General features: G+C 42.0%; 2 protein-coding genes and 1 pseudogene across 4 annotated transcripts; 2 read left to right on the top strand and 1 right to left on the bottom strand.

Moving 5' to 3' along the window:
- The first annotated feature begins 23,227 nt into the window (after window positions 1–23,227).
- PTER (phosphotriesterase related) lies at window positions 23,228–100,425 on the top strand. Of its 3 annotated transcripts, XM_025397642.1 has the most exons (6): window positions 23,228–23,332; window positions 52,383–52,465; window positions 69,572–70,051; window positions 71,586–71,851; window positions 91,453–91,593; window positions 97,749–100,425. In XM_025397642.1, exons 3-6 carry the CDS (start codon window positions 69,620–69,622, stop codon window positions 97,957–97,959), a joined length of 1,050 nt encoding a protein of 349 aa, XP_025253427.1. In that variant the 5' UTR covers window positions 23,228–23,332; window positions 52,383–52,465; window positions 69,572–69,619; the 3' UTR covers window positions 97,960–100,425. The 3 variants fall into 3 exon arrangements, with proteins under 3 accessions (XP_025253427.1, XP_025253428.1, XP_025253429.1); XM_025397643.1 differs by lacking the exon at window positions 52,383–52,465; XM_025397644.1 differs by lacking the exons at window positions 52,383–52,465; window positions 69,572–70,051.
- On the top strand, window positions 61,240–61,419 carry LOC112632318 (annotated as a pseudogene).
- C1QL3 (complement C1q like 3) lies at window positions 98,683–108,612 on the bottom strand. The gene is made up of 2 exons (XM_025397645.1): window positions 107,084–108,612; window positions 98,683–101,396 (listed from the first exon to the last, which is right to left on the bottom strand). Exons 1-2 carry the CDS (start codon window positions 107,669–107,671, stop codon window positions 101,217–101,219), a joined length of 768 nt encoding a protein of 255 aa, XP_025253430.1. The 5' UTR covers window positions 107,672–108,612; the 3' UTR covers window positions 98,683–101,216.
- Window positions 108,613–143,882: the final 35,270 nt, after the last annotated feature.

Here is a 143,882-nt window from a genome sequence, read left to right as displayed (position 1 = left end):
TTTTTTTTTTTTTTTTTTTTTTTTTTTTTTTTTTAAAACAGAGTCTCTCTTTTGCCCAGGCTGGAGTGCAGTGGTGCAATCTCACCTCACTGCAACCTGGGCCTCTGGGGTTCAAGCAATTCTCATGCCTCAGCCTCCCAAGTAGCTGCAATTACAGGCGTGCACCACCACACCCAGCTAATTTTTGTATTTTTAGTAGAGACGGAATTTCACCATGTAGGCCAGGTGGTCTTGAACTCCTGGTCTCCAGTGATCCGCCTGCCTCAGCCTCCCAAAATGCTGGCATTACAGGTGTGAGCCACCACATCCTGCCAAGGCTGGGAATTTAAAGAGGTCTCAAGATCATAAAGGCAGACAAACCCAAGCTATCCAGCTTCTGGCTAGATTTTATTTACACACAAGAGGATAGGATAAGAAGGAGACTTTCTCAGGAAAGGAGGGAACAACTGCCTCCTACCCTTTTAGGAACAGGTGAAATCACTTTCCTTGTTCTTGCCTTCTCCTGTAGGACAATTGACCTGGCTCTCATCACGTTACCTCAGGGGTAAGACTGAAGCTAGGGGTACCAGCGCACTTATTATATTTACTATGTGGTGTTTGATATGAAATCTATCTCTGATCCAGAACTCTACATGCATGTATTTAGGACACATTTTATAAAGATAAATATTAACAACCTGGCAATAAGATAGAGGCAGAGTTTCTCAAAGTGCATTTGCAGACCTCTTGCATGAAAACCATCAGAGGCATTTGGGGTGAGGGTGAGGATAGGAGGGGTAGAGTCATCTGTTTTGGTTTTTGTTCTTTTGTTTCTTTGTGGGGCCTCCCTCTGTCTCCCAGCCTGTGGTACAGTTTCACAATAGCCACCCACTGTAGCCTTGACCTGTGTGGCTCAAGCAATCCCCCTGCCTCAGCCCACTGAGTAACTGGAACTATAAGCATGCACCACCACTGTGCCTGGCTAATTTTTGAATTTTTTGTGGAGATAGGGGTGGGGAAGTGGGGGAGTGGGTCTTACTTTGTTACCCTGGCTGGTCTCAAATTTGGGGTCTCAAGCCATTCTCCTGCCTTGGCCTACCAAAGTGCTCGGATTATAGGCATAAGCCACTGCCCCAGCCAGGGGTCATGTTTTTGTGGGTTTTTTTGTTTTTTTTTTTTTTTGAGATGGAGTCTTCCTCTGTAACCCAGGCTGGAGTGCAGTGGCGCGATCTTGGCTCACTGCAACCTCCACCCCCCCCGCCCCCTGGGTTCAAGTGATTCTCGTGCCTCAGCCTCCCGAGTAACTGGGATTACCAGCATGTGCCACCATGGTAGGCTAATTTTTTTTTTTTTTTTTTTTTTTTGTAGAAAAGAAGTTTCACCCTGTTGGCCAGGTGGTCTCAAACTCCTGACCTCAGGTGGTCCACCTGCCTCGGCCTCCCAGAGTGCTGGGATTACAGACATGAGCCACTTCACTCGGCCAAGAGGTCATGATTTTTGACTGGTAAAATTACTAAGCCTTATCCTAAATCAATGCATCAGAATCTCTTGGCATGGAACCCACTGATACGCATTTTAACCCATAGGCCCAGGTGATCCTGTGCCCACCCTTTTTCCTATGGTATCCTTTTCCTGAAAAGTCACTGTTCCCCTGGGTTAGTATAAATATTCACTAAAAGGTATTGTGGTCAGTTTGAATGTGCTTGATAATTTTTAACAATGATAAACTTCTGTTTAACTCTGGGTTAAACAGAAAACATTTTCACTTCAATCCTGCTTATTGAACAACTTTCCTAGATGCATTAACTCTTTTCTTAGAAGGTGGAAAATATTCTTTAGTTCGTTCTCATGAATCTAGGGTCAGTCAGTGTTTGAGGACGAGCATTCAAAACTCCAATTCTTTCGCTGGAGCATGGAGACAGAGGCACTGTGAGGCTCGTTGGCCTACTAGCATGCGGTCACAGTTATGTTTTATTATGTTTTTTTTTTTTTTTTTTTTTGAGATGGAGTCTCACTCTGTCGCCCACGCTGGAGTGCAGTGCAGTGGCACAATCTCAGCTCACTGCAACCTCTGCCACTAAGGTTCAATAGATTCTCTTGCTTCATTCAGCCTCCCAAGTAGCTGGGATTACAGGCGTGCACCACCACGCCTGGCTAATTTTTGTATTTTTAGTAAAGACAGGGTTTCACTATGTTACCCAGGCTGGTCTCGAATTCCTGGCCTCAGGGGATCCGCCCACCTCAGCCTCTCAAAGTGCTGGGATTACAGGCGTGAGCCACCACAACTGGCCTACGTTTTCTAATCAGAATAGCTTGCTTCCTTATAACTTTTCCCCCAAAAGAAATTTGAATTATGGTATAATAATAGCAATTTGATCTGCTTCATATTTATGTTATATAACACTTTCACACTATTATAATCCATAAAATTTACTGTATGCCCAGTACATTTTTCCAGTAAACAGGTTGAGAGGAGTTTATCAAGACTCTCACTTAGCAGAATTTGACCTGTACATCTTTAAAATTATAGTTTTTATGAGCAATATTTGAAAGTTCTGAGCAATATTTTTTAAAGTCATATTTATTTATTTATTTGTTTATTTGTTTATTTTTTATTTTTTGAGACGGAGTCTTACTCTGTCACCCAAGCTGGAGTGCAGTGGCGTGATCTCGGCTCACTGCAACCTCTCCCTCCCAGGTTCAAGCAATTCTCCTGTCCCAGCCTCCCAAGTAGCTGGGATTGTAGGCATGTACCACCAAGTCTGACTGATTTTTGTATTTTTTGGTAGAGACAAGGTTTCACCATGTTGGCCAGGCTGGTCTTAAACTCTTGACCTCGAGTGATCCACCCGCCTCAGCCTGCCAAATTGCTGGTATTATATGCATGAAGAAAGTCATGTTAAAGTATAAGAAAATACAGACAAATATAATGTCTTTTACATTGTTTTAGAACACAATTAAGCTTCTAATGTGTGCCACTTTTACCAATTCTTGTTTGTTGTAGTTTTTGGAGAATATCTTCCGCCATAAATTCTTAAATAAAGTCCAAGAAAAGTACTGTGTGATGAATGAATCTACTTTTCTTTTTTTTTTTTTTTTTGAGACAGAGTCTTGCTCTGTCACCCAGGCTGGAGTGCAGTGGCCAGATCTCAGCTCACTGCAAGCTCCGCCTCCCGGGTTTACGCCATTCTCCTGCCTCAGCCACCCGAGTAGCTGGGACTACAGGCGCCCGCCACCTCTCCCGGCTAGTTTTTTTGTATTTTTTTTAGTAGAGACGGGGTTTCACTGTGTTAGCCAGGATGGTCTCAATCTCCTGACCTTGTGATCCGCCTGTCTCGGCCTCCCAAAGTGCTGGGATTACAGGCTTGAGCCACAGCGCCTGGCCGAATCTACTTTTCTTTAGTAAATTATTCCACGATAACCTCCTTTGTAAACCAGTACATACTCTTTACTTTTCACCAGAAATTACACTCCCTAGAGTAATTTAGACTAACAAACACTTGTGCTTCTATTAAGGTTTTTATTTCTAATCTCTTCCCAATTTATAGAGGAATAAAGTTATTGATGCCATCTTATGTGAGGACCAGGTGATTCTACTTCTCTCAAGAGTGAGAGTGTATGCCAGACAGAGTTGCTGAAGAGAGACTGTGATATTATGAAATATACATTTGGTCTTCAACCCTGTTTCCTGCCATGCAACTCCTGAAATCCTTGGAATCTCCAAAGTGATGTCTTTTTTTTTTTTTTTTTTTTTTTTTCTGAGATGGAGTCTTGCTTTGTTGCCAAGGCTGGAGTGCAGTGGCGTGATCTCGGCTCACTGCAACCTCCACCTCCCAGAGTCTAGTGATTCTCCTGTCTCAGCCTCCCAAATTGAATGGGATTACAGTCACACGCCACCAAGCCCGGCTGATTTTTGTATTTTTAGTAGAGACGGGGTTTCGCCATGTTGGGCAGGCTGGACTTAAACTCCTGACCTGAAGTGATCTGCCCGCCTTGGCCTCCCAAATTGCTGGGATTACAGGCGTAAACCACTGCGCCCAGCCGGATGGGTTTTATTTGGCCCTATATATGGTGACTTACTTTCCAATCTGATTCTGGCATAACGTTATGAGACAAGGAAAAAAACCAAAATATTTAACCTCACTGTATATTTCCTTGCCGTATCTTGAAATTGCCCTGCAGGAAAAAAAAAGAGAAATTGCCCTGCGGAGTCTCCTGTGGGAAGAATCCCCTTTCCCCTTTGTTTTCCTTCCTTCCTTCCTTTCCAGGTCCAGGAGATAATCAACTAAGAGCCAGGCACCCTTTTAGGTCTGATAAGAAACATTTTACAACCTGCTCTCTCTGAAGTCGGCTGAGAGCTTCCTCTGCACAATAAAACTTGGTCTCTACAATCCTTTATCTTAAACCTGAACATTTCCTTTCTCTTGATCCCAGGTCTTCAGATGAACTGAACCAATTGTCAACCAGAAAATGTTTACATCGACCTCTGTCCTGGAAGCCCCCCACTTCGAGTTGTCTCGCCTTTCTGAACCAAACCAATGTATTGTTTTATTTGATTACCGTTTCATGCCTCCCTGAAATATATAAAACCAGGCTGTGCCCTGACCACCTCGGGCTCATGTTCTCAGAGCCTCCTGAGGGTTGTGTCACAGGCCATGGTCATTCATATTTGGCTCAGAATAAATCTCTTCAAATGTTTTACAGAGTTTTAGTCTTTTCGTTGACACTGTACCTTGCTTCTCCATTCCTAATCCCAAATTACGTGAAGAAACGCCTCTAAATAAAAGCAAGCCATTTCCTATGCACACATGCTTGGACAGTGCAGCTTCGCAATGGCAGCTGGAGTCCTTGAGATAGCTCCCAGCTCACACTCACAGAGCATCTCCTGCAGAGCTGATCCAGGGCAAAGGGAAACAGATTGCTTCTCTCAGTCTTCCAGATTCCAACAGTGATCGCTGGCCCTTCCGAGTTATGTTTCGTGGGAGTGACATGCTCTGAGCAATGATCCTTGTTATTACAGATTGTCTCCTTTGGATGAAAAGAAATGGTCAAAATTTGGCTGGAAGAAACATGATGAGGCTTTTCTTTGTGGCCACACAGTCCTCTGTCTTGAATGAGCAGCTAAAAGAAGGGATAAATATTCTTATGTAAATGATTTGTTTGAATTAAACCCCCAAATAAACAGAAGTGATTATTGATTAATGTAAACTGGATAAGAAAGCTAACACCTCATTTATGGAATAGACAGCTATTTACACAGCCTGACTTTAAAAGTATTGAAAGATTCTCTAACTTCAAAATACTTTATGCTGGCATGGTGCAGGGGCTCATGCTTGTAATCCCAGCCCTTTGGGAGGCAGAGGCGGGCAGAGGACCTGAGGTCAGGAGTTCAAGACCAGTCTGGTCAACATGGTGAAACCCCATCTCTATTAAAAATACAAAAATTAGTCGGGCGTGGTGGCGCTTGCCCATAATCCCAGCTGCCCTGGAGGCTGAGACAGGAGAATCACTTGAACCCGGGAGGCAGAGACTGCCGTGAGCCAAGATTGTGTCCTTGTACTGCAACCTGGGCAACAGAGTGAGACTCCGTCTCAAAAACAAAAACAAAAAACAACTTTATCCCACTGGGCATGGTGGCTCACACCTATTATCCCAGCACTTTGGGAGGCTGAGGCAGTTGCATGACTTGAGGTGAGAAGTTCGAGACCAGCCTGATCAACATGGTGAAACCCCATCTCTACTAAAAATACAAAAATGAGCCAGGTGTGGTGGTGCATGCCTGTAATTCCAGCTACTTGGGAGACTGAGGCAGGAGAATCGCTTGAACACAGGAGACAGAGGTTGCATTTGGCCGAGATCGTGCCACCACACTCCAGCCTGGGCAACAGAGTGAGGCTCCATCTCAAAAAAAAAAAAAAAAAAAACTTTATCCCAAGTTGCCATCACAGTATCTGAAACCCATACCGTCAGACAAATCACTACTTTGAATGAAGGCAGTATATATCTCTAAGTGTGTACTCCATAGAGCATTAATCTATGTCATACTAAGAAAAAACCATACACACAGACAGATGTTCATTAACGTCCACGAATGTAAAGAAACCCCAGATTTAAAGAAATAGTTGTATTTACTGTAGAACTTACTGGTGTTTGGAAAAACTAAGCATTACAAATCTCCAAAAAGTGTGACATAACAGGAAGTATTTTTCAAACTTGATTGGCAATGAGTTACTGTTTTACAATGCATCTTATGAGATTGCTTTTACTCAGATTTAAAAAGGCGTCCTTCCCAGGTGACTGAGAGTATGTATCATAATCTGACGGGGTTACTATAACAAAAACAGAATAAATGGGGTGGCTTATAAACAAAAACATTTATTGCTCACAATTCTGGAGACCTGAAAGTCCAAGATCGAAGGCACCAGCAGATTTGGTGTCTGGTGGGAGCTCATTCTCTGGTTCATAGGTGGCACTTTCTCAGTGTCACCTGCCATGGTGGAAGGAGCTAGCTAGCTCTTTGGAGTTTCTTTTATAAAGGCACCAATTCCATATATGAGAGGGCTCTATTCTCATGACCTAGTCACATCCCAACATCTCCGCCTTCTAATACGATTGTACTGGGGACTAGGTTTCAATGTATAAATTTCAGGGTGGGGTGACACGATTATTCAGAGCATGGCAGTATGCAAATGTCCTAACTAGATGGGAAACTCCTGAATCCATTATCCTGCATAAATAATTGAGCACAATTTTTTTTTTTTTTTTTTTTTTTTTTTGGTAGCTATGGGGATCTCACTTCCAACTACTTGCCTCAGGTGGTTCTCCTGCCTCAGCCTCCCAAAGTGCTGGGATTAAGGTGTAAGGATTTTTTTTTTTTTTCATCAAAAAACTTGAAACTTGCAGCAACAAGGGATTTTCATGTTGGTGTGATTGAGGGAGAATAGTGATCCTAGTGAGTGCTAGGGCATGGACAAGGAAAATTGCTGAGCAGCTGAACTCATGTACAGCACTACCCAGTAACAATTACAAGAAACCCCAGAGTAAGGAGAGCGTGTGATGGAGAGCAGAGCGCATGTGTGAGAATCATCAAAAAGACAGAAATGGAAGTGCATTGGGAAAATGGTGGGAGATATTAAAGGCTTTTATTTTTCCTTCCTTTTTTTTTTGAGATGGAATCTTGTTCTGTCACCAGGCTGGAGTGCAATGGCTCGACTCACTGCAACTTCCACCTCCTGGATTCAAGCAATTCCTCTACCTCAGCCTCCCTAGTAGCTGGGACTACAGGTGTGCACCACCACGCCTGGCTAATTTTTTGTATTGTACTAGAGACGGGGTTTCACCATGTTGGCCAGGATGGTCTCGAACTCCTGACCTTGTGATCTGTCCACCTTGGCCTCCCAAAGTGCTGGGTTTACAGGCATGAGCCACCGTGACTGGTTGGCTTTTTTTTTTTTTTTTTTAGAGACAAGGTATTGCTTCATTTCCCAGGCTGGAGTGCAGTGGGGTTATCATAACTCATTGCAGCCTCAAACTCCCAGACTCAAGCAATCCTCCCACCTCAGCCTCCTAAGTAGCTGGGACTACAGGTTTGCACCACTGTGCCCATCTAATTTTTTAAACAATTATTTTTCTAGAGACAGGGTCTTACTATGTTGTCCAGGCTGGTCTCGAACTCCTGGCTCAAGCGATCCTCCTGTCTCAGCCTCCCAAAGAAGTGCTGGGATTACAGACATAAGCCACCACGCCCAGTCTAAAGACATTTTTTTGTGCATGGAAATCTTTTGCGTAGAACTACCCTTACCAGAAAAGTAAAATCCACCATTTTTCATTTCCAGAGGCAGCCAGCCATTATAGGCTGCTTCTAAGGAAGTCACCCAAAGGTGATTCTTTCTGCAGCACACTGTAAATGGATGTAATTACAGTATGCAAAATAGTGGAGACCTTCAGAAACACGAAGTTACAGTCTAACACTCAATACTCCGTTACTCTCCAGTGCTCTGAAGTTTAACAACCACATTTTAATTCCCCCGCTTCTCTGTGGAAAATGGGTTAATTTCCTTATTTTAAAACCATTACTTAAAAGCACACAATTTTTAATTCTGTATTTGGAATTTATTCTTATGACGAGCGTTTCAGATTTGCCTCCAAGGAAAAGCACCTATGATAGAACCCCCATAAAATATTAATTTCTTCTGTAAAGTGAAGTTTTAGTCAAGACCCCGAATTTATATGTAAACACTATTCCAATTTTAAAATTAAGTTTCTCAGTTTAAAGGGATTAGGTATTCACTTGATCCTAAAAGGACTTTCCAACATCACCTCTCAGTATAACTGAATAAATTCAAAAGAAAGTGGTGATAGCGCTTTTATTTTGGGAGATGAGCAGATCATGGCAGTATCATAATTCAACGAAGACACGAAACACACGTGGACTGTTATTTTGAACTGCATCCTTTTCCAAATGAAGGGAAAATGCGTCTTGCTGTAGCAAGAGGGTTTTTTTTCTTCTTCCCACCTAAAGTCACGTTTTCCACCTTAATACTCACATTCGATTAAATATTTTCATGTGAGGTTTCTATCGCCTGTCAAAAGGCGCAATTTGCCTGTGATATGATGTGCTAACATATTTACACCTTATCATCTGTTAATTAGTGTGACAGCCTGCGACTTTTTTTTTTTTTTAAATTTACGGCAGCCCTTCGTGTCTAGGCTTAGGTTAAAAGTGCAGGCTGACATAACTGCTATCCTGTTACACTTACTTGGTATTCTCTGGATGCTGACAGAAATATTTTTTATGCTGATAAGCCAGGCTGTCCTGTTATCTAAAAGAGGAAAGAAGGCAAGCAAAAAAGTTAGGGAAATAAACGTTTCTATGATTGCACCCATGCCGGAAGGAAAGCAATAATCCCATCTCTGAGGGGTCCAAATGATATCTTATTCCTACAAGATTTCATGTAAAATATTGAATTTGCCTGATGTCCAAACAAAATTAGGCTGTCTTCTCTTACTGAAATAAATAATGTGAGTAATAATAGCTTGTCCTTTTAAATAAGTCCTTGATTAATTTCAAATCCTGTCTTTTCCAACTTTTTCTCTCCTTGCCTTTCTGTCTATCCCCCTACCAAATAGGAAGTCATCTTTAAATAAGGCTGGTTAAGGGTTTTGAATGTGAATAGTACCACAGGAATCACTTGGCACAGGTGCAACTACAAGGTCAGGTGTGAGCCATTAAGAACCACATTAGGTGTTCATGCAGTTCATTAGCAAAGCGCAACTCTCAAGCCAGGCAAAGGGAACTTATCCAATCTGCTAATCAGGTACAGGAATTCTATGACAACACTCAGCAGCTCGTGGTAGCATTTCAACAGAGCACGACATAAACAACTGTCTCAGAGCAGGCACATATTAGCCACCGGCATCTCCATTCTGAGACCTTTGCCAATGTTATTACTGGAACACAAAACTAGAGGCAGAGAGAAATGTGCCAAAATTAGCTGCAAAATAAGACACAACCAATATTCCTTTTCAAACCATTGATATCAAAATACTCAAAGGAATAAAGCAAGTTATTTAACATCATTGTCTTTATTCAGTGACTTACTATTTGGAGAGAAAGACAAAGCCAGGACTGCCTTGCATTTTCTTCTCTTCTTCATTTCCACTCCACTCTCTGACAGTCACATGCTTTCTTATCCCAAATCATCATTGGTTCTGGGACTCTAGTTCTCAGGTTTCCTTCTGTTGAATGACCTGAGTCAAGATGTTTCACTGGGAGAGCCAAGCAGTATTAAGATGGAGGATCTATTATCCATGGTATTCCTCGGATCAGAACTGAGGTTCTGAAGGTTCAATGGGACTTGCGGTGGATCCCATAAATCCTGAAGTCTTGGTGCTTAGTCTCTTAGTCTTCTCCTCTTCTAACTTCAACAGGGAAGCCAGTGTGGCCAGAACTGCCCCTATCGAGGTCTTACCCTCTTTGCAGAACTTCCCCAGCCCACACCGTGCCTGCAAAAATAGAGTCATTCTGTTTTTACAATATAGAGGTGCACCAGTAAACCCTTGGGATCTCTAACTTAAGGAGCAGAGGAGTGAGCCAGGAAGTCTTCTCAATCATTCAAAATCTGCCAAACATGGCCAGGTGCCATGGCTAGCACCTGTAATCCCAGCACTGAGATGCAAAGGTGGGAGGATCGCTTGAGCCCAGGAGCTGAAGACCAGCCTGGGCAGTGTAGTGAGACCCCCACCATTACCCCCCACAACCAAACAAAAATCTGACAAACAGAACAGTCTTTCAATAGGTAATTACTTACTGCAGAAATTAGCCCTTTGGGAATTTTTATCCCGAAAAAGCTTAGACAAAGTCAAGTGTATTGATTTGTTATAGCATCTAACCAGCATACTATGTGTTGAAAACTGTTGTTGATTCTAGCGCTTGAAGGAACTTTTATAAGTGACTTTTGTCTTATGTTCCATGTCTGAAAAGTACCACTGTTAACTTTAAAGACAAGTTACACTTGAACAAAACTGTATTAAGAAAAATGGCATTTGCTGTCACTTTGCAGGTCTGATTTCCAAGGGTAACACTTTCCCACTATTCTGTATCCTGCCTGCAGGAGGTGGTAGTGGTGAAGGACCTGCAATCTGGGTGTCTCTAAAAATAACAAGAATAATTAACATAGGCTGGGTGCAGTGGCTCACGCCTGTAATCCCAGCACTTTGGGAGGCCGAGGCAGATGAATCACCTGAGGTCAGGAGTTCAAGACCAGACTGGCCAACATGGTGAAACCCCATTTCTATTAAAAATACAAAAATTAGCTGGGCATGGTGGCACACACCTGTAATCCCAGCCTCTCGGGAGGATGAGGCAGGAGAATCGCTTGAACTCAGGAGGCGGAGGTTGTAGTGAGCCGAGATCATGCGACTGCACTCCAGCCTGCGTGATGGTGAGACTCCATCTCAAAAAATAATAAAAAGAATAATAATTAACAGAAAATTCAGGAGGGTGGCTGCCTGCAGTGGGGAGGTGAGAAACGTGGGAGTGGCGAGATATGCAAAGAACATCAATGGCATTGACGATGTTGGGTTGGGTTCACAGCTGTTTACCTTATTACTAGGCCTTATAAATTACGTAATATATATTGCATTATTCTTCCGTATCAATTTTTTAAAAAAACTGTGTGCTTGCACTCAAGAGCTGCCAAAATTATGATCCTTAGATTAAAAAAATAGTCTTTTTTTCTTTTTCTTTTTTTGAGACAGGGTCTTGCTTTGTCACCCAGACTGGAGTGCAGTGGGGCAATAATAGCTCACTATAGCCTCAAACCCCTGGGATCCAGCCATCCTCCCACCTCAGCCTTCCAAGTAGCTGGGACTATAGCATGCAACACCACGCCTGGTTAATTATTTTGTTTTGTTATTGTTATTGTTGAGATGGAGGCTCGCTCTGTCACCCAGGCTGAAATGCAGTGGTATGATTTTGGCTCACTGCAACCTCCACCTCCCAAGTTCAAGCGATTCCCCTGCCTCAGCCTCCCAAGTAGCTGGGATTATAGGCATGTGCCACCATGCCCAGCTAATTTTTGTATTTTTAGTAGGAATGTGGTTTTGCCATGTTGGCCAATCTAGTCTTGAACTCCTAACCTCAGGTGATCTGCCCACCTTGGCCTCCCAGAGTGCTGAGATTACAGGCATGAGCCACTGCACCTAGCCCAGCTAATTATTTTATTTTTTGTAGACATGAGGTTTTGCTATGTTGCCCAGGCTAGTTTCCAACTCATGGGCTCAAGCCATCCTCCCGTCTCGGCCCCCCAAAGTGCTGGGATCACAGGTGTGAGTCACCACACCCAGCCAAAGATAGTTCCTTATGAAAATGACCCAATCATCCTCACATCCCATTACCATCTAAATATCAGAATAATGAAATACTCTATTTTTAAACAGTTTAAGGAATCTTAAGAAAAAGAATGCCAAAGCCTAATATGAAAATTTTCCTATTACATCTGTTCCTATTAACACGTATTCTAACCTTAATCTCACACATATGCTGTGATTATGAAGTGCTTTCTGACTCACCCTGCTTCTATAAAACCTCTCTCTGAGACTTCAGGCTCTTTGCATTAAAAGCCCTTTTGAGTTTGCTTATTTCTCTGCAGATGGTGATTTTTAAAAATCCCAGTGAATGTCCTTTGCCTACTTCCAAGAGGAAAGGGTTGGACACTAGATTGTTTTTAAGATCTTCTTCTGGCTCTAAACATCTCTGATTCCGTGATAACCAAGAAAAGTGTTAGCTTTTCTTTCCAGCTTTCCTATTATGAAAGCATCTCATTCCTTCTCTGCACAATTGAAGAGAAAAAAGAATGCTTGAGATTAGGAACACCTTTGCTTTCTGACTCCTCACTTCTTTACTGTCTGATATGAGTCAAGTTTCCTTACTCACCAGAACACCTCCCACTGTGTCCCTCCACCTACACACTGGCCTCCCCTCCACACACCCATGCAGGCACACGTGCGTACACACGCACACACATACACCAGTATATAAGGAGCCTGGCTTCACAGGGTCTCCAGGTGAGTTTCCACTTTGCTTCTGCTGATCTGTGCCTAACAATCTTGTCTAGATAACAGCTAGTGTCTATTGATCCCTTTGCTGTGCCCTGTGCTAAACGTTTCACTTAGATTACTGTGTTGTTTTGTTTTGTTTTGTTTTAAGAGACAGGATCTCATTCTGTTGCCCAGGTTGGAGTGCCATGGTGTGATCATAGCTCTCTCCAGCCTGGAACTCCTGGGCTCAAGCCACCCTCTTACTTTAGCCTCCGAGTAGCTGAATCAATAGGAGCTTGCCACCATGCCCAGCTAATTTTTTTTTTTTAAGAGATGAGGTTTCACTATGTTGCCCAGGCTGGTCTCAAACTCCTGATCTTGAGCGATCCTCCTTCCTGAGCCTCCCAAATAACTGGGATTGGATTATTGAGCAGTTCTTAGAGCTTGAGTTTTAGAGTCTGCCCGTCCTAGACTTACTGTCTTAGTCCGTTCTCATGCTACTATAAAGTACTGCCCGAGACTGGGTAATTTAGATAGGAAAGAGGTTTAATTGACCCACAGTTCTGTGGGACTGGGGAGGCCTCAGGAAACTTACAATCTTGGTGAAGGAGAAGCAAACACGTCCTTCTTCACATGGTGGCAGGATGGAGAATTGCTGAGCAAAAGGGAGAAAAGCCCCTCATAAAACCATCAGGTATTGTGAGAATTCACTCACTATCACAACAACAGTAGCATGGGGGTAACTGCCTCCATGATTCAGTGACCTCCCATCAGGTCCCTCCCATGACACATGGGGATTATGGGAACTACAATTCAAGATGAGATGTGGGTGGGGACACAACCAGACCATATCAATTTGAATCTTGACTTGGCCATTTATTAGCCATGAGTCCTTGACCACATCTCTGAGCATCAGTAAAATGGGGATTATGTGCCTCTAAACCTTTAAAATGTTTACAAAGCACTACTAGAATAGAGACTAGCACAGACCACAGACTGTCAACAAATGATAGGTATTTTTGTCACTATTATTATTGTTATTGCCACTATATTGACTGAGATTCCTAAATCATTGCACCTAGACTCTGGGTCCAGGGCACTGATAACTTGGTTTCCTGCCCGCAGTCATGGTGTTGGATCCCTTCTCCTGACCTGGGTTTCTGGCAGATGCTCCCTGAACGGTGATTGCTTAGGCTACCACACCCTGAATCCCACCTACCCTCCTGTCTAAAAGCACTATTTTTTTCTTTCTAAGATGGAGTCTCGCTCTGTCACCCAGGCTCCAGTGCAGTGGCATGATCTTGGCTCACTGCAACTTCCACCTCCAGGTTCAAGTGATTCTCCTGCCTCAGCCTCCCGAGTAGCTGGGATTACAGGTGTGGCACCACCACATCTGGCTAATTTTTGTATTTTTAGTACAGACAGGGTTTCACTATGTTGGCCAGGCTGGTGTTGAACTCCTGACCACAGGTGATCTGCCCATCTCAGCCTCTCAAAGTGCTGAGATTACAGGTGTGAGCCACTGCCCCCCACCCTTTTTTTTTTTCTTATTGGAACCTCGCTCTGTTGCCCAGGGTAGAGTGCAGTGGTGCGATCTCAGCTCACTGCAACCTCCATCTCCCGGGTTCAAGCAAGTCTCTTGCTTCAGCCTCCCAAGTAGCTGGCATTACAGCCACATGCCACCACACCTGGCCAAGTTTTGTATTTTTAGTAGAGATGGGGTTTTGCCATGTTGGCCAGGCTGGTCTCGCACTCTTGACCTCAGTTAAAAGCACATTATTTACTCAATTCTGTTTGCTATTTCTGACTTCTCTGTACTTAAATCCTAATTACCCTCTCTTGTCTAGCAAACTCCAGTGTTGTTCTAAAGACCCCAAATAAGACACTTTCATATTGTGTGTCATTTAATTCACACACCAACCCTACGAAGGTACAGGGTTTCTGCCATCCTCAACACTGGTTTCCAGGCAGCTTCTTCAATTCTCATCGTCTCCCAGTGGGGTGGGATATGCACCTAATCTTCTTAGTCGTAGGGCCATGCCTAGCTGTAAGAGATGCTGGGCAATGTCATCTTTAACTGGGAGGCCATGAACCTCACTAAATTAGTAGTGTGACAGAAAAGGGAAAAGGATCTTTGAGGCAACCTGGAGTTGGCCAGGGCGATGCAATAATATCCCCATTTTATATGAAGATGCCATGACTCAGAGATATTAAGAGGTCCCATAGCCAGAAAAGAGAGGAGCCAGAAACTGAAGTCAGGTCTATCTGACTACAGAGCTATTTTCCAATGGACTGATCTACACCGCCTGGTCCCCTGTGTTCACAGAGAATCCACGTGGTGCAGCACACCCTGGCAGGAGATTCATTCCAAAGACAAGACTCTGATATTTCCCCTTTATTCTAGCTAGGAGATTGAATCAAACTCTTTGGTTATTTTAGCTGCAACATAATTTTTATATATTGTATGTATGATTTTTATTTTTATATATAATTTTACATATCCTAGATATTTTTATATATCCTGGTAATATTTACTAAGTAAGTGACACAATTTTGCAAACTACACATGCAGAGGAGTTCTTTAGTAACTAAAGCTGCAAAGGCATGTGTTCCTTACATAGTACAATCAAAAGCAGGAGTTGTTTTTGTTTTTTTTTTTTAAGAGACAGGGTATCTACTCTGTTGCCCAGGCTGGGATGTAGTGGCACAATCACGGGTCACTGCAGCCTTGACCTTTCAGGTTCAAGAGATCCTCCCACCTAAGCCTCCCATGTAGCTAGGAACACAGGTGCGTGCCACCATGCCTGCCTAATGTCTAATTTTTCAATTTTGTAGTGACAGGCTCTTCCTATGTTTCCCAGGCTGCTCTTGAACTCCTGGACTCAAGTGATCCTCCTGCCTCAGCCTCCCAAAGCACTGGGATTACAGGCATGAGCAACTGTACCTGGCCTAAAAACAGTATTAAACAAAGTTTCTGATTAGAATTTTTAACTAACTCCATGAAAGAAAATTTTTTTTGGAAGACCTTCAAATGAAAACAAATTATTCATATTACTTAAAGAAAAAAAGTCAACGACTTTGATTTATAAATTCAAGTTATCCTTGCAATGTTTGGTTCCAGACCACATTGTTTTTCAACACTGAGAACACCACCATTTGGCGTTCTTCACAGATACACATGGTTGAGCTTCCAGTTAATAAATAGCTTCCCGGCCATCTTTTTGAGGGTTTAATTCCTTCTGTTTAATTAATCCAGCTCTCAACACTGTGTTTATTAGAGACTAATAATCACATTATTGTGTGCTAATAGATGCCTCTAGTATTTAAATAATTCTCCCAAGGATTTGGAAGTCATCCTGGGACCTATTTAATATTAGTTATTAATGGCTGGCTAAAGAAAGGCAGTTTTCAATTTGCCTTTGAATTCTCTTACTAGGACAAATACCATATTAATTAGGGTAGGCTATCTGCTGTAACAAATAACCCCCAAATCTTAGTGATATGACAATAAAACTACATTTTTCTTTCTTTTCTTTTCTTTTCTTTTTTTTTTTTTTTTTTTTTGTTGAGACAGAGTCTTGCTCTGTTGCCCAGGCTGGAGTGCAGTGGTGCAATCTTGGCTCACTACAGCTTCTGCCTCTTGGGTTCAAGTGATTCTCTTGCCCCAGCCTCCCGAGTAGCTGGGATTACAGGTGTGCACCACCAAGCCTGGCCTATGTTTTTTATTTATATCATTTATATTTATATCAGATGTTAGGGTTGGTAGGAGGGTTCTACTTCACACAGCTTTTCAACTATAGCCCCCTGCCCTCCTGCGGCTGCATTCCACAGGTCCTAGAGAATTCTCTTTAGCCAGCCCACAGATGAACAAAGAGAGGAAGGATGGTTGTTGATGGGTCGGTTCTGGAAGGAACATGTCTACTTCTCCCACATCCTATTGGCTGGAATGTGGTGGCAGGAACACACCTAACTGCCAGGAAGACTGGGAAATGTAGTGTAGCCGTGTGTCCAGGAGGAGTGGGAAATGGGTTCAGTGAGCAAAGTCACCACATATCATTAAGTCTCTGTCGCAAACACCAAAAGAAATTGCTAAGCTAAAAAAATACGTAGTCTGCGCACAGTTGCAAATACCAAAAGAAATTACTAAGCTAAAAAAATATATAGGCTGGGATTACGCCTGTAATCCCAGCACTTTGGGAGGCCAAGGTGGATGGATCACTTGAGACCAGGAGTTCAAGACCAGCCTGGCCAACATGGTGAAACCCCGTCTCTATTAAAAATACAAAAATTAGCTGGGCATGGTGGCACACGCCTGTAATCCCAGCTATACAGGAGACTGAGGCAGGAGAATTGCTTGAACCCGGGAGGCAGAGGTTGCGGTGAGCCGAGATCATGCCTTGTACTTCAGCCTCAGTGTCTCAAAATATATATATATATATAAGCAAATATTAGTGAGTGCAATAGGTGTTCTAATTCGAGTTATTGTTGGTTATCTACACAGCCATCTAAAGTCAAATATTTCTTATTGTGGCAAAATATGCATAACATAAAATTTACTAATTTAACCTTTTTTTTTTTTGGTTTTAGTCATTTTGAAGTACAGTTCAATATGGGTACATTCACATTGTTGTACAAGTGTGCACACTGCTGCTCTCCAGAACTTTTTTTATCATCCCAGACAGATAACAGCTCCTCATTTTCTCCTTCCCTCAGCCCCTGGTAACCACCCTTCTTTCTATCTCTATAAAGGTACTACTTAAGGTATCTCATAGAAGTGAAATAATGCAATGTCTGCTCTGTGTCTGGCTTATATCACATAGCAAAATGTCTTCTAGGTTCATCTAAGCTCCAGCATTATTAGAATTTTATCCTTTTTTATTTTATTTTATTTTATTTTATTTAGACGGATTTTTGCTCTTGTTGCCCAGGCTGGAGTGCAATAGTGTGATTTTGGCTCACTGCAATCTCTGCCTCCTGGGTTCCAGTGATTCTCCTGCCTCAGCCTCCCGAGTAGCTGGGATTACAGGTGCCCACCATCACGCCTGGCTAATTTTTTGTATTTTCGGTAGAGACGGGAGTTCACCATGTTGGCCAGGCTGATCTCGAACTCCTGACCTCAGGTGATCCACCCACCTCAGCCTCCCCAAGTGCTGGGATTACAGGCGTGAGCCACTGTGCCCGGCCCAGAATGTTATTCTTTTTTTAAGGTTAAATACTATTCTATTGTGCCTATATGCCACTTTTTTTTTTAATCTGCTTATCTATTGGACATTTGGGTTGCTTCCACTGTTTGGCTATTGTGAATAATGCTATAAAACACTGAGCTCCTGCGTTTACTTCTTGGGTAGAATTCCACCAAGAAGTGAAATTGCTGGATCGCCTGGCAATTATGATGGATTTTTTTGAGGAAATGCCTCCCCATTATCCACAGCAGCTATGAAGTCAAAATAGTTTTTAAGACAAACTTGTAGTTGGCTTCTACAAAAGGTTGTAAAAACTTACAGATGAAGACATAGTTCCGGATGAAAGGTTCACTCAGTTGCCAGTTATGTGTTCTCAGTTTGGCCCTTTAAGATCTAGAATGAGGTTAGGCACGGTGGCTGATGCCTGTAATCACAGCAGTTTGGGAGGCCGAGGTGGGCGGATCACGAGGTCAAGAGATGGAGAACATCCTGGCCCACATGGTGAAACCCTCGTCTCTACTAAAAATACAAAAATTAGCTGGGCATGGTGGCGTGTGCCTGTAGTCCCAGCTACTCGGGAGGCTGAGTCAGGAAAACACTTGAACCTGGGAGGCGGAGGTTGCAGCGAGCTGAGACTGCCGTCCAGCCTGGCGACAGAGAGAGACTCCATCTCAAAAAAAAAAAAAAAAAAAAAAAAACCTAGAATGATTTAAATTTATTTTCCTTTGCTTCTAAGTGAAATAATAATATACGTTGAATAGTTAGTTGTATTTTCTGGGGGATACAAAGAATAGGAATTTGATAGAAAAAGATCTGTGTGTTGAAAGTTCTGTTCTAGTTCTCTTGTGACATTAGTATCTAATAGATGTCCTCTAAATGATAGGAATGGCTTATCACACCATGACGCAAAATTAAACCAAGAAAATCTCTGCAGCACTGTAAATTTCAGCTTCCAATTAACAATTAAAACCTAAAAGCAACATTACTGATAGAATTGACATCACAGGTCCTGCATTTTTTTCCTGCTGCTTATCTGATAATTACCTGGATTATTTTCTGTTGTGTCCTCCCCAGATTGTTTCTATAGATTACTTTTGTGTAAATATTTAAAACAACTAAATAGGGTGATGAAAACCTGGGTGTTTTCTAGAAGTTTAACCCAAACAGCAGGGGCTTTGGATGTTTGCTTTTGATTTCATTCTTTTTGCCAATTTACTGTTCCTGGGTACAGGTACTGTCAAAATTCAAAGATACTATGAAAATGAAAAGCAAGTACTGTGGAAATGAGAGTGCATTTGAACTAAACCTTTAACTGAGACATTGATTTGGAAACCCGGTTCCTTAATAATGTGATTTTCAACTTTGCTATTTCATCACAGACATACGACAGTACATTGATATTCTCGGTTTCAAAAATTATTTCCAAGTTAAGCTTCTCTAGGAAGAAGGTCTGAAAAATAAAGTTGGGCACACGCTTGTTGCCAGATAATCCTGTTTGACAGCAGAACATCATCAAGGACCCTTTTCACCCATTCTTGTCCACCTATCCCAGGGCTAGTAGATTTTGAGGCCAGTAATGAAGAGTGTTTATTTTACTTTCTAAAACATACTATAGCATCTGGTGCTTAACTAACAAGAGTGCTTAGTGAAATAGGATTACAGTATGTACACAGATGCTATATGCTAAACAGTTTTCCATTCTTGCGCATTGGATTTACATGATTTTATCTACTGTTCTTTGTGTTTGTTTTTGTTTTTGCTTTTGGAGATAGAGACTCACTCTGTCTCTCAGGCTGGAGTGCAGTGGTGTGATCTTGGCTCACTGCAACCACCACCTCCCAGATTTAATCGATTTTCCTGTCTCAGCCTCCCAAGTAGCTGAGACTACAGGCGCACAGCACCACACTCCGCTAATTTTTTTTTTTTTTTTTTTTTTTTTAAGTAGAGACAGGGTTTTACCATCTTGGCCAGGCTGATCTTGAACTCCTGACCTTGTGCCTTGTGATCCACGTTCCTTGGCCTCCCAAAGTACTGGGATTACAGGCGTGAGATGTTGTACCCGGCCTGTAGTTTCTTTTTTTTTTTTAGGGGAGATGGGTTTTCACCATGTTGGCCAGGCTGGTCTCAAACTTCTGACTTCCTCGGCCTCCTAAACTGTTGGGATTAGAGGCGTGAGCCACAACACCTGGCCTCTGCCTTTCTTTGAACACACCTGTACACAATAGTTTGAGAAAGTTCCTGAAATAAATCTGCTGATATTAATTTGAAGTTTCTTTGTAGCTGCTTCCTTCAAAAGAGAAATAATATCTCTTTACCACTATCTTTTTAAGGAGTAAAGCCACAGAAATAAGAGCCTGCATTTGAAATCCATCACAAATCTTATTCAGTGGATTTAATGTGGGCAGTGGAGAATTTAGTAACTTCGATAAAGAAAAACTAAAGTTTCTTTTTCTTTTTTTCTTTTTCTTCTTTTTTTGGAGACAGGGTCTCTCTTTGTCACTGGACTCAAGTGCAGTGGCGTGATCTCAGCTCACTGCACTCTCCACCTCCCAGGTTCAAGCAATTCTCATGCCTCAGCTTCCTGAGTGGCTCGGACTACAGGCGTGCACCACCACACCCACCTAACTTTTGTATTTTTAGTAGAGACGGTGTTTTACCATGTTGGCCAGGCTGGTCTCCAATTTCTGGCCTCAACTGATCTGCCCACCTTGGCCCCCCAAAGTGGCGGGACTATAGGCATGAGCCACTGCGCCTGGCCTGAAGTCATTTTTTAACAAGGACTTCATGTATCATTTAACATCTGGCAGCATGGACTACTAAAATACGTAACATTATAAATAATGGACTTTGGAGCCTCTCCTTAACACCCACTGTCAGGTACACATTTATACGGCTCCACGCTTGTAGCACACACGAAGTGGGAACCAGCACTGAAATCACTCCAGAAGCCGCCCTGGATCCGTCTCCTCATTATAGAATCTCAGTGTGAGCCCAAGTCATTGCTACTAATATCCAGGCACTCATGCCTCTGCAGTTCTTAACCCCTCCATTTATTCTTGTCTCTTCTACTCTTAGACCTTATTTTTATCCCTTTACTGTTTCTAGGATTTACCCAGCCACCCTCCTTAAAAACCAATTTTTTCCTCAATATCTTCTCCCTGACTGTCCTTTAACAACCAACCCCTTTTCTAAATAACTTCTTCAGAACAAGACCTGTATATCCTTTTCTTCTCCTTTTTCCTGATTTAAATGAATTAATTTATTTCTATTAATCTCCTATCAAAGTGCCCCATTCGCTCCTGGTGCGATGGCTCACGCCTGTAATCCCAACACTTTGGGAGGTCAAGGTGGGTGGATCACTTGAGGTCAGGAGTTTGAGACCAACCTGGCCAACATGGTGAAACTCCATCTCTACTAAAATTACACAAAATTACCTGAGCCTGGTGGCGCCCGCCTGTAATCCCAGCTACTCAGGAGGCTGAGGCAGGAGAATCCCTTGACACCAGGAGGTGGAGGCTGCAGTGAGGCAAGATTGCACCACTGTACTCCAGCCTGGGCAACAGAGCAAGACTCTGTCTGAAAAACAAACAAACAAAAGTTCCCCATTCTCTACTAAGAAGGCATAGTATAGTGACTGATATCAACTAATCTGGGTCCCTAGTCCTATCCTTGAACAAGGCGCTTGTCTAAGTCTGTTTTCTTGTCTGTAATTGGAGGGAAATAGCTCCTGCCACATGCAGGTTGCTCAAAATCTTAAACAAAATACCATACACCCATTACAAAACCTGGCAGAATTGGCCCCCATAAGCATCATCTATTATTATTATTATTAAATCTCTACTTTCCTTTGAAATGACATCTGTAGCTTCTGCCCATCTGCATACCTATTCTCTTTTTTCTCAGGATTCAGGATAAAATTAATTGACTAGGCTGTGTGCTTTGGCTCGTGCCTGTAATCCTAACACGTTGGGAGGCTGAGGTGGGAGGATCCTTTGAGCTCAGCTGTTTGAGACCAGGCTGGCCATCATAGCGAGACCTCCATCTCTACAAAAATTACAAATATTAGCTGAGTGTGGTGGTGGTGCTCACCTGTAGTCCCAGCTGCTCAGGAGGCTGAGGCAGGAGGATCCCTCTAGCCTAGGAGTTCAAGGCTGCAGTGAGCTATGACTACACCACTGTACTCCAGCCTGGGCAACAGAGCCATTTCAAAATAGTAATAATAATTGATTACGGTGTAATATTGTTGGGGTTCAGAAAATGATACCCCAAAATGAAGGCCTTAGAAGCAGCTCTCTCTAACCTCATGTCCTCCTGCCTCTGGTCCCTCATTCTAGAAACTAGAATCCCTCTTCCGCAAGGTGAGTCACAGAAGCCAGAACCTCCCTATCCCCAAAGCCAAGCCTAAAACCTAAAAGTTTGACTCTACGTGACCCCTGCCTTTCTGTGTCAAAACTGGCCGTAAAGAAATTCTCTGGCCTGCTCTGTTTGACTGTAGGTCATAAGACCTCCATTCCAGAAAGGGTCCTGCCCTATACCCAGAAGGAAGGAACACTGCACAGAAAAGCCAAAAAGAATCTAAACAGACAGGGCTGGCTCACTGAGTCTATTGGCATTAGAGCAGACCCTTTTTATGCCATCGTAGTATCTATTAGGTTGGTGCAGAAATAATTGTTGTTTTTGCCATTAAAAACCGCAATTACTTTTGCACCAGCTGAATACATGGAGGTTCATACTTTGTTGAACCTAAGCAGAAAAAATGGACTGTTTCCCCTACATCTTTGGGTTTTCATTCTGAAGGCTCCTGGGTCACATAAAGCTATGATCAAGTATATTTGCATGCCTTTTCTACTGCAAAACCGCCTTTTGTCAGTTGATTTTCAGCAAACCTTCAGAGGATGAAGAAGAGGTTTGCCCTTGGCCCCCTACAATACCTAAAGGTATGACTCTTCATTGTGGCAGCTGCTCCAAGCATCATGTTTTGCCAACAGACTCACACATACTCACTAAGTTTATTTCAGTCACAGCAAGCACCAGGGCCAGTTCAAGTGCTCTAGCACCGCACTCTAATTCTAAAGAGAAGCGGCCCCAGGGCAGGAAACAGTGACAAGCGGGAACACAAAACCAAAGTTCTCCCTTTGCAGCATGAGGATCCAGAACCCACTGTGACATCAAATTGCCAGCGCGCCACCTCCGATTTATTCTTGGGGAAAACTAAAAGAGCTACGGAATGCTCCCTTGTTCCAGGCTGTTGTTCTATGGAGAACTGGGATCTGGGGAAAATGCAACAGTTTCTTTCCGTTTGGGGATCTAGCCCCGAATTTTTTTCATTCAGCCCAACTACAGTCAGTCAGACAGCGCCTGCAGGAGGGTGTGGCTAGGCAGAGACCAGCGGGAAACGGCCCGGGACCAGGGTGGGGCGTGGCGAGGGTTTGAAGGGTGTGTCCTACGAAGAGGCAGGGCGTGGCTAGGACCCACGGGGCGTGTCCTAGGACCCGGTGAGGGCGTGACCTCGGGCCAGGGGCGGGGAGAGAACCAAAGGCGAAGTGGGAGGGAAGAGGGGAGACTAAAAAGGCCCGGGAAGTTGTCCTGGCGGAAGTTCCCAGGGGAGAAGGCAGCGCGTTGTACCCGAGGTAAGGCTCCCAGGAGTCAGAGCAGGAGCCGGAACTGTGGGCCCAGTAGGAAGAGTGGGGCCCGACGGCGGAGGCCGCGCGGCCGGGGTTCGCTGCAGAGTTCCGCGCGAGGGTCCTGCCGGAAGGAAGGATTTTTAAGCCACTGGCGCGTGGGCCCTGCCGCCTCTCCCTCAGTGCTTGAGGGACGTTGCGAAGAGCGCCAGTTCCTTGCGGCTCTAGCTCCCTTTGACTCGACAGCAATGCCCGGGGCCGTCATCGGTTAGCTGTGCTGGGTGGGAGCGGCTATTCCCTGCTAAGCCTCCTTTAATAAGCTTTTTTTTTTTTTTTGATTCGGAGTCTCGCTTTGCTGCCCAGGCTACAGTGCATTTGGTGCGATCACAGCTCACTGCAGTCTCGACCTTCTGAGCTCAAGCGAACTTCCTGTCTCAGCCTCCTGAGCCTCCGGAGTAGCTGCGACTACAGGCACGTGCCACCATGCCCGGTTAATTTTTGTATTTTTTGTAGACAGTGGCTCTCCATGTTGCCCAGGCTGGTTTTGAACTCCTGGGCTCAATCAGTCTGCCTGCCTCGGCCTCCCAAAGTGCTGGCATTACAGGTCTATATTTTTTGGCAGTTTGTAAAAGCTGATCACCTGCGGTCATATGTCTGAGTCCTGTGCACTCTTGCTTAATCCAGTCTGCAGCCCTGTGAAGGATTCTAGTGATAACGACAAACCTAAGGGTACAGAAAGATTAGGCCACACTGCTGGGAAGTTTACAGATGGAAACAAAGTTTAAAGGTGGAGTCTTTCTGACTCCACAGCCTGTGTGCTCTTACTCTTAGACCACCTCATTCTTTGTACATCACAAGTCAACAGGAACTAAAGGTATACCCTTACATAGGCAGTAAGAGGGGTTGCTGATTTAAAGAACTTTGGACCCAGAATGAGTAGAGCCCTATTCTAGTTCTGGTTCCAGCTCAGTGACTTTCGACAAGTTGGTTTTCTTTTGCTTTTTTTTTTTTTTAGACCGAGTCTCGTCCTTGCGCAGGCTGGAGTGCAGTGGCGCGATCTTGGCTCACTGCAACCTCCGCTCCTGGGATCAAGCGATTCTCCTGCCTCAGCCTCCTGAGTGGCTGGGACTACAGGCGTGTGCCACCACACACAGCTAATTTTTGTATTTTTGGTAGAAACGGGGTTTCACCATATTGGCCAGGCTGATCCTGAACTCCTGACCTCGTGATTCACCCACCTCGGCCTCCCAAAGTGCTGGGATTACAGGAGTAAGCCACCGCGCCCAGCCTCTTTTGCTTTTTAAGACTAGGTCTCACTCTTTCACTGAAGCTGGAGTGCAATGGTGCTATCACAGCTCACTGCAACCTTCACTTCCCCGGTTCAAGTGATCCTTCCAGCTCAATCTCCCGCAGGTGCACACCACCGTGCCCGGCTTGTTTTTATTTTCTACTTTATTTTTTGTGTTTTTGGTAGAGATGGGGTTCTGCCATTTTGCCCATGTTGGTGTCAAACTCCCGGGCTCAAGTGATCTGGCTGCCTCAGCCTCCCATAGTGCTAGGATTACAGGTGTGAGCCACTGTGCCTGGCCTGCCTATGTTTTCTAGACACATTAAGGTAAGTGGTCTCAGGCCAGGCACGGTGGCTCACACCTGTAATCGCGGCACTTTGGGAGGGTGAGGCAGGTGGATCGCTTGAGGCTAGGAGTTTGAGACCAGCCTGGCCAACATGGTGAAACCCCTTTTCTACAAAAAATCAGCCTGGCATGGTGGTGGGTGTGCCTGTAATCCCAGCTACTCGAGAGGCTGAGGCAGGAGAATTGCTCGAATATGGGAGGCAGAGGTGGCTGTGAGCTGAGATCACACCACTGCACTCCAGCCTGGGTGACAGAGTATGACTCTGTCTCAAAAAAAAAAAAAAGTTAAGTGGTCTCTAAGTCTATAGTGGATCTAATAATCTATGGATTTATGAAGGTAAGATCCTGATTTTACCATTTAATGATATTTTAGGCCAGTTTTTTTCCGTTTTAATTGGACAGCCCTCAAACCAGAATAGATTCAGAGGTCTTCCAATTTTGGGTCATATTTGCTGCTGAAATTACAAGGTAGTCAGGAAGAGTCTGTTTATTCAATCAAAAATCAGTAAATGTGTATTTTAGAGGTCAGCAGGGGAGGATCCAGCCAGAAGGTGGCTAGTGAGACCGGAGGAAAATCAGGACAGTGGCTCTTCTGGAAGGACTTACAGAAAGATCAGTTTCACTGGGCAAATTTCCCCTTCCCTGTGAAGGACAGAAAATACCTTGAATATGGCTAAAGTGAGAAGCATTTCTGAAAAAAAAAAATGCAATTTAATATCCTTTGAAGTGTCAGTAAATTTTGAGCCAAATAGAAGCAGAGAGCAAGAGAACACAAAAATAGATCATTTAGAATCTGGAGAAGTACATGACTGTACTCAGTGCCAGGGCTTGGCCATAGCATCCCTGTGACTATTTTAAGTTGAGTAAGCAGCCCTGATCCAAGGGTTTTAGAGCTTGCTCTCGGATTTAAGCTTAAAGACAAAATGATGAACTGTATACCATGAGAGGAGCTTGGTAAACGTCCACCTTTGCTTCCATGTGCTTTGAAGTGTTCATACAGGAGGAATGTTTATCCTCAAATACCTTCTTTTTAAAATATTTATTTGTTTATTTATTTTTATAGAGATGGGGGTCTTGTTTTGTTGCCCAGGCTGGTCTTGAACACCTGGGCTCAAGTGATCTTCCCACCTCTGCCTTCCAAACTGTTGAGATTACAGGCGTGAGCCACGGCACCCAGCCAACTTCAAATCTATTAAATACCCTAGTAAGCCATATAGTAACAATACTGAGAATTTCTGATCAAGCTCTAGTCTGCTCAGTATCCCTAGGAACTTGACTGAGATAGTTGTTGAATATTTTTTCATACATCGAATGTGGCTTTGTTCTGTTTTCTTTAGCTATTCTTTCTAGTGTATTTACAGTGGTCCAGGTTTTCCTAATAAGATTTCTTTTTTTTTTTTTTTTTTTTTTTTTTTTTTTGTGGCAGGGTCTCACTCTATTGCCCAGACTGGAGTGTAGTGGCGCTATCTTGGCTCACTGCAACCTCTGCCTCCCAGGTTTAAGTGATTCTCCTGCCTCAACCTCCCAAGTAGCTGGAACTACAGGCACGCACTACCATGCCCAGCTAATTTTTTTGTATTTTTGGTAGAGGCGGAGTTTCATCATGTTGATCAGGCTGGTCTTGAACTCCTGACCTCAGGTTATACACTTGCCTCAGCCTCTCGAAGTACTGGGATTACAGGCATGAGCCACTAAGCCCGGCCCTTAATAACACTTTTATAACAAAAGGCTTCTCATTCATAGACATCATCTCTTAATAAAAAAAAAAAAAAAGAAAGAATAAGAAAAATAAAATATCTGGTTCCATTTGGCATAAACTGGCTCTGTGGTTCTACCTATTTTGTCAAAACAATAACCGCCTGAGTACAAATACCTCTCTGCCTGCTCAGCGTGAGAGCTGTGTCAGCCGTTTCCCTGTCTCCTTCCAGGCAGGTATGTCCATGTGACTTGTTTGGCTAATGAAACACAAGTGGAGTGACCTGTGTCACTTCCAGGTAAAAGTGTGTTAAGAGCCAGTGAAAGATGTGTCACAATCACTTTCCCTCCGCCACAGTGACCATCCAGATAGAGGCAGCAGTCTCAGCCCGGGTCATAGAAAGAGGACAATGAGCAGAGCCCCCTGCCTTCCTGTGTTAGACATATATGATGAGCTAGAAATAAACTTTTGTTGTGTTCAGACCCTGAGATTTGGGGATTTGTGTGTTACTGTGGCCTAGCCTGGTCAAGCCTGCGTAATGAGTATTATCAGATAAGCTGCGTGTATGTGGGGATTTCTGGCTCTGGTTTACCAGATACCTTGGGAGCTGCGGGGAGGGCCTTGAAAGAGGCTTGTCCTATGAATCATGCTCCTTTTACTGTGTGGGAGATGGCAGGTGTGCTGTTCCCATCATGCTCCAGTCTGCTTTGTGATTTTAATCAAAAGTGGCAAAAATGACATTTAGATGTTTAATTACATTCTGTAAGGGCAGACCGAGTTAAAGTGTAAAATAGGTTAAGGTTCTATGCCTGGAAGGGATAGGAATCAAGACTTTCATTTTTACTTTGAAAAACACAATTTATATATTTTTAACAATTTTCAGTGCACTTCCAAGTTTTCCAATACAGAGGAATGTTCGTGGGTGAGTTGTGAAAAGATGATTCTTCCCAAATGCAGTTATCAGTGGATGCATTTCAGAAATTATTTTGTCACTGAAGGACATTTGAAATGAATCATCCATACTTACCATTGACTAATACATTTTTTTCAGGCAGCTTCAAAGAGTACTTTAAATATGATTTCCTGGCTATCTGATTTCGAATCTAAGAGTATCAGACTTAGGTTTTGCTGCTAATGTCCCGGGGGCAGTGTGTTCACTCTTTTATTCTGAGTTAAACAGAAGGCAAGCAGGGAGCATTGTGCTTTGGGCAGAGCTGTGCTGCATTCTTAGGGGATGCTGGCTATAAATCCAGTCTCCCTAGAGGTTAACAATCAAAGTTCTCCCCCTCTCATACTCAGGCGAGTGATATGATGATGATAAATTGCTTGGACATGACTGCCTCAAGCACTAGTGTGATGAATTATGTTGTTCAGGACGTGACCGAAGATCTCCTATTGTCAGTCTGCAATGCCAAGTATTGGCAATATTCATAAATAGCCTTTTGCCAGTGGTGGTCTCTGCTTTACATATTAAATTCTCTGTTTTCACAGATTGTGGTTCTTAGTCATCTCTGTCCTCCACTGAATTCACTTACATAATCAGCCTTTTTTTTTCCCTGTCCCTACTCATTAAAAGGGTGGGATGTCCTCACTTGTATATGGTAAACATTGAGTTCTTTCTTCACAGAAACTGTTAAAAGAATAATTATTAGTTCTTTTCACTAAATTCAGAGTAATAGCAGCTTATCTTGCAATGGTTTAATTGGGTAATTATTTGGTGTCTGAAAAGCACTTTGAAGAGAATGTTGGTAAATATTGTAAATTTCATGCTCTTTTGTGTAACTGAAAGCCCACTGCGACCACAAAATCCTTGTGTTATTGTGTACCCACAAAATTTCTTTCCTGATGTGGCTTACTATTTTCAAAATTATTTGTGTTGATTTTTTAAAATATTTTTAAAATTTTCATAAATTTTCAAGGTTATCTTATGTTTATGCCTTCACAGTTCAACATGTCTCATCTCCTACATTCCTTGCGTATCTGAAAGGTTAAAAATATCAGTCTTGCTCTCTAACAGTTTGGAGGACAGATAAAGCCAGACCATGTAATTGAGTAATTGAAATAAAGATTTATTTGGTCAGAGCCCATACCCTGAGCTGTCATCTGATTGTCATCAGAATTTGTTTAAAAGTGTTAGGTTGGCCAGGCACGGTGGCTCATGCCTGTAATCCTGGCACTTTGGGAGGCCAAGGCGGGAGGATTGCTTGAGCTCAGGAGTTCAAGACCAGCCTGGGCAACATAGTGAGACCCCATCTCTATTAAATAAGTAAATAAATAAAGCATTAGGTTGACTTGCATGTGCCTGGCCAGCTCTTTTGACAGATTTTCTTCTCACTTTATGAATTCAGAGCCTGCAGGCCAGGCACAGTGTCTCACGCCTGTAATCCTAGCACTTTGGGAGACCAAGGCGGGCGGATCACTTGAGGTCAGGAGTTCGATACCAGCCTGGCCAACATGGTGAAACCCCATCTCTACTAAAAATACAAAAATTAGCCAGGTACATGCCTGTAATTCCAGCTACTCAGGAGCCTGAGGCAGGAGAATCGCTTGAACCCAAGAGGTGAAGGTTGTAGTGAGCCAAGATAGTGCCACTGCATACCAGTCTGGGTGACAGAGTGAGACTGTCTCAAAAAAAAAAAAAAAAAAAAAAAAAATCAGAGCCCCCAGGTGTCATTAAGGGCCATTTCTGTAGCTTAGATTAGATGACCTTCAGTACTCTCTATATTTGTTTTCCTAAGACTGCCATCACAAAATACCACAAACTGGGTGACTTAAACAACATTTATTTTCTCACAGTTCTGGCAGCTGGAAGTCCCAGATCAAGGTGTCAGCAGGGTTGGCCTCTTCTGAGGTCTCTCTGGCTTGCAGATGGCAGTCTTCCCTCTGTGCATGTCTGTGTACTGATCTTTTATAGGGACACCAGTCCTATTGGATTGGAACCTACCCTAAAAACCCCATTTTAATTACTTCTGTAAAGACTATCTGCAAATATAACCACATCCTAAGGTGGTGAGGGTTAGGGCTACAACACACAAATTTTGAGGGGAGACACAATTCAGCCCAAAATGCTTCCCTGCAATAGTAATGGTCTGTTTGGAAACTACTGTTTTTGGAGTTATTTTCTTTGTTAAATTTGACCTTCCAAGTGATGACTACACATCTTTGGAGAATGTCCTCGGTTCAGGAACTTCTTTTTAACTAACATTACTTGGAGGAGAGCTTAATGCTTGTGACTTTAAACATTTATGAATTAGGTAAAAAAGGGAAGCAACATTATTAAATGAATTGGATAGAGTTCATCAAGCAGTTAAGAAAAAAATGTACATAATCAAGCGTACTTTGCAGTCTGAACCACAAACATCCAAATATTTGCTATAACAACTCGCAGATATTTTTACCAAAAAATTTCCTCTCCGAATCAGAAACTTACTATGATGAGTTCATGTACTTAGGTGTACCATCAAAAAGGGCAAGAGGATCTCTAGAATATGCTGTGGTCCTATCTGCTCTTTCTATAAAGAGGTATCTTGTGCTTATCTTGCTTAAATATGTTGTGTCTTATAATTGTCACGATATTATCAACTGAAAACAGAAAGGTCTCTGAGAAGACATGTGAGCCTAAGAAGCTAAAAAAGCTCTTTTCTTTTCTTTTTCTTTTTCTTTTTTTGTGAGACAGAGTCTCGCTCTGTTGCCAGGCTGGAGTGCAGTGGCGCAATCTAGGCTCACTGCAACCTCCGCCTCCCGAGTTCAAGCGATTCTCCTGCCTCAGCCTCCCGAGTAGCTGGGACTACAGGCATGTGCTACCATGCCCAGCTAACTTTTATATTTTTAGTAGAGACAGAGTTTCATCATGTTGGCCAGGATGGTCTCAGTCTCTTGACCTCGTGATCTACCCGCCTCAGCCTCCCAAAGTGCTGGGATTACAGGCATGAGCCACTGCACCCAGCCTCTTTCCTTTTTTTTTTTTGAGACAATGTCTTGCTCTGTCACCCAGGCTTGAGTGTGGCGGTGATCATAGCTCACTTGAGCTTCTGGGCTAAAGTGATCCTCCTGAGTAGCTAGATTACAGGTGCTCAGCACCATGCCTGGTTAATTTTTTTTTTTGGACAGAGGACCTACAGGGAACTTTATTCTCTTGCTTTTGTTTTCGCTGGGGTGCTACCCTTTGGGAGGACCAGGTTGGCTCCTGGCACAGGGATACGCCTGGTTAATTTAAAAAAAATTGTTTGTAGAGATGGAGTCTCACTCTGTTGCCCAGGCTGGTCTTCAACTCCAAGGCTCAAGTGATCCTCCCGCCTTGGCCTCCCAAAATGCTGGGATTACAGGCATGAGCCACCACACCCAGCTAGCAAAGCTCTTATATTCAAAGAAATATTGGGGAATGTGAAGGCACAGAAGGCCTCAGTTTGACATTATCTGTCCATATCTATAATGCATGCTGTCTTTTATTCTGATGAGCTTTTACAATGGTCCTTCAGAATAGAATAATAGGGGGGTTTTTTTATCCTTAAAAAATCTTTTGTAGTAAATTGGTAGTCAGAAATATTAGAGGGTCATTACGTGGGTATATAAGAGTATATAGGTAAAACTTGGGGTTTTGAATGGGCTGTAAAACACTTTTCCCTTTAAAACTGTTTTAAGTGGAAATGTATTGTTGAAGCTATGTGATGGATGCGTAGGGGTTCACTCTACTACACTCTCTACATTTGTGAATTTTTGAGAATGTCCATGTTAAAAAGTTTAAATAAAAGTTATTTTTTAAAAAGGAGAATAAATGAATGAAATATATGGCTTCCTGTGATGCAAAATTCGATACCTACATAAGGGACAGATTAAATGAGGTATGCATGCCTATGTTAGACAATAGTAAGTTCAGTATGGTTTTAACTACCAATCCCTCTGTAGAAAAGTATTGTTGAGGCTGGGCGTGGTGGCTTATGCCTGTAATCCTGGCTACTCAGGAGGCTGAGGCAGGAGAATGGCTTGAACCTGGGAGGTGGAGGTTGCAGTGAGCTGAGAGCACACCACTGCACTCTAGCCTGGGTGACAGAGTGAGTGAGATTCCGTCTCAAAAAAAAAAAAAAAAAATTATTATTGAAACCCTTATCCAAGAGTAGCTGGAAGAGCATCTTTCCTAGTTTTGGCCTAGATTATTTGAGACATGTTTTTATTTATCCTTCTCTGACATATGACATGTCTATTACTTCCATGAGTCAGTGCCTTTCTCCTAGTTAGCGTTTCCCAGGCTCTCAGGCTGCAGTGTCTCCAAGTTCAGTCTTTGATTTCAGAGCCTATTAGCCATGTTGCAAATTCAGTGAACACAGAAACTTACAAAGAGGCCACTTGCCTCCGATGCACCGATGCACCATGCGTGCCTAGTGCCTTCTGCCCAATACCTTCTCTAAAAACATTCCCTGCTGTTGGAGGAAGGATCCGACAGGCTGACACCAAGGAAGCCACGCTCTGTCCTGGGTGTTCTTCAGAGGACACTGCCTCCTGAGGGGATGGCATGGCCAAAGACCATCCAAGTCCTCTCAACCTCCATATCTAGGATTAAAAGTTGTCCTGGGCCTGTGAGTCTCGCTCACATTTCTGCATAAGTGTCAGGCCTAATGTAAATGATTCCCTTTTGCTTCGGTGCTGCTTTGCGTTTGCCCCGTTATCATTTAGTAAAGTGCATCTTCAAGAGTGTTCCTCTTTCTCTTGTGTGCCAAATATTTCGGAGCAGCTCAGTGCATAAGTGGTAAAGAATTTGCTATTTCAAATACTGACATTACTGAGACTTTGACTTGCAGCCATAGTTGATCTTGAATGTTTGGGGGTGGGGAGAAGGCTCTTACAAATAGATGCACAATGCATGCCACCGCCCCACCTTTTTTTTTTTTGAGACAGAGTTGGTTTGTCGCCGAGGCTGGAGTGTAGCAGTGTGATCTCCGCTAACTGCAACCTCCGCCTCCCAGGTTCAAGCGATTCTTGTGCCTCAGCTTCCTGAATAGTTGAGATTAAAGGCGTGCGCCACAATGCCTGTCTAATTTTTTGTATTTTTACTAGAGACGTGTTTTCACCATGTTGGTGCAGGGCCCCTTGTTGATGTTCATTCCTCCCAAGTGTTATCTTTTCATTCTTTGCCTGTTACTGTAGTTGGATAGAGAGATCAAAATATTTCAAGCTAAAAGTTCAAGTTTAAAATATTCTCCATGAGGATTCTACGTAGTTCTATTTGTGTATTGAATTTAATTATTAGATTTGTTATATATATTAAAGAACACATACAGTTTCTTAGCAGTAGAAACATTTCATGGACCGTTGCTGCTAGTTATTGTTGCCATGGTGAGGTCAAAAGGCTTAATTTTAAAATTCTTTCTCTTTTATTTTGATAGACCATCAAGATTGTAAAAGATTTTTTTGTCTTTTTTTCTTTTTTTTTTGAGACAGGGTCTCCCTCTATTGCCTCAGCTGGAGTGCAGTGGTGCGATCTTGGCTCACTGTAACCTCTGCCTCCTGGATTCAAGCAATTCTCATGCCTCAGCCTCCCGAGGAACTGGGATTACAGGCGTGCGCCACCATGCCCAGCTAATTTTTGTATTTTTAGTAGAGACAGGGTTTTGCCATGTTGGCCAGGAGTGCTGGGATTACAGGCATGAGACACCATACCTGACCTTTTTTTCTATTTTTTTTGAGTCAGAGTCTTGCTCTGTCGCCCAGACTGGAGTGCAGTGGTGCCATCATAGCTCACTGCAGCCTTGAACTACTGGGCTCAAGTGATCGTCCCACCTCAGCCTCTCAAATACCTGAGACTACAGGTGCATGCCACCACACCTAATTTTTTTTTTTTTTTTTTTTTTTTTTTTTTTTTTACTTTTGTAGAGATAAGTTCTCACTATGTTGCTCAGTTCAATGTCTTGAACTCTTGGCCTCAAGTGATCCTCCGGCCACAACCTCCCAAAGCGCTAAGATTACAGGTGTAAGCCCCTGCACTAAGCCTGTAAAATATTTTTTATGTGGAATTTTCGTAATGCATTATGTAGTGACACCAGTTTTTTTGTTAACCTGTTTTCACTTCTCTGTTTTTATTTTTGTGTTAGTAATACTTTGGTCAAAATAGGTTTACATTCATTATTACTATATTACATAACGATTTCACATTAGCATTAAGGACAATTTTTTATGAGTTGTTTCTATACAAAGAATGATGTATTAAATTTTAGAGTTTTTATCTGTAAATATTGGAAAGCTTTGTAAGTGGCTATACTATCTCTGACTATAAGGTCTTGGTCCATATTCTTTACACTATACATTATATTTATATATATGCCTGCATATATTCATGCCTGCATAATGGGCAGAACCACCTGTGAACCAGACCCTAGTCTTCTCTTCCTCTGTCAACTGATCATAGGGAACTCCCCATGAGGCCCTTGGTGCAGGCTGGGGAGAGAAGGCAGGAGTGGAGACCATGGGCATTTGAGCTACTTCCTCATGTAGCTTACTTGTGTCTTCAGGACCTGTTCAAGCCTGATCACTTTTATACCACTTCCATTTGATGATGGAATGCTGCTGTGCCCACCCTGTTTTCTGGCTAGATGGGTCAGAAAGCACCCAGTTCATGATAAGCAGTTCAGGCCACATAGTGACTTGATGACCCATAGTTAAACGTTCTGTTTCTACCAAAGCCCAGTAACAGGCCAAGAGCTGTCTCTCAAAAGGACACTAGTTATCTGCAGAGGATGGCAGGACCTTGCTCCAAAATCTTTGAAGCCTCTGCTGTGATTCACCTATGGGGGCCTGCCAAAGGCTTCAAACAGCATCCCTATCTGCCACTGACACCCCAAGCATCGTTGGATCTGCTGGGTCATATGGCCCAAGTGGCGGGGCAGCTAGCACAGTAACCTGGACCTGTTGCAGAGACTTCTCCTGTTCTGGACCCCATTCAAAACTGGCAGCCTTTCAGGTCACTTGGTAAACGGGCTGGAGTTTAAAAAGGATGGAGTTCTTTAGTTCATTTTGGGGTTTCTAGAGTTGAGTGCTTAATCTGATGACATCCAAAAATGCTAAGTACTCTACTTCTAATAGTATGGAGAACGCTGATAGTCCTTAGTGTGAACTGTTTAAAGAGTTATGCAAAAGAGATGCATTTGACACTCCTGATTCACCACTCGTGAGGGGCAAGGGGTTTAGTGACTCCGTACATAATACCTTTGACCATATGTGGAGAATAAAGGAATATAATAAAGTTGGTTGGTTACTACTAAGTTCACTGGACAAAGTAAAGGCAGCAAAGGATAAACGAGTTCAAGGATTCGAACTTCCAGCTCCAGAAGCACATACTGAGCCTCAAGGCTTCTAAGATTGCCCTGAGGGAGAGTCTTATCTCCTGTAGACAAAGGGCTCAAATTGTGGAAAATCAGACACAACCTCTTATCATGTGAGTGGCTGACCTGCAATGAAAGGTGGAGCTCAGTCTCATTAGATGTCTGCTGTCAAAGTGAGGGCATTGACTGGAAAAGAATGGGACCCAGCAACTTGGAATGGGGACGTGTGGGAAGACCCAGATGAAACTGGGGACACTGAGCTTGTAAACTCTTATGAGCCTTCTTTTTTTTTTTAACCAGAGGAAACAGCTTCCCCATCCCCAGTGGTGGCAACATTCCCTCTTCCACCCATGCTGCCAACAGCCTTTCCCCCTTTGTCTGAGGAGATTAACCATACACTACCTGAGGCAACAGTGATGATGGCCTCTCCTGAGGCAGTTGCCAGGCAAGACAATGTTGATTCTCCTCAGGACCCACTCCCAAAACCCATTTGCTTCTAGATATATAACTAGACTAAGGCCCCAGCAGGCCCCTAGTGATGAGGTTCAGAGTATGACCCACAAGGAGGTGCACTACACTCCAAAAGAATTGCTTTAGTTTTCTGATTTATATAGGCAGAAATCTGGAGAACAAGCATGGGAATGGATATTAAGGGTGTGAGACAATGGTGGATGGAACATAACGCTGGGTCAGGCTGAACTTACTGATTTGGGCCCACAAAGCAGGGATTCTGCATTTAATGTTGCAACTCAGGGAGTTAGAAAAGGTTCTAATAGTTTATTTGTTTGGTTAGCTGAAGTGTGGAACAAAAGATGACCCACTGTGTGTGAGCTAGAAATGCCAGATTTCCCTTGGTTTAATGTAGAGGAAGGGATCCAAGGGCTTAGGGAGATTAAGATGCTAGAGTGGATTAGTCACTTTAGACCTACCCATTCCAGCTGGGAGGGCCCAGAAGATGTCCTTCACCAATACCTTGTGGAAGAGATTTGTGAGAGGAGCACCTGCATCCTTGAAGAGCTCTGTGATTGCTCTTCTTTGTGTGCCAGATCTTACAGTGGGAACCACAGTCAGTCAACTACAAAATTTAAATGCAGTGGGAATAATTGGATCCCAAGATGGCAGAGGCCAAGTGGCGACACTCAACCATCAAAGACAAGGTGGGCATCGTTACCATAATGGACAGCAGAAGCAAAGAGGCGGCGGTTGCAGTGAGCCAAGATTGTGCCACTGCACTGTAGCCTGGGTGACAGAGTGAGTGAGACTCCATCTAAAAAAAAAGAAAATTATTGTTGAAACCCTTATCCAAGAGTAGCTGGAAGAGCATTTTTTAATAGAGTTTTAGCTCAGGTCTGACTGACAGTGGGTCCAGTGGGTCCCAGGACTCATCATGTGGTCATTTCCCTAGTGCCAGAATGCATAATTGGCATAAACATACTTAGCACCTGGCAGAATCCCCACAGTGGCTCCCTGACTGGTAGAGTGAGGGCTACTATGCTGGGAAAGACCAAATAGAAGCCATTAGAGCTGCCTCTACCTAGAAAAATAGTAAATCAAAAACAGTATCACATCCCTGGAAGGACTGCAGAGATTAGTGCCACCATGAAGGACTTGAAAGACACAAGGGTAGTGATTCCCACCAGATCCCTGTTCAACTCTCCTATTTGGCCTGTGCAGAAGATAGACAGATCTTGGAGAATGACAGTGGGTTATTGTAAGCTTAACCAAGTGGTGACTCCCAAGAGCCCCTGGTAAACCACTGGTGTAAGTCCAAGAGTCCAAAAGCTGAAGAACTTGGAGTCTAATGTTTGAGGACAGAAAGCCTCCAGCATGGGAGAAAGATGAAGTCCAGAAGGCTCAGCAAGCCTGTTGTTTCATCTTCTCCTGCCTGCTTTACTCTAGCCACACTGGCAGCTGCTTAGATGGTGCCCACCCAGATTGAAGCTGGGTCTGCCACTCCCTGTCCACTGACTCAAATGTTAAATCTCCTTTGCCAACACCCTCACAGACATACTCAGGAACTATACATTGCATCCTTCAATCCAATCAAGTCGACACTCAATATTAACCATCATAAGGTTTAAGAGTTAAAATCGGATAATAGGCCGGGCATGGTGGCTCACGCCTGTAGTCCTAGCATTTTGAGAGGCCAAGGCGGGTGGATCACTTGAGATCAGGAGTTCGAGACCAGCCTGGCCAACATTACAAAACCCTGTCTCTACTAAAAATACAAAAAAAAGTAGCCGGATGTGGTGGTGCGCTCCTGTAATCCCAGCTACTCGGGAGGCTGAGGCAGGAGAATCGCTTGAACCCAGGAGCAGAGGTTGCAGTAAGCCAAGATTGTGCCACTGCACTCCAGCCTGTGCAACAGAGTGAGACTCCATCTCAAAAATAAATAAATAAAATTGGATAATAGCTTTCTCTGCCTAATTAGAAGTCAAAGCTATATATCTGATGTGTTGGGAGGGTTATTACCCCCAGAAAAGGAGTTAGTTCTTTAACAGATGAAATAAAATGAATTCGTTACAAGACATTGTGGAGATGTTGCTAAGCCCTTTAATTTTTGGAAACTCAGTATAATTTTCATCAGTTCTTGTGAAACTTGATTTATGCTTGTATCATCTTCCAGAGTGTTTGCTATGCCTGTGTACTACCTTTACCACTAATTACTTATAGTTTTTCTTTAAACCAATCCACTTTTTTACTTTAGCTCCATCCTAAGCAATAATATCTATGAAATCACAGGCTTGCAATGTTTATTGCTTTATTTTTTCTAAAACACATTAAAATAAATAAAAACTTGTTTAAAAAAGTTTCAAATGCCCATATATCACCTAAAATCAGTTTGAACCACCAGTGGGATATATATAATTTATATAAATACACACACACACACACACACACACACACACCACCCAGGCTGGAGTGCAGTGGTGTGATCTCGGCTCATTGCAACCTCCACCTCTCAGGCTCAAGCAGTTCTCTTGCCTCAGCCTCCCGAGTAGCTAGGACTACAGGTGTGCACAACCACGCTCAGCTAATTTTTGTATTTTTAGTAGAGGTGGGGTTTTACTATGTTGGTCAGGCTGGTCCTGAACTCCTGACATCAAATAATCCATCTGCCTAAGCCTCCCAAAGTGCTGAGATTTACAGGCGTGAACTACTGCGCCCAGCTATGACTTTTTGTTTTCTCTCGTCTTCCTCCTCCTCCTCCTTCTTCCTCTTCTTCCATCTTCTCCTGCTGCTGCTGCTGGTTCTCCTTCTTCTCCTTCCTCTTCCTCTTCTTCTTCTACTTCTGCTTCTTCCTCATTTATTATTATTGTTCTTATTATTTTGAGACAGTGTCTTGCTCTGTCACCCAGGCTGGAGTGCGGTGGCATGATCTTGGCTCACTGCAACCTTTGCCACCCAGGTTCAAGTGATTCTCCTGCCTCAGCCTCCCAAGTAGGTGGGATTACAGGCATGCCCTCACACCTAGCTCATTTTTGTACTTTTTTAGAGATGGAGTTTCACCATATTGCCCAGGCTGATCTCAAACTCCTGACCTCAAGTGATCTGCCTGCCTCGGCCTCCCAAATTACTGGGATTACAGGCGTGAGCCACTGTGTCCAGCGATTTCTTCTTATTTTTTATAATAGAGGTGAGGTCTCACTATGTTGCCCAGGTGGAGTCTTACTATGTGGCCCAGGCAGATCTTGAATTCCTGAGCTCAGGTGATTCTTCTGCCTCAGCCTCCCAAAGTGCTGGGATTATAGATGTGAGCCACTGCACCTGGCCAGGTTATTGATTTTTTTTTTTTAAAAAAAACACTTATTTCGCCATCCACTAAAGAATAAAATTATTCCTGGTCAAGTGGGCACGAAAGTTTCAGAGTAGTTTCTGTAGTTGTGTTGTGATTATTGGAAACTAAAAACTGTGTATATATATATAGATACACACACATATATACATATATATTTTATATATATATAGACACACACACACATATATACGTATATGCCTAGATAGTGGATTTTATAAACTTTTGTTTGGGCTATAGCCAACCGTTTTCAGTTGCTTAGGCAGTCAGCATCATGTATCTGAGGGCTACTATAAAGACACCATTATTTTATACTTGTGCCTCTATTCTTACTCACAAGCAGTATGAAGAATGATAATAAATAATTAACAATCTGGAACTTCTGGGTTGTGAGGTATTTTTATTTCATGCATCTGTTTGTAATAATCTGTTGTTTATACTAAGTTTATAGTAAAGTAAATACTAGAATATGGTTCATTTAAGTATGGTTTGCCTAATGGGACATCAGAAAAAGAATTCATATCGAGAAAGATATCAATAGGTTTCACATTCCTTGTAACAAAATGGCCTGTCTGATTTTCTACTATACATATATCCCCACCTCGTTTAATGTTTAAACAGATGTGAACAAATGGAGAAGCTTCTGGGGAGGTCATTTACAGCCCATGTAACATCTCTTCACATACACTCATACAACTTGTATCTGGAAGGAAGCTCAGAAATCACTTTGTTCAACTCCTTTGTTTTATTAATGAGAAAACTGAGGTCCTCAGACTAAGTGGCCCAAATACATGCTCCTGGAATATCAGCTTTGTCACATTTTTGCAGTTGGTGAAGTTTTAGCTTTTCTTCCTCTTGGGGAAATAGTGATATGTTCAGAAAGCATTATGTCGTCCCATCTGTGTCCATTTTTTTGTAGGGGAGTCAATTTTTTGGGGGACAATGAAATAACATCCACTTTTATTTTAAATTACAGAAATTCCATGGTCACCCAACTCCACTTCTAAGCCATTTTTGAAATACAGTAAGTGAACATTAATTTTTGGTGGCACAGAAGATACTTTATAACTACTGTTATTTGTATAAATACAAAATTAACCTGCCGAGCACGGTGGCTCATGCCTGTAATCCTAACACTTTGGTAGGCTGAGGTGGGTGGATTGCTTGAGGCCAGGAGTTCCTGACCAGCCTGGGCAACATGGGAAAACTCCATCTCTACTAAAAATACAAAAAATTAGCCAGGCATGGTGATGCATGCCTGTAATCCCAGATACTTAGGGGGTTGAGGCATGAGAATTGCGTGAACCTGGGAGGCAGAGGTTGCAGTGAGCCAAGATCAGGCCATTGCACTTCAGCCTGGGTAACAGAGTGAGACTGCCTCAAAAAAAAAAAAAAATTAACCTATTGAATTAGAGAATTAGCCTATTGAATCAGGAATTATTTATGTTTCTAATATACTTAAACAAGAGAGAAAAACATATTTTTCTAAGCAATGTCAAGATATACATAATAAATATAATTTCCATTTTTATGGCAAGTAAGTATACATACATTTAAACATTCCAAGTTCTTGATTTTTGATCTATAATTATGTCTAATAACAATAAATAATAGAACAATAAATACCAATATATAATAAACTGATAAATAATAAGTACTATATAGTAATGAAATAATAAAAACTGATAATCGAATGTAATAAAAGAACATTTTCATATTAATGCATAATGAAAACTGCATGAAATAAGTTACCTAAAGAATAAGCTGGCCAGGTGCAGTGGTTCATGCCTGTGATCCCAGCACTTTGAGAAGCCGAGGCAGGTGAATCACTTATGCCTAGGAGTTGAAGACCAGCCCAGGAGACATGGTGAAACCCTGTCTCTACAAAACATACACAAATTATCTGGGCATGGTGATACACACCTGTAGCCCCAGCTATTAGGGAGGCTGCAGTAGAAGGATCGCTTGAGCCTGGGAGTCGGGGGTTGCAGTGAGCTATAATCATGCCACTGCACTCCAGTCTGGGTGACAGAGAGAGACCCTGTCTCACAACAAAACAAAATACAAAGAACAAGTAGAGCTGTTCTCCTGAAGCATCAGACCAAGGGCCAGAAAAAAAAGAAACTTCTGTGCAGAAAAGCACTGCCCAGGCCCTAATAGTTTCTTTGGTTTGCTTTCTATAGTTGCAACCGTGGTATAAAACGATTATCATGTGTCAATGACAAACAAATTAACAGGTACAGTGACACATGCCTGTAATCCCAACTCTTTGGGAGACCGAGTCAGGAGGATCGTTTGAGCCCAGGAGTTTGAAACCAGCCTGGGCAACATATCAATACCTCATCTCTACTAAAAATAAAAAAATGAGTGAAGTGAGATGGCATATTTCTGTGGTCCCAGCTACTCAGGAGGCTGAGTGAGGTGGATCACTTGTACCTGGGAGGCTGAAGCTGCAGTGAGCCATGATCATGCCACTGCACTCTAGCCTGGGCAACAGAGCGAGACCCTCTCAAAAAATGAAAAGAGCAAGCCAAGAAGTAAAGGTTTAACTTTATCTGATACCTAAAGAAGAACTCAAGAATAGCATAGCAAGTGCCACAGAGACTTTACCTATGAAGTTAAAAATAATTTCAAAGGAAGGACAGCTAATTTTGTTTTTGTAATAGGTTTATACTGGATTGCTCCACAGCTTGCTGGTAAAAGTCACTTTGAGCACTTAGAGAACACATCTTTATCCTTAGTGTGTTCCAATTTAAAAAGTGTTATTACTTTTTTTTTTGGAAACCGAGCCTCCAAGTAGTTCTGAGGTCTCCCAGGCCAACAGAAACTGAGACAGGGAAAATGAGCAACCATTATCCCCAGAATGCTGTGATTTGCCATAACCAAGAAGGCAAGTGAGTTTTCACAGTACAAAAGATATTGCCAGTTGTTAATTCTTCTGTTAATGCTACCAGAGAGTACATATTCTAAATCTGTTCACCTGTGTTTTCAGACTCAAAGCAGCTCTACAACATGTACATTCTTTCCAGTCAAGTCCATTTATCCATCCATCCATAAACATTTACAGAATCCTGCTATGGGCCATCCATTGTGCTAAATGCTGTCTGTAACGCTGTTCTCACTTAAACATTGAGCAGAGATGATTCTTTAAGAGTTATGATAATCCTTTTGTAGTTCTCCCGTGGTGTCCCCAGAGAATGCCAGGAGATTAGAGGCCCCTCAAAAGAACACAATATCCTGCCAGTCTCTGCAGTGTGCCTCATTTGTCATTGACACGGGATAGTCATTTTACACCATTGTTGCAACTATGAAAAGCAAACCAAGGAGACTCTTGGAAGCTAGGCAATGCTTTCGGCATAGGAGTTTCCTTTTTTCCAGCTCTTGGTCTCAGGCTTCAGAAGAACAGCTCTGCTCATTCTTCTGTCAGCAATAAAGAACAAGGTCCCACCTTCCATTCTCTCCACTGAAAGCAGTAGAGGTACCCACAGAGGAGAAGAATTCCATGCATTACCTGTTCTTGCTCCCTTCTTGGATAGGGCTGTGGCTGTGTCCATTGCTAGTGTCTGGTGGCTGATATGGTTTGGCTGCGTCCCCATCCAAATCTCATCTTGAATTGTAGCTCCCATAATTCCCCCTGTTGTGGGAGGTACATGGTGGGAGATAATTGAATAATGGGGGCAGTTTCCCGTATGCTGTTCTCGTAGTAGTGAATAAGTCTCACGAGATCTGATGATTTTATAAGGGATTTCCCCTTTCACTTGGCTCTCTCATTCTGTCTTGCCTGCCGCCATGATTGTGAGACCTTTCTAGCCACGTGCAACTGTGAGTGCATTAAACCTCTTTTTAAAAATAAATTACCCAGTCTCGGTTATGTCTTTATCAGCAGCGTGAAAACAGCCTTCCTTCTTCCCAGAGTCCGTGAGTTAGTGAATACAAAGACTAGACCAGTTACATGCGCTTCATTTCTGCCTCATAGTCATTATCTTTGATACATTTAACCCTTTAGTTGATTATTAAGCATTTCTTCTTTAGGAAAGCCTTGTTTAGTTACTCTCACTGCTATGTAATGCCAGTTACTTCAAAGTACTTTGTTTTTGTTTTGTTGAGACAGAGTCTCACTCTGTCACCCAGGCTGGAGTGCAGTGGTGCGATCTTGGCTCACTGCAATCTCCGCCTCCCAGGTTCAAGCAAGTCTCCAGCCTCAGCCTCCCCAGTAACTGGGACTACAGGTGCACGCCACCACAGCCAGCTAATTTTTGTATTTTTAGTAGAGACGATATTTCACTATGTTGGCCAGGCTAGTCTCAACTTCCAGCCTCGAGTGATCCACCCGCCTTGGCCTCCCAAAGTGCTGGGATTACAGGCATCTGCCACCATGCAGGGCCCTCAAAGTACTTTGTTTATCATGTGTATTCATTCCATTTACCTACCTGCTGTATAAAATTTGTTATAAACCTGATTAAATTGCAAACTCCTTGAAGACAGGCACCATGTCTGCTTTTCCTATCTCTACGGCAGAGAGGGTCTGACCCAATTTATTACTGTTGTATGAACTGTCAGCAAAAAAAAAGAAAAACAAAACAAAAGAAACCCTAATATCTTGTGGAAGAACCTTATATTCAATTAAGGATTGTAGGAAGACCTGACTGCAAAGTGGATTGACCTTTTGAGAAGTGAAATGCTTTACTGCTGCCCAGCACTTTTTTTTTTAAGCTCTCATATCACAACAACTTGGCTCCATCACTATTAATCTTATATGGTAATGCAGTGACAATGAGATGATTTCTCTGGAGAATCTATGCTAATACTATTAAAATGCTCTTACAATGTCAAAATGATTGCAGTGTATGCATGTGGGGACTGTGCTTATGCGATTATGATATTATAGTGATGGGCAATTACCATAGGAAACTACTAATTCAACCCTGCAGGGACTTGTATTATGAAGCCATTATAACATGAGATTATAATGACACAATAACTTGGATGCACATTTGTGATGTGAAAACCAAAAGCTAATTTGAATGCAAGTCATATTTCCATTAAATTGTAATTAAACACTGAAAGCAATGCGTGTTTAAATTTGAGACGGAGACATGCAATCCATAAATGAAAGTTGTGGGGAAGGAGTGCATGGCGAGTGTAAGCTTAGAATAGTGTCAAGGTACCATTTGTAACTCTGCCCTTTGGTATTTACTGGGTGTGAAAGCTGTCACCGAAGGTGCTTCTCCAGATTTTCTCCCTCTCTGCTGGTCCTCTAAAGCAGCCAAAAACAGTACCAAGACACAAGAAGTGTGGGTCCAATTTCCGTTCCTATCACAACCACTAACATTGACAGCCTTTTTGTTTCATTTTTGAAGTAGGCATGAAGCACCTTACCTCCCTTAATACAAGAGACTAAAGCAAGTTTTTTCCATGAAAAATAACCTTTTTTATATGCAACAAAATTACTCCATATTCAAAATCAGACAGAACAGATAAGTGCAAAGGGAAAAAAGATTTTTAAAAATCTTTAAAAATTCTACTCCCAGAGATGACCTGTATTAGCATCTCTGGGTATTTTCTTTCAGACTATTCTCCATGCATAGTATCAATGTATTTTTCTTCAAAAATTTGCATTCTACAGCACTTTTAAAACCTACTTAGTGATTCTTCTCACCCCTTCCAGTTGCAAGATCTATTTCTTATCCAAGAGATTGCAGTTGATAAATTTTGTTTGTTTTTTGAAGGTCAGCTCGAGCTGGACGATTTCACATGTCACTTGGACAAGTATATTTTACTATTAGAGAATCATACTCGGAAAGGTTTATACTCTGCATATGTCAGTTACAGGATGGGTCTATAGTAAATTCTTCAGATTCTACTAGCAGTACTATCGCTACTCCACATTTGTCTCTGTTTAAGGAATCAGTGGGGCCTTTGAGAAATCATAGGGCTCTAATTTTTTCTCAAACTGGTAATTATTGTATGGTTTAGATAACTATAGATTATTTTTTAAAAACTAGGAACGTTTAGGAACTACGGAACTTGTTAGCTACACCCCTGCATCTCCTAGTTTAGATGTTCTCAGGTTACACAGCAGCTCGTATATATTCCCTCCTAATTATGACTCAAAGTAGTTACAGCTCCTTGGTTTAAATATAGTTGAGTTTTTGCTATTAAGTATTTGCTTTGCACTTAGATATGCTGTATATTTCAGAGTTATTTATTTGTTTGTTTACTTATTTGAGACCGAGTTTTGCTGTCCTTACCCAGGCTAGGATGCAATGGCGCAATCTCGGCTCACCACAACCTCCACCTTCCGGGTTCAAGCGAGTCTCCTGCCTTAGCCTCCCAAGTGGCCGGGATTACAGGCATGCACCACTATGCCTGGCTAATTTTGTATTTTTAGTAAAGATGGAGTTTTTCCATGTTGGTCAGGCTGGTCTCGAACTCCCAACCTCAGGTGATTTGCCCTCCGTGGTCTCCCAAAGTGCTGGGATTACAGGTGGGGGCCGCTGCGCCCGGCCCAGAGTTATTTTTATTACCCCTGTTGCAATGACCAAATGAAGAAGACAATTTAAATTACTAGAGTCTTATTTTTCTAATTAGGAAAAGGAAAGCAGACTGCAGTTAAAGGGCTTGCTTCGTGTCATGCAGTGAACAGTGGAATTGAGATTAGGTCTTCTGGTCCTGGGTTAACATAGCTTCTTTTTTAGGCTAAGATGTGATGTCACTTTGGGTTAATACTTCTGTATTAATGGAGACAAGAATAACTATTTTTGATGTTCATAGTAAATACTTAGATAGCTTAGTAAAACGAACGTTGGACAAGTTGAGAGACTGGGTTCTAATTTCTTCCAAAGATTAAGGATTCCATTTTAGCATCTAAAATTGAAGTCATCAAATTAAACGATCTCCATCGTTTATTCCAGCTCAAAAATTCTAAAATCAAATAGTATTGAACATTAATTAAAATGCAAATATTTTCATTTTAAGCATTATACATTTTAATATTTAATAATATATTTTACCTACTTTAAAAACCATTAATCTAAATTCAAAACCGGTCCTTACTTGGATGACTTGTAATAATTTGACACTTTTTAGCAGTAGATTTGTAATTTGACTCAAACTTTCTTTTTTTGAGAAATTTATTAAATTATTAAAGTCACAGATATAAAGTTGATTGAAAAGAGATGAAAATTACAGTCTTTTTTTTTTTTTAGAGTCTCACTCTGTTTCCCAGGCATCATACTGCAACCTCCACCTCTCAGGTTCAAGAGATTCTCCTGCCTTAGCCTCCCGATTAGCTGGGATTACAGGCATCCACCACCATGCCTGGCTAATTTTTGTAATTTTGATAGAGATGGGTTTCACCATGTTGGCCAGGCTGGTCTCAAACTCCTCACCTCAGGTGATCCGCCCACATCAGCCTCCCAAAGTGCTGGGATTACAGGCATGAGCCGCTGTGCCTGGCCAAAAATTACAGTCATTTGATATATCAGCAATATTGTTAAAGTACAGTTAAAACTACAGTGAAAGGAGATTTTTACTTACATAATTATATAAATATATAGATAAATCATTGTGTCAAATAATATTTTATTTTATTTATTTATTTATTTTTTGAGATGGAGTCTCGCTGTGTCACCCAGGCTGGAGTGCAGTGGCTGGATCTCGGCTCACTGCAAGCTCCGCCTCCTGGGTTCACGCCATTCTCCTGCCTCAGCCTCCCGAGTAGCTGGGACTACAGGCGCCCGCCACCACGCCCGGCTAATTTTTTTGTATTTTTAGTAGAGACGGGGTTTCACTGTGTTAGCCAGGATGGTCTCGATCTCCTGACCTCTTGATCCACCCGCCTCAGCCTCCCAAAGTGTAATATTTTAAGTACATGATTTTCTGTGAATTCTTAGGAAGCAGGTGATAGCAATGATTGAGGTGCTAAATTAAGCTATGGTGCTAGACAAACCTTTCTAAATATTTTAATGCAGCTTATTTTTATGGGGAAAATATATAAGCAAATTAAATTTAAGCAAATTAAATATAATTAAATTGCTTTTTACTTACATATATAATTTTATGTAAAAATGAGTTAATTAAAATTTGTTATTTGATGGTAGAGATTTTTTCTATTTTTACGTGACTTTTTCTCTAGAGAACTTAGAATTCAGTTAGAGTATTTTCTTGGCCATCTCAAAGACTGGGAAAGAGTGATTATTGCTCTATGACACATGTAGTCATTACAGATTTGCCCTTGACCCCATTGTAGTAAATCAGCTTTCAGGAGTGGAAATCTACTGTTTGTTACCTTACTTTTAGTACATCAAATACTAGTCTTTCCCCAAAACACTTCTCTGTCAGGTGCCACACTCTCTTAGGACTAGGCAAAATTTCTTACTTTGAGTTCTTTCCTAGACCATTAGTAAAGGCTACCTCTAAAGCAATTTTTCTCAAACTTGGAGTTCCACAAACTCTCAACAAAATTTTGATTTTGTCTTTTCGTTTTTATAATCATCAAACCATTTTAAGCATATTCTGAATCAATATACCTGTTTTATAACCATATATTGCCCTAGGATTTCATTATATGCATTTCCATTACTTTTTAAGACTTGAGTGATACCAAATTACTACCTAAAATAACATTTATCTTTTTCATGACTTTTTTTTTTTTCAAACTGGAGTCTCTGTTTTACTGGAAGCCATGGCCGTATTTCCTAGGACTTTTTTTTTTTTTTTCCAAGATGAAGTCTCGCTCTTGCTGCCCAGGCTGGAGTGCACTGGCATGATCTTGGCTCGCTGCAACCTCTGTCTCCCGGGTTCAAGCAATTCTCCTGCCTCAGCCTCCCGAGTACCTGGAATTACAGGTGCCCGCCAATACGCCCAGCTAATTTTTGTATTTTTAGTAGAGATGAGGTTTCCCCATGTTGGCCGGGCTAGTCTCAAACTCCTGACCTCAAGCAATCCACCCACCTCGGCCTCCCAAAGTGCTGGAATTACAGGTGTGAGCCGTCACGCCCAGCCTTTTCCTAGGACTTTTTGAGAGGTGGTTGGATTGAGAGAGCAGTGGATAATCTGTCAAAGTGGTTTACTTACTTTATTTATTTCCTTTATAAGAAGTACAGTTGGTTTACAAATTAAATCATATATGATGGCTGCATGTGTATTTGTTTTTCTGAGTCTGACTTTAGGGTTTGTTTATACCAGTATCCTAAGGGTAGAACTAAGAGTTAAGACTTGTTGTGAGTTTTCTAGTCTTGGCAATTTTTCCAGCCCTGTGATTTGTACTGTCTTCCACATAATCTACTCTTGTACTCTTTTTTTTTTTTTTTTTTTTTTTGAGACAGAGTCTCGCTCTGTTGCCCAGGCTGGAGTGCAGTGATCCAATCTCAGCACACATAGCCTTCGGCTCCCGGGTTCAAGCAATTCTCCTGCCTCAGCCTCCACGTGAGCCACCGTGCCCGGCCACATAATCTACTCTTAACATTACCTCCTTAAGATTGATGCCTGCCAGGCATGGTGGTCATACCTGTAACCCCAGCACTTTGGGAGGCCGAGGCGGGTGGATCACAAGGTCAGGAGATTGAGACCATCCTGGCTAACATGGTGAAACCCCGTCTCTACTGAAAATACAAAAAATTAGCCGGGCGTGTGGCATGTGCCTATAGTCCCAGCTACTCAGGAGACTGAAGCAGGACAATCACTTGAACCTGGGAGGCAGAGGTTGCAATGAGCTGAAATTGTGCCATTGCACTCTAGCCTGGGCGACAGAGCGAGTCTCCATCTTGAAAAAAAAGGAAAAAAAAAGACTGATGCTCACTCATCTCTCAAACTGAGGGAAAACTGGAGACAGAGGGAAGAACTCAGCCAAGCTCCTGATAAACCACTTACTTAAAGCTAAGAGATTATCATGATAAATGATAATTGGGATTATCATGATAAATTGGGATGATTGTCCTGTGTTCTTTTATAAGAAACAGGCGATGCATATTTTTTTCTTTTTTTTTGAGACCAAGTCTCACTCTTGTCACCTATGCTGGAGTGCAATGGCGCAATCTCAGCTAACTGCAACCTCTGCCTCTTGGGTTCAAGTAATTCTCCTGCCTCAGCCTCCCGAGTAGCTGGGATTACAGGCAGGTGCCACCATGCCCGGCTAATTTTTGTATTTTTAGTAGAGACGGGGTTTCACCATGTTGGCCAAGCTGGTCTTGAACTCCTGACCTCAGGTGATCCGCCCATCTCGGTTCCCAAACTGCTGGGATTACAGGCATGAGCCACTGCGCCCAGTCAATGCACATTTTCTTTGGCGCACATTTTAGATGTTTATTAATAAGTGTTGGTCGACTCCCAAAGGAGAAATCTCAGAGGCCATGGTTGTTACCCCATTTTTAAAGGTCTCCCACGGGATGCTTACGGAACCTATAGCAGTGGACTCTGCCTTTAATGAAAGTGAAATATAGCTCATCATCCTTGTCTCAATAATAACCCCATTTCCTCATTGGTGAAATGGGAACAATGATAATAAATGTGGATTTCGTCTCAAAGTACATCCGATGGTCCGGTCTTCCACTGTTTTTGATGACTCACCTTCTGTTGATCCCTTACCTATTTCACTGGGACATTAGGAGATTTAATTAAAGTGTGTAGAGGATCTAAGCTCTTCAGAGAAATACACAGCATTATTATGGTAGATAACACTTCTGATCTTCCATAATCTCTTGAAGGTAATGAAACCAGCAATACAGAAAGCTGAGGCTTTAATATAGTCAGAGTTTTATGAAGACACATCCATACAATACTTCATTAGTAGTGGTCACCGTTGTGGGATTGAGAGTTCAGAATTCAATTCCTAGAAACTTTCTAATTGTTCTAAACATTTTGATGTAACTTTTTTCCTGTCAATACACCCATTCGAGAGATCAGTTAAGTATTCAGGTCATGCTGGTTTTACTCAACTTTGAAGGCTTTTCTATTTTGTTTTCAAACTATGATTATTATAAGTTGGAGCAGGGGGGAAAAGAGTATTTTATCCAGGTCTGTGTTTTCCCTGACAGACAGTCCTGCTTTTAAGATCCCTGAGGAACAAGGAAAATTACTTTTGTTTCCTGACTCATCTCCTGGTCTCCGGTTTTTCCAGCTTTCAACCTGTACTCCAACTGCCTACTTAATGATCACCCTAATATAGTTCTCATCCTCTGGGTCAAGCCCTTGTGTCAGTATTTTTCACTGTAAGCTAATGTGCAACCTACAATGAGCCTTTATGGGATGCTTTAAAGTCTGGAAGCATGATTCTCATTGCTCATATCATCAGAATGTCTGTGACATGCCACCTTCTCCAGGAAGCCTTCTCATTCCTCCAGTATCAGTGAACATTGTCCATACCAGTCTCACAGGGCACTTGCTTTGTACCTGTATCCGTCCATTTTCATGCTCCTGATAAAGACATACCTAAGAATGGGTAATTTATAAAGAAACGAGGTTTAATTGACTCACTGTTCCACATGGCTGGGGAGGCCTCACGATCATGGCAGAAGGGAAGGAGGAGCAAAGTCACATCTTACATGGCAGCAGGGAAGAAAGAACTCGTGCAGGGGAACTCCTCTTTATAAAACCATCAGATCTTGTGAGACTTAAACACTGTCACGAGAACAGCATGAGAAAGACCCACCCCCATGATTCAGTTACCTCCCCTGGGTCTCTCCATGACACATGGGAATTGTGGGAGCTACAATTCAAGATAAGATTTGGGTGAGGACATGACCAAGCCATATCAGTACCTCTCTCCTAGCATTTATTGCACTCTGCTTTGTATCATAAATATCCTATTAATATATAAAACAATGAGTGTCTCATTACTTACCATGTATGTGCCAGGCACCGTGTTGGTGGCTCCTCTCTTAGGGCCAGGATTGTTTCTTTTTCGTCTTTGTTTTCCTGCAAATCTTCTGTTGGAGTTAGTAGATCCTTAGCAAACATTTGCTACATTACATTGAAATGTATGCAGGTGAAATTAGCACATGTTTGGAAAGCTGATTTCCTTGCATTCCCTTCTTATGCCCTGAGAACTTAAGACCCAAGTTGCCCCCTCAGATCTGTAAATCAAAGCGGCTTTTCTTAATATTTCAGGAAGCTTAAAGATCATTGGTCACAAACCTATAAAAAGGACATAATGCCAATGAAAACATAGGTTTGCTTGTGGCTGAAATTACATTCCATCAATGTGGAATTGAAGGGTGGATAGAACGGAACTAAATATTTGCTCATTGGTTGAACAGACATTTATTGAGCATCTTACTCTGTGCAATCGCTGTTTGTATTAGTTCGTTCTCACACTGCTATGAAGATACTACCCAAGTCTGGATAATTTGTAATAGCAAGAGGTTTAATTGACTCATAGTTCCGCATGGCTGGGGAGGCCTCAGGAAACGTACAATTATGGTGGAAGGGGAGTCAGCCATGTCTTACATGGCAGCAGGAGAGACAGAGGGTGAGTAAGAGCAGGGAAAACTGCATCATAAAACCAGAAGATCTCGTGAGAACCCACTCACTATCATGAGAACAGCATGGGGAAAACCGTCCCCATGATCCAGTCACCTCCCATCTCTTCCCTCTCTCAATATGTAGGAATGATGGAGATTACAATTTGAGATGAGATTTGGGTGGAGACACAGCCAAACCATATCACTGTTATAGCTTAGAGTTGCACATACTGTTCCAAATATGGGAATGGAGTTAGTTATCAAAACAAAGTCTAGTTACAAGTACAGCTCTCCCTTTCATTGGTTATGGTGTCGAGTTTCCCAGACAGGTGTCCAGGCCGGCAGCAGACCAGAGCAAGGCAAGGGCTAGAGTCAGAATGGAAGTCTCTGAGCTCCCTGCTAGTGTCTGTCAGACCTTTTTCTGTTATAACTACCATTTTTTTTTACACCAAACAGGCTAGGTTAGACCATCTAAAAACATGTACCTGCACTGCTTGTTTGTTTGTTTGAGACAGAATCTTGCTCTGTCACCCAGGTTGCAGTGCAGTGGCACCATCTCAGCTCACTGCAACCTCCGCCTCCCCTGTTCAAGTGATTCTTGTGACTCAGCCTCCCAAGTAGCTGGGATTACAAGCAGATGGCACCACGCCCAGCTAATTTTTGTATTGTTAGTAGAGATGGGGTCTCGCCATGTTGGCCAGGCTGGTCTCAAACTCCTGGCCTCAAGTGATCCGCCTGTCTCTGCCTCCCGAAGTGCTGGAATTACAGGCACCTGGCCTGATTCTTTTAAACTCTGGATTAGCAAAACATAGTATTGTTATTTGTGCAACTGAATCACACAGCCTTTCTGTGATTCAAAGTTTATTTAAAAATTAAATGGCCTTAGAAAGAAATTCCTGCGGATGTTCGATACATTTAAAACATTTGCCTGAGAGCCATTATCCAGGTTTACTTTTCATAAAGGAAGACTTACGGCCATGAATCACCTGCAGTAATTTTACTAAGTATTTTTAGTTTTCTGATTTTCAGTTGACTTCCACCAATGCAGATAGGAAATGTCTTTGGAGACGAAGTCACTTGCTGTTAGGTTTTATATGCTCAAGATTCTGGCTCTTACACTACTCTCCCCTTATCCATGGTTTTGCTTTTTGTGGTTTCAGTTACCCGTAGTCAACCGCAGTCTGAAAATATTAAGATATCTTAAGACGCAGAGAGAGAGAGAGAGGAGAGAAACCGCATTCACGTAAGTTTTATTCCAGCATATTGTTATAGTTCTTCTATATTATTATTAGTTATTGTTGTTAATCTTTTACTGTGCCTAATTTACAAATTAAAGTTTATTATAAGTATGTATATATGGGGAAAAAAACATAGTCTCTACAGGGTTAGGTACTATTTGCGGTTTTATGCATCCACTGGGGGCCCTGGAACAGATTTTCTGTGGATAAAAGGGCACTACTGTGGATAGTAAGGGAAAGTTAAAAAAACAAAAACGAACAAAAAAGTCCAAAACAAACAAACAAACAAAAAAGGCTGTGTATTCCTATGTAGTTGGGTAAAGAAGAATAATCTAAATTAGCACATTTGCTGCCAGGCACAGTGACTCAATGTCTGTAATCCTGGCACTTTGGGAGGCTGAGGCAGGTGCATCACTTGAGGTCAGGAGTTTGAGACCAGCCTGGCCAACATGGTGAAACCCCCTCTCTACTAAAAATACAAAAATTAGCCAGGTGTGGTGGATGGGTGCCTGTAATCCCAATTACTCAGGAGGCTGAGGCAAGGGAATTGCTTGAACCTGGAAGATGGAGGTTGCAGTGTGCAATTGCACTCCAGCCTGGGTGACGTGAGTAAAACTCCGTCTCAAAAAGTAATAATAATAATAAAATAAAATAGTATGTTTGCTGCCTTCTGATAACTTGGAGTGTGAAGATACAGGAAAGTTGAAAAAACAAACCTGGCTTCAAAATCCAGAGCCCAAACACTTTTGGAAAAACATGTTCCATGCTTTTTAATAATTTTTAGCTCTTCCGATTTGAGAAAATAATGTGATATTCCATAAAAGGGCTGTGCTGTGATCTCAGAATTATCTATTGTCAGAAATATATTGAATAAAGATTCCAGGAAAATGGCCAGGCATGGTGGCTCATGCCTGTAATCCCAGCACTTTGGGAGGCAGAGGAGGGCGGATCACTTTAGGTCAGGAGTTTGAGACCAGCCTGGCCAACATGGCAAAACCCCATCTCTACTAAAAATACAAAAATTAACCGAGTGTGGTGGCAGACACCTGTATCCCAGCTACTTGGAAGGCTGAGGCAGGAGAATCACTTGAACTCGGGAGGTGGAGGTTGTGGTGAACCAAGATCAAGCCACTGTACTCCAGCCTGAGTGACAGAGCAAAACTCCATCTCAAAACAAAAAAGATTCCAGGAAAATGTTTAGCTCTTTTTTTTTTTTTAAATAACTTTTAACCTCTATTAACTACACATTTATGTTGTTCTTTTCTAGTGCTAATTCCACTTCTATTTATAATTTCTTTGCTTCTGCTTTAATTTTTATTTTCTTACTTTATTATATGCTTCCTTTGTGTAAGTTTCCTCAAACCCTTTGTGGATAAAGCTGGACTAAAACAAGCAAGCATCTAGATGTACCATATTAAATACATATTATGTACCAGGCACTGCAGGGAACTGAGGACTGAGAGGCAAAGAAGATGTGACTCACCCCAGCGAACTCCAAGTCTGATGGAAAAGACATAAAACAGAAGAAGGTAGCTGGGTGCGGTGGCTAATGCCTATAATCTCAGTACTTTGGGGGCCAAGGTGGGAGGATCCCTTGAGTCCAGGAGTTCAAAACCAGCCTGGACAACATAGGGAGACCCCTTTCTCTATAGAAAATAAAAAAAATAGTTGGGTGTGGCAACATGCACTTGTAGTCCCAACTACTTAGGAGGCTGAGGTAGGAGGTACACTTGAGCCCAGGAGTTTGAGGCTGCAGTGAGCTATGATCATACCGCTGCACCCCAGCCTGAGTGACAGAGTGAGACCCTGTCTCTTAAAAAAAAAAAAAAAAAAAAAGGCCAAAAAACCAAAAATCAGAAGAAGTGCATTATTAAGGTGAAACTTGAGGTGCTATGACAGTACCTAGAATTGACATCTTACCTGTATTGCTTGAGCAACAAGGAGGAACCACAGGACAGTCTTCTAGTTAGGAAGAGTACTGAAGGCTGAGTAGAAGTTGGCCAGGATTGGGAAAGGGTCAGGGAGGAGAGTGGGAGTGGGTTGGATTCGCAAGCTGAGAGCAGAGGCAGAAACCTGCTCAGAGACCTTGGGACGGGAGAAGATGTAAAGTCCAGGAAAGGGCAGGCGAGTGCACAGTGGGTTCACAGGGTACTATCAGACTCTATGTTCAGATTTGTTTTTTAAGGTTAGAAGACTCAGGGAGAGACATGTTCATGTCTGCACTTTAGAAAGAGCCGTGTATAGGCTTCCTAAGGTGGACTGGAAAGCGGAGAGATTGCTGAGAAGCTTTTACTGGAATCCATCTGTGAGGTGATGGTGGTTCCTGCTAAGATCGTGACTGTGAGAGGGAAGGGGAAGAGATGAACCGAAGAGCTATTAAAGTGGTGGAATTTACAGGATTTAGAAACTGAGTGGGTGTGGGTGAGGCAGGAGTCTTGGATGAAATCTGAGTTTGTTTTGTTTTCTTGTTTGTTCATTTCTGAGATTGTGAACATGACTCACTACAGCCTCGAGCCCAGGCTCAAGTGATCCTTCTGCCTCCGCGTCTTGTGTAGCTGGGACCACAGGTGCGTGCCAACACCCCTGACTAATTTTTGAATTTTTTTTTCTAGAGACGAGGTCTCACTTTGTCGCCCAAGCTGATCACGAACTCCTGGGCTCAAGCAGTCCTCCTGCCTCAGCCTCCCAAAGTGATGCTGGGATTACAGCATGAGCCACCGTGCCTGGCCTTTTTTTTTTTTTTTTTAATTTAAATAGGAGCATTTGTAGATGTTGCATCAGAGAGAATGTGGAAAATGTAGACATGTCATGTAAATTACCAAGTGCTGGGCTTTTAATTATCCAATAAGGTTGCTATCTATTTTGTCATTGTCGGCTAAACTAGTCTAATTAATCTTAACAGAACTCTGTGTGAAGTGCTGTTCGTAGTCAATATTTGCCTTTCTCTAAGCAGATTCAGATTGGAATTGCAGCCTTTCAGTCCAAGGGCAAGTTTCTTAACTTTTCTTGGCCTCACTTTCCTCATAGAATATCAAGCCAGCAATGCATTCGTGAGAATTTGAGATGAGATATGTAAAGTGCTTTAAGCAACACATGGGGGCTTAGTCAATGAACACAAGGCATGATTGTTGGTTCCCAGCCTCCAAGTGAGGCCAAGGGACTCTTATCTATCTTTGTATCTCCCATAGACCTTACCTGCCTCACATAGCATCTTACACTTATTAACTGTTTAATATGTATTTATCAAATCCATAGTAACTTTTTATTTCATCTTATTGAGGCTGTTTGCCCTCCATTAAAAAGGTTTCCTGGGAGGAAGCAGTGGCTCACGCCTATAATCCCAGCACTTTGGGAGGTCGAGGCAGGCAGATCACTTGAGGTCAGGAGTTCAAGACCAGCCTGGCCAACAGAGTGAAACTCCATGTCTACTAAAAATACAAAAATGAGTTCGGTGTGGTGGTGGGTGCCTGTAATCGCAGCGACTTGGGAGGCTGAAGCAGGAGAGTCACTTGAATCCGGAAAGTGGAGGTTTCAGTGAGCCCAGATTGTGCCACTGCACTCTAGCCTGGGCGACAGAGCGAGGCTCCATCTCAAAAAAACAAAAAATAATTCTTATGGTTCTATTCTTTAAAAAGATTTCTTTCTGTGGTTCTATTTTTTTGGTTTATCTGTACTTAAAATGTATTGTTCTTGATTCTCTCTTTTTTTTTTTTTTTAACTTACAAATGATGACTCGCACTTCCTAATTTCTGATTAGGAAGTTCCCTTCATGACACCCCGCCTCCATTTCCACTGCTAACCCCACACGTGAGTGTGTTCAAATGAGATCTTGTTCCTGGTCTGGCTTAAGTGTGATAAAAATTATTCAGGCCATGGAGCTTTTTCCAGAATTGTCACTGGGCTTCAAGACTTCCACCAAAGTCAAAATCAGTCAGCTATGGACTACCTCAAACAGCTTGAATTGAATTAAAATGAACCATAGCGCTAGAAAGGCGTGTAATTTGATCTGAAATATTGCGCAGGAACAATATCAAATCTCAGGCAAGACAGGCAATTAGCAACTTTGTGATAATAAAGAATCTGAAATAGCTCTTGACTTCATAACTCTTTGCCTGCCTGTGTGTTTTGGTTGGGGGATTCAAAATCTATACTTTACTATTTTACCTGTGACATTAATATAAGCATCTGATGGATTTATACTAGTAGCATTGATCTTTTCCCATCTTACTACCTTTTATTGATTATAAATGTCATAAACATTAAAAACTGAAAAATACATTAAATTGTAATGAAAGAAAAAAAAAAGATCTATCTTCACTCCTGCTCAAAGATAAGCTTAACATTTTAGTATCTCTGTCTGTTAAGGCCTACTTATATGTAGATACATACACTCCATATAAATTTTTATCATACGTAAAATACTTAAACTAGTTTTGTGTTTTGCTTTCTCGGGTAATAAAAGCATTTTTCTTTATTTTCCTTATTTTTTTCTTTACATCAAAGAGCATACAGAATGTAAGAGCATTTTTCTATGTCATTAAATATTTTTTGCAAATATAATTGAACGGTTGCATAATGTTCCATCCTGTTTATATGTAAACATTCCTACGTTATAAGACATTTTGTTGCCATTCTATATAATGCCACAATGGACTCTTTGAGCATAAATCTTTTTTACACATGTCTAAATATTCCCTTAAGACAGATTCCCACCAGCGGAGTAACATTTTTAAGACTCAGGATACTTACTGCTAAATTACTTTTCAGACAAGTTGGGCAAATTTGTACTTTTGCCAGCGTTGTGGCTAAGAGGTTTTCATATCTCCACGCTCACTACAGTCTTCCTGTTTTCACAAACAAGTCAATGAATGGGCTGGATTTGTTGTAACTGTCTCTCAAGTGATGCTTTCTATGGGATTCCCACAATATCACTACTGCTAACTTTTAAGGACTAAGTTACCATTTTAAATGGAAAGATTTTTTCTTGAATGTGAAGCTGGATATCTAGAAATAAAAAATTGCAATTGGTTATTTGGTGTTTCTTGCATTGCTGGTTATAAGTTCCTTAAATATTATACAGATACTGTTTTTATTATTTAGCATTTATCCCATGATAAAACTGGAATCATGTATGCCTGATACGGATTGACTGTGTCTCCACCCACATCTCACCTTGAATTGTAATAATCCCTACGTGTCAAGGATGGGGCCAGGTGGAGATAATTGAATCACGGGGTGGTTTCGCCCATACTGTTTTCCTGGTAGTGAATAAATCTCAGGAGCTCTGCTGGTTTTTTAAATGGGAGTTCCCCTGCGCAAGCTCTCTTGCCTGCTGCCATGTAAGTCATGGCTTTGTTCCTCATTCGCCTTCCGCCATGACTGTGAGACCTCCCCAGCCATATAGAATCGTGAGTCCATTAAACCTCTTTCCTTTATAAATTACCCAGTCTCAGTTATGTCTGTATCAGCAGCATGAGAACAGACTAATACAGTCCTTCTCCCCCACGACGTTTTGGGGCTTATCTGGGGATAGTAATTCCTAATAAATACTTTACTTCTTTGGTATTTGGACTTTTGGACAGCTTTTTGAAATTTGAACAGTTTTCTATCATGTTGTACCCTCTGGAATTTATGAAAGTAAAATACACTGTGCTTCAGGTTTAGTTTGTAGAAGTGAGAATTTTACGTACGTAGCTTCTATTCTCTTCATTTCTCACTAAGAAGTCAAAATTTAAACCAGACTTCCTGTTTGTCTGGACATAAAAGAAAAAGTAATTATTTGTAGAGTAATTTAATCTAGTGGGTCTTAGGGCATAGCTCTCCATATTATATGCCCAATTTCCTTGCAAACTTCAAAAAAGGAAAAAACTTGATTGGAATTTTAGAGTTAGAGCACATTGTACTTTATTCACTTTGGAATAAACCATTTGGCTCTTTCATTCTTTAAGGTTTAAACTAGGTACTATACTTTCCTTCTCTCTATTCAGTTCAATTGAGTCTCACTGATGCAAACTAAACACTAGATACTGTATAACTATTGGGGATAAAGGAAACCTTCTGCTCACGCCACCTCTAGCCTGACGAAGCCCCTGATGAAGTCAAAGGAAGACAAATCCATGCCATGCTGGGATATACTGTGGAACCTCGTGATGTATTCATTATGAGTCCTCATCTCCACCACACCCCAGCTAGTAAGTTACTTAGATAAACCAAATCTATGCACAAATGAATTATTAAAAATTAGTTCTCCTAGTGCTTGAACCCGGGAGGTTGTAGTGAGCTGAGATTGCGCCACTGCACTCCAGACTGGGCGACAGAGCAAGACTCTGTCTGGGCGGGGGGAAAATATTAGCTCTCCTGTAAGCATTCCTGTGTCCTTAATATCAGTTTCTGTTCCTGCCTTGCATCTCCACGTCTTTTTCTTTGTCTCTGGCCGAATGCTGTAAATGCTCATAAATATCAAGTAATATGATGCAAAGAGATTGCAAACTAAAACTGAATACCTTAAAGATGCAGTTTGTCATGAAGCTGCTGAAAGAGATACTGGAGAAATGCCAAAATACCTCTGAAGCCAAAGTCTGGCTGTGTGACTGTGGAGCATTTAAAAGCGTCTTATGACTTAGTTTCCTCACTTGAAAACTGGAATAATACCTGCCTGATTAACCACATAAGATTTGAAATAAAAAGCAAGTAAAATGATACCTAAAAGCACCACTTAAATAATAAAGTACCAGACCGGGCGCGGTGGCTCAGGCCTGTAATCCCAGCATTTTGGGAGGCCGAAGCGGGCAGATCACGAGGTCAGGAGTTCGAGACCAGCCTGGCCAACATAGTGAAACATCGTCTCTACTAAAAATACAAAAAAAAAATAGCCGGTTGTGGTGGCACGTGCCTGTAATCCCAGCTACTTGAGAGACTGAGGCAGGAAAATTGTTTGAATCCGGGAGTTAGACCCTTAACAGCCCAAGTACTTCAGAATAGAAGAAGTTGCATAACAACCAGTTAATAGAGGACCTTGATAAAAAAAAATGATAGTCTTCAAAAATATTTTTGCAGAACTTTTTTCATCACTGGGGTATAAAAGTCAGGAAAAGAATGTCGTCTCACATAATTTTGTCAGAAAAATGATCTTCCCTCCCCACCAAATCTAACACTCAGCTAATTCTTTGTTCTAACCATTAGGGCATATTTATAATGATGACTTATTTTGATTTTTTTAGCATAAAATCTTAAGCCCTTTAAAAATGACATATTATTCGGTGTTGGTCTCTATATTTTGATTATCTACTGCTATGTAACCAACCACCTACCCCTTCAGGGTGCTCTAACAGAATAACATAGCCTGGGTGGCTTACAAAAAAACAGAAATTTGGCCAGGCGCGGTGGCTCATGACTGTAATCTCAGCACTTTGGGAGGCCAAGGCAGGTGGATCACGAGGTCAGGAGTTCAAGACCGGCCTGGCCAGCATGGTGAAACTCCGTCTATATTAAAAATACAAAAAATTATCTGGGCATGATGGCGTGCACATGTAATCCCAGCTACTCAGGAGGCTAAGGCAGGAGAATCACTTGAACCCGGGAGGCAAAGGTTGCAGTGAGCTGAGATCACGCCACTGTACTACAGCCTAGGTGACAAAGTGAGACTCCATCTCAAAAAAACAAAACAAAACAGAAATTTATTTCTCATCATTCTGGAGGCTGAGAAGTCTAAGATTGAAGCCCTGGCAGATCTGGTGTCTGGTGAGGGCCTGCATCCTGGTTTGCAGATGGTCATCTTGCTGTGTCTTCACATGGTGAAAGGAAGGAAGGAGCTCTTTGGGGTCTTTTTTATAAAGGGACTAATTCCATTTATGAAGCCTCTACCTTCATGAGTTGATCACCTCTCAAAGGCCCCACCTGCTAATACTGTTACCAGGGATTAGGATTTCAACATAAGAATTTTGGAGGGACACACACATTTATAGCCATCCCTAAGCCAGAGGTTGCAAACAACCACCATTTTATTGTCCCTTATCATTCTGTGGGTTGGTCAGACTCTGCTAGTTGCATTTAGCTGGGCTGGACATCATTTGGGATCTTGGCTGGACTAGAATGTCCAGGGTAACTCACTTACCTGCTACTTTCACATGGACAGCTACAAGGCTGAGATGAATGGGGGCCCTGGGATGGCTGGGGCCTCTCTCTTTCTCTCCGTATTGTCTCAAGGCCCCTTCTTCTCCATGTAGGAAGGTAGCCAGACTTCTTACATTGCAACTCAAGGTTTCCAAAGGTACAAAAGCAGAAGCTGCTTCCAATGATATGGGTCCCAAACTGGCTTGGCATCACCTTCTTCACATTCTGTTCGTTAAAGTGATTCACAGGCCAGCTCAGGTACAGGGTGGAACGGGGCTACACAAGGATTTGAATATTGGAAAGTACTGAAGGTCATCATGGAGACTTAACCCACTGTAGGAAGCACATTCATTGAAAACGTCATTTCCAGTACTGCTTATCCATGGATAATGAGGACCCCCTGTAGCTGTAGTCACTTTGGTGCATCATTTCCAAAAACGTAATGAGTTGTAATGTCAATTGCAGCTGTCAATCTACTTTTAATAATCACAGGCCTCAAATGAAGAAATTCATTTACAGGATAAGCAAATTACAGCTTCAGTTTGGTTCATAAACTTCAGCCCCTTATTGCTTATTTTTTGAAAGAACAAGTTTACGCTGATTTGTCCAAGGATACTCAGCAAATATTTGGAAAATAATTCAAAGTTTGATGTATAATCATAATCCTATCGCTTCTTGGCCTTTTGGCTAAGATCAAGTGTAGTGTCTGTTCTTATCAGTTTAACCATAATCCTGAACATTTGTATAGTATGTTATTATTATTATTACTATTTTGAGATGGAGTCTCACTCTGTTGCCCAGGCTGGAGTGCAATGGTACGGCCTCAGCTCACTGCAGCCTCTGCCTCCGCGGTTCAAGCGATTCTCCTGCCTCAGCCTCCTGAGTACCTGGGACAACAGACGCATGCCAGCATACCCCGCTGATTTTTGTGTTTTTAGTAGAGACAGGATTTCACTGTGTTGGCCAGGCTGGTCTCAAACTCCTGACCTCATGATCCGCCCGCCTCAGCCTCCCAAAGTGCTGGGATTACAGGCCTGAACCACCACGTCCGGCCCGGTACTTTATTATTTGAGTGGTGCTTTTAGGTATCGTTTTACTTGCTTTTTATTTCAACCTTACGTGGTTAATCAGGCAGGTATTATTCCAGTTTTCAAGTGAGGAAACTAAGTCATGAGAAGCTTTTAAATGCTCCACAGTCACACAGCCAGAAAACATTGGAGCCAGGACGCCAAGTTTAGGTTCTTTTTTTTTTTTTAAGACAGGGTTTTACTTTGTTGCTCAGGTTGGAGTGCAGTGGTGTGATCGAGGCTCACTGCAGCCTCCGCCTCAACCTCGCAGGCTCAAGGGATCCTCCCACCTCAGCCTCCAGAGTAGCTTGGACCACAAGAGTGCCCCACCATGCCCAGCTAATTTTGTGGAGACAAGGTGTTGCTATGTTGTCCAGGCTGGTCTCAGACTCCTAGACTCAAGCAATTGTCCCACCTCAGCCTCTCAAAGTCCTGGAATTACAGGCTTGAGCTGCTGTGCCTGGCATTGGGGTTTTCTTAAAGCCACCCCTCCATCCCAGAGTTCTCTCTCTCTCTCTTATTTTTTTTTTTGATACAGGGTCTCATTCTGTCATCCAGATTGAAGTGTAGTGGTGTGATTTTGGCTCACTGCAGCCTCTGTCTGCCAGGCTCAAGCAATCCTCCCACCTCAGCCTCTCAAGTAGCTGGGACTATAGGCACACAGCACCATGCCTGTCTAATTTTTTTGTTTTTAGTAGAGATGGGCTTGCCATGTTGCACAGGCTGGTATCAAACTCCTGAGCTCAAGCAATCCTTGATTGCCTTGGCCTCCCAGAGTGCTGGGATTACAGGCATGTGCTACCATGCTGGGCCTGGAGTTCTCTTTTAAACTTTGAAGGATGTGAAATGGAAATTCATTCTGTCTTTATAGATAGATAGATAGATAGATAGATAGATAGATAGATAGATAGATGTCCGTCTGCACATGCATATAAAATATACATTTTATTTTATTTTTTATTAGAGATGGGGTTTCACCGTGTTGGCCAGGCTAGTCTTGAACTCCTGACCTCAAATGATCTACCCATCTCGGCTTCCCAAAGTGCTGGGACTACAGGCATCAGCTACTGTGCCCAGCCTAAAATATACATTTAAAACTCCATTCTGAAAGTATAGCTTTCGTTGTTAGTTAATGATCTATAGACGGTCAATAATACCCATTTCAAGTTAAAGGAATCACAGATGCGTGGATGCCATCTGGAAGTTACCTGGTCAACCCCTTCATTTCACAGACGGGAAAAACATGTGTGGAGTGGTTAGCTAAGTTGCCCAAGCTATTTAGTGAAGAGCCAGGATTCTTGCCTCTGAACCCATCATTTTACCAGCTAGACCACAGCACCTCAAGAATAGCCTTCTGGATGAAACTGTGAGAGGAATATAGATATTTTCCATGTTTAAAACATCTGTCTATGGTTTGCCAGGACTTAAAAGTAATACAAATTTTAAGCACTTTACTGATCAAATACAGCTAAAGACCAGTTGTGCAGCTGGCTCGAAGTATTGCTATTTCTGGGAGGCAAGCTATGACTAGGGTTCCACGGGACAGAAAATCCCCTCTAGAAAAAGCACAGGACGGGCTTCAACGTGGACAGTTCTTTATGAAGAAAAGCAAGTGATAACCGTTGTATTCCAGTAGCTTGGTGTATGTTTCACTGTCAGGAATATATGTTGCTAGCAAAATCAAGAATTTTACATCAAACGTTCTCAAGGCATTGAGTGTGGAACCTTCTGAGAATGAAAAGGGCAGAGATGAGATCTCCGTTTTTCAAATTAAGTAAAATTTAAAGGTCAGTTATTCCGACAGTGTCTTGACAATAATATTGCACTTGTCCCAACTCTAGGATGTTACTATAGTGAGTAATGTTGCATTTCGATCTGGGTTGAAATACTCTTTTCTTCCTCCCTCTCCCTTTTCCTCCCACATTTCCTTTTTTTTTTTTCTTCTGGAGTCAGAGTTTTGCTCTTGTTGCTCAGGCTAGAGTGCAATGGCACGATTTCGGCTTGCTGCAACCTCTGCCTCCCGGGTTCAAGTGATTCTCCTGCCTCAGCCTCATGAGTAGCTGGGATTACAGGCGCCTGCCACCACAGCTGACTAATTTTTGTATTTTTAGTAGAGGTGGGGTTTTACTCTGTTGGCCAGGCTGGTCTTGAACTCCTGACCTCAGATGATTTGCCTGCCTCAGCCTCCCAAAGTGCTGGGATTACAGGCGTGAGCCACCATGCCCAGCCCCATTTTAAACAAACAAAAAAAAACCATGTTTTCAGTTGGCTACTAAACAGAGAAATTTGGGAAGCCAGGGGTGCTAGTTACAAGTTTGTAGACCACAGTCTACACAAAGGCCATCTACTCAACCCTGGTGACTTGAGGTTGACTGACCCATGTTAAATTGAAGAGTTAATGAAGCCACAAGCTGATTTTTTTAATTCAAGAAGCCCGATGTGTTTCCTGGGTTTTTGAATGGCTTCAATGGCTTTACTTACCGGTTTAAGATGAATGGCTCATATCAAGGAATGCAGGATGGCGAAAGCCTGAGCTGACACAGAGGAGGGGACTTTTCCCAGGCTGACCTGTCTGCAAAGGCCTTTTCCCAGCTCTGTCACTTGCTGGGTGCATCACTGCCATAGTCCTTGTAATTGTTTAGAATTTGTAAATTTCCTCACGTTTTCTTCTTACATTCTTAGTCAATTTGAAAAAAAAAAAAAAAAAGGTTGGGAATGAAACCCAACATCTTCCTCCAACGACAAGCTTCTCATTTGTATCGCTGAGCAGTTTTGCTTTATTTATGTCACAGTTTAAAGAACTTGCTGTGTCCCATTATTGCTCTGTATCCTGAAGTGGTGGGATTTTCTTCTCTTCTTTCAGGCATGGTTATTGATTCTTTTGACAGTGTTTAATATTAAAAGTTATAAATCCACATGCAGTAGGGCCATTACGCCATAAATATCTGAGAAAGTAGAAGCGTGGTGATGGTGTCCAAGGAGGAACTCCTGGTGTCACTATTGGTCAGCGTCCAGGCCCAGGCGGCTTCAAAGAAGACATGTTGCAGGTCTGAACCTGTATGCACAATGGAAGTATTCAAACAAGCTTTAAGAAAAAAAAAAAAGGATGCATTTAAAAAATATTTTTGTCACAAATCAAATGTCAGTGTTAAGTGCAGTGTTTCTAGAGTGCAGCCACGCTCTGTGATATAACACTTCAAAAAATAGAACTGCTCATCTATTTGGGCCAGACAGCACTTTTTTCTTAGAAGTCCATTTATTTGGAGGATACTTTTATAGTACCAGCAAGTCCAGTTAGAAAGTTCCATCTGCTCTGCCTCCTATTGCTTCTGGTTTCTTGCCATCTCCACTGGTGTCATCTCAGACAAGACACTACCTGATTTTTTTCTGGATAATAGCGACATCCTATGGGACTCCCTGCAGGTACAGCGGGTCCCCTCTCTTCCTCCATTCGTATATGGCTGCCAGGCTCTTCACTTCATATCGTCTGCATAAATCCCTGAGATGCCTTCCCCCCCTTTTTTTTTTGTCAGTTAGGGTTTGTTTAGAGCCACAAAACTATTCGGTTGGTGCAAAATTAATTGCAGTTTTTACCATTACTTTCAATGGCAAAGACTGTGATTACATTAGCACCAACCTAATACAGTGAGTAAAATGAAACAAGGGATGTATGATAAGAATGAGACCTTTTGTGGTTGGGGGAGGAGTTGAGAAAGTCAACTGAAAACTGATCCACCAAAACTCAATTTTCTTATTTGACTATTGCCTTTTTTTTTTTTTTGGAGGGGGATGGGGTCTCGCTCTGTTGTCCAGGTTAGAGTGCAGTGGCACAATCTTGGCTCACTGCAACCTCCACCTCCCAGGTTGAAACAATTCTCCTGCCTCAGCCTCCCGAGTAGCTGTGATGACAGGCGCATGCCACCATGCCTGGCTAATTGTTGTATTTTTTTATGGAGACGGGGTTTCACCATGCTGGCCAGGCTGGTCTCAAACTCCTGGCCTCAAGTGATCTGCCAGCCTCGACCTCCCAAAGTGTTCGGATTGCAGACATGAGCCACTGTGCCTGACCTAATTTGACCATTGCATTTAAAATTGTTAGACAAGTACCTTCAGCCAGGTTGAGGGCTGAGTATAACAGAGTCGGGGTGGGAGAAGAGCCTATGTTTATGAAATAAGGACGGTGTATTGCAGTGAAGAGAAGCTCTCCTCATTCACAGGTAAAATAGAGTTCTGGAAAGTCCTACCCTCTGAAATTCAAAATGCCACTGAAAAATATATTCAATCTACATAGACAAGATGATCATCTTAAGTATAATGGCAAGGGTGAAATAGCTGTGAGGAACTCTCAGTGAAACTAAACTAAAATTGCCCCCAAACTACCGTCTTGCACACCAAATCTTCAACAATTAGGTGAATTGTCTAAATATTTTATGGAAGTTGATTCATGCATAGATTTTTAAAATGTGCATATTTTAAACATACATATTTTAAGTAAGACAAATTCTATTTATCATTTCTGGCTTTCAGCTGTGCTGGAGGACTGTCCTCTGATTCTCTTCTCTTGTCCCTTTTTTTTTTTTTGTCTTTAAAGTCTTCTGTTCTTTTGCAGTTCTAGATCCATCAGAATTAGAAAGGTTGTTCCCCTTAGCTAGGCTGTAATAGTAATTGCAGTCTATCCTCAGTCTCTCAGATTGTTCAGATTTCACATTTGAAGTGCAACAGAACTTTTGACCCATGTGTTTATAGCTCTAACTACCCACTTGCTCACTAGCTTCTGTGCCGGTGTATGTGATGCTTAAGCTTCTCAGGCATACTCTGGAAAATGCCAGAAGCCTGCTTTGTTTGTTGGTAGTCACTCTGTTTGCACCATTGGGTATAGCTGCTCTCATCGTTCCTTACCTTCCTCCTTGTTCTGTGAACTCTCTTCTCTATAGGGGAAGGCCATGAATACCCCTTGCCTGTATGTTGAGAAGAAAGCAACCTCCAGGCTGAATGCAGACGGAAAAGGGTTCCCTCACTGCACAGGAAGCATGTATTTGAGATACACACTCCACCCCACTCAAAGACATTCTAGCTTAGAGCAATGTTGGCTACAGTTTGTTCTTTAATCGTTGCTTATCCTTTGAGTGGAGGTTACATTGTGTGTGATCATAGGAAGTGCCAGCCAGTTCTGCCTGAGAGCATTAGAGGAATTTCCCAGAAGGCATGACATTTCTTAAGTGATTTTCTTTTTTTTTTTTTTCAGAAAGACTCACAGCTTGTGAGCTTGAAACGTACCAACATTGCTCTTTCAAATATACATCAATTAAATATGCAGTTTGGTACTTTTCTAGCAAAAGTGACAGCATTTTATCAATTTAGCTCAGTTTCTGCCCCTCTGTAACTCTCTGGAACATGTCTGTAAGATGGTCAGCCAGAAGGAAAGAAACGGCAAATTAACCCATATGGAAGCTTGCATCTATTATTAATGGTACTGCAATTTCATCAATGGAAGGTATGAACTGCATACTCCTTGTTCTCAGTAGCAGGGAGTAAGACATTGAACAGTAAATTCCTATCCATCATTAATGGAAAATATTGCCCTGTATAGTGCCTGGAAGCTGTATGGTGATTCTCTGAACAGACACTGGCTGCTTTTCTCCTAGCCACCGTTTGAATTGCCTAGCTGATAGAAGCTTGGCTTCCAGAAGGGCACTATCAAGCAAAATCAATGGCCATGTTAGCCACACGTCCTAAGTTCTGTCCAAAAGTCTAAATCCATCATTTATGCCTTATGAGCCAATATATCTCAAACACCTGAGTTCCAGATAATTGCAGTGGCTTCCTATAAATTGGCCTACAATTCTGTCACCGTCTGACCTCTGATGTTGTTTTCACCTTGTCTTACATGTATACTATACCCTTCACAGATTTTTCCGTTGTTCCCCCAAATCACCTCCCCTCTCATCAGCCACTTCCTCTGAAAAGAAATAACCTAGGAAATACATGAATAGTTCCTAGAATTCGCAGAACAAAGCTACTATTTGTTGAATATGGGCTGTGCGCCAAACGCGTTTACAGGTATTTTTACCTGTGGTACCTAATTTATTTTGATGACAGTCTGTGAAATGTGCTTGGTTATTTTAATTTACAGATGACAGAAATGGAAGTCAAAGAAGGCTTTCAAGGGATATGGGGGAAATGATGACTTCAGAACGTCGTTTGAAGGAACAGTTTGAGGGCTTAGAAACATGTGATGTTCCTTTTCTTCAGTTCCCAGAGTGTGGGACTCAAGACCTAATTTTGCTCTTGGCCTTGCAGGAGTTTGCCCTCACTATTTTCTGTAGCTCTCATTCCTTTAATTTATAAACCCTTCATTTAGGAAATGTACTTAAAAAAAAATTTTTTTTTGAGACATAATCTCGCTCTGTTTCCCAGACTGGAGTATAGTGGCACGATCTCGGCTCAATGCAACCTCCGCCTCCTGGGTTCAAGCAATTCTTCCGCCTCAGCCTCCCAAGTAGCTAGGATTACAGGCACGCTCCACCATGCTCAGCAAATTTTCGCACTTTTAGTAGAGACAGGGTTTCACCATATTGGCCAGGCTGGTCTCAAACTCCTGGCCTTATGTGATCCTCCCACCTCAGCCTCCCAAAGTGCTGGGATTATAGGCATGAGCCACTGCACCTGGCCATTTAATTTTTTAATTTAAACAAATTTTTTAAAAGGAAATGTACTTTTAAAGGAAAGCACTGGAATTGGGGTTCTTGGTGTCACTGATAGACATTGGTGAACACTTAATTTGTGCTACAAATGAAAGCAAATCGAGGATAGCGAGGGCTTTGCTCTTTTTAGAGATAGCCGATTTCAATTTCAATGAATCACAGTCGCTTTCATGATGGCTGAGAATCTTTGCTTTTCAATATTTTTGAAGTGTGTTTCTGTGTGCCCTAGACAATCAAGCATTCAAAGTGAAGAGGTTCATTTATTTTTGTTATTTCATTATTCAACCTAAGTGTGCTCCTCGGTTGTTTTGGGGAGGGCCATATTCTATGAAGTCATGTGAGTCAGAGATCTTGTCTTTTGTATCTTTATGGCTGTAATTTCTGGCACACAATGGACCTTCAGCAGGAATTTGTTTGCTTGGGTAGTGGATGAACAGTAGAAAGATGAGTTGTGGCCAGGCGCGGTGGCTCACACCTGTAATCTAAGCACTTTGGGAGGCCGAGGCAGGCAGATCACCTGAGGTCAGGAGTTCAAGACCAGCCTGGCCAACATAGGGAAACCCCGTCTCTACTAAAAATACAGAAATTAGCCAGGCTTGGTGGCACATGCCTGTAGTCCCAGCTACTCGGGAGGCTAAGGCAGGAGAATCCCTTGAACCTGGGAGGCGGAGATGGAGGTTGTAGTGAGCTGAGATCGCACCACTGCACTCCAACCTGGGCAACAGAGCAGGACAGTCTCTCAAAAAGAAAAAAAAAAAAAAGGAGGAAAGATCAGTTGCTTCAGGATATTTAATTTAGCTAAAAAGTGACAAATGAAACAATACTGATACATGGTTAGTTTGGATGTAAGTTATTGATTCTGAATAATTTTTTAAAATTACAATTACTGTTGATTTAGCCAAGAATGCACAGCTATGACTAAGAGATACAATTAAGTTAAAGAAAAATGAACTAAATATCAAAGAATAATTCCAGTAGATAAGGTTAGGACTAACTCAGGCAGAGGACTCCCAGTGGAAGGGGTGGGAGGCAGTGAACACCACACATGTCACTTAGATCTGCAGTGGGGATAGATGCTGACGTCGGCAGGATCGTAAGTGAGATTGCATCTCTAGTTTTATTGATTTGCCTTCGTACATGGGTATATGTTCACAGCCTCCCACCCCTTACGGACAAGAGTTTATGTGTGTGTTAAATTTTCTGATTGTAGTTGTTTGTTTGTTTTTAGAAAAAAAAAATCCTCCTTTTAGAACATTTCTTGGTGGTACCATCAGAAATGTCCTCCTTAAGTGGAAAAGTCCAAACAGTTTTGGGCCTTGTAGAGCCAAGCAAACTGGGCCGCACCCTGACCCATGAACACTTGGCCATGACCTTTGACTGCTGTTACTGTCCACCTCCCCCGTGCCAGGAAGCTATTGCCAAAGAACCGATCATGATGAAAAATTTATATTGGATTCAGAAAAACGCCTATTCCCATAAAGAAAACCTTCAGTTGAATCAGGAGACAGAAGCCATAAAGGAAGAACTGTTATATTTTAAAGCTAATGGTGGAGGGGCTTTGGTGGAAAACACAACCACTGGGATTAGCCGAGACACACAGACGTTGAAGAGGCTTGCAGAAGAGACTGGCGTCCATATCATATCTGGAGCCGGGTTTTATGTGGATGCAACTCACTCCTCAGAGACCAGAGCCATGTCAGTGGAGCAGGTAAAAAACCTAAGTTCTTTGACAATATTTGTTCATAAATTCAGAACAGCCAGAACCTTGGAAATGCCCTGGGTTCAGAGGTAGCTGGGCATGCTACAGAAATTTGGTAGCTAGCCAAGACATCTGCCAATTGGGACCCCAATTAGTAATACTGTATTTCATAAAGAAAGTGCCAATTTTGCAAGCAAGCCTTGTGGTAAAGAAAAAAGAAAATAATAATAATAAGTGTCAAGAAAAGAGATCTCAATGCACTGGTCGTTGGAAAATCCAACATGGTAATAGTTAGATTTGTGTATATCGTATCTGTCCTCAGTATTGGCACCACAGTCTATTTGTAAACCTCACTTTTCCATCTTCAGTTATGCTACCTCGATTTCTTTCACCCAGGATTTTATAATAACCAGCAATGAAGATTCACTGTAGGGTGAAACTTGGCAGGCAGAGACTTGGCACATTTGTGAGTATGTTTCACTCTCCTTTCACAAAACAGGAGAGGTGGAAGAAAATTCATTCCCCTGTGTTTTGACATAATATGGTCTTAAACAAGAATGGGTAGAAGGAAGTAAATTGTTTAGGGATAAAAAGAATAAGCTGCAAAACTTTTTTTTGCACCTGTATGTGTTCTCTGCCTAAACACACATGTATCTATTTATACATATTTACACATATATGTATATATTCATATGTATCTTCCATTACCTGCATGACAAGCATAGGGTGTCAGCTCAGTCTTTGCAAAAGATCGCTTACTCTCTAGAATATTTTGTATTTCAAAATTTTATCCGCATTTTTTTCCAACCAGGACTTTATTTTTTTAAATATATTTATGCTATTTAAAGACTATGCTGATGATGAGTATTATACATTCTTCCAACCACTCTTCGTGGTAACTATGCATATGAACCAAAAAGTGCCATAGTAGTATAGCGTGCTGTGAATTTTCTATGCTGTCTATGATAAAAGACTGAATGAATAGGAGAGAATTAAAGCATTCCTTGAAGCCTTGTGCAGTGATGCGAGCCTGTAGTCCTAGCTACTTGGAAGCCTGAGATGGAAGGATCCCTTGATCTCAGGAGCTCAAGTCCAGCCTGAGTAACATGGTGAGACCTCTGCCTCTTTTAAAAAAAAAAAAACGAAGAAGAAGAAGAAAGAAAAAGAATGACTTGATACATGGGACATAGATTCGATTCATTGGCGGTCTTTCTATATTCAAGATGCTGCTCCCCAGGTTAAGTTATAGATTTCCTTCACTCTCAATGTACTCTCATTAAGTTACTTTGTCCCCCTCCAGCTTCCTAAAGCCATACGTTTCTTGTTAAATAATCACAGTGTAATATTATCTAATCCTGGATTTAGTGTAACTCGTTGATTTGTGATTTGGCCAGCAAAATGCTTTTTTCATTGATTGATAACTATTGAATACATTTTTAAAAGAATGAATGACTAAATAAATAAATTCATTCACATACTATGGTGGATCGATTTTGATAAATTTCACAACCTATAAAACATGTTCCTTCTCACTCTTCCTTAGCTTACAGATGTCCTTATGAATGAAATTCTCCATGGAGCTGATGGAACCAGTATTAAGTGTGGCGTTATTGGAGAAATTGGTTGTTCCTGGCCTTTGACTGAGAGTGAAAAAAAGGTTCTCCAGGCCACAGCTCATGCCCAGGCTCAGCTTGGTTGTCCTGTTATTATCCATCCTGGACGGAGCTCCAGGGCACCATTTCAGATTATCCGAATATTGCAAGAAGCAGGTGCAGACATCTCTAAAACAGTCATGTCACATCTGGATAGGTAAGCAGGCTATCTTACAAATAGATGCAAACTACCATATAATTAATACATGATCAAATTAAGAATCTACAGTAATCAGTCAATGTAATACTAATCACGTAGAGAAAACCACTAACTATATGGAAGCTAATATTTATAAAGTTTTACAACTGACATTAATAGAAGTCAGTGCTGCCATTTTTGTGTCTCTCTGTGTCAGATAGTATCCTAGGTATTTTGCCTAAGGTATTTTGCATAAGTCATTTTATTTAATTTATTCAATCCTTTATAACTCATAATAGGTGTCACCGTCTCCTTCATTTCTTTGTCTCATGGGATGATATCAAAGTAGCTGCCAATTCCACTTGCTCAGTGTTTACTAGTGGTTGGAGTAATAAAGCTGTCACAAATATAAAGGGAGGGAAAGTCAATGATTTCACCCAGAGAAGAAAACTACAAATACAAATGTTCACATTTGTGTCACTTGTGGTTTGAATCATCTGAATTTTGGAAAATGCAATTATAAAAAATAATAGTAATAAGCATAGCATGTGTTGGGTGGTATTATGTATTAGTTTCCTATTGCTGTTGTAACAAATTATAACAAACTGGGTGCCCCTAAACAACAGAAATTTAGTCTCTCAAATTTCTGGAGGCCAGAAGTATGAAACATTGTCGGGGCCTCGCTTCCTCCAAAGGCTGCAGGGAGAATCTTTCCTTGCTTCTTCCATAACCTGAGATTCAGCTGTTCAGTGGTTCGTGGCTGCATAACTACAGTTTTTGCCTCTGTCTTCGTATCGCCTTTTCCTCACTGTCTATGTCTTCTCCTCTGTTTGTTACGACAACAGTTGCCATTGGATTTATGGCCCATCCGGATAATCCAGAATGATCTCATCTCAGATCATTTACTTAATTATATCTGCAAAGACCTTTTCCCCAAATAATGTCACTTTCAGAGGTTCCGAGAGTTAGAATCTTGTTGGAGTTCACCATTTAATCCCTACATATTATTTTAGATGCATAGGGGACAGTAAAGCAAATGACTAAATGAAGAAATGCCAGCTGCTGTTAATTTTATGAACAAGTCTAACAGGGTTGCTAAGGCTACTCATTAGCCTTAAATTGAATTTATTACAGAATTAATACAGCACCAGTGAGACTAAAAATATATTACAGGTACTTCTATCTTGCCTATTGGAGTAAAGCCATATTCACATATTGATAAATCCTGATTATCAGACCGGACACATTGCTACTTAATAAACTAACAGTCCTACAAAATGTATTGATAAAATGCCTCTCCTTATGAGGCTGCAGTGAACCATGATCACACCACTACATTCCAGCCTAAGCAACAGAGCAAGACCCTGTTTCAAGGAAAAAAAAAAAATTCTTCTACTTAATAAAAAATATTGTAAAATCATGTACAGGAAATATAAACAGGTGTAGTTATAGCAGAACAGAGAAGTCAGCATTAATGGGGAAACTGAGGCACAATAGGATAAAGGCAATTCTCCTGGCAACCGGGTTGTTATCAAGATCCATACTTGGCTATCTTCAGGAATCTTCTGGTTGCACTGATAAGATAGAGGCGGGCTTCTGTAATGGTCACAGGGGCAATACGTCAGGCTGTGAAAACTAGACTCTTTGGACCCAGTGAGAACTTTAAATTCTGACTCTCATTGGTGTAAGATCTTGGACAGCTTAATTGAATTTAAAACAATGTATTTTATAATGTTGCCTTGTATGATATGGGATATATGTAGCACATTTATTCAGTAAGGATGATACTTTTTAAACATTGTGAAGTATGTCATACCTTCAAAAATGTATTACACTAATAATTTTAAATTTTATAAAATGTTTTAGATTCTTAAAAGCATTGCGTTCTGCAGTTATTATTACACAGTATAAGTGTTTTATGTGTCTATTAGAACATAATTGTTTATCATGTTCAAATATTCTGCATTTCTACTAATTTAAATATGTGTGTGTGTGTGTGTGTGTGTGTGTGTGTGTGTGTATATGGAGAGAGAGAGAGATTGAGAATGAGAGTCTCTCTCTCTGTTGCCCAGGCTGGAGTGCAGTGGCATGATTTTGGCTCACTGCAGCCTCCATCTCCCAAGTTCAAGTGATCCTCCCACCTCAGCCTCCCAAGAAGCTGGGACTACAGGCATGTGCCTCCACACCTGGCTAATTTTTATATTTTTTGTAGAGATGGGTTCTTTCCCTGTTTCCCAGGCTGGTCTCAAACTCCTGAGCTCAAGCAAGTCACTCACCTTGGCCTCCCAAAGTTCTGGGACTATAGGCATGAGCCATTGTACCTGGTCACAAATTTCTTTTAATTGCATGCTTGGCATTCCTTGGGATTCCTGAATGTAAGGATGTATCTTTCATTGTTTCCGAAAAGCCTCGGCCATTATCTCTTTAAATATTGTTTCACTCACATGTTGTTTATCATCTGTATCACAAACTCCAGTTTGGTATATGTAGGGCTTTCTTACCTGTACTCTGTATCTCTTAACATCTGTTTGATATTTCCATCCACATGCATCACTGAGCTGTAATGTCTTCAGTTCGATCTTCTTATTTACTACTTCTCTTTCCAACAGAATCAATCTGTTGCTTAGCCAATTTATTTGGTTTATAATATTGAGAACTGTACAGTTTTTTTCTGTTACCTACTAAGTTCTGGTTGGTTACTTTTCAAATCTGCTTGGTTAATTTTGATAATTTATTTTCCTTTCAACATGGTTTCAATTTAACCTTTAAAAAAATATTAAACATACAATGTATAACTTGTAATTGATAAATCTAATTTCTGCTGCCTTTTTTTACTCTGATGTAGTTTACTAGTTCTTCTGGCTGTCATTGGTATGAGGTTATTTCCTTATGTTTTAGAGTAGAATTTTTTGTTGTGAGATCAGACTTCTTAGAAATTATTATGAGTGTTAAGTTGATTTTCCCTTATCCTTGTTTTTTTTTTTGGTTATTTATTTTTTATTTCTGGTAGGCAGTTGTGGCACTACCTACGTGGGAAACTTTATACTAAATTTTTTAATTGTGGTAAAAGGTGCATAACATAAAATGTATTATCTTTTAAACATTTTGAAATGTACAGTTCAGTAATGTTGAATGTATTCACTCCCTATGGCCTGTGGCAAACGCCATTCTACTTTCTGTCTCTGTGAATTTGACTACTCTAGGTGCCTTATGTAGATGGAATCACATAACGCTTTTTGTGACTGTTTAAACTAAATTTTAGACTTGAGAGACTTAGACCCACACAGGTGCTATGAATTCTGACCCCTCAGCTCGGCAAGTGCAGGAGTGGGGCTATGGATTCTCAAGGGAGACTTTTTCTCAACTTACCTTCCTTTCACTAGAAGCCAAAACTGAGAAAGATATATACAGATACCCCTTGACTTATAATGGGTTATGTTCCAATAAAGCCATGGTAAGTCAAAAATATTGTAAGCTGAAAGTGCATTTAATATACCTAACCTACTGAACACCACAGCTTAATGTAGCCTACCTTAAACATGCTCAGAACACTTATATTAGTTCTGCAGAATCATCTAACGCAAAGACTATTTTGTAATAAGGTGTTGAACAGCTCATGTAATTTATTGAATACTGTACTGAAAGTGGAAAACAGAATGTTTCTCTGGGTACTTGAAGTACGGTTTCTAGTGAATGTGTATTGCATTCACGCCATTGTAAAGTCCAAAAAGCATTAAGGCAAACTAACCAGGGACCATCTGTAATCTCCAAAAACTGTTCGTGAACCGAGTTTTTACCTACTTCATCCTCAAGGGTGTGTTGCCTTCCATATAAAGGGAGTAGCCCTTTATATGTCTCCAGTCTGATCTCCCACTTGGTTCAAGTCCAAGCTCTGTCTTACTTGGCTCATTAATACCTTTTAGGCAAATGCTAGCTCTAGGTCTCTCCTTATTCCTCATTTTCTCAGTTCTCTTGTCTCTGTCCCCCGAGCAAGTAAGTGTTACTTTCCCACCAGCTAAACCAAGCATTTCAAAATAGGGGTTTTTTTTTTCCCCTCTCTTCAGTATAATGTAGTATTTTACATGCATTCTGCTGGAAAGGTTTTCTGTGAACATCTAGTCTGCCATACTGCTTGAAACTGGCTCAAGATGATTCGTAGAGAAGAATCTTTCTATCTCCATCTATTTACAGTTAGACATGTATGTAAGTTAGAAAATTATGCTTGGCACAAATAGAAAACAAGCTTTCATTGGAAAATGTGAAATAAACCTTTGCTTCTACCACAGTAGTATTTCTCTGCTCATAAAATCAAACAATATATAAATTGCAAATGTTTTCTTTATTGCCTAGTGATATACATATATGTATACACTACACCTATATATACACATATGTATATATTTATATAAACACACACACATATGTATTTTTTTTCTGTTAAACAGTAAAGATACATTACCAGATTTCCATTTGGCTGCAGTTTCAGTATATCTCTCTAGAATGACTCAGAACAGAATGGAAAGGTTGACCTGACATCAGACAAACTCAGAACATTCTAGAAAATTCTGAGACCATCGCTAGAGCAGCCATCCATTCCGTACCTATCTGATGGATTATTCAGGGTTCCAGTGCATGAAAAAGACATACATGAAAGTATGAGCATTTTGGTAGGGAGGCAGCTAGGGAACATGACTTTAGAAGAAGCAGTGCATTTGGAAAAACATACCGAATAAAGTAACAGAAAAAAATAATCAGGGAGGCAGATGCAGGCATCGTTAGCTCTTTGAAGTGGCTGTTCACAGCAAGACAGTGGCCATGCTGAAGTCTGACTGGGTCAGCCTCTCACAGACTCTCTGAGGTCTGCAGGGCTGTGCATACAATCTGAGCCGTACTGAAAGGCCAAGGACTTCAGCTTTCTGTAATGGGGACAAATCACAAAGGGCACGTATTTCATGCAACGAAATGCACAGAAGCCTCACAAAACAGACGCGCATCCCCAAAACAAGGCCCCATGGCTCATTTCATTTCCCCTATCATGCCTTTTCAGACATGAAAAACCAAAACAAGGCTCTGAAGCTACCCTGTGACTGGGAGATAATCAGGCAGTGGCTCTGCTTCAGAGCCCTCCAGAATGCTGGGACTCTCCAATGGGGCTCACCCTCAGTCTTACCTACCCATGACCAGTTTATTTTTCCCCTTTACAGTAGTATTTCCGTCATCTGAGTATACACAGTGAAATATTACAGTATGCCCCCAATCACACTGAAGCAGGTAAATATTTTTGAAGATGTACAGTCTTCATTAGGATTCATGCATTTTTGTGGGTGCACACACACACATACACACATTGCAACAACAACAACAAATTGCTACATGGCTATCCAAAAGGGGCATTTGGGACCCCGAGAGGGAAGAGTTAATGAATGGCCATCACCTTAGGAGACCTCTGAACTACATTGTTGTCATGTGACCATTGGTGACCTGCTTAAGGTCATTTACTAGGAGATAACAGCTTGACAAGATAAATCTGCTTCTGTGTCTAGGCCCTCCCCTAACCATCTGTTCCCTTTAAGAAACGTGGGCCTGTTGGCTGCTGTGAATTTAACCCTAGGGAACATTGCAGGGGACCGCCCTTGATGGTTACAGCCACCCAAAGTCAACATGTATTGGAAAAGAGCACCGGCACTTAAGGGTTCCTGCTTGATCTTAATCTATGAAGGCTTTCTGCCTTTCAATCATTTATTATAATTTTACTACCTGTTAAAACTCTACCCACATGTCCAGGTGACGTGTAATGATAGCACTGCCTTGGCCTCCGGTCTAATATAGGCTAGATGCAATTGAAAAAAAAAAACCCCACATATATCCTTTTTGCCATTCATCTTCAAGGAGATTTTATCCTTAATGGACTATTAGAGTAGCTGTAGGTACTTTTATGACAACAAAATTATTTACCAATGAAAGCTGAGTAAAACAGCCTGGCTGGCAGGTATTTGGGTAGCAACTAGTTACTGATTAAATTTTTTACCCCTCTAGAGGGGCAATAGACAGGTGCGGTGCCTGACTCTTTTTTCTGCTTGGTTATCTATTTAACAAGCCAAAGGGCTTTGATAGAAATCCAGGGCCTAGAGTTTGATTAAGGGCACAATGATAATTAAGTGAAGGAAAATAGCACATCACTGTCTGAAAAGTCCTGACTGAGGAAGGTAGAGGAATTGACCTAAGGGTTTCTGAAAGACAACAAGAGGGAAAGGTTTAGGGAACTGGCCAACAGCACATTTTATTCCATTTGTTTCTGATCATTTGTGCCAAACTGGCCAAACTCTTGGAAAGATATAATTTTGATATTTTTTTTCATGCTCTTAATTAGGTGAAATAAGAGAGTGGGATATCACATCATTCATTCATTCCACAAATATTTGCGTGTCTAGTTACCATATACCAGACGCTGGGCTGTAGCCTGAAGAACAGCCCACTCTCTGTCTTCAAAGTCATTATTTAATTATAATTATGGTGATTGTTAACCTTAAGGTTTTCTGTGAAAAGCCACAAAAAATAATTATGTGGTTTCCTTGGAACTTACACAATTTAATCCCTGTGAATATTCGTGAATTAATGGGAAGTCATTCAAAAACAATTCCAAGCAAATGTTTGACAAACTGAAATTGAGCAAAACATCTTGATATAGTTAAGTAGTACAGTGGTGTTTAAGAACAATTGGAATGCTATGTGCATGTATTTGTTTGTAACAACTAAAATCCTGTGAATATGGCACTGAGTTTCTTTTATTCTCAGAAACATTTTTTTTTTTAAATTTTTGAGAATAAAAGAGACAGGGACTTGCTGTTTCCCAAATTAATTTTGAACTCCTGCCTCAAGCGATCCTCCTGCCTCGGCCTCCCAGAATGCTGGGGTTACAGGCGTGAGCCACTGAGCCGACCAGAAAAATGATTTTTAACCCTAAAGTGTTATGCAAATTTTCCCCACCCCTGCCCTAATTATTGCTTACTATGTATTTTCTCTCAACATGTAGAACCTATGGAAGGAAGAAAGGGAAAGGGGGAGGGAGGGAGGCAGAAAGGAAGGAAGGGGAGGGAGGGAGAAAGAAAGGAGAGAAAGAAGGAAAAAAAGGAGAGAGAGAGAAATCCAGGCAAACATTTGATAAAGTGAAATGCACCAGAATTCTTTATATTCATAAATAGTGCCAAATAAAATGCAATAAAGTTATGGTGATAATTAATAATTAATTGTGGAGTATCCCAAATTATACTATTTTGGGCAGACCTGCCTTCCAGGTGAAAGAGAAGCGCTGGCCATGTGTTCTATGCAGTACATTCTACCCACCAAAGCCTTCCACTAGTAATTTTTTTCTAAAGCAATTTTTCATGACTCTGACACCATTCCCATGAAATGTGACATTTTAACAAATAGGATTGCCATGTCTATGAGATTTATCTTCACTCTCCTCAATACCATCATTCCCTGAACCGTGTATCGCCTTGCATGAAAAACGCAGCCTCTTTTGTGCTATGTGGTAGCTGAAGAGTTCATATGGTGAAAAGCTCTTCCTGGGATGTATAAACTGTGAAATGCATTCTAAAATAAAGTTTTAATTACACTTTGTAATTTGGAGCCAACTTCTGGGTTTAGTCTAATTTAAACAAGGGTTTTTCTCTCTTGCAGCCATCTGTTCCTTTTGCTTAAGCCTACACTTAAGTCATAATATTGAAAGGGTGACGTCATTCCTTCCTATGATGTCATTAAACATTTCTTTAGCGACCCAAGCAGTCAGAGAACTGAATGAAATGGTGGGGGGAGATGCTTGTTAAAATGTAGATAATAGCAAACTGAATTTTTAAATTATATTTCATTCCCAGTTATTCTCCAATATCAAAAATATTGTTCAATAAATGTCATGCCTTCATGCAAAAAGAATCCCATAAAAAATAAATCTTTAAAATACCTACATATTTGGGCATAAACTAGTATATTAATGCAAACGTACTCATTTATGGCTTAAGTCTGGATCAAACTAAAATTCTTGGCAAATTGTTAGTGGAAGTAGCAAATTATATGTTTTTAATCATAGGCAATGTTTAGACCACACATTAAAAACTTACATCATCTCTATTTACTTTCTATTTTTGACATTTAGATTTAGTTTTAATTAATTGAGATCAGTTAAATTCCATCAATTAAGAATTTCTCAGATCTGGTAGTTGCCGTGGAGCTGTCATTAGCAGTGTAAGGTAGACATGAATAATGTTTTAAATTCTGTTAATATCAAATCAGAGTATAGTAAATTAGGTTATAATCACTCGATTATGGTAATTTGCTTTTTTTAAATATTGCATTATAAACATTTTAACGTTAATTTTAGGTTATTAAGTATATAATTCTAGTTGAGTTTAGTAATTATTTTAAGTAGTTGTTGAAAAACTTTAAAAACATAAGAATTCCACATAGTTGTGCAAATATTCATTGGTTCTAAATTGATAAACTCAAGGGGGAGGAGGACAAAGATTTTTTGGAATTACTTTTTTTTTTTTTTTTCCCTGAGACGATGTCTTGCTCTCTTATCCAGGCTGGCGTGCAGTGGTGCGATCTCAGCTCGCTGCAACCTCCACTTCCCAGGTTCAAGTGATTCTCATGCCCCAGCCTCATAAGTAGCTGAGATTACAAGCATGCACTACCACGCTCAGCCAATTTTGTATTTTTAGTAGAGACGAGGTTTTGCCATGTTGGCCAGGCTGGTCTCAAACTCTCGACCTCAAGTGATCCATCCGTCTCAGCCTCCCAAAGTGCTGGGATTACAGGTGTGAGCCCATCGTGCCCGGCCTGGAATTACTTTTTTGGGAAACAGTTTTTAATGATCAGTCATTGAAATTCAACAATGTTTTCAATAAATCAGTTGTATATATAAGAATTTTATTGTTATTTTATTTGTATGCCAGTTTTTTAAACATAGTTGATCAAGTTTCTAAGTTTTATCAGGGAATGCAATTTATGATTCTTCAGATGTCAGTGCCTGAGCTAGCTCCACGACCCCACATAGAGCTGCCCTCACAGGCCCACCACTTGCCCAAGGAATTCACAGAATCAAATGGCTGATGAGTTACAATCAAATCAAAGCTCAGCACAATGGAAAGGGCATAGATTAGGAGCTGGAATACCTGCATTGTTGATCACTTTAAAGAAGACCCATGTTTTAGTTTCTTTATTCGTGCAATGACATTAATATGTGACATAACTATTTCACCAGTCTATTGTGAATTTCACAACCTGCTCCTTGATCTTGTTATTTAATGGTGCCAACATCTAATCAGTTGCCCAAGCAAGACAGGCTTGTGATTCTCCTCCTGCATGGCTGTCCCTGTGGTGCCTATGCCTCATCCTTCACTCTTGCTGCTGTACTACATAGTCTGGCTAATAACAGTGCTATTTACCCACCTGTTAGCCTAAAGACCTCCAAATACAAACTCTCCTATCCACTCCTCTGGTGTTCTCTAATTCAGCCCCTCATTTATCATTTGAATTATTGTAAGTCTCCAAACACGAATCCCTCCCTTGGTTTTGGTCCCAGATCTAGCCTCCACAATCCACCAGATCTTTCCAAAGGCAAATCTAATTATATCCCTGATCCTGACTTAAAACCCTCCAATGGGTCACCTTTGCCTCAGGCAAAGGTCTTGGTCTTCTGGTTCCCTCACCTCCCTCCAGCTTCTCTCTCGTTATTCCTAGTATGCACACAGTCTCCGGGCCAAAGCCACACTGACCATGTCTTTGAGTGCCCTGTATTGGTTGTCCTTATATGCATCTCACGCATGCTATTCTCTCTGCTATGAATGTTCTATTTCCCCTTATCTACTAGGCAGAATCTTTCTTCAAAATGCAATTCACCAGGGGTTTTCTCCTCTATGAAGCTTTTCCAGAACCAGCCAAGCACTGTTTGATAGCTCCTTTTTGCCAACCTAGTTCCTAGTAGCACTTTTACCATGACACTTGGTAAATTCTGTACAGCAAGTATTTGTTTCCGTGTCTGTTTTCCGTAGTAGATACTGAACTGCTTCCAAGACGGGACTGGTGTTATTTGTGTTTGTTTTCCCAGCTCATGGCTGATTGCAAGTAACAATTTCTTATTAAATGGAGGGATGGATAGATGGATGGATGATTCCCCTCTCTTCTCCCCTCCTGTCTGATAAACTACACCCTTATATTCAGGAGCAGCAAGCTCCCTTTTTGCCTCTCAGCCGGTAGTTCTCTGGATTTTTTTTTTTTTTTTTTTTGAGACAAAATCTCACACCGTCGCCCAGGCTAGAGTGCAGTAGCGTGATCTTGGCTCACTGCAGCCTCCTGGGTTCCAGCAATTCTCCTACCTCAGCCTCCCAAGTAGCTGGGATTACAGGCACCTGCCACCACGCCTGGCTAATTTTTGTATTTTTAGTAGAGACAAGGTCTCACCATGTTGGCCAGGCTGGTCTCAAACTCCTAACCTCAGGTGATCCACTCGCCTTGGCCCCCGAAGTGCTGGGATTATAGGCATAAGCCATATGCCCAGCCTCTCTGGATTGTTCATCTGGAACCCTACCAACATTTGTCTAAATAGTGTCCTTTAAGGCTTAACTCAAATGAATCAAAGTGAATCAAATGAAAAAAATTAATTGCCTCATTCTTCTTTTGTAATACTTTGTATTTATTTGTACTTAAATGTTTGTAACATATTTAACTATAATTATTGGCTTAAATATCTACCTTCTGTGGACTTTAAGTTCCTTGAGACAGCATCTTAAATTTCTTACTCGTGTCTATATTCCTAACACAGAGAATAGCACAAGATAGCTGATAGTAGATGTTCACTGAATTAATTTATGGAGGTGTGTTTCAATGCGTGAAATGAAATAATGTACCTGAGAGTTATTTGAAACTGTAAAGCCCAAGACAAATGGTAGGTGCTTTCGTTATCTTGATCCTACCCACGGATCAAATTCTTTCCTCTGCTCCTTAGTTCTTTCTACCTAGGGAGTCCACAGACCCTTGTCTAAATTATCACTTCATGCAGACTTCCTTTCTCCCACACGGAGTATATTTTGACATTAAACTAAACCCCTCAGCATATGGATAAGATCTAGAATATAAAAGGGGGTTGAAAATAGAATCACCTGTCTTGCATTATAGTACCAGCCTTAAGAAACTGGGTAACTGATCACTGTATTCTGAAAATAAAGAGCCAAATCACTTTGGACACTTTTTTTTTTTTTTTTTTTAAGCTGATGGCAATATATTTTCCCTAAATTTATGCCAGTTTTTATATACAGAAAAGTTACTTATTAGTTGAACAAAAGTATAAAATATGCAGCAGAAGAAATGATATCATATGAATGACATGAACAAGTACTTGATACAAAAATCTCATCTTCCTTCTGGGAAATCCCAGGATTTTTTTTTTTTTTTTTTTTGAGACGGAGTCTCGCTGTGTCGCCCAGGCTGGAGTGCGGTGGCGCGATCTCGGCTCACTGCAAGCTCCGCCTCCCGGGTTCACGCCATTCTCCCGCCTCAGCCTCCGAGTAGCTGGGACTACAGGCGCCCGCCACCTCGCCCGGCTAGTTTTTTGTATTTTTAGTAGAGACGGGGTTTCACCATGTTAGCCAGGATGGTCTCGATTTCCTGACCTCGTGATCCACCCGCCTCGGCCTCCCAAAGTGCTGGGATTACAGGCTTGAGCCACCGCGCCCGGCCCCAGGATATTTTGTAAATGACATTGCAATCATTTCATCCACCTTGAAGATGGAACGTTTCTTCAGTGTGAAATGCAGTAGCTCTTCTGTGCGTCACAATCACTTCACTAACTCTTCAGGGGAAGAAGCGAAAACTACCTACCTTAAAAGCTGGGAAAGATTGGAGTAAGAAACAATAGAATCATTCATGGATGGCCGGGCGCGGTGTCTCACACCTGTAATCCCAGCAGTTTGGGAGGCCGAGGCAGGCAAATCAGCTGCCGGATCAGCTGAGGTCAGGAGTTTGAGAGCAGCCTGGCCAACATGATGGAACCCCGCCTCTCCTAAAAATACAAAATTAACTGGGTGTGGTTGGGGGCGCCTGGAGTCCCAGCTACTCGGGAGGCTGAGGCAGGAGAATCCCTTGAACCCAGGAGGTGGAAGCTGCAGTGAGCCAAGATCGCGCCACTGCACTCCAGCCTGTGCGACAGAGCGAGACTCCGTCTCAAAAAAATAAAATAAAATAAAATGAAAAACAACTCTCAAGAATTATTCATGGATATGGAATGCAGAATGAAGAAAACTGGCTGAGGTTAGCACCTCCACTCTTCCAAGATGTGCTGTGAGATCACTGGTGACTAGGAGGGGCAGGACGTCTGTTTAACCCTCATCTGCTAGACGGCACACAGAGTTCATTTCCCCGTGGTAGCATACTGACATTTGGGGTCAATCCTCTCCAAGTGAAAAAGAAATTCACTTGCATAAATGCAACTTCAGTAGCACTTTGGCAGTCCCTGGAAGCCATCCAGCTGAATGTCAATTTCACATAGGTAAGTCACCTTGTTAGACCAAGTACAAGGTGCTGGTTCCTAGATGTCATTGTGATGGTGAGTGTGTCTCCAGAGTGTGAGTGCCTTGGAGGAGGAAGGGAGCTGCCTGGTGCCTGGGGCATTCACACCCCAGAGGGGCAGCCTGGTCTAAGAACAGGCCTCTGAACACAAAAGCAGTTTGGGTTTTTTTGAAGCTCTTTCAATTTGAGACCTGAGTTTATCTTTTCTGAGACTTAAAGTCCTCATCTGTAAGATGGGGACAGTCACACCTTCCTGATAGAGCTTCTGTAAGGATTAAACAAGCTGGGGCGATATTAAATACCTGATGCCTATCAGGTGTTGATTTTCTTATTTCCCATCCCACCCCTCAGTAATATCTCATACCACATTCTACTTATTTACAGAAATTTCCTTTGAAAAATATGTGTGATCACACACTATTTTCTTCCCCTGGACTTTGCAATCAGTTTGCTTTGTCAGTAAGAATAATTTAAATGAATTCATCCCCTTTATTTTTATTTTATTTATTTATTTATTTATTTATTTATTTATTTATTTGGAGTTGTGTCTCGCTTGCTCTGTCACCTAGGCTAGAGTGCAGTGGCTTGATCATGACTCACTGTAGCCTCGACTTCCCGAGCTCCAACAATCCTCCCACCTCAGTCTCCCAAGTAGCTGGGACCATGGGCGTGCACCACCCTCACCTGGCTGATGTGTGTATTTTTGTTAGAAATCGGGTTTTGCCATGTTGCCCAGGCTGCTCTGGAATTCCTGAGCTCAAGTGACCCTGCCACCTCGGCCTCCCAAAGTGCTGGGATTACAGGCATGAGCCACTGTGCGCAGCTGAATTCATTTCTTAATTGCCTTCACATTAATATTTAGTTACCCACAGGTGGTCATATCAATAAATGTCAGTTAAAAAATCAGAAAAAAAAAACAACTGTATATATATGTATGTATGTCTTGGTTTTTTAATGACAGCAAATTTCTCTTCCCCTCTTTTTCTTTCTATTTTTTTATTTTTGTTGTAGACACAGGGTCTCTCTGTGTTTGGTCTCAAACTCCTGGGCTCAAGCAACCCTCCCAGAGGCTCGGCCTCCCAAAGTGCTGGGATTACAGGCATGAGCCACTCACTGCATCTGGCCTTGCCCCTCTTTTTCAACTGCATTTTCCTGATGCCTAAAATATCAGCCTAATTGCTTCCTTTCTGAAGCAATCTCCCCTTGCATGTGACCGTGACATTTTTAAGAATGTTTTTACAGAGGAAACAGCTTCCCCAAAGTCACACCCCTTTACATAAGATTTTCAACAGGATAAGAATTCACAGGAATTCCTTTTTTTTTTTTTTTTTTTTTTTTTTTTTTTTTGAGACAAGGTCTCACTCTGTCCCGGGCTGGAGTGTAGCAGTGCGACCATAGCTCACTGCAGCCTCGAACTCCTGGGTTCAAATGATCCTCCCACCTCAGCCTCCTGAGCAACTGGAACCACAGGCACACACCACCATGCCCTGCTAATTTTTAAAGTTTGTTGTAGAGACAGGGTCTTGCTTTGTTTCCAAGGCTAGTCTCAAACTCCTGGGCTCAAGGGATCCTTCCACCTTGGCTTCCCAAAGTGCTGGGATTACAGGAGTGAGCCAGGGTGCCCCGCCAGGAGTTACTTTTGAAACTTACATGTGTGGATGAATCTTATGGAACAGTGTTAGTCTTCCCCTAGAAAGACATCTCTGCTTATGGTGAGATTCTTCAGTTAACGTTTACAACATAGGTAACATTTATATTTCACTGCATTTGGAGAATTGGGTCCCTACAGTCCCCATTCCTCTTTTATTTTTTATTTGTTTATATTTCATTTTTTAGAGGCAGGGGCTCACTCTGTCACCCAAACTGGAGTGTAGTTGTGTCATCATAGGTCACTGCAGCCTTGAACTCCTGGGCTCAAGCAATCCTCCCTACTCAGCCTTCCAAATAGCTGGGACCACAGGCATGAGCCACCATGCCTGCCACCTCCCCATTCCTCTTTTATTTTATTTTATTTTATTTTATTTTTATTTTTTGAGACAGAGTCTCACTCTGTCACCCAAGCTGGAGTGCAGTGGCATGATCTCGGCTCACTGCAACCTCTGCCTTCCAGGTTCAAGCGATTCTCCTGCCTCATCCTCCTGAGCAGCTGGGACTGCAGGCACGTGGCACCACACCAGCGAATTTTTGCATTTTCGGTACAGTCAGGGTTTCACCATATTGGCCAGGCTGGTTTCAAACTCCTGACCTCAAGCGATCCACCTGCCTCAGCCTCTCAAAGTGCTGGAATTACAGGTGTGAGCCACCACGCTCAGCCCCATTCCTCTTCTAGATGAGGCTTTTGCAAGACCACATGGAGAGAGATCACATAATGCCTCACGAGCCACTGTAAGGCCTTGGCTTTTACTTTTGAGGGAAATAGAAAGCCATTGGTGGGTTCTGAGCAGAAGAGAAACCTAGTCTGACTTAGGTGTGGAGTTGGCACTTTAATCGCAGTATGTAGAATAGACTGTAATAGAGCCAAGGTGAAAGCTGAGAGAACAATTTGGTATCTATGGCAGCGATCCTGCAAGAGACCAGGATGATTTGGGTCTGGAGGGTAGTATGGGAGGTGATGGTAGGTCTGGATTCTGGTTGTATTTTGAAGACTGAGCCCAATGCTATCCTAATAGGTTAAACATAGAATGTCAGAGGGAAAAAGCAGTCAAGAATGATCGAGGTTTTTGGCCTGAGCAACTAGAATGGAGTTGTTGTCAACAGAGATAGGGAAGGGTGTTGGAGCAGCCAGTTTGGGGGGGTAGAAGAAAGGTCCAGTTTGGGACATGCTAAGGTTGAAGTCACTATTAGGCATCCAAGTAGAGATGGCAAGCGGGCAGTTGCATTTCAGGTCTGGCTTCAGGAGGGAGGTCTGATCTGGTGATGGAAGTTGCCTCTGTGTCCCTTAATATTTGAAATATTCATTTCTTTTTTGTTGTTGTTGTTGTTGTTGTTGTTGAGATGGAGTCTCCCTCTGTTGCCCAGGCTGGAGTGCAGTAGTGTGATCTTGGCTCACTGCAACCTCCACCTCCCAGGTTGAAGCAATTCTCTTACCTCAGCCTCCCGAGTAGCTGGGACTACAGGCACAAGCCACCATGCTTGGCTAATTTTTGTATTTTTAGTAGAGATAGGGTTTCACCATGTTGGCCAGGCTGATCTTGAACTCATGACCTCAAGTGATCCGCCCACCTTGGCCTCCCAGTGTGCTGGGATTACAGGCGTGAGCCCCCATACCCCGCCAATATTTGTAATATTCATTTCTTAATTGACTTCACACTAGTGTTTAATTATCCGGAGGGGGTCATATCACTATATGTCAGTTTAAAAAAATGAATAACTACATACACACCCACACACACACACACACCCCATAGTAAGAAAGTAAGCAGTTGTCATGATTCCCATAGTTCCTTTCTCTTTGATCATGTCATTCAAATTGTCTGAAATAACGGTAAAGATTTAATCCTGCTTATTATATATAGTTACCCTCTGACTTAGCAATTAAAAATCTCCACAAGTGAATCCCTTCTTCCCTTTCTGGGATTTTCACTTTCTTTCCCCCATACTACCCTTTGATGGTAAATTCTCCATTTTCCAAGTGCAGTTCAAGGGTACCATGGGGAAGAAATCAAATTTCAAATTAAAAACGAAAGCACACTCTGTGCACATTCAGTCATTGTAATTCTGGAAAATTTCCTTTGAGTAAAAAACAGTATTTAGCAATAGGAGAAACTCCACAGTACGGTGGTTTAGAGAGTAAGTTCTAACTTTGAGATGAATTTAAATTCTAGCACATCACCTTGAGTGAGTAGCTAATCGCTCAAGTCCCAGTTTCTCGGTCTTTAAAATTGAGACCTGCTGGGATTATGGAGAGTATTAAATGAGATAATACATGTAATGCACTTCACACAATGTCAGACACATAGTAAGTTGTCATAATTGTCAACAAGATGATAATGATGCTGAGTGACTTTACTTTTTATTTTCAGCTGGAGCTGAGGCTAAAGATTTTTCTAAGGCTTTACATTTACCATGGACTTTTCACTAAGTATATGCCTCAATATAGCACTGAAAATTTAGAAAAGTGATTCTGAAGGCATTGGGCCAAAGGAAACAAAAAGACATTAGGAGCAGAAACAAGAGTATGATCCAACCTGTAATTGGTGGCTCCATTTCCCTCCTGACTCCTCCCCTCCCCCAGTACCCTGCCCATATTGGATAATTAACACACTAAATTTACTCAAAAGGAAAAAATACTAAACTTACCTCTTCCCGCTTACGTTACTTTAATTGTGTATATTTTGTTTTTTTCAAGTATGGTTCTTTGGGGAAAACAGAATATGTTTTCTATAGAAAAACACATATTCTTTCAGCCTAGTAATTTTGGAAGCAAAAGATGGTCTCCATGGTAAGAAGATGGAAAATGAGTAGTATTAATAGAAGATAGCACAGAACTAATGTACATCTTATAGTATAAAGGAAAGATGTTTTAGCCTCCCTGCCTAAAGCAACATCGTGAACTCTAAGTTCTGCTAAATTGGTGAATAAAATGAAAAGGAGCCAGCCAGGGGATGATAGCTCAGAATGAAAGTCAATAGTCAACTCCCATAAATCTCACAGGAAAGGCGACACCTCCCGCGCCCATGGTACACAGAGGTTTAACTGGTTCTCCTGTGGTTTTTAAGGAAAGCTTTGACTGGGCGTGGGGGCTCACGACTGTAATCCCAAGACTTTGGGAGGCCAAGACAGGTGGATCACCTGAGGTCAGGAGTTTGAGACCAGCCTGGCCAACATGGCGAAACCCTGTCTTTACTAAAAATACAAAAATTAGCCGGGAGTGGTGGCACACGCCTGTAGTCCCAGCTACACGGGAGGCTGAAGCAGGAGAATCACTTGGACCTGGGAGGTGGAGGTTGCAGTGAGCTGAGATCATGCCACTACACTCCAGCCTGGGTGACAGAGGGAGACTCCGCCTCAAAAAAAAAAAAAAAAAAAAAAGCTTTGAAAATTCTTCTGACCTCTTAGAAGTAGATTCATAAACACATAATAGTGCTTTTTTTCTCTTTTTCTCTTTTCTTTCTTTCTTTTTTTTTTTTTTTTATTTTGTATTTTTAGTAGAGATGGGTTTTCACCATGTTGGCCAGGCTGGTCTCAAACTCCTGGCCTCAAATGATCCACCCACTTTGGCCTCTCAGAGCGCTAGGATAACAGGCATGAGCCACCATGCCCAGCCAGATATTAGTGCTTTTTGTTTTTCGAGATGGAGTCTTGCTCTGTCACCCAGGCTGGAATGCAGTGGCACAATCTCAGCTCACTGCAACCTCCACCTTCCGGTTTCAAGCGATTCTCATGCCTCAGCCTCCCAGGTGGCTGGGATTACAGGTGCCTGCCACCACCCCCAGCTAATTTTTGTTTTGTTTTTGTTTTTTGAGACGGAGTCTCACTCTGTTGCCCAGGCTGGATTGCAATGGTGTAATCTCAGCTCACTGCAACCTCCGTCTCCTGGGTTCAAGCAGTTCTCCTGCCTCAGCCTCCCAAGTAACTGGGATTACAGGCACCCACCACTATGCCCGGCTTAATTTTTAGTATTTTTAGTAGAGACGAGGTTTCACCATGTTGGCCAAGCTGGTCTTGAACTCCTGACCTCAGGTGATCCACCCACCTCGGCCTCCCAAAATGCTGGGATTACAGGTGTGAGCCACCACACCTGGCCATTTTTGTCTTTTTAGTAGAGATGTGGTTTTACCATGTTGGCTAGACTTATCTGGAACACCTGACCTCAAGTGATCCACCCACCTTGGCCTCACAAAGTGCTGGGATTGAGCCACCACGCCCTGCCACAAAATAGTGCTTTAATCCTCACATCGTGGAGTTGCCAAAGTAATAGAAATATCAGCATGAATTAAAAGCCAGTAAGACAATGACTGTCTAATGTTCTCAACTCATCTCCAGACCAATTTCGGATCCCAAACGATCCCTTATAAATCTGTAGGTCCTTCATTCCTTTCATGCAGTGTCTAATGGGATATATTTTTCCTTCATTCCCTCCATGCAGTGCCTTCCTTCCCTTCATGAAATGTCTAATGGGGTATATTTTTCTTTCACATTGTTTTGCATATTGTTCTTCTGCTAGGATGTTTTTATTCCTTCTTAGCTCTCTGTGTGATTGGATCTCTACAATGGTATTTTGGGGTTACCTTAGTGCATCTCTTTTTACTTGTTATAATGTAAATTTCTTGAGATAATCTACTCTTGCTCTGTACTCTACTCTTCTCTGTAGCCTGTACTTGTCTTACATTTCTCTCCTTTCCCATTCATTTACATAATCTTACATCCTAAAATAGTTATATTCTTTATATGATAGCTATTGAAATGAGAAGATATCCATAAAATTTATCATAAAATAATAAATTTTATTTAAAAAATAAGCACTCCAGAACATAAATATCTGTATGAGTATTGTGCCTTAAAGAAGTTGTTGGAACGGCATTCTTTAAAGGCTTTAGAATTAATTTTAGAACCACTTTACAATCTTCATGAGAAAATCACCCTGCTACCACAAGGCAAAGCCTCATGTGTTACCCAGATTAGCATTACTCACCTAATTCGCCAGACCTGAGGGCAGATTTCCTTTGATAGTTTTCACACTTCATAGCAGTCCTTAGAGGATGAAAATTTACTCCATTAAGGATTCTCAAAATAGTGTGGGGGGGCGTATTCTGAACACAGTTCTGAGGGAGAATTCCAAACTTGCTTTGGAATAATGGCAGCATCATTAAACTAAGTCTGTAGTACCCGAGTGCTTTAGAGGGGAAAACCCCCTTTTAGATGAGTAAGTTCTGTTATTTTTGGTAACAAATTGAACTTACTATTTTATACTCATATCATTAAGAGCCATTTCAGAAGTTTCTGTTACTTGACTTCAACTATGTTCTTGTACATAGTGTGCTTAAAACTTGTAGTATGTACATGTGGAAAATGGGCTCTTCATAATAACAGTATATCTGTTGTATTGTTTCTAGGACTATACTTGATAAGAAGGAGCTCTTGGAGTTTGCTCAACTTGGCTGCTACTTGGAATATGACCTCTTCGGTACTGAACTACTTCATTACCAACTCTGCCCAGATATTGACATGCCTGATGATAACAAAAGAATTAGAAGGTAAATATGGTAAAGTCTCTCATAGCATTCCCTTTCCCTAGTCCTTTTTGATTGTCATATCTAGGGAAGTATTAGCAAAGATTCAGAAAACAGTAAGCAGGCTGAACCACAGACTTGCAGAGAAAAATATATCTATGCTGTTTCAGGGAGAAAATCTCTCTATATTATTTTAAGGAGAAAATGAGTCATCCTAAGTAGGCTAAAGCTTAGCAGAGCCTTAGAAGTTCAGTGCAGATGGGCAGCTGACAGGAAACACAGATAATACCCAACCCCTGCCATGAAAATCAGAGAACAAAAGACATTTTCCTCTTTTTACCTCTAATGAAATAAGCTGTTCCTCTCTCAGGTTGACCACACTAAAGCCATAACTTCCTACCAGTAATATTTGAAATGCTTTATTAAAAGTTTTCATTAAAAAGGTGATTTCAAGTTAAATGCTAAAAGTGTAAGGTCTAAAAACTAAACATCATGTAAAATGAATGCAACCTTCCAAAATTGTATAATGTGTGATGCTAGCAGATAATTGTAGGAGTCATTCTTTGTAATCAAGTAGAAACTTTTTGGTGTCAACAATAGCTACCTAGTTTCGTCTTGGTCACATGGTGATATGAAGGTTGAATGAACCAAGTTAGAAAATCTAGGAGGAGAAATAAATTGGAGATTGACAAGGAAGACTTTCGTTTGGGAATATCTAAGTGTTGCTATCCAGTGAAGCCCTAAGATATGGTTTGTATGTGATAGTTGAACTGTGGGAATGAATGACATCACTCAGAGAAGAGGATAAGGACAGAGATCTGGGGACAGAGACATTTAAGGAATGGAGTAGGAACCGTCACTCAAGAAAAGGTTGAGAAGAAGTTTTCAAAGTGATAACATGAGAGATATATGTTGTTATGGAAGTCAGTAGAGAGGAAGACTCAGGGCAGAAGGGCTTGGATGCCGGTAATAAGTGACAAATATCAAGGGAAATAAAGACTGAAAAGCATCCATTGGATTTCACAATGAGGAGGCTGACATTTTATAAACAGTAAGTGCAGTCTCAGTGGAAAAGGCTTGAGGAATGAGTGGGCCGTGAGGAAGAGGAGAGAGAATGCTGAGGTGACTCAAGAAGTGTGGCAGCGGAGGGAAGCAAGGAGTTGAGGCTGGAGTTAGAACACAACAAAGGATCAAGGGAAGTTTCTAGTAAGAGTTGAGAAATGTTTATGTGACTAAGAGCAAGAGCAGAGAGAGGGCCAGAGAGAATGAGTCCAGGGAAGTGGTGCCCATTCCACAGGGTTACTATAGAATTGACATGAAATAATGTATTCCAAGGTTTTATCTGAGTGTCTGGTACAGAATACAGAAGTGTTCAATAGATGTTGATTTTTAGAAACTCTGGATAGATAAGAAATATAGAGCAAGGTTCCTAAGGCAACAAATAGATGGAATCTGGGGAACAAATAGAATGTTGGTTGAAAGGATGCTTTCTCCATTGAAATGAGAGGGTGTGACACAGCAATGGGGTGAATGCAAATAAAAGTCTTAGTGAGGGAAACAGGAGACTGAGGACACATGTCCTTTAGTGTCTCTGTGAGGTGGACATGGTTATCTCCTGAGAAAAAAAGAGTGGATTTAGGGCAGGACCATGTAGAGCAGGAGGAAGGCTAGGAATGGCTGTCGGGTCAATGAGAGAGACCTTGACTTGGGAGTGTTATGTGCGGGACATAGTTGAGTCTAGAAATCATGATTGCATGCCTGTGCATTGGCACCAATGCACATGATTTGGTGATTATTTTCCAAAAGCAAAAATGTTTTGCGTTTTGGTAGTGGAACCAGAGAAGTTGTGTGCATACAAGCAGAAAATAGGAATAATTCAAGAGATTGAGGGCCGGGTGCAGTGGCTCAAGCCTGTAATCCCAGCACTTTGGGAGGCCGAGACGGGCGGATCACGAGGTCAGGAGATGGAGACCATCCTGGCTAACACGGTGAAACCCCGTCTCTACTAAAAAAAATACAAAAAACTAGCCGGGTGAGGTGGCGCGCGCCTGTAGTCCCAGCTACTCGGGAGGCTGAGGCAGGAGAATGGTGTAAACCCAGGAGGCGGAGCTTGCAGTGAGCTGAGATCCGGCCACTGCACTCCAGCCTGGGCGACAGAGCGAGACTCCATCTCAAAAAAAAAAAAAAAAAAGAGATTGAGGGTTGGGATTCTGTCTGAAAGAGATGGATAACAAAGGAGGGATTGAGATGAGGGTCATGGGATCCAAGCTGGAGGGAAGAAAGCATAGAGAGGCATGGGCAGATAGACAGGAAAGCATAGCAGGGCAAATAACTGGACTGCAGGCTTTAATGAAGTAGGTGGAGCATATATATGCTCAAATATATATATTATATATATATACACACACACACATACATACAGTAGAAAAAATGAGTGGAAAAAGTAGAAAGAGGTAATATGATCAGAGTAGGAAACTGAAGATTGAGATATTCAGACAAGAACTAGAATATAATCATGAGAACAGAAAAGTGATTGCAATGGAAGTAGCAAAGCTGTAATTGAGAAGTTATGTCCAGGAACCATGAGATTCAAGTGTCGATAGTTGAATAAGGCACACTGGGTTGAGGGGAAGATCTTGACCCCATGGTCATAGTTGGGACATCCTGAGGATCTTTCCCTGGGAAGTCGACATTTATGTCCTTATGCCTTCTGCTGTCTCCATGTTCTGGCATTCTGCCTTGATCACCTCATTAATGGTACTATGCTTCAAGTTTAGTATCATCAGGGAAAGCTAGTTAATCAATGTTGCTCTAGTTAGGTAAGATGGCAACACGCAACTCTACATGAGCAAATGACTTCACCTGCCTTGACCAATGAAGCTCTGTCTTTTCTTTTAATACTCAGATCAGTTATTTGACAAGTAGATGTATTGATTCTTTGTTTATTTTTGTTTTATTGTTTTAATTTACATGCCAAGGAACCCGATTCAATACAGGTGAACCTGTTTCCCTAAAGCCCTAGTAGTTAGTTTATACTCAGAGGAGACTATTCCTTCCCTAAAGGCATCTGGAATTTAAAATAGGGCAGTGCATTCAGTCATTCTCATCTTTCATAATCTCAGAAACATGATTTTCTGATCAATGCCCTCAACGCATGTTCTATTTCTTCTTTTTTTTTTTTCTCTCTCTTTTTTTGAGACTGAGTCTGGCTGGGTCGCCCAGGCTGGAGTGCAGTGGCCGGATCTCAGCTCACTGCAAGCTCCGCCTCCCGGGTTCCCACCATTCTCCTTCCTCAGCCTCCCAAGTAGCTGGGACTACAGGCGCCCACCACCACACCCGGCGAATTTTTTGTATTTTTGTAGAGATGGGGTTTCACCGTGTTAGCCAGGATGGTCTCGATCTCCTGACCTTGTGATCTGGCCGCCTCAGCCTCCCAAAGTCCTGGGATTACAGGTGTGAGCCACCGCGCCCGGCCTCAAGACATATTTTCTAAATCATCTTGGAAATGGGAACTTTGCACTCTGGATTGGCTTCCTTTTCCCAAGCCCCTTTGTGGTAGTAAGGTGCATATTTTGCCCACCTGTGTCTTACATGAGGCTCCCAGACCTTCTAGAACAAGAAAAAGATCTGTAAAGGGGCATATATGAAGGAGATAGGAGGGTCAGATGACCAATGGCTCCCCCAGCATTCCTTCTTGGCTCCTTTTGGCCATTTGTTTATCCTTTACTGTGCTAAATATAGCCATTCTGGATGTATGGAAATGATAAAAATTATTATAATATCATGTGTGTATATGTATATAATGCATGTGTGCTATTCCATACATATGTATATGTATGTGTGCTTAATCTTCCTTAAATTAAACCATGCATTATCACTTGACCCAAGGACAGCCCATGTTAAGCACTGAATGCCCTTTTGGGTTGCAAGTGCTCCAGTACCCCACTGTCTTGCACACTTGGCTTTCATCATGCATCATCAGTCCTTTTCTGAGCCATTGTAGTCTTAAACCTCTGAAGTGCATGAACACAGAAGCACGCTTCTGCCTACCTCTGGTGTTCAGCACCAGAAATTCTGCGTCTAACACCTGTTTTCAATCTTCTGCTCCATTTCTCAAATCTTATTATATCTCTGCCTTTTCACACTTTGTAGTCTCTCTCTAATATTTGTTTGCAAACACTAACTCATTTGTATTTCTATAATTACCGTGATTTTTTGTCTTCTCGTCTGTAGTGGCTCCCCCTTTTCTGGCAGCATCTCTGTAATTCCTGTTCTTCCATAAAATGGCACAACAGGAGAGATGATCTTTTAGTGTAAGCGGGACGGGGCAGGTTTTCTGGATGGTCAGGATATAATTGTGTGTCCAGAGCCATAACGTTATCTTTCTCCTGAGATAAGGAGTCTCCAGATTCTTGACTTGACGGGCTCTAAGGATTCCCGGTCTGAAGTAGGAGTATGTTGTCCTCTGTGCTCTTTCATTCTACTTCACTATTTGGTAACATCAAGGTCTGACACAAGACATCTTAGAGGAATTTCTTTATCCACACAATCTGCCTTTGTAGTATGAGAAATTCTATTTCTCAGATAAGAAACGTAGGCAAAAATTTTGGAAAATGCCCAGGAAATATCAGGGAGAAAGTGTTTCCTGAAACCTCCTATACCGTGATACTTCTTTGCAGTTGTGGATCAAGGTTTGTCACACTAAGGTTCAGCATTGTGTATGCATTCTGTCAAATCTTTCTCTTTGTTTTTTGTTTTGTTTTGTTTTGTTTTTGTTTTTTTTTTGTTTTTATGTGATCATATAACTTATCTTAGATAATTCCCCTAAACTGAGTGTGTTCCAAAAGTAACTGCAGATCAGAACTTTAGGATATTATACACATTTCAATGAGGCAAAAAATTGTAGTGGCACAAAAGTCGTTCCATGCGCTTACAGGACAGGCATGGCTCTTCTCTGCTGGTGCTTGCATTCCTTTGACCTGCAGATACAAAGTCTATTCTTCCATTATCACTTATTTTAAAATATATGTTCTCGGAGGGCAGGGCTTTGTGCCTGAGTTTGTGTGTGTGTGTGTAGTGCCCCACGTTTTGCTCACTGTAGTAATTAAATATGACTCATGTACTAGGACACCAAGAAATGCTTTTGAAACAAAAAAGATACCTTTCAAATCATCAGCCTCTGGGGGAAGGCACTGTCCATCCGTCTAGATCCACTTTAGAACCTAAATGCTGAAAAAACTATTCAGAGAATCCCAGAGAAGAGCCATTGTCTGCGAGTGGCATCTTCCGCCATCAAAGCCCCATGGAAGTCACGACAGACACTGCCCAGAGTCCAGACACGTACAGATGGTAGCTGTCAGGAGGTGACTCACACTACAGATTCCAGCATTTCACACAGCAAAGAGGATTTCATTTTTAGAGAATAGTCAGGGAGCTGTTCTTTAGTCCACTGACTACAAATTTAAAGGAATAGCTTATTATTTTAGCAATCTTGCTGACATGGAAAGAAGACGGGATACATTTGTATTGGTCAGTTGAATCCAGTCCTCAGAGACCACAACTAAATCAAAATTCCCATAGACTTCAAAGGGACAAATGGTTAAAATACTGACCAACCTTTTTTCAGTGACTTTGTAGCTTACCAAATGCCCCTCACTTACAGATCCACTGATTTTGCTCTCAGAATATTTTACTTGTAGTGAGATTCCTTTTGTTTCCCTATTTTAATCACAAATAGTCCTTGATATTGATTTGCTAGATAAAAGGAGAGAGCAAGAATGAGATCTGAAAAATGGGCCCACAGAGAGAGGCATTTGAGAGAGGACTGTTGAATACAAATCCAGAACAAAGTTATTTAGCGAAACGCCAAAGTGGTCATTCATCCAAACTGGCACATCCTATTAGAAGCTATCTTTAATGCGGTATTGCCAGGCGTCGTCATAAATATCACGGGTTAGAAATTTCCGTGTGCATGGAATAAGGATATGTTCCTGCTAGGATGCAGCAATATTTTTATCATCACCACACAATATTTATTAAAGTTCTCTCAGTACACACGCCACGGTAGAAGGCAGTATCTTTACGATAAGCACAATAGGTTAATGAGTAAAAAGTCAAAAGCACCCTGAAAAGCGAAAATGAAAGACAAATGACATCTAATGAGTTAACGTTTTTCACAGGGTGCGTCTCCTGGTGGAGGAGGGCTATGAAGATCGAATTCTGGTAGCACATGACATACATACGAAAACCCGGCTGATGAAATATGGAGGTCATGGCTATTCTCATATACTCACCAACGTTGTTCCTAAAATGTTACTGAGAGGTATAACTGAGAATGTGCTCGATAAGATTCTAATAGAGAACCCTAAGCAATGGCTAACTTTCAAATAGGATGGTTGCTTATGAATTCGCACCTTGCGTGTAAAACTGGCGGAGAACATTCAGCGATTTCCAGTCCACTGAGAGCTATTAATCAGTTACCTAGGACTAATGACGGATCATTTCCTTCTGAGGAGAAGTAGGAGGGTTTGCCTTCTCTGAGACCAGCTATTACACCTGTGCCTCTAGGGAGTTACTCAGCCTAATTGAGCCCTATTATTTTGCCTTAACAAAATAAATACAGAAGTACCTATTTCTAAACAATGATTTAAAGTCTATATCCCCTAAGCTGAGTTGTTGTTTTTCTCCCTAATCTACCAGCTGCACTACTTCAGAAAATGTAAAGTGTTTCTAGTTGAATTATTCCCTTCTTGAGCGATCTAATGTTTCTTGTAATATTGATGATCCTACTAATTATCCTGCTGTTCTTTAATTAATGCTTAATGAATAATATGGCACTTTAAAATAGCTTATTCAACAAGGGAAGTTAAATTTTGAGACTTTTTCCCCAAAGGATACTGACTGTAATACGATTACCAATTCACAATGATAAAAATATTTTGAAAGGTTGATTTTATGCTGTCCACCTATCTATATATTCTTCTAATAAAATGGTTTTGATATCTTTGGCTTTCTGGTGTCTATTTTTGCCGTAAATTTTGCTGTTTTGCAACCTTTGTATAAGAACACATAACACTACTGAATTATAAAAATTCAATCATAAAAGTCAAAATATATTACATAATATAGTTTAATGAATCGTTACATTTATAATAACAAAGGCCACAATTTAATTAACTGATAAGATATAATGCAAAAAAAAGGAGAAATGTTTGCCTTATATATATTCCCTTTATTTCCTTTACCTTGTGTTTTTCCTTGGACCTAAACAGAGAAAATAATGCTTATTTATCTGAAGAAAAGGTCAGATCTATTGGAAATGACAGCCTGATACTAGAGCCTCCTCTTTAAAAGGTATCCAGCCCTGATATTTTGTGTAAATAAAGCATTTTTAAAAACTCTTAGTTAAAACACTTAGGTGATGGCCACTGCTGCTTATAAATTCATCTTTTGGTTGAATCTTCACTATGCTATTTGGCACCTAAAAATATTCTCCAAACCCTTGCTGCCAATTCCTCTTTGATAAATATATAGCTAATTCGAAATAAAATCCATTGTGATTCATTTATGAGTTATCTTACATATCACAAAGGCCAATTAGAATTTGTCCTTATTCTTGATGAAAAGTTTGTTTTTAATCATAAAAATCATGACAGTTACTCAGACGCAGGCATTTCAACAGAGCTAACACCACCTTCAGATAGGCACACCATGCATAACTCTTGGGAAGTTGAGCTTTGCTAAATAAAAGATATTTTGGCTGATCAGAGATGTTCAAGCTTTCTGTGTATTAGAACAGAAAGTAACAAAGAGGAATGAGCCAGGAGAACAAATTAATTCCTTTAAATAAAAAAAAATGCAAGTGTCCTTCACCAGTAAAGGAAGCAAATTTTTAAAATTTCTGTTTTTGAAATCTACTTGTCAAAGAGTTTTCAAAGGCAATGAAAGGGGAACAGATTTTTCATTGTAATAGTGGAAGTTGTGTGATAGTTAGGAGATATCAACATGCATTTTTAATCTTTTCCTTAGATGAAAGAGATGGCTTTTGGCAGTGTGTTCTAACCAGCAAGAAAAGATTTGTATTACTCTCCAAATCTACTGTACTGTCAGCTTCAGTCCACCTGAGAAAAAAGAAAAAAAATTGATAGCTCAAATGCGTATAATTCATAAACACTGCAAAGGAGAGCCACTTGGTGTCTGCAGTCCTCATATTAACAATCTGTCACAGAATGCAGTTAAAGTATTGATTGGCATATGGTAATACAACAACCATAGCCTTAACTTACAGACCTGTAAAATAAAGGGCATTTTTACCTAATACAATTAATTTTCTAGATAACTCTTAAAGAGAAGTTGTTTTAACTGGTTTTGCTACTCCATATATTGTCATTCAAAATATATTTTAACCCAAAATAAGTTAAATAATTTATGCATGTTTGTGTGTGTATATATGCATATACTTCTTTATATTAAAATTTTGAGGCTATACAGCCACTGTGCCCTATGGAATAAAGCCATATATATATGTTTTATATGTATATGTTTTATATGTATATAAAACATTTCATCTAACATATATATGTGTGTGTGAGTATATGTATGCATGTTTAGCAGATATTTGTATAAAATATAAACACTGTTGTCATATTGGTTATATGTGAAATTGTTAATTTTGAAATAACCTCAGGCCACAGACTTGTAGTCACCGTTTGAAGGCCTCACCTAGTGTCCCCTTGGTGACGTATGCAGCAGCTCAAATTAAACCTTTGTGCATTGGGTTATGAATAATCTTTTGTTCCAAAGATGGCAAAAGCCTCGGCTTGATTTGATACTAAAGAATAAATTTCTCTGACTTTCCCCAGTGAATCTAAATGTATTCAGTTGACAAAATGGACACATAAGGGCTTTTTCTAAATACCGTACATAATTACACATTTTCACACTTAGAGGGTAATCCTATGATACACTGTCAATCTCTATTTTTAAAGACTATCACCAGAAAAGAGAGAAAAGAAAATTCATATAAGAAAAAGAAAATGTGAAAATGATCATAGGCTTGGGAATTCCCTCAAATCCAGAAAATTCCAGGTTAAGGCTTGAAGTAGAATCATTCCCAGGTCTAGCTCTAAAGTTAACAAGAGTACAAGGCAAACAATTTCTTTGGGGACAAGCAGCATTATTTCAATTAGACCTTCTCCTGCAGGGTAAAAATCATTCTTCCCCACGCTATGAATGGACTCCAAGTATCATAATAAGCAGGTAAACTCACAAGAACCAAAGCCGACATATGGATAAAAGCAGCAAGATCACAGTACACCAAAGTATCATATATATTGAAGAAATAATTCAATGTCTTAGATTTGTCTATAAAAATTTGTGATCTATATAGGACTTCATTCACATGGACACTAACGATAAGGAGTATTTGCTTTGGCGGTAGTGGATCACACATCTGCTTATCTTGCTTTGATATTTTTTACATAATGTTTCTGAGTGATACAGATGTGAGTCAGGTAGCATTTGATTTCCCCACATATACACAACCGAGGTGCCCTGCCATTGGCATCCCCTGGGATCCTTGATTCACTGACGTTAGCCATACGCATCCAGTGTTCAAACTCAGAATGATAAGCTTAGTCTCTGCATTATCAGTCAGCGTAAATAATAAATCCAGAAAACGTGCTGTATTTGTTGTTGTTCCCTCCATGGGCTTTCCCGCCATCTAATTTGATATAGACTTCGTCTCCCGGCTCCAAATGAAGAACCACACTGTTACTGGCATAGTCGTAATTCTGATCAGCATCCTGGGCAATTGCACTAGCACGCACCTATGTGAAACAGACAAGAATTAGGATGCGTAAATGAGAATTCTCAAGTTTTCTTTTTGCCATTCATGCAGCATCACAAGCTGACTTGCTGCCATAGCACAGAATTTAGCGTAGAAAAGTCCCTGTTGACCTCAGAGCTTTATGAGAATAGTGCTGTGGCAGTTTCAGCTACATTGGTGAGGAGGAGGACAGAAAGGGACAAAATAGTGCTTCAGTGGGGACGATTCTGGCAGTCTTCTCTAACTCCACATTCTAAACTATGCATACAATTTGTCATCTTCCTGTATCACTTGTTTTTCTAACTCCTTCAATCCCTATGCCCAATCGCATTTTGAAATGAAACTAATAGTATTTTTTTGCGTTTTAGTTTAAGCCAAATAGCAATATTCTAATCAGCTGTTTATGAGTACAGAAGTTCAAGTCTTAAGTTCAGCTGTTCACCACAATTATTAGAAAACTGAGGTAGGTAATAGCTAAAAATACCCAGGAAAATACCAACTCCTCTACTACTTACAAAGAAAAAAAGGAAAAAGTCTTTTGATTTAGGGCTTTCCAAATCTAATTCATGTAAAGCCCCCTTTACCAGGCTGCTTCAGAAGCTCATTTATACGTCTTTGATTATATCACCCAAGTTTTCAGAGCTCCTTTTTCCATCGTGTCTTTTTATTACTTAACTATGACATATGCATTTAAATCAACAATTTAACCTCAGCATATCTAAAACTTAAGGGACTAAATTTTCATGTTCTGAGGCCTCTCACGTTTGAAGAATTTTTGAATGATTTCATTGAATATCCACTTACACTTAGGAGATTCTAAATATGTGGCTTGATTTGAGGACAGAGGCTGCTTATAATCTGCCCATGGTAAGCCTGTGATCTCATTAGTGAGTTGATAGACATTTACAAACAGTCAAATTGCTTATCTCATGCATTGTGGACATTCTGTCAGATCCTTAGCTCAAATTAGGCTTCATGTTCATTTAGATATATTTTGATTCTGCCTTGGAAAATCTTTCAACAGGCAGACTTAGATTTGATTTATTTCAGTAAAGCAACTACTTTGTGGCTTGTTTCATTTCTATTCCACTATAATGATATTTCCCTGAATAACATAGCAAGTGATTTAGTGGTTTTGTAAACCTGCACTATGTAATAATGCATGATTTGGGGTACAATATGCTGGATTTTATCACTTGGAAAAATGAGAGAAATGAGACAGAAGTTCAGAATTTCCAAAATTTAAATGATGGGTTTTCCAATTAAATTTTCATGTGATATGTTCTCACATTAATGCTGAAACGTTAAAAAAAGGAGAAGGCTCTTTAACACTGCTGAACCTGTAAAGTCATTTGAGTAGTATCTTTAAAATGTCTTTCTGGGTATCATATAGCAAAAGGAGAAAATGACCTAAAGGATTTAGAATTGCTTAGCACTGTACTAACAGGCACTAATATAATGAAAGCAATATACCATGTAATTATGCTTGGAAGCCTTGACTCCAAAGTATATGCCAATTTAGTAAAGTGGCCCGTTTTGACCATTAAATAATAATGCAGTTTGACTTCATAATATTTTCTAAAAATTAATCATGAGTTTGTAGGAGTTGAATGCTTTGATTCATTTATTTCATCTACCCATTAATTCCTAGGGAAACAAATCTACAAGAAGGATATTGGTATTACGACTTGTGTTTTTTCTCATCTGTGGATTTTTAATGGGTGAAAAAATTTAAAAACCAAAATATTAATAAGCTATATTAGTAATACATTAGTTATCAACCCATAATATACTCCTCAGCTATTACTAAAAACCAGACACATTTTATTCAGTGCTTTGGGTGTTTAGGACATATTCTATGGTTATTGGGCTTTAACATGGTTTTCTACATGAAGGTATTGGAGAAACAGGACATACTAAAATTATGTGATTTAGACACAATAATCCTTTTAAAAATATAATGCCATTTTTATTCTCCAGGGTGTAACCACAAAACCAAGTAAACATCACCATTTTCATTCAGCAGGTGTAACCACAAAAACCTACGAATGCATTAGAGTGATTGCACAGACTGAAAGGTTACCCTCACAGTTTCCACCACCTTTGTTGGATCAAGCTAGCGTGGTTGCTCTTTAATGAAGGTAATTCTCTAAGATTTTAACCTATACTGTACCATAAGACTGTCCCAAATAAATAATTGCCATACTCCAGTGTACTTGGCATGATTTTGGTATGCCTGCTCACCTGATCATACTCTAAAGATATAATAGGACTTGAAATTTCAAGCTCTAGTATCCAGCTCAGTGACTTCAACAATTCTTTCAAGCCATCAAACTATTGAGGAAGGTAATGTGTTCACCCTGGAGGCTATTTCCAGATTCCTAAATGTACACTGATTTCAGCATTCTGTCTGGCAATACAATCCATCCTTTCTTCAGCGCAATCGACCGATTTCTACCTAAATTTACTCTAATATCTTTTCTTATTACAAGATAACTGTTTAGATTCTGCTTTATCTTTAGTTCATATTTCTTTAACCCTAAAAAGATTATTAATTTGACATGTCATTGATCTCTCTAATAAGTGAATACCAACCCACAAACCACTCATCCTTTTAAAAATATTTCGTGTGCATCAGTGCCATAACTAATAAATTTTTAAGAGTACCAACTGGTCTTTAATTATTTTATGCTTTTAGCCCTGAAACAGTTTTAGTTTTCATTACAGTGGCTTATTTATTATAGTGGCATTAGAGTGATTGTATTCAAATAGCAATTTTCCTTCATGTTTTCTGCTAAGAGGATTACAAACATTAAAGAGATTTCCTCCTTTCAAATGTAAAGCTATTTGAGTCGAACTTTTACCTTTAATATGCACTGTCATGGGCTTTCAACAAATGGTAGGATTAAATTTAGGTTGATGGCTTCATGGAGAGTATGAGAGCTGCGGTCCTTTTAGGGGTATGTTTCTGTGTCTGCAATAGGTTGTGTAGTTTTAGCATTATCTTATTAGTGAGGATCTATTGTTAGAGATAATATTTATGGTGACATTTGTAATTTAATTAATTGCCACTGATGTTCTCATAATTTCATTTTCATTGTACTTCTGTGGAATCATAAACAAAAGGTTAAGTGGCACATCAGGTTAATTTACCAGTCTTTGATGTTTCCATCTGTGATCTTACATTCTACACAAAGCATAAATAAAATGGCTCTCATACGGTTATGGTCCAGAAGCATTTCTCTCTCTTAGTTTAATTTTTAGTTTAATTTTTGTGCTTCTCAAAATCCACTTAATCCATAGAACGTTACGCTGACATGGATCTCTGAGTTTCTGTTTTATGAAAACAAATTAGGTCAGCTCAGAGAGGGAGCCTGCCATTCTAAGAAGTGATCAGACCCAGAATATAATCGAAAAGAAAGAGTGAAGTGTTATTTAAAATTAATGAAAAGATTTTATAAGATTTCTCATTTGTAACTGCCTGCAGACTGGACTTGAGAAAATAGTTCTAGTCTAGAGATAAAATTCCTTAACGGTAGTAGTGTAGTAACCATTTTCCAAAATAGTCCACACTGAACTAAGAAAACAATGTTGTTTACCACTATAGATTTATTTTTCTGAATTACCTGTTGCATACCTTTTGCAGAAGCAGCAGCTTAATATTACCAATGAAAAGCATTATGCATTATAAGGTCAGCTGTTTTACCTTATTCTTTTTCCTGATCTTCATGGAATGTGTGTGCTAGCATGATACAAAGGAAGATTTTACACCCCAAACAATGAAATCATTTTAAAAACAAAATGCACATAGAACACCTACTTGGTGTTATTTTCTTAGAATCAGTGTAATATACACAGGCTCAGCAGTCTAGACGTTAACATTTAAACTAATTTAAATGTATTAATCCCTGCTTTTTTCATGCAATTGCAATTTCCAGATATTTAAAGATATGAGCATTTTTATACATTTGCTGATAAAATTGGAATCATTTCATTTTAATTGATACCTCTAAAAGTCATCTCTTCAGCCCGATTGTATTTTCCAGACCTGACCTTTGAGTCAGAAGAGAGCCAATTTGCAAATAAAGGGGTGTCTCATGGCTGCCTGCTGAGGGGCTGTTCATAAGCCTTTTTGTGAGGGTGATTCAATAGCTCCATCCTGGTGCAGTGAGTCATGCCCGTTTTAGCCATTTGCCTATAACTGTTTTACTGCCCTGTGAATAATTTTTATTTATCTTAATATTATTTTCATGCATAACAACTGTAATAAACAACCCTGTCAGTGCCTCCTGGTGGCCATTTTTCCTCTTTTTGTTCTATGTGTCCTGAGGGTCCCTTAGCTATTTGTAGGATAGGGTAGGGAACAGGACGTTTTCTGCCTTTCTCTCTTACGCATTTAGGACATCTTTTTTTTTTTGTTTGGTCTTTCACTTTTGAAAGAATTCTGACCCTGAATTAGGTCTTCCGAATCCTGCTTGAATGGTGCTTAACAGAAACCTGGGTGATAGCTAAGAATCTCTGAATGTCCAGGGGGCGAGTTACCTAAAGCCCAATAGACCTCGTTTAAGTCAAAGTTGCAGCAGGAGAGGAGGTCTCTTGATGGCGATGCCAGGGTCGCGGGCCATCCCCTATGCCACTCAGTAAGCCAAGTTAAAACCCAGAAACTCAGCCCCAACCGCAGGCTACAGGCTGCAAGGCCTCGCCCCAGTGGCTACTGATTCAGCGTGCACAGAAGGTCCCATTACACTTTTAGATAGTTGCAAATATTATTTTCCTCCTCTGACTAAAAGATCAAACAAGCTTCGGTTTTGCAATGACCTCGAATTTCTCCACAGTAAAGTGGCCCCAGCAGAATACTGCAGACCCATGCGTAGCCCTTGCAGCGGCGCCGACTGGCTCAGGGAATCAAATCCTCTTGGCCGGCTGGTCCAGAGGCTGATAGACTCGAGGCTGGGCTCGAACCGGTCGCCCCCGCAAGCCACCTGCCCGAGCGTCCTCTGACTCCATAGAGAGTTTGGGTTCTGAGTCTAGCTGCGCGCTGTGTTTCACTGCATGAACCCCCGAATCTCAACTATTCTTTTTGTTATCAGCACGCCTTGCCTCTCCCCTCCGCTATTTTTTGGCTGAAAACGAAACTGGAGTTTGCGCCTTGAAATTGACTATATGTGAGTTTCACAGCCTGGGACGCCGCAAGGACTTGGCGACCGCGGGCCCCACAGTCGCTCCTCCGTTGTGGCTGCGCCCGGCTTGGACTCACTCCTTTGGGGCCCTTGTTTCTCCCTCGGGCCTTTGTCTACCACCCCCGAGTCGGTCACCCTGCCACGCCCATTCCGGACTCCCCCAGCCCTCTCCACTCCCCAGAAAGCCCGTAAGCGACCAGCGCAGGAGCTGTCCCGGGGACCCAGCTCCCGGCTTCCCGCCCCTCGAGGGTTGCGCTCACAGGCGCGCGCACCGATCGAGGGTCCCAAACTCCGGAACCGCCCTCTCCAGGCCGCTGGGCGCCCTCCTGCGCGCACGACCCCCGCCTCTCCAGCGTGGGACGGCGTCCCCCCTCGCCGTCTCTCCGGGAAGCCCGGCCGCCGCGCCCTTCCTCCTCGGGCTCCCACCCCCATTTCCGGGGTCTCCTCCCTCTCTCCCGCACCTTCCCGCGCTCCCTCCCCGCCCTCCCCGCCGCCCGCTGGCGTTCACCTGGTTGTTTTTGCAGAGATCAGCCCACATGCTGGTGCCGTCCCCTCCGCGCATCAGGACGTGGTAGGTGAAGAAGTAGATGCCCGGGATGGAGCAGGTGAACTTGCCGGTGGTGGGGTCGTAGTGGTTTCCGAGGTTGGTGACCACGTCGTCGAACTTGAGCACCTCGTAGCCTTCGTGCTGCCGCTTGAGGCCGGCGTAGAAGGCGATCTTGGGCACCGTGCTGTAGGTGGCGGCGCTGATGGCCCCGGCCGCGTTCAGGCCGGGCGCCCCGGGCGGGCCCGGCAGGCCTTGGCGGCCCGGCTCGCCCTTCTCGCCCGGGGGCCCCATGGGGCCCGGCGGCCCGGGCTCTCCGGGGGGCCCGCGCGGACCCGCCTTCCCGGGTCGGCCGGCCTCGCCTTTGGGGCCCTGGATGAAGGTGGGCAGGGACTGCATGAGGCCGCGGTCGGGCGTGGCAGCGGTGCTGGGCGCCTTGGTGCCCCCGTAGGGGTCGCAGACCATGCGGCAGGTGCCCAGCATCTCGTAGTGCGCCGACGTGCCGGCCGAGCTCACCAGCACCGGGATAAGGATCACCAGCAGCAGCACCATCACCACCCCCAGCGCCCCGGCGGCGATCAGGCGCCTCCTGCTGCCCACCAGCCGGCTCAGCGCGGGGCGATCCTCTTGTCTGCTTTTGGACAGAATTTTGAAGGTTGGGCGGGGACCTCTTCAGAGCCGAAAACAACCCCCTGCGAACCCCAACTCCCCTGGGCGGGCGCGCGCCGGCCGCTGCAGCCGACTCCTGCTCCCCCCGCGGAGGCTGCGGCTGGGGAGGGAGCGCGGGCGCCCAGTGACTTGAGCCGAAGTCCCGAGCCTGGGGTGGGGGTCGGGGGAGGGGTGCGCGGGGCGCCCTCGCCTCCCGCGAGCTCCTTCGCACCTGTGGCTGCAGCGCGCTCCGGCGCGGCCACCGGGAGGGCAGAGCCAGCCGCCGCCTCCTGCGCTCGCCCGGGCCGCTCACACTTTTATGCCGCCGCCGCCTGCGATCGACTTTTCCGTTTTTGCAGACTGCGCCAGTTCGCACCAACTTTCCGTCTGAAGTTGCCTTTTTCTGCCTCCTCCTCCTCTTCTTTCGCTCGCTCAGTTCGCCCGTCCGCTGCCTTTTTTTTTTAATTGCCTCCTTTCTCTCTTCCTCCTTTGCCACCACCACAACTCGAATAGACGCGCACCCCAAAGCCCCGCGTGGGCCCGGGCGTCCCCCGGGTGCGCCCAGCGGCGGCGGCGGCGGGCACTGTCGGCTCGGCGAGGCTCGGGGCTGGGGTGGAGGAGCGAGCGAGCAGCGGCGAGCGCCTCACGGCCGGGAGCCGAGCGAGAGAGAGACTGAAGGCAGAATTCTGCCTGGGTACCACCTGCCAGGAGAAGAGGAGGCTGACAAACGCGCGCCGGAGCAATTTATAGGCACCCAAGGCACAGAGGAAGGGGAGCCGCTTTGGCATCTCATTGCAGCATCTGCTCTGCTCATCCCACTCAGAGAGAGTTTGGCATTACTCTGACAATGTGGGATTTTTTTTTCGGCCTCTCTTTTTTTCTCTCTCTGCACATGGATGAACAGTGAGATTCTGAATACTCCCTTGCTGAACCAAGCGATGGCAGGTCCTGCTGGACCCACCTGGGGGAGAGAGACAGCTGTGCGACAGCTTTCAGGGCTCAAGGGTCACACCTAAGTCCCAGATTTCCCCACTGCCAGCAGCCCCAGTTGGAGGGTGGAGGTGAAGGTTGAAAGGAGGGTGGCTGAGTTGACAATGTTTCTTTGCTGGCTCCTCTACAATCAGTGCTTCAGGTGTTTCTCAAAATGCCACTTTTAACAGAAGGAGGGCCTTTTAGAATTTTTCAGATGGTAGATGTGATTTTCTTTTAACCTGATGGTTTTCCTCCTCTGCCTTCTAAATGAATAAGATGTTACCCCAAGAACAGCGAGGTATGTTCAAAAGCCAAATAACATTTCTGAATGATTTAAAATGAACATGTCCACCGCATCTGGGGGAGAGGGGGTTGGTCCTTTTTACAAATGCTGCACCGTGGTGAGTGCATACATATGTACTCTACTTACAGGCTTACAGTTCTAGCAATCTTTCAGGGGATACTGCCAATGGACCTGAAGTTGCATTTACTTAAAGTCGCTAAATGTACGAGAAATAATCACTTGTCAAAATGGCGTCAAAAGATCAAGCAAGGAGCATTTACACAAGTGCTGGGCAACGTCTTTTCCTAGGATATGGAAAGAGTTCTTATAAGCTCCATAGCAGATTTCCCAAATGTACATTGAGGGAGGGAAGAAATAGGAGAAATACAAGAAACAAGAGCCTCCATTCTCAGTGGGTGAGCTGCAGAAAGAACAGGATGGTTTATCATATTACTGGAAAGCTCCCAGTAGATATCAGGCAAGTCATCCCACCAACAAATACATAAGACACACAAGAATGGCTTTAAATAAATAAGTAGAATTGATTCCTAAATCATACTTCTGCATTCAGGAGCAACAGATGTCAATCAAACGTAGGTGACATTTGCTTGTCAATACGAGGATGATGGCTGGGAAGACGGTGACTTATTACATCAGGGTGAGAATGTGAAATGAGAAGCAGGAACAAATAAGACTCCAGCAAGCAAGCAATAACATCCTGGGTGATGATCAAGCAGCCTGTGATCTAGTCTGCGGGTGTCACAGCATGGACTTCTCCTTTCCTCCCTGTGCCTCAACCTCCCCGCCCCCCAGCCTACTCCAGTGCCCCCCACCAATTTAATTCTTTCTTTTCTTCTTCTCTGTTTCACAACAAAATAAGGTCAAATGAGCAGACAGAAGGAAACAAAGATTCATTGATTCTTTTAAGAGAAATGTCAGTAGCTCCTTCAAGCCTTGCCTGGGAGAATCAACCCTAAGAGGTGTGCTGTGTGGCCCAGTGGGGTGGGGGTCTCCACCTCCTGGTTGCTGACAGAGCCACACTGCTCCTGGAATTGGAAAACAGTCCTTCCCACTTCTCAAGCCTTTAACTTTTATTTTAGGGTAGTGGTTTTATAAATGTGCGCCTATTGCTTGGGCATAATTGTACACATATTTCCATAATAGTTTCGTTCACATGAGCTGCCTTATTTTCAAATTTTTAAGCAGCAAACACATAATAAGTTCTTCCTGGCCACAATATTTACTTTCCTAACACCCTCTGGATTGCTTCTTAAAAGTCACCTTCCTTTTGGAGGACAAAATGGTGAGGTTTGCTGCCAGCACTGGCGGGGGGGAGGGGGGGCGGGTAGGGTATTAAAACTCTGATGCACCAAATTATCAAATTTCATAAGGCCTGTCTATTGCTACGAAGAGTTCTGTAGGTGACACAAAAGGAGTTTTTTAAAGGTAGAGATTCATGGAGAAGTTCTCATCAAAACCTCAAGCTATGTGGAGTTTTCCCATTGACTAATGCTTAAGATATATTAGAGTCAAATGCTCATAAAATGTTCATCAATGCTCATAAAATATTACAGTTGAAATGGACCCTCTGTTCATGCAGATGATGAGACCGAAATGAGCTTCCAGGAGGATCAGCACCATTCAACGGGCTTGCTGCTTGCACTCCCCTCTGCACAATATGGATACATCCCAGCCTGAGACTGGTCATACTAGTTCTAGTAACTGAGGATTTCCTCCTTCTACTTTCTCTGACGCCAAAGCAAGTTTGATTTTGCAAGTGAGTGCCCTCACATTTTAAAGCTCTGCTAAGATTTAGAAAGGCACTCAGCAGTCATCATTCATGACGAAAGCATTCCCTCCCAGGCCACATGGCTGACCCCAGACTTTCTATTAACTGCACAAGCCTGGGCAACGCATGGATATTTGGCTTTGTAGTGAAGCAGATTTAAATTCTTGGTCTCCTTCCTCTCCTCTAGAAGTGTCTCACTGTGCACTTTGGGGGAACATTTTGGTTCCCTCATGATTTTCAAGGACGACTTGGTAGTAAACGAACTTATGGCTGGTTTTTGCCACTTTCTACTGCTTGAATTTCCCAGAAGGTTCTCTGCAAAGTTACTCACGCTTCAGCTCTTGTTCCGACAGTTTGGATAAACCATCTGATATGGCATATTACTCATCATCTTTATATGTATATAATAATAGAAAACGTGTCAATTAAAAAAATATTTGATTTTCTTCAGTCCTCATTAAAGAACCAAGTTTTCTCTCATATTTGATAAGAATCTTGGAAGTGTGCCCTGGAATCTCATTTCTGCAGCATCTCCCAACCGTCTCTCAAGTAAACACCAGGCTCCCTACTCCCAGTTCCACCTGTACCTGGGCCTTGCAGACCCTCTGGACGATGAAGTCCAATCCAGAAAGCCGTGATCGTAGTTGGATCACAATCCTGTGATTTTCATCTTTCCCACATCATTTCTGTTGCTTTCAGAAAGCTGAGCAGATCCTAAGCACACGACTCCCACACAGACGTGCACGGCCATCCATTAATCATTATTAAGTATCTACGGACAGCACAGCCCTACGCTGGGCTCTTACCAGGCAAACAAATATTTAGTCATGAAAATGATTTCCAAATCCAGCAGCACTTAAGCAGAAATAGCATTTCTTAGAACAGGAAAAAAATAAAACAAATTAACAAACCCAAGGACTGTCTAGAGAATCAGACATAAAAAATACAAAAAAAAAAAAAAAAAATTGGAACTAGATCTACTATTTATCTTTAATTTTGTGGTCTCCAAATTGCATTTCAGAACATATACTCCTTTGACTGAAGAATTGTACATTTCTAACTAGAAAGGGTCTGCCTGGAGTTATGTAGGGAAGCCGTATGTCCTGATGGCTTTGGAATCAGATGGGTCTTAATTTGAATCCTAGCTTCCTCATTTAGGAGCTGTGAAAGTTACTTAATCTCCCAGAGGCTCAATTTCCTTTCCTGTAAAGTGGAAATAACACTAATACCTAAATTATAGGGTTGTTGTGAAGATTAAGTGAGTTAATGCGTATAATTACAATGGTACCCAATTTATAATAAGAGCCCAATAACTGCCAACTGTCAACTTAGCATATTGTAGGACTACTGAGTAGTGTATGCCTATGAATTGAATGGAAGAATGCCAGGCTTAGTAAAGGAAGCTGAAACCAAAGGGACTGACTTAAGACAAGTGGCATAAAATGAACAGTAAGTATGATAGACTTGGATAAAACTGACGGGAACACGAAAGTTCTCTAGGAGAGTTGCCGAGGTGTACTCTCCTGTAATATCAAGCAAAACAAAACTCAAAACAAGGATCACATTACCCTTCTCCAAAGTAAGAAGACAAAGTTTTATATCAAGGTCATTTGAATTCATTGTACTTTGATAGCCCAAGTTTTCAGATGTAAGACCTAGTTGGATGTATTAACGCGTTTTTTGTCCTCTAGGAATTCCCCAAGTCAACAAGTTGCAAGTGTATTTAAAAATTATTGTGGTCGTTATTAAGGAACCGTTTCTGTGGATAACAATTCTCAAAGAAGCAAACATACCTTTGTTTTGTTGTTTGTTGTTTTTTTGGGTTTGTTTTATTTATTTATTTATTTTTTTGACACAGGGTCCCACTCCATCCCTCAGGATGGAGTGCAGTGGCACAATCTCGGCTCACTGCAACCTCTGACTCCCAGGTTCAAGGGATTCTCATGCCTCAGTCTCCTGAATAGCTGGGATTACAGGCATGCACCCCCCGTACCAGCTAATTTTTGTGTATATATATAATTTTTTTTAAGTAGAGACAGGGTTTTGCAATGTTGCCCAGCCTGGTCTCGAACTCCTGGCCTCAACTTATCCACCTGCCTCGGTCTCCCCTAAGTGTTGGGATTAGAGGAGTGAGCCACTGTGCCCGGCCCTGCTTTGTACATGAACTAGAAGAGCAGTCCCTCTGAAAGACACCTAAGTCATAGTCACAACTGTAGGGAATTTTCAACACGAAACTTTCCATAGAAGGCAATTTGGAAAGCTAGCTTGGCAGGTGTATTGTCAAAAATTATTGAACCGCCAAATGGAGATGGTTACCAGCACGTTACATAAGACTCAGTGTACAATGTATGGCTTCATATTGGTCCATACTTCTATCAGTCAAGAGAAGGATGAAATCTCAAGTATGGATGTGACACTTTATACCTGCCATGGGTAGAATGTTCAATCCGTATGAACTTACTTGATGTAGAATTAAAGGAAAAGTTACCAAGAATGAGATCTGAGAGCTTAGCAAGTCCTCCTAAGCTATGGCCATGATAACTCATCATACAAGGAAAATAAGTGAATTCAAAGAACTAAAAGCAGCTGCCATTAGATTACAGGGAACTTTCAAACAAAAGATACATCATAGGAAGTCAGGTGAGAAGCTGTCAACCGGGCAGGCAGTGATAAGAATCGTAGTTGTCTTATTGTACTGTTTTGTTTTGTTCAAAAAACCTAAAGCATCATGCATTTTGAAATCAGAACCCCCAACAGAGCCAGGACGTGCCAAGAGCGACTGATATTTCTAGAATCTGAATCTGGCTCTTGAAGTAATAAGGCCGGAGGAGACATGAACATCAAGAGAAAGTGTATTCAGCTCCATTCCTATGTGAATGTAGCTTCAGAGCAAGTCACCTTCAACGAGGAGCAGCACATCCTGTAAACAAATACCGTGCCCCTTGGGTACTTATGTGCAAACAGACATATCAGCTTTTCCCTAATGCAGGCAGTCTCTTGGGGGTAGTTCTATAACATGTAAAAATAGATATAATTTGAAACCATAATCCTGAGAGTAAACTGTGAAGGTATTTTAGATTTGTAATAAGTTGCAGGAGGAGAAGAGAGAAGACAAAAGTAACCTATCGTAAGTGGCTGTATGTTCCATATAAGTAATTGTATCCCTCAGTGTTTCCCATTGAAAGTAGCTGTAATAATTCATGCTTTAATTCATTAATCAGTAATTTAGTCTCCGGCTCTGGAAAGTGGAAAAAGTCCATAAAAGTTGGTCCTACTTAGATGGAAATTTGGAGTTTTCGTTTTTCCCGAATTAGTCAACGTACAAGTAGAAATCCTTACACCTGCCAATACCCACAAAGGTGTCTATGTTTTCACACAGGCCCGTCTAATTACATATCAGCAGTTAAGATGTTTCTCCCCATTCTAGCCGCTTCTAAGATGCTAATGATCCTGGGAGTTTTAGCAGCCTGCTGCTGCAGTGTTTGAACCATTCCAGTAAGCAGCAACTTTGCAGGGACAAGGACAGAGGTAAGGTTTGTTTGTTTGGTTGGTTGGTTGGTTTTTGTTTTGTTATCAGTGGGCACCTTTGTGAAAAAAAGTTAAAACGATCAATTACATTAGGGGATTAACTGAACATGTCTATTATCCAATAGGATATCCATTATCCATTATGTATTTACATTTGTGTGTATGCCTTCCATTATGCATATGTATATTATTTCTTTTACATTTACTGTTAAGAATTTGTTTTTGTAGGTGAGCAGAGGGTCTCAGTGGCTACATAATGAGGGTCAGATATTGAGTACCCATGATGGTTTCTTTTTGTCCAAAGCCCCAGTACATAGGAACATTGTTCTGTAATGACACAGACAACCGACTGGCCCTCTGCCCATGTTCCCCCGGAATGAGGGTGGCATTCAACCTCAGTGGCAGTTTTTGTAAAAGTTCTTGAACAGAAAAGAGAAAAAAAAAATCAGAGCGAATTAAAAGGGATTTTAGGAGAAGTGTCCTCAACAAAAATCACGCACTGGGCCAAGCACGGTGGCTCATGCTTGTAATCCCGGCACTTTGCGAGGCCAAGGTGGGAAAGTCACTTGAGTCCAGGAGTTCGAGATCAGCCTGGGCAACATAGGGAGACTTCATCTCTATGAAAAATAAAATAAACAATTAGCCAGGCCTGGTGCTGTGATGGTGTCACTGCACTTGAGCCTGGGCAACAAATTGAGACCCTCTCTGTCCCAAAAATAAAACACTTTTTTAAAAAATCATGCACTGAGTCTAAACTACACAATCAAGCTTTCCTTCAGAAATTCTGAAAGAGCCAGACGGCCCTAATCCAATGCTTTAATCTAATGTTTGACTGCACTGGTTAGAATGAATTCTCTGGGTATATCCATTCTATTGTCTTCTCATTAATGTGTAACATTTAATTCCATTTTATTTAAAGCATGGAAGAAGAGAAGTGGACTTTGCTGACCATTTCCCTTCCTCCAGCCTTTCTCACTGTCTCACACAGGTGTCAGTGGTCATCTTCCTTTATCAACTGCTCACAGCCTGTGCCCACTCAGCTCAGAAACAATGATATCCTTCCTTGTGGTCCACGTTGTCAGAAAGTCTGACTCCGTGGTGCCAGGCCCCGCACCATGGGTGCAAAACTTCTCTAAATTCCCAGGTTTCATTTTCATAACTGGCCTTCTCTTCTACTCCATTTTTCAGTTACCGGGTATTCGCACCTTAAATGGCCTTGTCATTTCTCATTTTGCCTTCCCCCTTGACTCTTTCAACCCACCTCCTCTCTCTCTCTCTCTCTCTTTCATTTTTATTCTTTAGACAGTGTCTCATTTTGCAGTCTAGGCTGGAATGCAGTGGCATGATCATGGCTCACTGCAGCCTCCAGCATCCAGGTTCAGGTAATCCTCCCATCTCAGCCTCCCAAGTAGCTGGAACCACAGGTACTTGCCTCTTCACCAGGCAATTTTTTTTTTTTTTTTTTTTTTTTTTTTTTAAGAGATGAGGTTTCACTATGTTACCCAAGCTGGTCTCAAGCTCCTGGCCTCAAGTGATCCTCCCGCCTCCACCTCCCAAAGTGCTACAATTACAGACGTCAGTTACCACGCCCCACTCTCACTCCTCCTGATCTTAACCTTCTTTCAAGACCCTGTTGCAAAGTCACCTCCTTCCCCTATCTCTCCACCCTTAGCCCCGAACTGCCAACCACTGGATCTTTCTTCCCTGTGCTCCCAAGCACATTGAATGCCTCCTCCTGAAACACTTACCTCATTCTCCTTTTGCCATATAACCTCTTCCTTTTTCCTGTTATTGAGAGAAATACAAAGTTTCTTATTCTCTAGTCTCCAACCCCGCCCTCTCTCCCACACCCGGGCACTAAGGACACATTCACTAGGGCTAAAAACATGTTCGTTTATTTGAATGGCTGAATGGGGAATGAGCAGCCCAGCTTGCCGACTATTCTATACATTTAACAAATGTAGATGTAGTGAACAATCCTGGACTGAAAATTAGACATTTCTATGACCCACCTTCCCTAAAGGACTGGACACTCTTTCAACTCTGCCAGAAAGGTTAGATTAAGAACCAGCTTAGTGTCAATTCTTTACAAAAGAAGTAAAGATAAGAACAGAGAGATAACCTGCACAAGAGTTGAAGTTTAGAATGTATTAGGGCCTTGGATGTCACACCTTGTGTGCGATGGGAAGGGATGCTTGCAGATCCACTGATATTCGGAACTGGTTCTAGTAGTTTCAATATATGATTAGATTTGTTTAACTATTGTATTTTCAAAGTGCCTCACACCGTGTGTGGTGGAAGCAGAAATTGCACTGTGGTCACTGGAAGAGAACATGACTTTCTCACAGATTTCTGCCCAAGATGATGGCCATATGAACCACCTGAATTATGTACCTCAGTGGATATTCTATGAGGTTCTTCACCTCATCTCTTTAAGGTTTGTGGACAAGTATTTTGTCTATATCCTAGACATATAAAATAGGTTGTTTTTTTTTTTAAATAAAAATAAGAGACCTATAGTTATGTGACGGAAAGAATGGCCATGGAAAAGAAAGAATTGTACCAGAAGTGCTATGTCATAGCAATATGTGCTATGCTATATAGGAAATAAAAATACTGTCTGAGTTTCCCAATAGCCAAGGCAAAAAGGGAAACACTACAAGTTACCTTTATCTTATGATTTTTTAAAATAAACATTCCAGTTTTTCATGAGACGGGAGACTTTTTTCCTATCACAAAATTCTGGGAAGAACTTATCAAGTGAGGGATATAAAATAATATCATGGATACTAATTAAAGGTGGCTTTATAGAAAATAAAGAAATGCTTCTCAATGAGGAACTAAAGCAGTTCAAGTCTTACCCAGTTCACCATTTCCTAGAACACCTTGAAATTCATTCAAAGAAAGCTGACATGTTGAATAAGAGGCAAATACTACCCCAAGAAAATGCACAATTAGCAAGAACAGAATGGATGGGATAGATTGAAGAGCAGAGACGGAAGTCTCCACCAGAAGGAGTGACAACTCGTTTTCAAATCAAAAGCAAAAGTGCAGTAAATGCTATCACTGGAGTGATGAAACTCAGCTAGAACGAATGCAAATACATTCCACATTTCTGTTTCTTTTCAGTAAGTAATTTGAAAAGATCAGTCAAATGTGTGTGACTAGCTACAGAAAAAAAAAAAAAATTAAACAATTTGGCAGATTTGTTCCCAAGTCATGCCTACAATATTTTGACCCATGAATTACTATAGATATAAAAATGTTACTACTTGTATTATAAAAACACAACCTTGAGCAAATAGGAAGTTAACAAAATCACACTGAAATCTTCAATTTTGAAAACAGAAAATGATTGTCAACACTATTTGATAATGATATTCATAACCGCTGGGAACTACTCTAATAAAAAACTAACAATTATATGCACCCTCTTTGAATTTGCAAGCACTGATCTACTTACTGCAAATATAAAAGCCATTTCCCCCTCACATTTAATTTGTAACTTAGAATATTTATTTCAACCCCAGTAACTCCTTAATTTGCCCTATAGTAAGTCATTGCATAATTACTCAAAATCTCCAAAATACAGACAAGTATATGCAAGGAAAAGGCATCACGGTATTCTTGAGACAGCCAATGACTTTTCTGAAGTTTTTTCTTTTTTTTTTCTTTTTTTTTTTTTTGAGACGGAGTCTGGCTGTGTCGCCCAGGCTGGAGTGCAGTGGCGCGATCTCGGCTCACTGCAAGCTCTGTCTCCAGGGTTCACACCATTCTCCTGCCTCAGCCTGCGGAGTAGCTGGCTAATTTTTTGTCTTTTTTAGTAGAGACAGGGTTTCACCATGTTAGCCAGGATGGTCTCGATGTTCTGACCTCATGATCCGCCCACCTCAGCCTCCCTGTGCTGGGATTACAGGCGTGAGCCACCGCGCCCCGCCATCTTCTGAAGATTTTTGAGCATTCAGTATAGTAAGAATTTTAATGATCTTCAGCTCCTCTTAGATCTAGACACAAATATGGAAATGTGTATTGTGCAATGCAAATGAACTGGAAATGGGTTCGGTGGAAGGTACTGCCATCCCTGTGATGGTTGCATTAACACCCAGCACCAAAAACTGCTCAAAAGGTAACACTCTTCCATCATTAAAAGAGAACAGGCAAACTGCTCTAACAAAATAATAAACTACGTGTCCAAACAGGGGAAGTAAATACTTTTACATAATACAAGAGAGAATGGAGCTAGGGAGAAAAAAATGCAGGAATGTGCCAGGCATAGTGGCTTATACCTGTAATCCCAGCACTTTGGGAGATCGAGGCAAGAGGATAGTGTGAGTCCAGGAGTTCAAGACCAGCCTGGATAACACAGTGAGACTCTGTCGCTACAGAATTTTTTTTTTTTTTTTTAATTAACCAGGCATAGTGGCATGTGACTGTAGTCCCAACTACTTGGGAGGCTGACGTGGGAGGATTGCGTGAGTTTGGGAGGTTTAGGCTGCAATGAGCTACGATTGTGCCACTGTACTCCATCCTGGGTGACAGACAAGTCCCGTCTCAAAAAAAAGAAATGCAAGAATAAATATGGGTACTTTATATTAGTAAAGGAGAATCTAAATGAGAGAGAAAAATAATTTGGCTGCTTTATTTGAGGGCTTTTATAGACAAGCTTTCTCAGAATAACTCAAGTTTCAAACATGGCAGCATATTCAAGTTCATTGTTTGAATCCCGTCATGGTCATGGAAAGATCGAAAAATTGGAAGCTCTTTGAAACAACAGTTACACTATTTTCAGTGCAATTAAAAATAATGAGTAGGGAGGCCAGGTGCGGTGGCTCACGCCTGTAATCCCAGTACTTTGGGAGGCCGAGGTGGGTGGATCACCTGAGACCAAGAGTTCGAGACCAGCCTGGCCAACATGGCAAAACCCCATCTCTACTAAAAATACAAAAAATTAGCCAGGCATGGTGGCACACGCCTGTAATCCCAGTGCTTTGGGAGGCCAAGGTGGGCAGATCTCTTGAGCTCAGGAGTTCGAGACCAACCTGGCCAACATGGTGAAATCCCATCTCTACTAAAAATACAAATTAGCCAGGCATGGTGACATGTGCCTGTAGTACCAGCTACTCAGGAGGCTGAGGCAGGAGAATCACTTGAAGCCAGGAGGCAGAGTTGCAGTGAGCTGAGATCGCACCACTGCACTCCAGCCTGAATGAGAGCAGCAGCCTCTGTCTCAAAAAAAAAAAAAAAAAAAAAAAAAAGAAGGAAAGAAAGAGAGAAATAAATACAGAAAATAACCAGAAGGGAGGCATGAGAGGAAATGTGGAAGTCTGCCATGCTATTGTGTGCCAGTTTCTTGCACCAACTCAAAATCTACTGTCATCTTTAATGAGCGCCCTGGTGGCATGAGAAACCATGGTCGTTTTTACTCATCAGAAACTTGATAGATGTGTGCTCTGAGTGGAGGGCTGGGAGTGGGCAACTCCAAATTAAAATCTCCACTGTTTTGTTAACCAGGAGATTCATTTTGGCTATCATCCTCTTTATATACTCCTCCCTTTGTTTCCTAATTATTAATTTTGGAATCATTCGTAATTTAATTTTTTAACCACAAATGCAATCATTTTAATTATTCACGTGTAATTTTTTTTTTTTTTTTGACAGAGTCTTGCTCTGTCTCAAGGCCAGAGTGCAGTGGCACAATCTCGGCTCACTGCAACCTCCACCTCCCCAGTTCAAGTGATTCTCTTGCCTTAGCCTCCTGAGTACCCTGGAATACAGGCGCCGCCACCACACCCAGCTGATTTTTGTGATTTTTGTATTTTTTAGTAGAGACGGGGTTTCACCATGTGGGCCAGGATGATCTCGATCTCCTGATCTCGTGATCCACCCACTTCGGCCTCCCAAAGGGCTAGGATTACAGGCGTGAGCCACCGTGCCTGGCCTCACATTTGTAATCTTTTAAAATTTAAAGTAGGAGAAAGTTTATACTGAGTTCTCTGAAATGAACTGGCCTCTTTGTGGTAGATAGCCTGTTTTAAGGGGACTTGGAGTCTTTGGGAGGAATTTTGCTGCGATCCTAGAGTCCGAGATAGTGGGATGATTGAGGATATGTTCATGGACTTAAATAAAATGTACACGATTGGAGTTGGAAAAATCTTTTTGGATGAACTATTCATGAAAGTGAAAAATGATAGGATTTTTCTCAGTAACAGAAAATTTGGGGCTATGGGAGGATAACATAAATGCCATCGCTGATTCTGGCAATAAGATCTTGTTCAAGTAAATGGGATTCTTTGAAGGGAGGGCCTCAGGTTCGAGGGCTGTTTGTTTTATTTTGTTTTTCATAATGATGAAGCAGCAAAATCATAAAAATATTTCTTAAGTCTGTTAAAGAAAGAATCAGCAAAGAAGCCAGCCTCCTTTCAGTTCTCAAATTATTCAGTTTTGGATAGAAAAAATCTGTATTCAGGGGTTGGATATATTTGCAACAAAACATATCTTCTTCCCTTTTATATGTCCCAGAACATCTATACCAGCACCTGTGCACCAAGCAAGGCCACAATAAGTGTTTTTTTCCAAATGAGTAAAAAGAAATAGCATGTTTGTGTAAAGCTAAGATCAAAGCATTTGCAGTTCTTATGGTACAATGAAGGGTCTAGATTAGCCACTAAAGGGACACCTTCATCTAGTACCCTGGATCCTTGTGGAGGTCGTGGCCCCACTCAGAGTGACTCCTTGTTCTCCAGGTTCATTGGGAAGACACTGGGATGGGCGACCGGTAACCATGTTGTCCTCTGTCCTTGAAGACCCAGTTGCCACATTTTCACCAGCCACATTTGACCAAGTGAACCCTTGTCCCGACGTGGGCCGATCAGATTCTCTTTCCTGATTTTTGAGATTTGGAACAAAAAGACATGGAAACTTAGCCAGGTACAGTGGCTCACGCCTATAATTCCAGCACTTTGGGAGGCCGAGGTGGGTGGATCTTGTGAGGTCAGGAATTCTAGACCAGCCTGGCCAACATGGCAAAATCCCATCTCCACTGAAAACACAAAAATTAGCCAGGCATGGTGGCGGGCGCCTGTAGTCCCAGCTACTAGGGAGGCTGAGGCAAGAAAATCGCTTGAGCCTAGGAGGTGGAGGTTGCAGTGAGCCAAGATCATGCCACTGCACTCCATCCTGGGTGGCGGAGTGAGTGAGACTGTCTCAAAAAAAAAAAAAAAAAAAACACATGGAAACTGAAGACCACTGGCAGCTCCATAGAGGAAAGGCCACAAGAGCCTGCTGTCAAAGTCATCAGAGCTGCCCTTGGTTCTTCCAGCTGTCCTTTTGATCTCGTGGGGTATTTATATCTCCCAATAAGGCCCACCACTACCTTCCTATTCCACCTTAAAAAAAGAAGAAAAATCCACCTTGAGCAGGTTTATGTTGCTTACAGCTGAAAGAACCTTAACAAATATAACCAGGTTGGGGCTCTAAAAGAGGGGATTTAAGCTTTCTCCTATAGCATGTCCAAGAGAACTTCCTACGATAAGGGAAATGTTCTATCTATGCCGTCCAATAACTTACCCACTGGTCACATGTGGCTATTGAACACTTAAAATGTAGCTACTGCAAGAGAGAATCTGAATTTTATATTGTATTTCATGTTAATTAAGTTGAATTTAAATAACCATAAGTGGACCAGGCACAGTGGTTCATGCCTGTAGTCCCAGCACTTTGGGAGGCCAAGGCGGGTGGATCACTTGAGGTCAGGAGTTTGAGACCAGTCTGGGCAACATGGTGAAACCCCGTCTCTATTAAAAATGCAAAAATTAGACGGGCATGATGGCACACTCCTATAATCCCAGCTACTGGGGAGGCTGAGGCAGGAGAATCACTAGAACCTCGGAGGTGGAGGTTGCAATGAGCCAAGGTCGCACTACTGCACTCCAGCCTGGGCAACCAGAGCGAAACTCCATCTAAAATAAAGAAAGAAATAACCATAAGTGACCAGTGGTTATGTGTTAGATGATGCAGTATGATGAGGATGATATGAATTCATTTTCTCTACTATAGGACAGAACAAGAGAAAATGGATTTAAGAGGAAGCAATGAGGCTGTGTATTGGCCGGGAGCCAAATCACTGGAAAAGAGGATCAGGAAAGGTTCCTGGAAGCCCCCGGCATGCTCAGAAGTGGCCATTGAGCAGAACGGTGTATTCTTTTGTTTGGGCTGCCTTAACAAAGTATCACAGGCTGGGTGGCTTCACTCCAGATATTAATTTTCTCGCTATTCTGGAGACTGTAAGTGTGAGGCCGAGGTGTCAGCAGCTTGGTTTATTCTAAGGCCCATCTCCCGGGCTTGTAGATGTCCATCTTCTCCCCGTGTCTTCCTTCACGTGGTTTTCCATCTGTGCATGTCTGTGTCCTGATCTCTTCTTAGAAGGTACCCATATGACCTCATTTTACTTAAATTACCTCTTTAAAGACCCTATCTCCAAACACAGTCACATTTTCGGGTACTGGGGGTTAGGGCTTCGATGTGTGCATTTGGGAGAGACACAATTTAGCTGTTAACAAGTGGTGTAGGTGTGAATATACCTGAGAGAAGAAGGAACGATGAAAATTCCAGTCACAGTATGGCCTGGAACTTGCAGTCTCCTGAGACCAGAGACCTGTTCAGCATTTTCCAATCTGAGTGTGGCTGTGCCTCGTGCATTTTAATTGTGGCATCAGATGAGCTGTAGATATGGCATAGCTCCTTTCTAGGTTACCATTTCCAGGGAGTTTAATGACTGTGACTTAGTTCATGTAACTAAGAGATTTCAATGCCAGTTTTGACTCAGTCCATTCTTCCTTTGAAATCATCTCCAATTTTGTATTTCTCCTGCTACAATTGCAATTTAAAGCAGCCCTTTATGACCACATACACGGGGCCTCAGAATAGCTTCCTGCACAGTCACCTGGCCTTTTAGTTTATCCCAATTCTCATTCATTCTATGTACCGAGTTCAGATTCTTCTACCCGTGAGACCATGTTCATGATTCCTCCCATTTCCCTGAAACTTCAAAGGACTCTCTCAACCCAGTTGTCTGAAGATGAATCCCAAATCCCTAACTTCTCGTTAATTGTACTTTATCACCTACCTATATGACTTTATTTAGTCTTTGACTTCTGACTGTAATTTCTATTGCTATGACTTTAGATATCACCCTACATAGGACATTCATTTCTGTTGCTACTGAAAACAAAACAAAACAAAACCTTCTATGACCCCCAGATCTATTTTCATACTTTCCACGACATTTCTCACATGTGTCAAGGCTCAGGTTCTTGTTTATGCTACTCATCTAGAATGCCTCCAAGAGCTCCAGGTCTCAAGGCACTTATTCATCACAAGAAAACTTTTCATTCATTCATTCATTTATTCATTCATTTGTTATTGTTTGTAGAGACAGGGTCTTGCTATGTTGCCCAGGCTGGTCTCGAACTCCTGGTCTCAAGCAATCCTCCCACCTTGGCCTCTCAAAGTGTGGGGATTACAGACGTGAGCCACTGCACTCGACTAAAAAGAAAGCTTTTATTCAAATGTTACTTTCTCAGAAATGTCTTCCCTGGTCAGTCTGTGTGAAATAGTGCTCCGTCAGCCAAAATCCTGTAACACTGCTTTCTTTTTCTTTATGATGTTATGGGCTGAATTGTACCTCCTCACCGCAAATTTGTATGTTGAGGTCCCAACCTCTAGTTAGCTCAGGATGTGATTGTATTTGGAGAAAGGGTCTTTAGAGAGGTAATTAGGGTCAAATACGGTCATACGGGTACCCTCCTAAGAAGAAGAGATTAGGACCCAGACACGCACAGAGGGAAAACCGTGTGAAGACACAGGGAGAAGGTGGCCGTCTGCAAGCCAGGGACAGGGACTTTACAAGAAAGCAACCTGCAGACACCTCAATCCCACGCTCACAGCCTCCAGAAGGGAGGTGAGGTGGTGAGAGGGTCTTTTCTTATTTATTTTTATTCTTTATTTTAGTTATTCTTATTTTTCTATAGCCCAATCTTGGAAGTAAAGAGATAGGGTCTTTAGACTGTATTTGGCACACCATTCTATGTGCCCAGCTCTGCCCATCCCTGCCTCCTTCTAGGGTTTAGTAAAGGAAGCCCATCTGCCTGCAGCTATAATCTACATTCTCCAACCTAGACTTTGTTGACCATAGGGTCTTTAAAGAGGTGATCTTTAAATTAAAATGAGGTCATTCTTGTGGGCCCTGATCTGGTATGACTGGTGTCCTTATAAGAAAGAGGCGATTAGCACACATACACATGCACAGAGGAGAGGCCGTGTGAAGATGCAATGAGAAGACTATCTACACACCAGGAAGAGAGCCCTGGAACAGACCTTTCCTCGTGACTCTCAGAAGAACCCAACCCTGCTGGCACCTTGATCTCTGACTTCCAGCCTCCAGAGCTGAGAGAAAATTAATTTCTTTCTTTCCCTTCCTTTCTTCCTTTCTTCCTTCCTTCCTTCCTTCCTTCCTTTCTTTCTTTTCTTTCCTTCCTTCCTTTCTTCCTTTCTTTCTTTCTTTCTTTCTTTCTTTCTTTCTTTCTTTCTTTCTTTCTTTCTTTCTTTTTCTTTCTTTCTTTCTTTCTTTCTTTCTTTCTTTCTGTCTCTCTCTCTCTCTCTCTCTCTCTCTCTCTCTCTCTCTCTCTTTCTTTCTTTCTTTCAGACAGAGTCTCACTCTGTTGCCCAGGCTACAGTGCAGTGGTGCAATCTTGGCTCACTGCAACCTCCGACTCCCAGGTTCAGGTCATTCTTGTGCCTCAGCCTCCCCAGTAGCTGGGATTACTGGCTCATGCCACCATGCCCAGCGATCATCTCACTTCCCTGTCTCTTCATTTCTCCTCCATAGCGTGCAAAGCATGGAGGGAAAGTAGGAGTGTTTGTACCATGAGTAGTTTTAGTAGAGATGGAGTTTTGCCGTGTTGCCCAGGTTGGTCTCCAACTTCTGACCTCAAGGGATCCACCCACCTTGGCCTCTGAAAGTGCTGGGGTTACAGGCATGAGCCACTGCGCCCAGCTGAGAAAATTCATTTCTGTTGTTCAAGTTACCCAGTCCATGTTACTTTGCTATGGCAGCCTAAGCAAAGTAACACAGCTGTATATACCACTATCTAACTTTTTTTTTTGAAGGGGGGTCTATAATCCCTCACTAGAAATTAAGTTCAGAAGGGCAGTAACATAGTTTTGTTCACTGCAGTGTCTCCTTATCTAGAGCAATGCCGGCAGGCAGAAGGTGCTCAGTGAATGAGTTTTGGAAGACCATTCTTTGCGCCCAGCTCTGCCTGTCCGTATGTGCCCAGCTCTGCCCATCCCTGCCTCATTCTGGGGTTTAGAAAAGGAAGCTCATCTGCCTGCCTCTATAAACTACAACATCCAACCTAGCCTTTGTTGGCCATAGATGTAGTGCTTTGGTCTCTATTGGCTTTATCTCATTTCTCAATTGGCGTAGAACTTGGGCAAGGAGGAAGGGTGCTAGTTCTTAGTACTCTTGCTCCCTAACACCCTGCAGTATCTTGCCAATGGCAGACACTCAGTGAATATTTTCCTAAATAAGGTCCTATTTACATGTTTCCTGACAATCTCATGCATGCAATATTTTGATTCCCAGCTAGCATCCCAGCTTCTAAAGGGGAGAGTTGTCCCTAAGGCCTGAAATTCTGCCCACTTGTAGTAGTGGTTCAGTAAATTTTTAATGAATGAATGACACACATGCCCATTCTGTGGGGCCCTTGGGGAATATTAATTGAGCTTCCAGCAGCTCCCTTCTCTGAGGATCATCTCACTTCCCTGTCTCTTCATTTCTCCTCCACAGCGTGCAAAGCACGGAGGGAAAGTAGGAGTGTTTGTACCATGAGTCTCTGCACACCCCTCATCTTGGCTATAGTAGACTGGACCACAGATGGACACTGTACCGTGCAGATTACTTCTTCCAGGAACTTGGACTGAGACCAAGAGACTCACGGCATCCTCTTCTGGCTGTAAGACTTATATTTTTATATTTAGGCAATGGAAGAGGGGCAGCAGATGCCTACCTTGTGGAACAGAGCAATGAAGGCAGTGCACAGAGAAAGAGGACTAGGCAGTCGGGCAGAGGGGAGTGGGCTTGGGAGCTTCCTGGAGCCAATGTCCATCTCTGCTCTTTTTTTCCACTCGATGCTCCTGAGTCCCTGCCATCAACCCCCACTTCTTTGCTTAAACTGGTTTGAGTTTGTTTCTGCTGTTTGAAAAAACAACAACAAAACCCCAAACAAAACAAACATCAAACAAAAACCAAAACAAAACCATTAACTCACTCATCCCTGTGATCATATTTGGAGACATAGGGGTGATTTCCTTCAGAAAACAAAGCATAAAAACCCTGCCCTCCTCCTCTACCTCTCCAATTACGTATTAAAGCCCATTTGCTCCACAGTAATGTAGGAGCTGCTCCTACACATCAGCTCATGTTCAGTGTTGGACAGCATTTCTTTGCAATTCTTTCCAAATCAAAGATAGTACACCTGTGCTCCCAAATCTACCAGGAACACTCAATGTTTTTAAATCCATCTCTTTCTAAATTGCCTCATAAATTCTTGCTGTTCTCAGGATCACCTTTCTCAACTGTACCAGCTGAGATCAACTCAGGTGGTTACCCTAACAGTTCCAAGATGCTCAATCGGAAATGCTAAACAAAGATCTTTCTGGGAAGAAGGGTGTTCAAAGTGTGTGTGTGTGTGTGTGTGTGTGTGTGTTTGTGTTTGCAGCAACACTGTTCAAGGAGAAAATAGGGAGGAAACAAATCCTTGTGCATTAAATTCAGATTGCAGTGAAAGAACAAAATTGTTGGACACCTCTTCAAGGACTTCCACCTGTCTTCATTAGTTTCTTATTGATAACCAGTGAGAAGGCAGTTGCTGTGGATGTTGTTGTCAGATGGTGGCTTAGACCAGGAGGTGTTGGTGGAGACAGAGTGGGACCAATGAGAGCAAGAATCAGAGACAGAAAAGGAAGAAACAGGTAATAGATGTGGGAATCAAACCTAGCAATGATAAATTCAGTGAGGAAAATGAGAGCTGGGGCATTGTCCTCTGGGAGGACTGACAGGTAAACTGGGACCTGGAGAATCTGAGGAGAGAAAAAGATTCCAGGATGGGGGAACAACTTCATGTAAGGCCCTTGATTTTTAACAGGACTGGCCGGCTCTAGAAACAGAAGGAAGGTACCTATGGCTGACGCAGAGCGAAGCAAACAGGAGGAGGGGTCACAGAAGGAAGGGAGCAACACCCCAAGGTCCCTGGAGGCTCTGGTCATTGTAGCCAGTCAAAGGGCTCTTTTTTTCCTGTTTACATAGGATTTTTCCTTTTAAAAAAAATGGGCTGGGCACTGTGGTTCATGCCTCTAACCCTAACACTTGGGGAGGCTGAGGCGGGCGGATTGCCTGAGGTCAGGAGTTCCAGACCAGCCTGGCCAACGTGGTGAAACCCGATCTCTATTAAAAATACAAAAATTAGCCAGACTTGGTGTTGTGCACCTGTAATCCCAGCTTCTCAGGAGGCTGAGGCAGGAGAATCGCTTGAACCCGAGAGGCAGAGGCTGCAGTGAGCTGAGATCACGCCACTGCACTCCAGCCTGGGTGACACAGGGAGACTCTGTCTCAAAAAAAAAAAAAAAAACCCAAAAAATTAATAGACTATTGTTAAGAGCGGTTTGAGGTTTCCAGAAAAATAGAACAGAACGTACAGAGTTCCCAGGTATCTTCTCCCCTGTTCCTCTGCCTCAGTTTCCCCTATTATTAAAGATGTTAATCTTTGCATTAGTGGGCACATTTCTTACAATTGGGGAATCAATACTGACACATTATTATAAACTCTATAATTTACATTAGGGTTCACTCTTTCACTGAAGGGATCTTAGTGCTTAGTGTAGGTGGCAGATGGGACTGACTTGGTCTGATGTACAATTTTGGAAGACCCAGGTTCACAAAAGCTTTTGTTACAGGCTGGATCATATTCCCCCCCCACCCCCCCAAAAAAATTCCTATACTGAAGTCCTAACCTGCAGTATCTCAGAATATGTGAAGTTCTTTGGAAATCGGGTCACTGGAGATGTAATTAAGATGAGGTCACACTGGAGTGGGGTGGGCTGTAATCCAATATGACTGGTGTCTTTATAAAAGGGAGAAACAGGAACACAGGCATATACAGGGAAGACACCGAATAAATCCGAAGATGGACATGCACAAGCCCTGCAGAGAGGCCCCAAACAGGTCTTTCCATCACTGCCCTTGGAAGAAACCAGCCCTGCTGGTCAAGAAAACACCTTGAATTATGGGGTTCAACCTCCAGAACCATGAGACAATCCATTTTTGGTGTTTAAGCCCCCCAGTCTGTGGTACTTTGTTATGGCAGCCCTAGTAAACTCATAACAGCTGTGAAGACGTGTAGGCAAACCTGCTGAGGGCCTGGCGTGCTGGCTCATACCTGTAATCCCAGCATTTTGGGAGTCTGAGGTGGGAGGATCGCTTGAGGTCAGGAGTTCAAGACAGGGCCTCACTGTGTCACCCAGGCTGGAGTGCAGTGGTGCAATCACAGCTCACTGCAGCCCTGGCCGTCTGGGCTCAAGTGTTCCCCCTGCCTCAGCCTACTGAGTAATGGGATGACAGGTATGTGCCACCATGCCCAGCTAATTTTTTACAAAGAAGTTTTAGTAGGGATGAGGTTGAGTAGAGTAGAAGTAGGTTTCCTAGGATGGTCTCAAACTCCTGGCCTCAAGAGATCCTACCACCCAGCTTCCCAAAGTGCTGGAATTACAGGCATTAGCCACTGCACCTGGCCTCCAAATTTATTTTTGGAGTAAAAAGAAACAGCTGCAAGCAAATAAATATATTTTTTCTTACCATTCTCACTAGAGAAGCCTCTAGGGGCACCTAGTTCTCTAGGTGGGTAGGCACCAGGTAACTGTATTCTCTAGAGAACTGTTTAATCTTGTGTATAGCGTTTGTATAGCAAAAAAAATACCCTATTACCAGAAGTTGAGTCTACAGAGTAGTAAGTGAAAATGAAAAGTGGTTATCTTTATTCTATACAGGTGATACGGTTTGGCTTTGTATCCCCACCCAAATCTCATCTCCAATTGTAATCCCCAGGTGTTGAGGTGATTGGAGCACGGGGGCAGTTTCACCCATGCTGTTCTTGTTATAGTGAAGGAGTTCTCACGAGATCTGATGGTTTTATAAATGGCAGTTTGCCTGGGTTTCTTTCTTCTCCTACTACCTTGTGAAGAAGGTGTCTGCTTCCTAGTCCATCATGATTGTAAGCTTCCCGAGGCCTCCCCAGCCATGTGGAACTGTGAGTAAATTCAACCTCTTTCCTTTGTAAATTACCCAGCCTCGGGTAGTACGTTGATAGCAGTGTGAAAACGGACTAATACAACAGGTTTAAAAGCACGTTTATGAGATATCTAAGAATAACACTCTCTGTTGCAGGGAGTAAACTGAGTTATTTACAGTGGCTCTCACCTGTGATGCTAGGATTATTTGGAAAGAAGGAACACAGCCTCCCTTGAGCAACTTAAGCAAAGTGGCGTAGAGCATAAAAACACACATGGGCTAGAGCAAAAACCATTTGGAAGTGAGGCGTGTTCAAAGATAGACTTTCTGCTGGCTTTATCATCTGGTCTGTATGTTCTCTCCTAAGTACGGCTGCTTGCTGCCCTGATTCTCAGTTCTCCTGTCGGTCCTAACTGACCCTGCCTTTATGTATTCCTTGATTCCAGAGAGAATTCATCTCCTTTGTTTAGTTCATTACCACAGCGACTTTGGGAAGAGTCCTTTGTATGAGGCCATGTCAGGTCATTGGACAGGTTTACGGCCAGGCTGTCTAGGGCACTTTGTGGGACTCTGTGGGTTGTGCCCAGGGGCTCTGGGCTATCTGTGGGCCCCCCGACAAGCCTCTGGTCCAGTCAGTGGCTGCTCTTGCAGAAGGAATGGCTGAGTTGTCTGTGACCGTATGGGGTGCCTTGCTTTCGTATTCTGTTTACGTGAATCTCAGTTATCACCTGTGTTCTTCGAAGCTCATCAGTCTGAAATGGCATAAGGGTGGGAAGAAAACAAAAGCAGGGAGGCGGGGCATTGCTGGAACAACAATAATCTCTTCGTTGGTTATTTTCATATCTATTTGCAAATTTCATCTGCACATCGGATATGAAAACCGAATCTTGTTTGAAAACTTCAAGTATTCAATAACTTAAAATTTGAAAGCTTCAAATAGTCAACTTAAATGCAACATTTTTTTTTTTTAAAAAAAAGACAGTGTCTCACTCTGTCCCTCAAGCTGGAGTGCAGTGGTGTGATCTCAGCTGACTGCAACCTCCACCTCCCAGGTTTAAGCGATTCTTCCACCTCAGCCTCCTGAGTAGCTGGCATTACAGGTGCCTGCCACCACACTTGGCTAATTTTTTTTTTTTTTTTTTTTTTTTGTATTTTTAAGTAGAGACGGGGTTTCACCACATTGGCCAGGCTGGTCTTGAACTCCTGGCCTCAGGTGATCCACTCGCCTCGGCCTCACAAAGTGCTGGGATTACAGGTATGAGCCACTACACCCAACCCCAGTAGTAATTTTTAAATATCTATCTTGTCAACAAATGCCTGATAGCAAATATAAAATGTTACAGTGGACAGGCTGTTCAAACATTGTGAAGAAAACCGTCTTTTTAAGAAACTGACAATGAAACTGACATCTCTAGTTCCCTTACCACATAAATAAAAGCCCTTAGTAGAGAAGTATCTTTTGGGGGGGGGGGGGGAAAGCTTAAATAGCAAATGAGAGCACTGCATTGGCTCACGATTGGAGGAAAATGGAAAGTTTTCAGAAACAATTAAAATAACTCTCTGTCCCACCCCTGCCCTTTCCACTGAAGGACACGCTGTCATTACACCTCAGACAGACACCATTGCCCCGGTCCCTTGGGCTCATCAGAAGGTAGGCAAGGAGGGAACAGCCTGTCTCCTGATAAACAAGTGCAGAGGGTTCCAAAGATTATCCTGAAGAGCCTGATTTATTTTCCAACAACTTTTAATAAACCCAAGGTCTACAGGGCTCACAGTAAAAAAAAAAAAAAAAAGAAAGAAAAAAAAGATATTGTACAAACCAAAGCATTGGGATTTTAAGAATTATAAAAACATTTAGTCATTAAAAAGCATAGAGACAGTACTTGATAGATATATAAATATTTTATACATAAAATCTTCTTGGTTATTGGAAAGGAAAAAGGTGCCAAACTTGGAAAATGGCAGCTTCTACCAAATGTGTGAACGAGGAGAAAAGCTGGTTTGCTTCTCAGTGCCTTCGTGAATCTTATTTTCACGAGGGAAAGCCTGCCCTGTTTCTCTTTTCACGATACACTTAGCAGCCCTGCAGCCAGATTTTTTAGAGAGGAATGAGGGAGATTGGTGAGAAGCAAAGTATGAGTTTTCCAGCCATTTGGCTGGCACTACGCTTTTTAAAGTGGGTTGTACCACTTCATATTTCCCTAGTCGCCCATCTAAAGAGGAATCAAGTATTTGGTGGCTTTTTTTTTTCAAAAGAATAAAAATAGCAGGTGGATTTTAACTTGATCTTTGATAGTTAGACTTTGATCTTAGATGTCCATTATTTTTTAATGTTTGAAAAATCACCCGATATAAACTAGAAGTCGTGATTTTGTCTCCTTTCCTTCCTGTTTAGCTTGGATCTCTTTGGCAGAAACTCTTCTATTCCCCTCGGCTCGTGCAACAACATATGCCAGTTATGGTGTTTCCTCTGTATTTCCTGGTTGTCAGAAGCAATGTTGGTAGACTACATCTTCAAGCATCAGTGTTGTGTTAAGGGAAGGGTTGTTGACGGCAAAAAGTAAGCTCCCTCTGCCGGTTGATGGCTCCCTCTGCAGAAACGAATATCTGAATGTCCATTTCGAGACCACATTCTTTCTTCTTCCTACCCAGACACAAAAGCCTTTGTTATTGGAGGTAAAGACTGTCTATGAACCTGAGACCTGGAAGAGCCCAACAGAGAATGCTGGAGTGGATTTATCTGAGGATACTCCCTGAGGTTTTACATGCAAACCCTGAGATTCTGGACAGTGTTAAATAATAAGGCTTATCACTCTGAAAGGGACAGATGGCAGACCTACCCTGAAACAGCTTTTCTGGAAGAGTTACACATGGTAAATTGCATTAATTGCAATAATTGCTTTTTATACCTTGATAAAAACTGCCAAAGACCTTCAAAGATCTTCTAATCATGGCAAATGAGCACAGTTCCCCCTTAGCAGTGACAGAGCTACAGCACTATGGCTTGGGGTTCTGCAGAGAGGCTGCAGAATTAAGACCATAGGAACCTGCAGACTTAGGAAAGAGATGGACAGGTGAGGCCCTGGGTATAGCACAAGGTGGAGGAGTATCTAGTCCCATTTTGGGGCCAAGTTATGGGTATTTCTTGTATAACATGCATTTGGTTAATTCACTAGTCATGGGGGGAGGCTGGGGTGGGCGGATCACGAGGTCAAGAGATCGAGACCATCCTGGCCAACATGGTGAAACCCCGTCTCTACTAAAAATACAAAAATGAGCTGGCATGGTGGCACGCGCCTGTAGTCCCAGCTACTCACAAGGCTGAGGCAGAAGAATCGTTTGAACCTGGGAGGTGGAGGTTGCAGTGAGCTGAGATCATGCCACTGCACTTCAGCCTAGTGACAGAGTGAGGCTCTGTCTCAAAAAAAAAAATGTCAAGGTACATAAGGATTTAGGGAGGCTCCTCGCTTAGCATGAACTGCAGGTGAGGATTACGTTGGTGTCTTGTCTTCCTTCTTTGAAACTCAAAAGAATAGCAGGGGGGTGGTGGAGGGTAGACTTTCCTACTACATTTCTGTGATTTCCGTCTGACACAAACTAACCATGTAACACAAGGAGGATTTCTATTTAACAAAGCTTTCCAGTTTTTCTCCTTTGAAATGATTTGGTTATGCGTCCCCTCCAAATCTCATGTTGAAATGTGATCGCCAGTGTCGGAGGTGGGGCTAGTGGGAGGTGTTTGGGTCTGGGGAGGGGGTGGATTCCTCATGAATGGCTTGATGCCCTCCTCATGGTAATGAGCGAGTTTTTACTCTGTTAGTTCACACAATAACCGGTGCTTTAAAAGAGCCTGGCTTCTCTCTTGCTCCCACTCTTGCCATGTGACATGCCTGCTCCCCCTTCATCTACCACTAAGCTTCCTGAACCCTCACCAGAAGCCAAACAGATGCTGGCACCGTGCTTGCACAGCTTGAAGAAGCATGAGCCAAATAAACCTCTTTTCTTTATAAATTACCCCGCCTCAGGTACTTCTTTACAGCAATGCAAATGGAGTAAGACATGCTTCTATGAAGATTTTTACGTCTTTGCTTTATTGTACCTCCTTTATGTTGAGTCAAGCTTCTGCTTTGTGCATGGAATCAGTCTATGACTTTGGATATTTTCCATTATTTTAATCTTCCAGGAATATTTATATCTTTTTTCTTTTCATTCACTCTGCCAACAAATGCAGGAAACTTTATGGAGAAGACACTAGATTTCAGGCACTCTACTAGTGTGGGCTACTTCCCATGGTATGTGGGATAAAAAGATTACTTATCACTAACATTTTTTTGTTGTTGTTCCAGACAGTATTTGAAGCACTTTTGGTGTATCTGATTTAATCCTCACAGTAAACCTTTGCGGTTATTATTATCCCTATTTTGCAAGTGAGAAACCAGCAGCCCAGACAGATTACGTAGTTTTTTCAAGGCCACACAACTCCTAAGTGGCAGAGCTAAAACTTGAAACTTTCAGACACCTTGTTTTTCATGGTGTGTACATTGAAGGACTATCACTGTTGAGGGCGGGGAGGGGAGTGAACTTGTAAGTTAGCAAACAATTTCCAACCAGGATGACAAGGGTCCTATTGTACATATGCAATATGTTAGGGCAGGTGATATCATTTGGATGTGTGTCCCTGCCCAGATCTCATGTTGAAATGTAGTCTCCAGTGTTGGAGGTGGGGCGTGGTGGGAGGTGATTGGATTTCTCATGAATGGTTTAGCACCGTCCCTTTGCTGCTGTCCTTGTGATGGTGAGTTCTCTCAATGTGGTCGTTTAAACGTGTGTGGTACCTCCCTCCTACTTCCATTGTTGCTGCTCTAGCCATGTGACCTGCCTGCTCCTCCTTTGCCTTCCACCGTGATTGTAAGTTTCCTGAGGCCTCCCCAGAAGCTGAGCAGATGCCAACATGCTTCCTGTACTGCCTGTGGATCTGTGAGCCAATTAAACCTCTCTTCTTTCTTATTTTACATTAAGTTCTGGAATACATGTGCTGAACATGTAGGTTTGTTACATGGGTACATATATGCCAGGGTGGTTTGCTGCACCTATCAACCCCATCATCTAGGTTTTAAGCCCTGCATGCATTAGGTATTTGTCCTAATGCTCTCCCTCCCCTTCCCACCACCCACCCCAATAGGCCCCAGTGTGTGATGTTCCCCTCCCTGTGTCCATGTGTTCTCATTGTTCAACTCCCACTTATGAGTGAGAACATGTGGTGTCTGATTTTCTGTTCCTTTGTTAGTTTGCTAAGGATGATGGTTTCCAGCTTCATCCATGTCCCTGCTAAACCTCTTTTCTTTGTAAATTACCAGTCTCAGGTATTTCTTTATAGCAATGCCAGAAAGAACTAATACAGCAGGTGTCAGCAGTTTTCTCCTGTCAAGTGCCACATAATTAATATTTAGGCTTTGTGGGCCAAACAGTCCCTGATGCAACCACATAACTCTACATACTAGTAAGAAAGCAACCACAAACAATATGTAAGTGAATAAGGTGGCTGTATTCCAATAAAACTTTATAAAAACAGGTGGTAGGCTGGATTTGACCCACAGGACTGTAGTTTGTCAACCTCTGTTCTAGGGGATTACAAGGAATAGAAAAACCACTTCTGCCTGAATATGAGAAACAGACATTTGAATTAATCCCTGGATATCAGGCCACAAGGGAGAAAGCCATTCCAAGCAGAGAGAAATGTGTTTATAACTGGGGAACTCTGAAAATTGATATTTGCAGAAAATATGAAATGTGAGTGACAAGAAATGTATAGGACAATGGCAGAATCCAAGTTTGGAAAGGGGGATTTGTGCCTAGGTTAACAAATCATGTATTGTATGACAACCACTTAGTAAGTGCAGTTTACGTAGGCTTTTTGATTTCTTCTGTGAACAACTTGTTTCTCTTCTCCTGATACAACTTTGCTATTTTCCTTTTAATTAGTGACATACAAAATGCCTTCATGTGCAATTGTATCAGCAAGACAAGAAGATAAACCGTAAGGGGTCTGCCAGCAACATAGGGATAAATACAGTTGATGAAACATGGTATTTCAAAGATACTGGACTGAAACATTCTAGGAGATACTCTGATAGAAAATGAGGACAAATTTTTGTCTTTTGTAAAACCCCGTGGGTGTAATTTTGCCATTAGCCAAGATGGATATTTCAATGTTGAGACATGAGAAATCTTTGAAACACCAAGGCATAACATGAATGCTGCAAGGAAAATGAAGTTGATTTTTTTTTTTTTTTGAGCTGTAAGTCAACTAAAGTTGCTTATGACAGCTTGCTGATGAAACATGGTTTTGATAATGCTCACAGACAGTTGTCCAAGTTACTAAGTTTATTAGAATTCCTGCATAGGTGGGAAAGTTGTTGAGTGTGGTCTTGGATTTTAGTCTCTAAAGTCAAGTGGTATCCCTAGGGCTGTATCTGGGACAGCTTCACTATAGGAGAAAAAATAGAGGCTGGAAGATCCATCCATTTCCCTCAAGATGTGGGCATGTTCTCTTCATGCAATCAGGAGATTCCCTTAGTTCTGACATTCCCCATCTGGAAAAAATAAATTTTAACTGATGCACTGAGATGAAATAGATGATATTCCTTAGCTGAGTGCCAAGCCAAGACAAGCTGCAAGTTTTTAAGAGAAAACCAAAAAGAAGTATAAGATTCTTAAGCCCCTACCCACATTGAAGGACTAAAAGGAGCAATCGGGGTGCTAGGTGTCCCCTTCTACCACACCCACCCTAGGAGCAGATGGAGAGGCTCTGCCCTGCACTTCAAGCCCAGTGGGGTTCCATCAGGACCCCACAGTTAGAGTGGCATGGTGGGGCCCAGTGGCCCCATATCTGACTCCAACTCCTGAGAGTGGAAAGCAGGCTGGCAAGTGGAAGGGGGAACAGTTGAGCTGGGGACTCCCTCCATGAGAGTTTGCTGGAGCAGAGGATGCACCAAGGTTTCTTGCAGACTGGAAATGGATCGTTTGAGAAGGTGCTGATGGGCTGGTCTTAATCCAGTCTAAGATGGCCACACACAATGTGAAGGGACTTCATTGCAAAGAGGATGGCAGCGAAGTTCAGATTCACAGAGGCTGAGAAAGGAGCCTTTTACAGACCAGAGGGAAGAGAAATTCATTCTCCCTCACTAGGGGATGATGGGGTTTGGTTCTATGTCCCACCAAAATCTCATCTCAGATTATAATCCCCATGTGTCAGGGGAGGGACCTGGTGGGAGGTGATTGGATCCTGGGGGAAGGTCCCCCTTGGTGTTCTCGTGATGGTGGGATCTCATGAAATCTGATGGTTTAAAAGTATGGCACTTGTACTTTTGCACTCACTGTGCCCTGCTGCCATGTAAGATGTACCTTGCTTCCCCTTTGCCTTCTGCCGTGATTGTAAGTTTCCTGAGGTCTCCCCAGTCATGCAGAACTGTGACCCAATTAAAACTCTTCTTTATAAATTACCTAGTCTCAGCTCACTGCAACCTCCCCCTTCCGGGTTTAAGTGACTCTTGTGCCTCAGCCTCCCAAGTAGCTGGGATTATAGGCACTCGCCACCACACCCAGCTAATTTTTATATTTTCAGTAGATACAAGGTTTTGCCATGTTGGCCAGACTGGTCTCAGACTCCTGGCCTCAAGTGATCTATCCACCTTAGCCCCCTAAAGTGTTGGGATTACAGGCGTGAGCCATGGTGCCTGGCCTCAGGTAGTTCTTTATAGCAGTGTGAAAACAGACAAATACAAGGAGACTGTGGGTATGAGATGCCCAACCCTGGAAACATCTCCAAGAAACCCATACACATGTCTACAAGAGAAAGGAAGCATTAAACATCTGCCAGGCCCAGAAAGCATGAAGCCAAGCTTTGACAGCACTGGTCAGATAAGTTTCCTGCCCTACCCTCCATGCCCCTCTTTGAGGCTTGTCACTTCTCTCGGCCCCCTTTGTGGAGGTGTTGGAAACTGCACTGAGCAACATGGGAAGGAAAAGAAGAGCAAAGTAGGGAAATAGCAGAAACTGATCACAGCCTTAATCCAGTCTAAGATGGTCTTAATCCAGTCTAAGATGGTCTTAATCCAGTCTAAGATGGTCTTAATCCAACCTAAGATGGTCTTAATCCAACCTGAGATGGCCACACACAATGTGAAGGGACAGCTTCCTGGGCCTGAGTTAAGAAAAGGAGGAGAACTGTCTACTTTGATCAACTTAAAGTGTTGGCACCGGGCCAGGCATTGGGACCCATGCCTGTAATCCTAGCAGTTTGGGAGGCCAAGGCGGGTGGATCACCTGAGGTCAGAAGTTCAATACCAGCCTGGCCAACATGGTGAAACCCCATTTCTACTAAAAATACAAGAATTAGCTGGGCATGGTGGTGCATGCCTGTAATCCCAGCTGCTTGGGAGACTAAGGCAGGAAAATCACTCGAACCCAGGAGGCAGAGGTTGCAGTGAGCCAAGATCGAGCCACTGCACTCCAGCCTGGGCAACAAAGTGAGACTCAGTCTCAAAAAAAAAAAGAGTGTTGACTCCGACATCCAATCAGTAAACTGGCACAGTGTGTTATGACCCAGGCATGAGTAGAGAAGGCACAAAGCCTGACAACCGTGATGTCCAGAGTAAGAAATTAAGCAGCCCCACTGAGGAAATTTACATAAAAGGGAAATGAAGTTGCTTTGGTTTTGCGTCTGTTGGTTTTGGGCCTGGTTGCCCCCGGAACCATTTTTTACTGTCTTCTCCCACAGAATCTTGGGCTGTGGTAGCTGAATTCTAAGTTAACTCTCCAAAATCCCCAACCCCTAAGGTACTCTATAATATCCTGCCCTTGGTACGGGCAGACTTTCTGAAAATGACGGGAGAGTCACCCCCTTGATTACGTTGTGTCAGACTCTAAGTCGACTGGAGAGGGAGAACCTCTTGCAGGCTTTGAAGATGTGAGCTTCTGTGCTGTGGGAGGGCCATGTGCCTAGAATCTGTTTATGGCCTCTTGAGGCTTCTCTAGACCCCAAAGTCAGCAGGAAACTCAGTCCTATGACCACAGGAGGATTAATCCTGCCAACAGCATGAATGCGTGTGTAAGAAGAGCAAAGCCGCCCAGCCTGCCCAGCACGTTGATTTCAACATAACAGCATCTGAGTAGGGGAGGCCTGCTAACCCAGGCCTGACTTCCCAGGGAAATAGGACATCATAATATGTTCTAAGCCTCGACATTTGTAGTAACCTGTTACACAGATAGAAAGCTAATGAGAGCTGGGCGCAGTGACTCATGCTTTGTAATACTAGTGCTTTGGGAGACCAAGGTGGGAGAATTGCTTGAGGCCAGGAGCTTGAGACCAGCCTGGGCAACATAGCAAGACCCCTGTCTGTTGCTACAAAAATAAAAACAAATTAGCTGGGCATGTTGGCACATGCCTGTAGTCCCAGCTCCTTGGGACGCTGAGGTGGGAGGATCTCTTGAGCCAGGAGTCCGAGGCTGCAGTGACCCATTATCACTCCACTGCACTCCAGCCTGGGCAACAGAACAAGACCTCATCTCTCAAAGGTAAACATAGGAGGGAAAACAAAGAGGCTGGTTCTGGGAGGCTGCTTCCCAGGTTCCTTCCCAGGTTCCCATGTCTGGGGGCCTCTTTGAGGGAGATTGAGGGGAAGAATCCAGGAGATATCCCCCCCAACCCTCTGCTGTGGATGGCCTCCGGGACAGTCACTGGGGTTTCCTGATGGTTCTGGCTTCTATCAGGTGACCAGTCAGGTCAAAACTGTCTCTCCCAACCGTCTGTCTTCTCCTTTCTCAGTATCTTATGGTTTGAAATACTGAAAGATGCCTACAGGAAGATAAGAGAAGTAGAAACACCAAGTGGAGAAGGAGGAATGGAGGAGAAGCTCATCACATCCTTTTCCTGACTCCAGTCTCCAGTAATCCCATCTCCGTCCCTCTGTCCCTCTTGTTCACCAATGTTGCCCATTTCTGGCTCATCTTACCATCCTCTGTTTACTTCCTCCATAGTTCTATACTTGGGCACCTCACTTTATGCATTAAACTCCTTTTTTAAAAACTCAAATGGTTTCTGATTCCTGGTTAGATCCCGACCATAGGAGCATCCTATGAGTCATGCATCTCTCTATATTTGCGAGCATGTAAATATATATGACATTTCAATATATGTGTGCATGAATAAACCTGTGTGTGTATATATATATGTAACTTTGTTTTAGTTAAACAATGACCCAAAGCACATTCAGTGGTCTTCTGCCACTTAATGCTTTAGCTCATGAATAAATTGCTAAAGGAAAATGCTTGCTTGCACTTAGTAAAACAGGTTAAATGCTTTGCTAGACAGATCGTTTACCTAATTGAGAATCCCAAATCCAGCTTTGTCATCTAATCCATGACGCCACAAATCTTTGTGTCCTTGGTCCTCTGAGCCAGGAGCTGATCCAGTTCCAGGGACTCTGAAGAAGAACTCTACTTCCTCCTCCTTCACTGTTATCTCACGCATTCAATAGGTACTTGGCATCACTTGCCTAAATCTACAAAGCCCAGAATTAGCAAGCACTGAAAACAAGCATATGCTGAGTGTCCTGGTCATTCGAAAACATATTTTATCCATAGTTATTCGGAAACCCATTCATTTGGTCACATTGGCACATTCTGATGTAAAGTAGAGATACTTCCTCAAAGGAGTGAATTCCTAGACTGTTACAGAATATAAACTTTCTTGCCCTTTATATGGTATGCCATTTATGGTTGTAGTTTGCAGGAAAATGTTGAGGAAGGGATGCTCAAATGCAAAGGCTCAACCCACAAAAGTAGAGCTGCTGTTTCAGCTCTTTATCTAACATTTGGGTATGAATATGCATTAAAGAGCCAGTTAGTAGCCTGGGCTGTGGATTAGTGCCCTAGGTGGGCCCTGTTTCTCACAGAGGTAACACTGTTTTATGAGTGCTGACTTGATCCTTAGAGGTAACTTGTTGCCTCACCCGTCAGTAGCCCAATGGTAGCCTTATGCAAACAGAAGGAGAGAACAATTCAGCGCAATAGAACTCACAGTCAGGAGCCAGGAATAAACCTGCATGATGGAGGCTCAGTAGAGGTACCTTCTCAGATGCAAGTTGAAAAAAAAATTTGTTTTCAGTTTAATTGGCATGATTAACACTTTCTCCATCACTCTCTCAAGCCTCAAAAAATCAAATAATTAAGCTCTGGGCCAGGCACGGTGGCTCATGCCTGTAATCCCAGCACTTTGGAAAGCCAAGGCAGGTGGATCACTTGAGATCAGGAGTTTGAAACCAGCCTGGCCAACATGGCAAAACCCTGTTTCTACTAAAAATACAAAAATTAGCCATGCATCGTGACGCATGCCTGTAGTCCCAGCTACTAGGGAGGCTGAGTCAGGAGAATCGCTTGAACCTAGGAGGTAGAAGTTACAGTGAGCAGAGATCATGCCACTGCACTCCAGCCTGGGTGACAGACTCCATCTCAAAAAAAAAAAAAAAAAAAAATTTAATTTAAAAAATCCAGCTCTGATTTGGAGGGTTTGCCTGTTTCCGTGGTGTAAATGTCAGTGTGTAAGCCTCTAGCATTAATCAGTAAGCTGGAAACTTGATGTGGGGATGTGTGTATCTGCTATACAAACAGCTGTGTCCCCCAAACTTTCTACAGTTGATCCTGGTCAGTTTACCCAATGTTGCTAACCCTGCTGCATATTCAGCCACTGCCATTACTCACCTTGGGCCATGGTAGATGTTGGTTACAAACCAACAAGCAATGTAGAGCATTTGCCCTTCTATCTTTTGATTTCAAGATCATGGTGATGCTGTGGACAGAAAAAACAATGGATTCTAATGTGAGCCAACTGATTGTTCAGAATGTTGCCTTTTGATGAATACCTGTATCTGTGGCCATGCTGTGTGAATGACAAAGGAGCATAGTTTTGACATAAATGTTGGTTGATGTTTTCCTTCAGCTTAATGAGTGAAAAAGGAAAGTAAAACAACAAAGGAAATGGATATACGAATTTCACTCATTTGTCAATGATATGAGTGGCTACTTTGCTGATTTAGGTAATAACTTTTATTAATTTCAGTGGTTTTGGGGGAAGGGGTAGAGGTCAGTTACATGAATAAGTTCTTCAGTGGCGATTTCTGAGATTCTGGTGCACCCATCACCCGAGCAGTGTACACTGTACCCAATGTGTAGTCTTTTATCCCTCACCCACTTCCCACCCTTTACCCCCAAGTCAGCAAAGCCCATTGTATCGTTCTTATGTTTTTGCATCCTGATAGCTTAGCTCCCATGTATGAGTGAGAACATACCATGTTTGGTTTTCTATTCCTGAGTTACTTCACTTAGAATAATGGTTTCCAATTCCATCCAGTTTGCTGTGAACGTCATTATTTCATTCCTTTTTAGAGCTGAGTAGTAGTCCATGGTGTGTGTGTGTGTGTGGTGTGTGTGTGTGTGTATTAGGCCATGGTAGATGGCTCCCCTCCCACACACATACATACACATATGGACCACATTTACTTTATGCACTCATTGATGGGTATTTGGGCTAGTTCCATATTTTTGCAAGTGTGAATTGTGTTGCTATGAATATGCATGTGCAAGTATCTTTTTTGTGTATTGACTTCTTTTCCTCTGGGTAGATACCCAGGAGTGGGATTGCTGAATCAAATGGTATATTTACTTTTAGTTCTCTAAGGAATCTCCACGCTGTTTCCCATAGACATCGTACTAGTTTACATTCCACCAACAATGTAAAAGTGTTCGCTTTTCACCACATCTACTCCAACATGTATTTTTTAAATTATGGCCATTCTTGCAGGAGTGAGGTGGTATCTCATTGTGGTTTTGATTTGCATTTCCCTCATCATTAGTGATGTTGAGCATTTTTTCATGTCAGCCATTTGTAGATCTTTTGAGAATTGTCTATTCATATCCTCAGCCCACTTTTTGATGGGATTGTTTTGTTCTTGCTGATTTGAGTTCCTTGTAAATTCTGGGCATTAGTCCTTTGTCAGATGCATAGATTGTGAAGATTTTCTCCCACTCTGTGAGTTGTCTGTTTATTTTGCTGATTATGTCTTTCACTGTGCAGAAGCTTTGCAGTTTAATTAAGTCCCATCTATTTATCTTTGTTCTTGTTGGATTTCCTTTTGGGTTCTTGGTCATGAAGTCTTTGCCTAAGCTAATTTCTAGAAGGGATTTTCCAGTGTTATCTTCTAGAATTTTATGGTTTTGGGTCTTAGATTTAGTCTTTGATTTATCTCGAGTTGATTCTTGTATAGGGTGAGAGATGAGAATCCAGTTTCATTCTACGTGTGGCTTGCCAATTATCCCAGCACCATTTGTTGAATAGGGTATCCTTTTCCCACTTTATGTTTTGATTTGCTTTGTCAGAGATCAGTTGACTGTATTTGGCTTTATATCTGTGTTCTCTATTCTGTTCCACTGTTCTATATTCCTATTTTTATATCAGTACTATGGCGTTTTGGTGATTATGGCCTTATAGCATAAAGTTGGGTAACGTAATACCTCCAGATCTGGTGGGTATTTTTTGTTTTTTGCTTAGTCTTGCTTTGGCCATGTGGGCTCTTTTTTGGTTCCATATGAATGTTAGGATTGTTTTTTCTAGTTCTGCTAAGAAAGCTGGTGGTATTTTGATAAGAATTACATTGAATTTGTAAATCACTTTTGGCAGTATGGTCATTTTCACAATATTGACTCTACCCATCCATGAGCATGGGATGTGTTTCCATTTGTTTGTATCATCTGTGATTTCTTTCAGCAGTGTTCTGTAGTTTTCCTTGTAAAGGTCATTGATGTCCTTGATTAAGTATATTCCCCTAAGTATTTTTATTGTTGTTGCAGCTATTGTAAAAGGGGTTGAGTTCTTGATTTCATTCTCAACTTGGTTACTGTTGGTGTATAGCAGAGCTACTGATTTGTGCACAATAATGTATCCTGAAACTTTGCTGAATTCATTTACCAGTTCTAGGAGCTTTTTGGATGAGTCTTTGGGGTTTTCTAAGTATACAATCATGTCATAAGCAAACAGTGACATTTTGACTTCCTCTTAGCCAATTTGGATGCCCTTTATTTCTTTCTATTTGATTGCTCTGGCTAGGACTTCCAGTACCAAGTGGTGAGAGTGGGCATCCGTGTC

Source organism: Theropithecus gelada, chromosome 9, assembly GCF_003255815.1.
Source record: "Theropithecus gelada isolate Dixy chromosome 9, Tgel_1.0, whole genome shotgun sequence".
NCBI lineage: Eukaryota > Metazoa > Chordata > Mammalia > Primates > Cercopithecidae > Theropithecus > Theropithecus gelada.
This window is presented reverse-complemented; position numbering and strand designations above follow the sequence as displayed.

Excerpts from the sequence above, each read along its gene's own strand:
- PTER (XM_025397643.1), top strand. The coding sequence starts at position 69,620 with ATGTCCTCCTTAAGTGGAAAAGTCCAAACAGTTTTGGGCCTTGTAGAG. Across the intron at positions 71,852-91,452 it reads GTCATGTCACATCTGGATAG|GACTATACTTGATAAGAAGG; the intron begins GTAAGCAGGCTA and ends TATTGTTTCTAG. Across the intron at positions 91,594-97,748 it reads GATAACAAAAGAATTAGAAG|GGTGCGTCTCCTGGTGGAGG; the intron begins GTAAATATGGTA and ends CGTTTTTCACAG.
- C1QL3 (XM_025397645.1), bottom strand. The coding sequence starts at position 107,671 with ATGGTGCTGCTGCTGGTGATCCTTATCCCGGTGCTGGTGAGCTCGGCC. Across the intron at positions 101,397-107,083 it reads ATCTCTGCAAAAACAACCAG|GTGCGTGCTAGTGCAATTGC; the intron begins GTGAACGCCAGC and ends TGTTTCACATAG.